Raw genomic sequence first — 136,291 nt, forward strand, 5'->3', positions numbered from 1 at the left:
CCCACAGTGAAGTGATAGTCACTGCTGGCAATCACTAGGGTCACAATTTATAGAGCACTGTGCAGCCCCCTGAAACGTATAGTCTTCTCGTTTTACAGAAAACATCAAATGATAAGCAATTTTCAGAGGCTTGTCCGCATCAGAACAGGCAGGTGGGAATCGGACCTGAGATGTGAGCCACATTTACATTGAGGATTCTGAAGGAAGGGACCACACTGCAGTCCTGGGTGGGGCTGGGCGGGGTTAGGGGTAGATTGACAAACCTTTGGATGAGAGGCTGACAGGGAAGGGCAAGGAATGGGCCACTCCAGGTGCTGTGTCCCTGACCCCAGACCCTCAGGTGTGAGGTCAGCGGCCAGCCTCCCCTGATGCAAGACCCTTCGGTACACATCTGGAGCATAAGCCTTTAAGGGTAGGAGGTGGTCAGAACTTTCTGGAATGCTTCCCCCAGCAGGATGAGCCCAAAGACCCCCGGGAAGGTGTTAATGAAACGGGGAAGCTGTGAACAGACCCAGGAGTGATTCCAATCTGACACCTCCACCCCAGCCCCCACCAGTAATGAGCTAGGACCTGCCCTTCTCCCCAGAGAGAGGACGAGGAGAGAGGGAGGGGTCCTTGGGCATCTTCTGGCTTCTGAAGCCCCATTTCATCATTGTTATGTTTACTGCGGGACAAAGCTCACACTTACTGGCCATCTACTATTTCCTGTGCACTGCACTAAGTCTCTTTTCATATATCTGAATATGACTCCTCCCCTCTAACCTATATAGTGTAAGCCTATATCATAAGCACTGCCTTGCTTCCATAAGCTACAGAAGAAGCAACCTAGTTAAACCAAGGCCAACATGGAGACCTGGAATTGTCTAGAGTCTGGTGTTCACAGGGCAGTGCATGGTGGTACATGTCTACAACGCAGGCACTTGGGATGGGAGGCTGTTGGCAGGGAGACCGTGAGTTCAAGGCCAGTGCTGAAGATACAGCTCAGATGATACGGTCTTTACCCAAGATGCACTAGGCCCAGCTGGGCCTGATCTCCAACATCAGAGAAACCTATCATCCAAGCACTTCAGAGATGGAGGCAGAAGAAGCCAGGGGGTTAAGGCCAGCACTGACTACAGAGTGAGCTTGAGGCTGCATGAGATCTTGCCTGCATAAAATTAATTAGATTAGAAAGCATTTGTTCTCTGTGCTTTTGGTACAGTGCACCTGACGTGTACCCACCAAGGACTGCACACAGGGAGGCGGGCTGCTCACCATATGACCTTGAAGTTCCGGAGGGGGAAGAACGAAGGGTGGCAGGGTTCCAGCCCCACCATTAAGGCTTCCTGTCTGTTCTCTCCTTCCCAGGTGTGCAGTGAGCATTGAAGTAGGATGCTTCACTGCCCAGAGGAGGAAGGAGCCCGTAGGAGGGGTCTGCAGAAGGGAGGGGGATGCTGGGGGAAGGAGGTGCTGAGGTGCTGGGTAGAGTCCCTGTTTGTAAACATCATTAATCAGGGATTAGCAGATGGGCACGATAATTGCACCTGTGGAAGTGAGAGACCTCAAGGTTGATTACATTTACAAACTGTGGGGATCCCTGGTGCCTGGCCCTGCAAGGGGCCATCGTGAGATCTAGTTTAGGGCCCCCGGGCTTGGGAAGGTTTGACGACAACGTCGCCTCCTGATGTGTATGTATGTATGTATGTATGTATGTATATATATATATATATATGTATATATATATATATAATTTCAGTCTGGGAGGCCAGGTGAGAGTGAAGAGGGGGATAGAGAGAGTATGGGGTTCATTCAGCTACTGAGGAAATTCCAAATGAGTTTCCAACCCTCCTGAGACCTTCAACATCTCAACCAGGATGGAGGGAAAATGGGGAGGGAGCTGGCCAAAAGGAAATTCTGTAAATATTTTTTCAACTCTAGTCCTTCCCCAACTGCTCCCAGGATCCCAGGGTAAGTCATTGTATTGCAGCTGAGTGGAGCCTTAAAACTTCTGGGGCCTTAAAACCTCTGAGGCCAGGGGCTGGGGATTTAGCTCAGTGGTAGAGCGCTGAAGCACAAGGCCCTGGGTTCGGTCCCAGCTCCGGAAAAAAAGAACCAAAAAAGAAAAAACAAACAAACAAAAAAAAAACCTCTGAGGCCAGTGTGAAGGAGAAGCACATCCCAGTGCCCCTAGCCCCAGGCATATCCTCAGGTGCACTAGGGAACAGCATGGGCCTCCAGAGGTGGGCGTGGCCTTTCCTTATCTGCATCTTACGGACCTTGAAAACTGAGACCTGGATTTTTCTTTTAAAGATTTATTTTTATTTGTATATGTGTGTGTGTGTGTGTGTGTGTGTGTGTGTGTGTGTGTGTGGTACCAGAAGAGGGTCTCAGATCCCCTAAGACCGAAGTTACACATGGCTGTTGGTGCTAGGAATTGAACCTGAAAGCACAGCCAGTGAGCTTAGCTGATGCACTATTTCTCCAGCCCAGTTTGCTTTCTTATACATCCTAGGACCACAAGTGAACTGTGCTCTCCACATCAATTATTCATCAAGAAAAGGCCCCATGGACTTGCATCCAGGCCATTCCGATAGAGGCATTCTCCAAGCCAATCTATGGAGGAATTTCCTCAGTTGTGATTCTCTTTCCATTTTATTTATTTATTTTATATGACTACACTATAGCCATTGGCAGACACACCAGAAGAGGGCATTGGATCCCACTGCAGATGGTTGTGAGCCACCAAGTGGTTGGTGGGATTTGAACTCAGGACCTCTGGAAGAGCAGTCAGTGCTCTTAACCACTGAGCCACCTCTCCAGCCCCCTGATTCTCTCTTTCCAGATGACTAGTTTGTACTAAGTTGACAAAAAAACTAGCCAGCACAGTTTTAGACAATCTCTTAAGGTCACACAGAGGGAGTGCCTTCAAGTCTGAAGACAGGGGCCATCATGCCCGGAAAAATTAAAACATTTACAAAAGAAAGGAAAAGGAGGGGCTTAAGAATGCCTCGGTGGTTAAGAGTGTATAGTAGGATTTGCAGAGCATCCAAGTAGGCTCCTAGCACCCATGGCCAGCATCTTATGATCTGTAACTGGCTCACCCTCTTCTGGATTCATAAGCTCTCATATCCACACATATAATAAAATACACAAAAAGAAAATAATCTTGAAAGAAAACAAGCAAGAAAGAAATGAATTGGGTCTGGTGGCTTAGGCTGGTAATCCTGGATACTCAGGAGCTTAAGGCAGGGAGATTGCAAGTCCAAGGCCTGCTTGGGCTAGAAGATAAATTCTAGACAAGCCAGGGACCCTGTTTCCAAAAAATAAAGAGGGTTGACAATACAGGTCAGTGGTCATGTTTGCCTAGTAAGAGTGTGGCCCTGGGTTCAAGCCCCAGGACCTCCAAAAGAGAAAGAAAGTGGGGCAGGGCAGGTGACTCAGTGGATAGAAGCACTTGTCCTCAGCCTGAAGACTTGAGTTCAATCCTCTGAACCCATATAGTAAAAGAACTGACTCCAGAAAGTTGTCCTCTGACCTCCACATGTGTGTTGTGAGGCGCACGTGCGCGTGCGCGCGCGCACACACACACACACACACACACACACACACACACACACACACACACACCTCTGAGAGTGAGAAGCAAAGAAAGGCAAGAGTGGGCTCCTTCCCCGGAGACATTTGTTTATTTATTTTTAAAGGTTGACTTATTTACGTATATGGTATTTTGCCTGCATGTACACTTGCACACCAGAAGAGGGCATCAGATCCCATCACAGATGGTTGTGAACTCAGGGCCTCTGGAAGAGCAACCATTGCTCTAACCACTGACCCATCTCTCCAACCCCTGGAGACTGTTAATTAATTGATTTGGTGTCTCTGGGCATTAACAGCCACTCTCTTCCCTACCCCATGGCTCCAAGGCACAGGAAATGTTAGAAATCTCTATTTGAGTTAATAAAAATGACAAGACGATACAAAAGAAAAACAAAACCCGAATCCCTGCCCTAGGCTCTCGAGAGAGGCAGCACATTGTTGGGCTCCAGCTCAGCAGACCTTGCAGCATCTGTGGGGTTGGGGACACACAGCTCAAGATGAGAACCCCGGTGGGGAAAGGCGCTGACAATAGGGTTCTCTGTCTTTCTTGGGATGAAAGCTTTAAGGCAGTTGCGGGCCCTGTTCATCTTCATTATTTGCCTGGGTTTGAAATCACCTGGGAGACACACCTGGCTGTGTCCAGGGAGGACTAAGGGATGACTCTCCCTGAGTGTGGGGAGCACCATCCCATGGCTGGAGTCCTGGACTAAATGAAAGGGAGAAAGGGAGCTGAGCACCAGCATCCTTCACCCCACTTCCTGCCTTGATGGGGTGCATTGCCTCACACCCGCTCCTGCTGCTATGTCTTCCCTGCTATGATGAACTGACAGTATTTCCTCAAACTCAAACCCTTCCCTCAGATGTTTTTGTCAGATATTCCCCAAATAGCAACACTACAGGTCCTCTGCAAACAGATTCAAACTTTGTAGTAAGTGTACATAGCTGTTAGGATCCTACAAATCAACTCCAGGGAGAGTACAGGGGAAGGGGCTGTTTGTTTGTTTATCGAGCACCTACTACATACATCCTTCGAGGATACAGAGAAGGCCTGGAGGCAACTCATCCCCGCTCTCACAGCCTCCAGGGTTACAATTCAAGGGTCGATGTCCTCCCACCCCACACTCAGGGCTGTCGGTCAGAGATGATCTGGCCCTGTGTGGAGACAGTTTTGGTTTTGTGACAAGAGATGGTATAGACTCCCTGTCATCGGGAGGATGGCATCTCACAACGCCCAGGACGGTACCTACAGCAAAGAACTGTCCAGCCCAGGGCTCAGATACAGCTCGCTGGGTGGGGTGAATGCTGTGCTTGCATGAAGCTCTGGGGTCTATCCCCAGCAACGTATACATTGGCCATCGTGGTGTAAGAAGATCAAAAGTTCAAGGAAATCCTCAGTTAAATAACAAGTTTGAGGACACCAAAGGTACACAGAACATTAGACCCGGTCTCCCTTCCCAGCAGCACACAGCAGCTGCTGTTTTGGCCTAGTTTCTTTAAAGCTTATTAGGTGTTCCAATGTGTAGCCCAGAGTGAGACCACTGCTCGGTAATATCACTTCTGCTCCACTTGTGGGACGCTGGAGGAGGGGTCCAAGCCTAGTGGGTTGCACAAAAGTGACCCTGACTTCACAGCCTCTCAGACTCAAAAGCAACAAAGGCCTGGGATCATAGGTTCCCTCCACTGGGCTGCACTGGCCAGTGTCTGGAAGCTGTTGGCTATTTTCCCTGTCTCTAATGGGTCCCTGCAGAGAGGGGTCTCCCTGCAAGGGGCTGCAAAACTATGGTGCAAAGAGCAAGACTGCCACCTACTGGAGAGATTGGGCATGACCACTCAGCTGCTAAGGGCTCAGTGGATGGAATCTGGAGTCTTATCCCCATCACTCTGAGAGATAGGGCTATTATGTACCTGTTCACTCAGCTTCCCTCAACAAACTCACCCTCACATTCCACACACCCTGCACTGGACTGCGTGGTTCCTCCGCCTGCCACGGCAGCCTCCTGACTTCTAGCAGGAGCCAAGACAGATACTGTCTGTCCTAATCCGTCCTGGGAATTAGCAAACTACCATTTCCAACTGGAAATGAAACTTCTTTTGGTCTTTAAAGTCTCCTGACTGTAGCCAACAAATAGGATCTCACAAGTCGAGGGTCCATTACATCCAAGCCTGAGGATGAATGTGTGACTCATCTCAGACAGTCTATGTCAGCCCACATTTGCCCTGTTTTTCTGACCACGATGGTAGTCCTGGGTACTGGGCCTCTCTGAGTCCTTCAAACGTAGCTAAGGGTTCTCAGGAGTCTTGGAGACGTTGTCCTCTCTCCTGTACAGGGAAACCCTTCTTCTGGCTGCAAATGGAGTGTAGAAGAATTCCTAAACGTGAGGGAAGAGGGAAAAGATCACAAACACAGGCAGGACAAGAGACTTGTTTTACACATACAAATGAGGCACAGAGGAAATGCTTGCTCGGGATAAATAGTCAGAAAGGAGAGGAGAGGGAAGGTGTTGACTCACCTGTAGCCACAGACACATTCAAGGACTCAAGGCCGGGAGGCAGGTGGCGTCCGGGCAGAATGGTAAGGAGCAGCTGGCAGGTGGCGAAAACCCCCTGGGACAGACCAGAGCCCTCATTGCCTGCAGAACACGATGAGACAGTATTAGCGAGCCCCAGCCAGATGTCCACGTACAAATACAAAGCAGGTACAGCCTACCTACCCAGCACCAGGAGAGTGGGCCGGTCCCAGATGAACTCTAAGCAGCTAGTGACGGGGACCTTGGAGGACTGGGAGATCTCAGGACCTGGGCAGCCCACCGTGCCCACCACGAGCCACCCCTGCTGGGCCTTGGCCTGGAAGAGGGAAGGAAACCATGTGCTGGTTCACTGAATCTTCATCAAAGCCATGGTCAAGGAGGAGCCCAGCCTTGCACACACACATTCACTGAGAGATGACTTCAACTTAGTCAGGAAGTCAGGACCTCTACCCGGCCAGGATCTGCTCTGGGCACTGAGGTTGCCCAAGAGCACGCAGAATAAAATCCGAGCTGTGTGGCTGAAAGCAGATCTAAAGATAACTAAGGAATGAGTGTCTTGTAGACAGCGGGAGAAGGTTCCAGACAGGGAGATCTACAAGTATGGAGGCATGAAGGCCCCGCCCACCTGTCATACCTCAGGACTGTTAAGTTGGCAAGTGATAGGACAATGGCCACATAGGGTTAGGTCTCAAGGGCCACTGGAAATATAGGGCTTTTATCATGATATAAAAGTGTTGAGCCGTTGTCTGGCTTTTTTGAGATATGAGCTCATGGGATGGAGAGATGGCTCAGAGGTTAAGAGCACTGATTGCTCTTCCAGAGGTCCTGAGTTCAAGTCCCAGCAACCACATGGTGTCTCACAACCATCTTCTGGGGTGTCTGAAGAGAGTGACAGTGTACTCACATATATGAAATAAATCTTAAAAAACAAAAAACAAAACAAAACAAAAAAAAAAAACCAGGATTGGGGATTTAGCTCAGTGGTAGAGCGCTTGCCTAGCAAGCACAAGGCCCTGGGTTTGGTCCCCAGCTCCGAAAAAAAGAAAAAAAAAAAAAAAAAAAAAAAAAAAACCAACCCAGGCTGGCCCTGAACCCATGGTGGTCTTCCTGTCTTAAGTCTCTGAAGTACTGAGACTACAAGTAGATCTCACAGACCTAGTGCTTGAAAGGTTATGAGCAAAGTGATGCAGTCTGACCTGGGTCTCAGCAGAATCATGTCTGCCATGCCGAGACCCAAACCCCTGTCCAGGGAGCTGGGAACTCAGACGAGAGTAGCAGAGGAAACAGTAAGAAAGGATTTGGGGGCATAGCTGTGGGATCAAGACAAATCAGATAATGTCTGACTGAACAACTGAGCAGGGTAGGTCCTAGAAAAACAGATGGTCAGCCTTGGAAATGGGGAATTTGAAAGGCCCACAGTGGGAGTAGAGGGAAAGAGACTGGTGGATCCCTGTGAGTTCCAGGCCAGACGGATCTACAGAGTGAGTTCCAGGACAGTCAAGGCTATATAGAAAAACCTTGTCTCAAAAGTGAATGAATGAATGAATATGGGAGCTTAAGCCACAAAAGGGCTCATGGCATAAAGGCACTGGCTACCAAATCTGACACACACACACACACACACACACACACACACACACACACGAACTTGAGAGGCTGAAACAGGAGAATTGTGAGTCTGAGGTTGGCTACATAGCCAATCCTTTTCTCAAAGAGCTAAAACAAGGGGAAAATGAAGCTATGAGACTAGATTTGGAAAAAAAAAAAAACATTAAATCAATTACTTAAAAGAGATCCAAGGCCTAGGGAGGCCAGAAGAGGGCATCAAATCTCTGAAAGGAGGAATTATAGATGGTGGTGAGCCACCATGTGGGTGCTGGGAATCAGGCTTCAGTTCTCTGGGAGAGTAGTCAGCACTCTGAACTGTTAAGCCAGCTCTCCAGTCCTAGTACACGTGACTATTAGGGACTGAAATATGACTATTTCAAATTGAGATGTATTATGTATAAACATTTTAAGATGAGGTTTACACATCTGTTAGGAGGTTGACACAGGAGGATTTCTGTGGATTTGAGGCCAGCCTGGGCCACACAATACCCTGTCTCAAATTTTTTTCATTAATATTTAAAATGTTATGTTTTAAAGATAATATTTGTGGTATATTGTATAAATTTATGATTCTTTTTAGTTTTTTGTCTTTGTTGTTGTTGTTTTGTTAAGACTGGGTCTCACGTAGCCCAGGAGGGCCTTGCAATGAATGATCTTACTGTCTTCACCTCCTAAAACCTGGAATTATAGGCGTGTCATCAGGCCTGCTCTCTTTACTTTTCAGCTTGGTTACTGGAAAATCTGAAATTAGACACGTGGTTTGAATATAAGTTTATTACAGCTTTCTTTGGCCTCTTTTCAAGGTTATTTTCTCACTGAGGGATGGGGGTGGGGACGGGGAAGGACAGAGGTCAGAGGGACGGCCAAACGCGAGGCAATGCTGCCCCCTAGGGTCTATCCAGGAAATACACAGCTAAAGTACACTAAAGCTTGCCCCTTGCAAAGCCTTGTTTAAATCGCTTTCAAGTTGACTTTCTATTCCAAATACCCACGACTCCTGTCCACCAGCTCTCTCGAGTGCTGCTGAAGTCCCATGGGTGTCAGACATTGACTTGCTGACACAGGTGGCCAAGTCGTGTAGTAAATAAAGTAAATGAGGCGAGGAAATCTCTAACCAGACGAGGCTCTATTTTAAAGGCCTTGGGATCCTTCCCGGTGGGACCTAGAAGGTCGTAGGAATCAGTGCCACCACGTCCCCTTCTCTTCCCCGACCCCCAGACCACTGCTACCTGGAGGTAGCTTTAAGAGCTCGAGCTAGACTCATTGCCTCTTCTTCCCCTCTCGCCCAGGTTTACCTGCAAAAAACTCGCCAGGTCAGGAGAGGCGAACACGTCCATCACTTCCATGGCCCCAGCGCTGGCCTTGCTGACTACTGGAGTAAGCGGACAGCTGCAAAGGTTCCCCACGATCCGTGTTAAACCCGGAAATCTCAAGCCCCGCGCCCTATACACCCCCGGGATCCCCACCAGGTGCTTAGGAACTTGGCTCCGCCTCCAGCTGGGGGGGGTGGTGGCGGGAGAGGGGCAGAGTTAAGGGACGTCCGTGCCTGTTTCTCCGGCTGGTGATGACCCTGTCTACTCCGAGGAAGTAAGCGGAGCGCATCACAGCCCCAAGATTGCGGGGATCCTGGATCCCCTCAAGGACGAGCCACAGTTGCTGAGGGTCGTCGCCTGAGCTCGTGTCTGCCGCCTCATCGCAAGGCCGAGGTCGCAGCCGGCTGACCTCCATGCACACGCCCTGGTGCACCTGGTAGCCACACAAGGCATCCAGTTTCTGCCGCCTGGGCCTCAAGACAGGGATGCCCCGAGCCTCGGCCACCCGGAGCAGCTCGGCCCGCTCCCCCTGCAGTCCAGCCTTACCGGCCTGGAGCAGGAGCCGGGCCACGTGCCGGCGGGCGGCCCGCAAGGCCAGGAGGCATGGGGACACGCCAAACAGACGTTCCAGCCTCTGGGCTGGCGCCAGGTCATCAAGAAGCAAGCGACTCAGCTCCTCCCCGCCAGGCCGCTCCCCGGGCCGAGCCACGGAGGAGAAATGGCGGGCAACGAGGCGATTGAAGCATCCGACCGTCCAGAGGAGTAGCATTGCTCCAGCAGCGCCCGGAACTCTGTAACAGACTGCTGGGGAGAACACGTTAGCCTCCCACACCTCGTCCCCGCTCAAAGACTGCCCACGACCTGACACTCGAGCCTAGACAGTCGCCTCCCAGACTCCCACGTGGGTCCCCAGCTTCCGGGTTCTGGAGGCCCAGCCCCCTGTCCGATGACGCACGCGTGGGCTTGGCGGCAACCATGTCTCCACAGCACCCCCAACAGGACTGGCTCGCACTGCCTCCACTGACGCTGGCGAGCTGAGAGGCTGTGCAGATGCTGAGCTAACCTCCCTACCTTGGACTGCTCTGGGTAAAGGGAGAAGTCAGGAGACTGGGATAGCCGCATTCAAGAACTCATCTGCAAAAACCAACTTATGACAATGGTTCGGCCACCTGTTCAATTGTCGGTCTTGGTGGCTTCCTACATCCAGGCACAATGTCATAGTTGGGACTTTATCTCAGAAGCTTATCCTGTCAGACCCTCAGCACTAGCCAGCAGAACTCCAAGAACATTTCCCATCTTCCCACGACTGAAATGAAAAGCCCCAATGAGCCTATCAAGCGACCGATGCCCTTAGCCCACAATAATGCTGGGACTCCTTTGCTCACTGCTCAGACTCTACTAATTCTTTTCAGCCCAGTCTTTTTTTTTTTTTTTTTTTTTTTTTTTTTGTTCTTTTTTTCGGAGCTGGGGACCGAACCCAGGGCCTTGCGCTTCCTAGGCAAGCGCTCTACCACTGAGCTAAATCCCCAACCCGAGCCCAGTCTTTTAAAATATCTTTTTAAACTTTTTTTCCCTTTTCCTAATACTTCTTCTTCTTCTTCTTCTTCTTTTTCTTTTTCTTCTTCTTCTTTTTCTTCTTCTTCTTCTTCTTCTTCTTCTTCTTCTTCTTCTTCTTCTTCTTCTTCTTCTTCTTCTTCTTCTTCTTCTTCTTCTTCTAATGTGCATTGGTGTTTTGCCTGCATGTATGTCTGTGAGGGGGTTGGGACACCTAGAACTGAAGTTACAGTTGCAAACGGCCATGTGGGTGCTAGGAATTGTACCAGGGTCCTCTGGAAGAGCAGCCAATGCTCTTAACCTTTGAGCCATTTCTCCCCTCCCCCCACCCCTTTTTAAATCAATGTCTCACTAAGCAGCCCTGATGGATGGCCTGAAACTCGTTGTGTAGTCCAAGCTGGCCTCAAATTCACGGGGATTCCCCACTGCTTATGCTTCTCAAATGTTGGAATTAAAGGTGTGCGCCACTCTACCTGGCTCCAACTTATTTTATTTTTCGAAATTCTTTCACGTGTGTGGACGTATTGTCTGTCTGTATGGCTGTGCACTACATGTGTGTCCGGTGTCCCAGGAGAAGAGAGGAGGATGTAGGATTCCCTGGGACTAGAATCAACCCATGGACTCTGGGAATCAAGCTTGGGTCCTCTAGTGCAGCCACTGTACGGACTTATTCACTTGTGTGTTTTGGAGACATGTGTATCCTTGGCTCCTTGGCTGGCCTCAAACTAACCATCCCCTGTTCCTACTCTAGAAGCCATGTTCCAAATCCACCCACCTTTCCATTTCCCGGAAGAAATTCTGAGACACCAACCACACCGATCACCAAGGGTGAAAAACCTGAAAGATACTTCTGAAGGCAGAGGAGGTTGCAATCTTGCTCTTTAATTGTGGTGAAATGTAGGAGACAGACCCTGATACTCTGTAGCAGTGGGGACCCCAGAGAAAGGGCCAAAACCTGGCTGGAAAGCTGAGGGAGGGGAGGGTTTGGAAAGGGGAGCCTGGAGCCCTGGACAACCATACAGGTAAAAGATGAGGCCTCTGCTGCTCCTACACTAAGGGGTAGGGGGTAGGGTACAAAAAGGATAGAGCAACGCCCCTTTTAGCCACATCCTTTTCCTAGGTCACAGGAGAGCAAAGGTGAGGGAGCCCCAAGAGGGGGACTCGGAAGAAGTTAGATAAAATAGTTGCAATTACATCTTCTCTCCCAGCCCATTTTTTTTCACATTTGTAACGGGAATAACCTGACGAACTGTCTGTCCCTTAGTGAGGTGGATATAGAAAGTAAGATCCAGGGCCCAGAAGTCAACACCTAAAATCCAGAGGCAGGAGGCAAGCCGTGAAGGGTCGGGGAGGTAGGCACTCCCCACAGAACACTAGGTCACCTGTTCTGTGGGCCTCATCTGGATGTCTCCAACCTGTGGAAGGCAGAAGGCTTGAGGCTGGCACCCCCTTAGCTTAGGGACTCCCTGCTGCCCCTCTGCTGGGCACGGCTAGGCTCTTCCCAGTGGGGAGACAGCTCCTTAAGGCCACACTCACCTGAACATGTGGAGGGGTGCTGAGAACATAGATGACAGCCTCGGCCACGTCCTCTGGTCTGAGACACTGAGGGCAGGGGTGGAGGGTGTTGAGACAAGAGGAGTCCTGACCCTGACCCAAGTTCCTTCCCACCCTGAGGGACTCTAACATCCACATTCCCACACCAACCAACCCCCAGGAGTGACAAGCTCAGTAGAGGGTACAGTCTAAGGGGACTAAGGGACTGAGTGGCTTTCCTAGGCCCAGAAGAAGACCCACCTTTATGTGTTCATAGGTGGCAGCTGCTTCCCTAGGGTCCTTGTCATAGAGTTTGAAGGCAAACTGTGTCTCCACCAAGCCTGGAGAGATACACTGGGCCAACAGAGAGGTCCTGCTCAGCCTGAACTTTATAGGCCTTGAGGAGGTTGAGGGGAAAGGATCTAGTCCACAGGGCTCCTGTTTCACAGTGACATCTGTCTCATGTCCTCAACTGTCCTCCTCCTTCCAAAGTCAACACTGAGAGTTCCGACCGGCAACTCTCACAAGACCCTTTACATGGAGCCCTTTCTATGTATTTGGTTGATGCTTTATAAAATGGTGTTCCTTAAAGCATCATTCCATTTCACAGATGTGAAGACTGAGGCTTAGGGAGGCTCAGTGATTTACCCAATCATGTGGTTGTCTAGGGAAGAGCCCAGAGAGCTGGTATCCAGTCACTGTGTGTGATTTCCCTTGGTCTCACTCCATGTTCCCTTCAAGTTGTCCCTCTCCCACTCAAAGCCTGAGTCTGGCCCTTGGCTTTGAGGTGACAGTCCCTGTAAGGTGCAGCAGTGCCCAGGATTTGTGCACTGTTGAGCCCAGAGGCGCTCAGCAGGCCTTCCTGGGCATGCACAGGCAGGAGGGCTGGGCCCACGCCATTCCCACCAGGGCTAGACCACAGCCTCACCGTGGCCCGGATATGGGTCTGGGCCTCCAGAAGCTCTTGCCTTAGTCCCTCTGTCAGTGCAGTGACGGCATACTTAGTCGCACTATAGAAATGGATCACAGACTGGGGTGGGACTCGGTGGCCACACATGCTGGGTGGAAGAAGGGAAGGGGAGAGAGGACAGAGTAAAGCTCCAGAGGCATGGGCAGTGCTCCTATTATCCTGGTCAGCCTACTCACCCAGAGGGAACCTCGTTGGAGGGGGCTCTGATGGCTACCCCAGTCCACGGAATAAATCTAGTCTCTGTAGTCTGCACCAGCTCCTGAAACCTGCTTTGCCTGGAAGCTGACTACACACTCGCGACTGCAGTCAGACAGCTTCCCAATGTTGTCTGTGTGCTTACTGATATATGCCCCCAACAGATAATGGGCACTCCTATGGCAGAGCCTGTGCAGTCTCTTTGTATCACAGAGTGGATTGATCCCAGGGCCTGAACAAGAGGCACGGTGGTGCTCGGTCCCAGGCATTGGCTATGGACCGCAGGGGCTGAGCTGCCCAGTCTAGACTGTCAGAAGTGGGCATTCCCCTTCGTCAGAATCATGCTGTTTGGATATTAAATCCCTACTTTACTACAGAAGAAACTGCTGTCTAGAGGTTGAATGAGCTGTGACAGATAGATCTCTAGCTGAAGGGTGTCCCAAGACCTGAGCCACAGGTCTCACCTGTTGATGTTAATGATGTGCCCGTCATCGACATTCCGCTCCTTCATGGACTGGTAAGCTTCCCGAGTGCAGATACTGAGGGCCAGCACGTTCACCTGTGGGCCAGGGAAGGCAACAGTGTCTCCAGCTTGGGCCCCATGAGCAGGCGTTAGAGCTCCGGGGGTGGCCAGGATGGGGGTGTCTTCTCTGCAGATGACCCGCCCCTCACAGCTGCCTCCTCTAGCTGACAGCCGAGGCAGCTCCTTTCCTGGCTGAGTCTCTAGGAATGAGCCTCCCACCCAAGCCCAGGACACTCTGCCACAGTCAGACCTCTGTCCCTCACGAAACCTGTCAGGGACAGTGTCCAGATCTATTCCCTCCTAAACAGATTGAAAGGCCTCTTGGAACGGCCTAAATGTTTTCTTCATACAAAGAACCCAGCCCGCCTCTCCCTGCCTCTCTCAGCCACCCTACACGAATGTAATCCCCACCCATCATGTATGGCGGAGGCTCACACACCTGCCTTTAACCTACACCCTGGCAACAGTCCCAGGTGTGGGGAATCTTCAGAGGGTGGGGTTGCTGGCCACTCCCGGCAGCATTGACCTCAAGTCCTCACCATTCTTAGAGCAGAGGTCTAATGACCTATCTGCTCTGAAGCACCAGTCTACTGTCTGCTCCACCCATTAGCCTTGCCAGAGAGGCCAGCAGAGATAAAGTTTTCATCGGATCCTCCTGCCTCCCCCCTCTCCAGAGGAGAGGGGCAGCTGGCAGATTAGCTGGTTCACTTTATCAGGTGTCACCCAGGCATCAGGACGGGACACCCTCAGCGAGGACTGCCTCAGCAGCTCTTGGGTATTAGGATGGAGAAAGGGCTCAGCCCCGTTTCTGGTCCTCTGGACAGGGTGGGATTGTGGGGAATATGGAAGACAAATGAACTCCTAGGAGCAGGCAGGAAGCCTCCTAGGTCTAGGGCCTACTAGGAAGGGGCTAATGGACTTAGGTGATATTCAAAACAAAGGGGCCTTTGGGCACTTAGGGGTCTCTCATTTTACAGATAGGCAAGTTGAGGGCCAGGTTTAGATAGACGCATCTACACGTAAGGGTTAGCACTCTGATCTCCCAGAAGACACGGCTTCATTTTCTTGTTCAGTGCTCCACTTCGAAGTACTTATTAATATGCCAGGTGCAGGGAGGGCTATGGTGTCGCTTTCAGCCTCTCAAATGCTTTCACACCCTAAAGAAGTGGTTCTTGGGGCTGGGAATTTAGCTCAGTGGTAGAGCGCTTGCCTAGGAAGCGCAAGGCCCTGGGTTCGGTCCCCAGCTCCGAAAAAAAGAACCAAAAAAAAAAAAAAAAAAGAAGAAAGGTTTTGTTTATGGGGCGCGGAGGGAAGTCCCGAGACAAAGGAGCGCCGCCGCCTCTGCCGCCGCGACGGTCCGGGCCGCGGTCGCCCAGGGACTTTGAATATGTCGGGGATTGCCCTCAGCCGACTTGCGACTTGCGCAGGAGAGGAAAGCCTGGAGGAAGGACCACCCTTTTGGCTTTGTGGCTGTCCCAACAAAGAACCCTGATGGCACGATGAACCTGATGAACTGGGAGTGTGCTATCCCTGGAAAGAAGGGGACTCCGTGGGAAGGAGGCTTGTTCAAGCTACGGATGCTTTTCAAAGATGACTATCCGTCCTCACCACCAAAATGTAAATTTGAGCCACCACTGTTTCATCCAAACGTGTATCCTTCTGGCACAGTGTGCCTGTCCATCCTGGAGGAAGACAAGGACTGGCGGCCAGCTATTACGATCAAACAGATCTTATTAGGAATACAAGAACTTCTAAATGAACCAAATATTCAAGACCCAGCTCAAGCAGAGGCCTATACAATTTACTGCCAAAACAGAGTGGAATATGAGAAAAGGGTTCGAGCACAAGCGAAGAAGTTTGCCCCCTCATAAGCAGCGGCCCGGGCTCCATGACGAGGAAGGGATTGGCTTGGCAAGAACTTGTTTACAACCTTTTGCAGATCTAAGTCGCTCCGTACAGTTACTAGTAGCCTGGGAGGGTTGAGCGGGCGCCATTTTCCATTTCCGCCACTGGCATATTCAGTCTTTTGTATTTTTGATTATTGAGTAAAACTTGCTTTTATTTTAATATTGATGTCAGTATTTCAACTGCTGTAAAATGATAAACTTTTGTACTTGGTAAGCCCCTAGGAGCTAGTTTCTTCTCGTCGCGCTCGGATGCAGGCATGCTTCCCACTGTTCAGAGCTCTGGCCTCCAGCTGGCTGTATGACAGAACCACACTGTCCCTCCTTCCTTCCCTACCCTCGTCCTTCTCAGAAACCTGGGCTGTTGCTTATGAGCCTCAGATCCAAAGTTGGCCAGCATCTCCATTCTGCACCACTTCCTTTGTGTTTATATGGCGTTTTGTCTGTGTTGCTGTTTAGAGTAAATAAACTGTTTATATATAAAAAAAAAAAAAAAAAAAGAAGTGGTTCTCAGCCTTCCTAATACTGAGACCCTAATACAGTTCCTTGTGTTTATGCTGACCGCCAACCATTTATTTTCGTTGCTACTTCATAACTGTGATTTTGCTACTGTTATGAACCATAACGTAAATATCTGTGTTTTCTGGAGGTCTCAGACAACCCCTGTGGAAGAGTCACTTGATGCCCTTCTACAGGGGTCATGACCCACAGGTTGAGAACCACTGCCCTATAAGACAGCCCAGATGTTGGAAACACATGTCTTCTAGGTTGCGTTTGACCTGTACATGCTCTTATTACATTTACTTATTTACGTGTGTGTGTGTGTGTGTGTGGGTGTGTGTGTACGCACGCGTGTGTACCCGCGCGCGCGTGCGTGCGCACGCGCCACACTGCTCATACGGAGGTCAAAGGACAACTTGCAGGAGCTGACTCTCTTCTCCCACCATATGGTTCCTGGGTATTAATGGTAAGCACGTTCGTGCACTGAGCCATCTCCCCAGCCCCTGGCCTGAACATGCTCTGAAGCATAAGACAGACTCCCCATTTCTCTTAAATCAAAGATCTGCCAATACAGCAGGGGAGCAACCAACTTGTAGCAGGGGCCACCCACCCCTTTACAAAGTCATGTGCTCTCCCACACTCTATAGACCATACCCAGAGACAGTTGAGTTTGTGATATTGATGATTTAGGGGTCAAAATTAATTAGGGATGCAGGTAATGTAAACCAATTAAGTTTGACAGGATTGAAGCTCAGAGGCTTTCATGAACTTGCCTGAACCGCACAGTTACAGCGGGGCTGGGTGCAAATCTAACTTTTCTCATCCCTGTTCCCTTTCATCCCCTAAAACCATGATCCCAAGTATCTAGCATGGGTGGGGACATTAAAAAAAAACAAAACTATAGTCCTCTCCCCTGCAATCTTTCTTCCATCCCAACTAATCCACAGTTTAAGAACTATCAGCAGCTGGAAGGATATTTATCCACTCACTATCCTTGTGAAACGAGTAGTAAATGGGAAATCAAAAACTGCCCCGGTGGGAAACTGTCCCCAAGGTCCCTCTGTCTTGCAGGCCCCTGGTTTCTACTCTCCCCTCACCACCCAGCCTCTGGCCCCGCTTCTGGAAACCTTACATTGAACATGTCCTTCCATCCACTGGTGCTGCCTGAGAGCAGGCTGTCAGGCCGGGCCATGCCGGCATTGTTGATGCAGATGTCCACACCACTGTGCTGGGATCGGACGGCTGAGAACATGGAGAGGATGTCCTCCTCATTTGACAGGTCACATCTGTAGGGGATCAAAGTCCCGGGGTAGCCTGCACTCTTACATTCAGCAGCCAGCTCCTATGAAACCCAACAGGGGTCTAACTGGGGTGTGCTGCTCATTCCCAAACCTCCTCACCCAGGGTCAGCCTCCCCTCCCCCAACACTACCCAGAACGCTCACGATAGTGGCAGCCATCTTTTGGCCATATGAGAGAGGCAGGGTCTACCCATCCCCAAAGCTTGGTCAAAGTCCAAGGGGATAGGGAACTCCCCGAGTGAAAGAGAATAATCAAGTCCATTAAGAAGGAATCTCACATATACATGAAAGTCTTCAGTGCTAAAGAGAAAGGAGGAGGCAGGGGTCCTGGGACAAGAGGGAAATTTCTCTTTGGCACTTTCCCCAATACCTGGAAGTAAATCTATATATACCTCTGATGCTACACCATTCTGCCAAGAGACCCTGAGCTGGTTACCCCAAGGCCCCAATTCTCTTCTCTTTAACATCAGGCAGTCCCTCCCTCCCAGAAGGGCTCAGTCTGAACTGCCACCTTCTCTTCCCAGAGGGCAGACAGAACTTAAAGGTGAGTCCTGTACAGAGCTCTCAATGCAGCTCAATCTCCTCTTTCTCCCTACAAGTGGTCGGGATGTCAAGACGTACTCTCTCTAATCCCTACTGCCCACCCCAGCCTAAGTTTTCCCCACCCACTCTTAGACACCAGCCACTAGACACTCCCTGTGTCAAGTCCTCAGGACATACTGTAGAGCCCTGAGAAAGCAGAGCCACTGTGCATAGAGGGAACTGACATTTAGAAGTTGGAAGCAAGTAGGCTGTGGGAGGCCAGTAAGTGACTGAGCCTTGTGAAGGTGACTGTGTGCATGCAGTGGGGTGCGGGGAGAAGCTGCCCTAGAGGAAGGCCAATTTGGCCAACTGCCCTGGCCTAGAGCCCCTTTCCTCCTTCCCAGTGAAGCTAGAAATAAAAGGCTCAATCAGGTGACCAAATAAATTCTTTCCTGTTCTTTTTCTTTTTCTTTTTTAAGACTGGGTCTCTTGGGGGTTGGGGATTTAGCTCAGTGGTAGAGCGCTTGCCTAGGAAGCGCAAGGCCCTGGGTTCGGTCCCCAGCTCCGAAAAAAAAAAAGAAAAAAGAAAAAAAAAAAGACTGGGTCTCTCTATGTAGTCCTGGCTGTCCTGGATCTTGATAGGTAGACCAGGATGGCCTTGAACTCACAGAGATCCGTCTATCTCTGCCTCCCCAATGTTATGTCTGGCTCATTCCTGCTGTAACTCTCTGCAAGTTAAAAAATGGTACCCCTCTGGGACTCAGAAGCCCCCTACCACCTGATTTTACTGTTCATAGCTACCTCATGGAATAGGATTTCTCCCAGTAGAATACCAGAATCCAAACTTAGTTTTGATATCAACAAATTCACCAACAAATAAAAACAGATAGTGAGCAAGAAACCCAGGAATTCACCCTGCTCCAGACTAAAAATCCCCAACAGCAAAGCTGTGTGTGTATATATGTCTGTGTGTATGTTTATGTGTCTATGTGTGTGTGTATCTGTGGATGGGTCTGTATGTGTGTATGTCTGAATATGTCTGTGTGTGTGTCTGTATGTCTCTGTGTGTGTGTCTGTATGTCTGTGTGTGTCTGTGTGTGTGTCTGTATGTCTCTGTGTGTGTGTGTCTGTATGTCTGTGTGTGTGTCTGTGTGTGTGTCTGTATGTCTCTGTGTGTGTGTCTGTATGTCTGTGTGTGTGTCTGTGTGTGTGTATCTGTGTGTGTGTCTGTGTGTGTGTCTGTGTGTCTGTGTGTGTGTCTGTGTGTGTGTCTGTGTGTGTGTCTGTGTGTCTGTGTGTGTGTCTGTGTGTGTGTCTGTGTGTCTGTGTGTGTGTCTGTGTGTGTCTGTCTGTGTGTGTGTCTGTCTGTGTGTGTGTGTGTCTGTGTGTGTGTCTGTGTCTGTGTGTCTGTGTGTGTCTGTGTGTGTCTGTGTGTGTGTGTCTGTGTGTGTGTCTGTGTGTGTGTGTCTGTGTGTGTGTCTGTGTGTGTCTGTGTGTGTGTCTGTGTGTGTGTGTCTGTGTCTGTGTGTGTGTCTGTGTGTGTGTCTGTGTGTCTGTGTCTGTGTGTGTGTGTCTGTGTGTATCTGTGTGTGTCTCTGTGTGTGTGTGTCTGTGTGTGTGTGTCTGTCTGTGTGTGTGCCTGTGCGTGTGTGTGTGTGTGTGTGTGTGTGTGTGTGTAGAACATTACTCTCCTGCCATTGCCTCTCCTTGCTTTACTTCTGCCATCTCCATTTCCTCTCCAAAATGACCTGAAATCGGGGCTGTCCCCACACAGCAAAGAGGTTCTCTGTTAATGACATGCACCCACCCTAGGGCTGAATGATCTGCTTGGAGATTCCCTTAGGATTCAGGAATTCCCTTTCTGGCTAGCTTAGGGTAGAGAAGTGGAAGAGAAGGCAAAAGTGACCTCAGAATTAGGGAATCAAAACTAAAAACAAAAAAAAAAAAAAAAAAATAGGGAATCCAGTTGTCCAATCCCTGGCCTTAATCCTCTTGGCTCCAAAGCTGGGGCTGGGCCCTGTACTTCTCCAGGGAAAGGGAGGGGCGAAGTGAGGCAATGGTGAAGCAGGTGACCTTGGGATTATCTGAGAGGCTATAAAGTGTACCTTTGGTCAGTAGTTGGGGAGGGGACAGTCCTCCTTCCTGCAACACCTTCTCCCTTTGCCTCCACCCAAGGCCTCCTTACCCTTTTCTGTCAGAGGACTTTGAGCCACGGTGAAGACAGAGCCCTGCAGGTAAGGACTAACACACACACCTGATGGTGGTCCTGCCAGGGCAAACAATGGGAATTTCTCTTGTCTTCTCCCAAATGGCTATCACCTCCCCATCTTTTCTGAGCTGATGCTGCTCATAACTCTAGGAACCCCCAAAAGCATATCAAGAGAAAAACTAGGGAGTTCTGGATCCATTACACTTGGTCTTCTCAAGACTTAACACGTTTAATGCCCTATTTCACCTATTCAGCCCCACCTAGGAAAATGAATTGGGGGGGGGGGAGAAGAATCTATAAGTAAATATTCCAGTCACCATTTAGGCTCATGGCATGTGAATTGAGCCTCAGATATTAATTGAAAGGAGAGCTAGCTTCCACCCTAACCCCACCTTCACTCGTGGGTCACTCAAAACCTCTAGCTTCTTGCTCATTGGTTGGCTAGCACTTTACTCAGTGTGGCTTGGATGAGGTCTGGAGACAAGAGGAAACTAGCCTAGCCACTTAGGCTAGCCAGTTTTCTTTCCTTCTCCCTGGCTGCCTAGCTAGCCCTTGACCTCTGGCTTCCTCTTTCACCTGCCAGTATGGGGTGTTGGGGGGTGGGGTGGGGGACAAGATGGCAGGGGTAAGAGAAGAGAATACCAGGGGTCAGAATTTGGTACACTGTGGCTCAGGTTATCAGGAGTGAATGGTTCTTTATAAAAATAGGACTTAGAGAGAAGGTAGGTCCTCTCGCTACTAAACTCCTGTCCTCAAGGCCGTTGCAAATGGTAGCAGGCTGGTAAGAGCAGGGTCTCTGGCTCCGTCCACCGCCACTCTCCCTCCCCGACTCAGAGCCCTACCCCGTGGAAACGATGTCCCCACCCACCCGCCCCCGAGCGTTCCCGCTGCCCAGCGGAGCCTTACCTCGATGTTGCCAACGGTGCGGGCACAACCCACAACCTTCAGTCCCTGCTGGACTAATGCCCGGGCCACGGCCGCACCGATGCCCCCTGAGGCTCCCGTCACCAGTGCCAGCCGGTCGCGCCACCGCTCCATGCCAGCTCTGGTCATGGTCCCGAGCCGTCTGCCCACCTCGTTCGGCGAACTAGGCACTGGGATCGCGGAGTTTAGTCTAGAGTTACTGAAGCTCGGTAGCTCCCTGGTCACTGCTGGGGCGGGCGCGGGCAACTTGGAAATGTTGGAGCTGCGCCTAGACCCAACCCCTTGCGGGCCGGCCTCCGGCCGGGGCTCCGCCCTCGGGACCTCCACACTGGGCCACATCGCGTCGGAGTGGCCGCCTTTTCCGGCCACGCCCACGTCCCCGCGCGAGCCTGTCCCTCCCGCGGTAGGCGGAAACCGCACAGCCTTAAGGGTAGGGGCCCACTGGCGCGGAAGTGGGCCCTGACAGCCGGTAATTTGCTTTTACGGTGAGCGCTTCCCTTTGTGGTGGAGAGTCTCCTGCTACGAGAAAGAGAACGCACGCACTCAAGGCCTCCTTTGCTTAATCACTCCTACTTCCAGAGGCCTGAGGACAGGATGGGGGAACTAAAGATTTCTCTAGTGCCCTCCCAAACCACTGGTGACTGACACTGATTCAGTCTAAAAAAGCTTAAGTGTCTCTGCCACCAGTTGACCTGAGGAAGGGCTATTATTCACTGTACCCGATCCTTTGGCCTTACTAGCCAAGAAGTAGATAATTAAAATACCCAAGTATCGTACTCTACACCTAAATGGCACTATGGTCTCCAACTGTCTGACTGCACCCATTCCCAAGTCCTACATGGGTGCAAATGTTACACGACGTACATCAATTGTTACCCGCAAGAGTAGACAATTTAAACACCACGTGGCAGGCATATCTTTAAACATACATAATATACCCTTATATGATTTTTGTTGTTTTTCTCTTGTGCAGGAGATTCAACAGAGGGCTCTACTACACGGCCTGGTGGCACAAGCCAGTGAGGGGACATAGTGACAGGTCAACCAATTCAAGGTCATCCTTTACTACAGAGTGAATTCCAGGCCAAGCGGAACACGAGAACTTTTCTCAAAAAGAAAACAGTAACACTGGCACATAAATAGGTGTGATTGGCAGCCCAGTCCTAGGACAGGAATGTGCCCAACCCTTTTCATTTTATTCTCCATTATTAGGTTGTCAGTTTTGTTCACAGCAGGACTCTTATTTTCTGGCCACTCAGAATTTAAAACTGCCTGATATTGCAGGTGGTAGTGGTGCCTGCCTTTGATCCCAGCACTCAGGAGGCAGAGGCAGGCAGATCTTGAGTCTGATACCAGCCTGGTACACAGAGTCAGTCCCAGGACAACCCGGGTTACAGAGAAACCCTTTCTCAAAAAAGCAAACAAACAAACCCAACAGTCTGATGTCTACTTTCTTCAGACAGCCATCCTTAATGATTGCTGGAGAGGGGTAAGTAGTTCAAAGGTCAGGCACCAGCCTAGCAGTCACACAAGCCAAGTTGATGCAGTCCTAGGAGGCTGAGGCATCATGGTAAATTTGAGCTCAGTCTCAACTAGTGAGACCCTGACTTTAAAAGAAAAAGTAAATTCACTCGGGGCCAGAGATGACCCACTGCCTGGCCCTTCCAGAGGATCCTGGTTCAATTCCCAGCACTCACCTGGCAACTTACAATGATCTGGAGCTCCAGCTCTAGGGGACCCAACATCCTCACACAAACATACAGGCAGTCAAGAACACCAGTGCACATTTTAAAAATAGGAATAAAAAATTTTCACTTAAGAAGCACCCATTTGGCTATCCTTCATATAGCCACAAGGGCAATAATTAAAACTACTGCTTTTGTGGCTCTTACGTAGCCAGGAGTGTTAGTTCATCTGGCAGAGTAAATACCTAGTAAAGAAAACATAAGTGTATCTTTCCAAAGTTGTTTTGAGGGGTTGGGGATTTGGCTCAGTGGTAGAGCGCTTGCCTAGCAAGCGCAAGGCCCTGGGTTCAGTCCCCAGCTCCGAAAAAAAGAAAAAAAAAAGTTGTTTTGATATGTTGCTCAGTGATCTACAATCCATTTTAAAGACAATTCAGAAGTTGATCAAAGAAATGCCATCAACTACCTATGGTGTGGTGGCTCACACCTATAAATACATCATACATTAACAAAGCTGAGCTAAGAGGATCAACTTCAGTTCAAGGCCAGTCTGAGCTGCAGTGAGGCCTTACCAACAAAAGATGCCAAGGATGAAAACTGAACCTAAGCATCACCGTTACCCATTTGAAATCCAGTTGACAGGAAGCCCCTACAAGTCACTCCAGCTCCACTGCCCAGACATGATATCCTACTACTTTGGGGGCCAAGTGTTGTCACAGAGGCACAAAACCCTAACTATGCATTTGTGGGGCTATTCAACTTACTCTTGGGTATTGTGTGCTAAGGGCACTGGTATGCAAGTACCCAGGCACGTGTGTGTGCAGGGCAGAGTAAACTGGTGTGGTTCCTCCTAAACAGTCCATCTTTCTTTTATCACATATGTGGTGACACACATATTTAATGCCAGAACTCGAAAAACAGGCAGGCAGATGAGCTCAAAACCTGCCTAATCTACATGGCAAGTTTCTAAAACAAAAACAGACAAAAATACATGTACATACTTGTGAAGATATGCATGCCTCACGCAGCAAGAGAGAACAACTTGTGGGGGTCAGTTCTCTCCATGTGCATCCCAGGAACCGGACTTGGGTTTTGAGGGCTGGTGGCAAACACCTTCTCCCCATTGCATTACCTTATTGACCCCATCTTCTTTGAGACATGGTCTCTCTGTGGCCTGGAGCACCAGTCAGCAAGTCAGTAAGTCTCAGGATCTGTCTCTTGATGCCCAGCACTGGGGTTTTTCCTTTTTATCTGATTTTGTTTTTATTCTTTGACAGATTCATACTGTACGTATTTAGTCCTTTTCCTTTTAACCCCCATTACCCAGTCTTAACCTGTAGTGTGTTTTGGGAATGGAACTCAAGAGTCTTACAACTATCTTACTAATGGTCATCTCTCCATAATTGACCCGACCTATCAAATGGCAACAAAATACTATTTCTGGGAATCTCTCCCCTTCAGTACTCAAGACAGCTTGTGATAAGCCCTGAACTGTAAAGCCATACTGAGTTCATGTTGGAAAATGTAAAATGTAGTCAGCTAGCATGACTCCTTCCCTCCCAGCCTTAAAGGCTGAATACCAATATTCTGTTTTCATTCTTTTATGTCAATAAGAACCTCTTCTAAGGTGTTTCTGTTGCCTCTTTGGGAACTTCTAGTATGGCAATTCAAGTCTCATGAGAAAGGAAGATGCTAGCCAGTGTTTAAATGCATTTATTCTTTAAGAACAAGACTAGAAACTTTTTCCCAGTTATCGAGTCTCATCAAAGGAAGAATTCAGTCTTGGGCGACCTGAATCTCTATCCTCATCTGCATTTCATGCTCACTCCATCAACAATGGCCAAGTACACAGCTCACGAGTGGTAAATACTAAAGTGCCACCATACTGAGTAGAAACATGTACACCACATTCTACTATGCGTATTAATAAATACTCTTTATTTTAAATTTTGCACATTGCCTTTAACATTTTGTCCAGACGCTTTGCAAGTGGATGTCTACTGTAAACCATATATCCAGCTCACTGTCATTTCTGTACAGAAGTGTAAGTACAACATTACTTTTGCCACTAAGTTGCTTTAGTAAGTCTCACAGGAAGAGAAACGTTTAATGAAGAGATGGCTTAAATCATAGGCAGGCCTGCGTAGCCACGCAACTAAAGACACAAGCCTGAAGAAAGAACAAACGAATGAGGTTACCTCCACCGTCTCCCAAAACAAGGAATCACATTGATTTAAGATTTAAGGTAAAATTTTGCCAGAAGTCACTAAATTAGGAGTTTTTAAAAGAGAAGGCGCAGTAGTCATCTTGAGTGTTTCATTGAAAGACAGAGCTATTTTATTTATTTAATTTGCTCCAGCCGTTGTCAGCCAGCCACTACAAACGGGCCTCTTGTGGTCATTTAAGCGGCAGTATTTATTAAATTTCTCCTTCAGATGCTGTCGGTATTGTTCTCTATTGCTGTAGAAAGACTGGTTATTAGCCATAAATGACTGTATTTCATCTTGTGAGATAAAGATTTCCTCATCTGAAGTACATTCAGACTCATCCTGCAAATTAAAGCAGTAGTTAAGACCATGACAAAGAATGCAAAACACTATGGTTGGTGGGGCAACTAAAAATTAAAGCAGTCTAGCTTTTAGTTTCCACCCAGTCATACAATCTCTAACTGCATTGCTTACAGAATAAGCACCATGCAACCCATCTTAGAAACTAGAGAAAATAAAACCTAACTCAGCTTGGTTTCAAACACTGAATCTGTAATTATCCCCTATATACCTATGAGCCTACCTTTTACCATACTTCTCTGCCTTTAAAAGTGACTAATTAGAGATAGATGCAAATAATCACCAATTTTTAAATATGCAGACTTATCTTTAGCTGGTCCTACGTTGAAACTTTTATCTTTACAAATTAAGTAAAAGATGACTTTTTTTTAATCTTAAAGGAATGTTATATATAATCACCACTGAACTTTACAACATACACAAAAAAGAAATAATAAAATTCTTAATATTCCCAAAGACAGTTCCACAAGGACTTAAATGGCAGGATAGCAGTCTTCTTTCTTTCCTTTTCATGCTCAAGCACACGCTATACAGCGGACACTGGCAATCCAGTATAGTTAAATTAATCCCTTAGGAGGCAGTATCAATTTACCGCTCTCCCAAGGCCAGTTATACTTTCCTCCTAGATACCACTTGAAGGAATTATCTTGGAATGCGAGCCTTAGTTCAAGGTATTTTTTTATTGTTTTTGTTCTAGGAGTAGGGAGTATAGGAGGTTTAAAACAGGGTCTCATCCTAGGATGGCTTCAAACTCTTAAGTGGCTGAGCATGAGCCAAACTGTTAATCTTTCCTCACTCTTCCTTTGGGATACTGAAATTATACTTATTTAATATTCTTTCCCGATCTAGAAAGGTAAGTACTAAACTGCCACGTGGATAAATTTTGTTTACAATAACTCAGATTTCTAGACATGATGCCACTTCTTACTCTCCCAATGCTCTGAACTTTGAGACAAATAAAACAATGTGCTCCAGAAGTCACAGAAGTCATCAGTGAAAAATAGAAAGTCATCTGTTTCCTACCTGAAACCTTCAAATATCTCCCCCAATACACAGTAAGATATGGTGAACTACTTACAAGAAGTTCAACTAAGCTCTTGGCACCTTTTCCAGAGTCAGGACCAAATGACATTTCTGTAGGTTCTGTGAACTGTGGTACGTTTTTCCTATGCTCAAACCAAGGCAATGGCTGCCCACCCTTCTCAGTGCTGCAACAACTCTCAGGATGTGCATCTTTGGTCTTGTCACGGTGAAACACTGTGTGCATGGTGTTTCCTGAGGTCTCTCGATTACCTGGATCTGTAATACAGCTTCCAAGTTTTTGGATCTGAAACCAGGGCAAGAGATTTCCCAAAGAAAAGAGGGGAAAAGAGGGGAAAAGAACAGCACTTATTATCCAAGAAGCAACAGCAAACAGCCCAGGTGCCCAGTGAGCTCCAGCTTAGACTTCACAATCCAGACAAGACAGTCAATAATCAAAACAAACAAATTTACAGGACAGGGCTTGACAAGTCATAGCAGGTTAGCAACGACCACTGATATTTACATTCACGCCATTCAGCCCATGCTAACCTGCTATACAATCTTACTTCATCTTCATGGAACCTAAAACGCTCTATTATCCTACTTTGTGTAAAGAGAAAAACTAACAAATTTCTCAAAATTATATAGCTAATTAAAATAAAGCATTGGGACTAGAGAGATGGCTTAGCAGCTTAGAGCACCTGCAGAGGACCCAGGTTCAATTCCCAGCGCGCACATGGTAGTACAAAAGTCATTCTAATGGCCAATTCCCAAGAAACCCTGTACTCTCTTCTATCCCCTGCAGGGACCAAGCAGGCATGTGGTGCACAGACATAAATGAAGGTAAAATATTCACACACATAAAATAAACCTAAAGAAAAATAATCGCAAAGTATTATAAAAAGATTAGCCAGATGTACGATTCATTAGAACTTCCATACAAATGAACACTCCCTCCCCATATCCACACCCACAAAATGAGTAAGCAATGAAACTATACAAAACACTCACTCTTTGTTTTCTCAAGACAACAACTCACTCTGTAGCCAGACTAGCCTTGTACTCAGAGATCCGCCTGCCTCTGCCCTATAGTAGTGGGATTAAGGATGTGTCACCACTGTCCAGTTTAAAATACTCATTTTTAAAAAGCCCTCATCAGGAGCTGGAGAGATGGCTCAGTGGTTAAGGGCACTGACTGCTCTTCCAGAGGTCCTGAGTTCAATTCTCAGCAACCACATGGTAGCTCACAACCAGCTGTAATGAAATCTGATACCCTCTTCTAGAGTGTCTGAAGACAGCTACAGTGTATTTGTATATAATAAATATATAAATCTTGAAAACAAAAGCCCTATCAATTAACCTATGCATGCCAATTCAAGTAAGTTGTTTTCAACTGCAAAGATTTATAGTTGCAAATCACCACTTACATGTTCATCGCATTTCAACATCTTGCTTTTCTTTTTCTTCTTTTTATTTTTTCCTTTTGTGTTATTTTCTTCAGAATTTGCCCAACATTCAACACAACTGTCACCATCATCTTCTTTGTCTTCACAGTGATGGACACAGGGATCTTCACCATGTTCATCATGGTTACAAATCCCCTCGGTGCAGGCAACATCTGAACCTTCCCGAGAACCTGTCTCACTTCCTTCCATGCTAGATGAATATCCACAATCACTGCCGTTACAGTGTGGAGACATGCCTAAAACAGCAGGTGACAACAAACATAAACTCAGCACCCAGGGGGAAATATCAAAGTTTATTGCTTATAGAACATAATGAAAGCATGATTAGCATTTACATGTTTTGTGTCTTATAAAAAAAGAAATATTAAGTATCTGATGATCATATGATATTGAGGTAATAAAGCAACTTTAAAATTATAATTCCAGCAGGAAAGTGGTGGCACATGCTTTTAATCCCAGCACTTAATAGGCAGAGACAGGCAGATCTCAGAGTTTGGGATCAGCCAAGTCTACATAGTAAGTTCCAGGATAGGCAGGTCTAAAAAGGAACCCTGTCTTGAAAAGCAAAAATTACTAATTCCAGAGCTGAAAAGATAGCTTAGTGGTTAAGAGCACTGACTGTTCTTTCAGAGGTCCTGAGTTCAATTTCCAGCAACTGTATGGTAGCTCACAACCATCTGTAATAAGATCCGATGCCCTTATCAGGAGCTGGAGAGATGGCTCAGTGGTTAAGGGCACTGACTGCTCTTCCAGAGGTCCTGAGTTCAATTCTCAGCAACCACATGGTGGCTCACAACCAGCTGTAATGAAATCTGATACCCTCTTCTAGAGTGTCTGAAGACAGCTACAGTGTACTCACATACATAAAATAAATAAGCAACAAAAAACAACTAATTCCAAAAATCTCTAAAAACCCTTCTATTAGAAGAATATATTTGAATTTTGTTTTGGGGGAGGGAGGCTGGAGAGCTAGCTCAGTGGTTAAGAGTACTGGATGTTCTTTCAGAGGACCTGGGTTCTACATACTGGCACACAAGTGTCTGTAACTCCAGTTCCAATGGCTCTAACACCCTCACACAAACATATATGCAGGTAAAACATCAATATGTATAAAATAAAAATAAATAAATTATCTAAAAACAATTTTTTTTGGAGTCAGGGTCCTCTGCTACCTTAGTGCTGGGATTAAAGGTGTGTGCCACCTTGCCCAGCAAGAGTTAATTTTTAAAACCAATTCTTTACTCACCTTTCTTTATTTTAGGGGACCCCAAAAGATTGCCACTGCTAGGACAAGTACATGATGTATTTTCATTGGTAACAATTACTTCTACACAAGTATTACCATCTTCAGTGCTGCCACAGGCTTTGCAGCTATTTTCCATGAAGTCTGTTTCCTTTGAAGATGGACATTAAGAGACAATAAAAAGATTTACTTACACAGTGGCTGCATTTTAACTTCTAATTAACTAATTAAAATAGCAGTTATAGGTTAAAAATTTTAAGAGTATCCATATCAAAAATCACTGAGACATCCAGAGGCTCATGTCAGTAAGCCTAGCCATTTGAGACAAGAGGGCTGCTCCAACTTTTTGAGAAAGGGTTCCTTAGAGGCAAAATGTTTTATGCTCCTTTTCGCCATATTAAGACACTGCTAGTCCAGCCTTAGTTAGTGAAGACTGGGGCAACCAAAATGTACTGAAGTCATTGTATCCCCTTAGTTGTTAAACACTTAGCAAAAATCTTTTGTCCCATACCCTACACTTTGGTAACTAAATTAAGAACAATTTCACTTCAAAGAATGACTGAGACAAACTTTGCTTATTCAAACTTGTGTATTTAGCAGGTACTTCCCCAAAAATGAAAAGTCAATTTGTCACTTCAAAAATAAAACAAAGCAAAAAAACAAAACAAAATAAAAAAAAACACATAGTATTTGTCCTAATTTTTTAAAAAAAGCAAAAATCTCTTACATCTTGAGACAATGCCAGATATTGAAAGCTTACTTTTTTCTGAGATGAGGTTTCACTATGTTGACCTATCTTTAAATCTTATTCGATTAATAGAGAGTAGGCTTACAATTTTCTAAATGGTTTATGATATCCCCAGTTTATTACTTATTATAATAAATACTGCTTAAGTATAACCCACAAAAAGTTTGGGTACTTAAGAGATTGGGGTTCTAATTGAGAAGTGGCGGGTCAGTTACAAAAACAATAACCCATGTTTTGACTTTGTTATGAAGAAACAACAATCCAGCACACTGCCTTTATAAACAAGTGCATGCATTAAATGTTGTGATTTACCCATGATTTTGGAGGAAAAGTCATACAAATTATAAGACCTCGTATTTAAAAAAAAAAAAAAAGTAAAAAGAATAAAAATGCCCAAATCTACAGTCTTACCTCTACCAAAAGCAAGAACAACATATACATACCTTTTCTTGGCTTACTGCTTTCTCATCTGCTGTGTGTAAGGAAGCAGGACTATCACACACACACTTATTTTTTCGTCTGTTCTTCCGTTTTTGGCGTTTCTTTTCTTGCTTGAGTTCTCTAACTCGTTCTTCCTCTGAAAATTCCTCACAAAGTTGTTCCAAGCGGCTAATACCCTGCACTTTTTCCACAGTCATCTATTATAAAAACAAAGTTGAATGTGAAAAATCCAAAAGATTAGACTCATGATTAATAGAACCCCGTCAGAAGTGATCCACTTACTTCAAAGCTCTTACGTAAAGCATCAACACCAAGATAAAAGAGCATCTGCCACGTCTGCTCTTCCGCCCGTAGTTTTTGCCAGATTCGATGCAGTCGTTCATAAAGATGAATCCCCAAGCAAGTGAGAACCTCTTCTTGAGCTATATCTATTGTCTTAGCATGTCTTTCTCGTCGCCTGTTCAGAACAATCAAACATTAATTCTTAGAGTTTACTGAAATAGTAAAACCTGAAAATTCAGATTGTTAACACAGTCAGTCTATCTGACAATCAGACACACACACGGTTTTCACCAATAAGAAATATATATGCAAGTAAAACTGAATTCTAATACTGGTAAAACATTAAGATAATTCAGGAACTGGCTCTAAGAAAATAGGTCTTAGGGCTCAGAAGTGCCATGGAGCGGTTTCCCTCATAGATATGGTAGGCTCCTTTCAACTTCCAGCAAAATGCCAACTGTTTTTTAGTTGATTGGTAAGCTGGTTTGAGGAAGAATGGGAAAAAAGGCAATTCCAAAGTGATTCAATGACAGGCAAAGGCCTTCTAGGGCTAGTCTAGTAGGAATTAAAAAACTGCTAGATGACACTAGGAACTCAAAAGGGAGTTGACACACATAAAACCCAAAGGAAGAATGGGCTTGATGTAGCCTATGAAAAACCTATTTCTAATTTCTTATTCATAACAAAGCCAGAGATATTAATTTAGGCTCTTTTATAATTTAATAGTTATATAATACAATGAATTACATTCAATAAAGCATTTAACCCCCGTGCTGCAAAAACCTAACTTGTATGCAAAATTGTGAATAAAATCTAAACATGATAAAGCAGGATGTATGAAGAAATATTAATTTCAATCATTTTCAAGTAAAAATGTTAATCTATAATGAAAGTCCATCTCTTCTCCAAAACTAAGGAGCAGAGGACTAAACCAAAAACCAGAACACTTTTTCCATATTTTCATTCAATAAAGAAAGCATAATCTTTACAGCATACCTTAATGTGTACACTTATGTAGTGAGGCATAGGTGAGAGAAATAAACTTTGAGTAATAAAATGAAGCAAAGCGCTAGATAGCCCATTCTAGCAAACTACATACTCATACCCTCCTGCGAACTCTGGCTCAGCACGACCCAAGAGATGTGCAATGAAGTCTGTTTCACAGCAAACATGTATGTGTCGCTCATGCGGACAGCACCGCAAGCCTTCATAAAGGGCAGCACAGTAGCCCTTCTCTTTGCTGCAGTCAAGTTCGCCAATGAGGATATTGTATGCTCGGAGGACTTTATTTTTGCAATCAGTGCAAAACCTGTTTTAAAACAACAAACAAACAAACTTTCAAAATTAAGAATGGGGTATGACTATAGAGGCAGAGGCAGAGGCAGATGGATTTCTGAGAGTTCAGGGCCAGCCAGAGTTACAAAGTCTAAAAAATAATAAAAATAAGACAAAATAAAGATATCCACATTAAATGCAAATTTAAAGATTACATGAATGCAGCTTTGTCAACTAGAAATGACTTTAAACTAGAATATGGGCTCAAGTATAAAGATTTTAAACTTTAAAAATGGGCTTAAGGCAGATATATTCTTGTTTCAAAAAACACATGTGATTCCCCCGCCTCAAGTATATTCAAATCTAAGTATATACCACCATGACCCTCAGAACCTAATTTCTTTATTTCTGAATCCCAAAACAAGAAAGAACCTGGATAAAACACCAAGCTTACAATATTACTAATTGACTGTCGGAAGAGAGCTGTTGTGATGGAAAAAAAAATATTGACTCTCTCTGACTTAAATTCATTTCTCATGGAAACTTGGTGGTCACCTGCACCCATGGGCACACATCCATGGCTTCAGCCAAGTTTATGATGATGACTTATGACCAAGATCTCATTCTTCTTGCCTGAGGCTAGACCTATAATATAAAATAGTGAGACACTAGAGACACCTAGCAGACAATTGCTTACACTTAGTGTTCCAGGGCAACATTCTCTTCGGATGTCCTCTCTGACCTCAAGTTAAAAACAATCACTCAGAGAATCACCTAGGTTCAACCTCAGTTAATCTCAACTTCTTCTAGTTCTGGATTAAATATGAACCCAACTATTATAACTGACTTTCACCATCTTTTTGTAGGTCCTTCTAATTCAGTATCTTCTACCCTGGTTTAAGTTGCCTGAAAAAAAATTTTTTTTAAAAAAAAAGTATAACATAGAAGAGAGAAGACATAGTTTAACAACATAAAAGATAGCTTGCCAGGTGGTGGTGGCTGCATGCCCTAATCCCAGCACTCAGGAGGCAGAAGTAGACAGATCCAGAGGCATTGAGTTCCAGGCCAGCCTGGTCTATAGTGAGTTCTAGGCCAGCCATTACTACTAAGAGATAAGTGTGAGGTGTGGAGAGATGGTTCTAGAGCTCAATGTTTCCTTATCTTTCAAGAGGTTCTGAATTCAGACCCAGCACCAACACTGGGAAGCTTAAAAATACCTGCAACTCCAGCTATAGGAGATCCAATGCTCTCCTCTCACCTCTGTAGGTACTTGCACTCATGTGCACAAACCTACACATATAAACAAAACTAAAAGCAAAATAAATCTTAAAAAGAGAGCAAGGGAGACCTAGGAAATGAATCAGTGAGCAAAGAGCTTACTGTGTAACCATGAGGAAGGACCTGAGTCTGGATCCCTAGTACCCACATAAAAAGATGAGTTTGGCAGCACATACTTGTAACCCCAGAGTTTAAGGGCAAGAAAGGTGAATCTCAGGGGCTTACCCACTAGTCAATCTAACAAAATATCAAGCTCCAGGTTCAGTGAGTGACCCTGCTTCTGAGCGGGTGGTGGGGAGAGAGAATATTGATAGAGGAAAAACTTGATATTAACACCTCTAGCCTCTACATGTGGCCTTATGAGAATATGTAACTATACACACATGCACATTACATGCACAAACAGTTGGGGTGAGAGGCCTAATTACATTGCTTAGGCTGTTCTTGAATTCTTGGGTTTATACAATCTCCATGGCTCTGCCTCCCCAGAAGGTGGAAATAGCAGTGAGTATAGGTACAGTCTTGCACATCTTTCTGCTTTATCTTGCAACTATCATGGGCCAGGTCTTTCTGGTCCAATAGAAGATAATTATGTTTTTATGCTAAGTTAGAGGCTTCCTAAGCCTCTAAGGTTAGGAGGTAGTAAGACTGACAAGTTACAGTAAATCATTCATTCTACATCACTAATGCTTTGAAAAACATACATACAGAAATACAAAAATTAACTCAAAATGGATTCAAGGTACACATATTAAAACTTAAAACTATAAATCTCTTAGAATATAGGGGGACAATATCACAACATTGAACTAAGAAACAATTTCTTGGACATGGCACAACATGGATCATAACACAACAAAAGCAAATATACAACAGGGACTTCATTAAACTAAAAACTTCTAAGCTAGAGCTGGAGAGATGGATCAGCAGCTAAGAGTATTTGTTACACAGAAGACTGGGTTCAGTTCCCAGCACACACACAGTAGCTCACAACTTGTCTCTGCCTCCAATTCCAAGGGACCTGATGCTTCTTCTAACCTCCATGAGGCTCCTACACACACATAATTCACACACACTACTACAATAAAAAGTAAGGAAAAAAGAGGAAGCCAGATGGTCGTGGCACGAACCTTACTCCCAGCATTGGAAGACAGAGGCAGAAGGATCTCAGATATCTGAGTTTGAGGCCAGCCTGGTCTACAGGGTGAGTTCCAGGACAGCCAAGAACATACTGATAAACCATGTATCAAAAAACAAAACAAAGAAAACAAGAAAGGAAGAAAGGAAGGAGGGAAAAGGCAGAAAAAAGAAAAAGAAAAGGAATTATTAGTAACAGGAAACCACAGAATCAGGGAAAGTGTTTGGATAGCAATTAATATCCAGAATGTAAACAATTCCTATAAACAAGGCACAGTGTTTTACACCTGTAATCCCAACATAGAGGAAAAGGCAGAAGGAGCAAGCCAGCTTAGCCTACATAGAAATGCTGTATTAAAGCCAATCAAAGCCAAAAACCACGATTGTCATCATTCCTACTAAAATAGTTACTATTAATAAACAAAATGTCAAATGAACACCCAAAGGAAAAACCAGTGGTCATAGGAATGCAGAGAAATTACTGCTGCATGCTGGGATGGAATCATAAAAATGTCAACACACTGTGAATGGTGATGCACACCTTTGATTCCAGCACTCAGGAGGCAGAATCAGGTGGATCTCTGTGAGTTCAAAGCTAGCCTACTACTCTATGGAGAGAGTTCCAGGGAAGTCAGGGCTACTCAGTGAGAGCCCCCCGCCCCCCAAAAAAGCTAAATAAGACAAATATGAAGGTTCCTCAAAATAAAAACTTGAGGCAAATGAGACGGCTTGGTGGGTAAATGCACTTGCTGCCAAGACTGGAGTCCTGAGTTTAACTTTTAGGATCTATATGATAGAAGGGAACTGTGATGGTTTGTATATGCTCAGCTCAGGGAGTGGCTTGATTAGAAGGTGTTGGAGTAGGTGTGTCACTGTGGGTGTGGGCAAAAAGACCCTCGCCCTAGCTGCCTGGAAGTCAGTCTTCTATTAGGAGCCTTCAGATGAAGATATAGAACTCTTGGCTCTGCCTGCACCATACCTGCCTGGATGCTACCATGCTCCCACCCATGATGATGATGGACTGAACCCCTGAACCTGTAAGCCAGCCCCAATTAAATGTTGTCGTTTATAAAACTTGCACTGGTCATGGTGTCTGCTCACAGCAGTAAAACTCTAAGGCAGGAACCAATTACTAGAAGTTATCCGATGACCTCTGTATGCACTCTTTAGTCTGTGCATGCCCACAGTACACCAATCCAAGTAAATAAAATGTAATTTTAAAAAATAAAACTACCATGATTGAGGAATCCCATTTCTAGGAATAAATTATGTATGTTTTGCAAGCCCGCATTCACCATAGCAATATTTGTGATAACTAAGACATGGAAATAATCTATAGTTCATCAATAGATGAGTAAAGGAGATGTACTATATATATATATACATACATACACATATGTGTATATATATGTATATATATATAAAATATGGACATTATCCAACTTTTAAGAAGGAAGACAGCTACAGCGTACTCATATATACATAAAATAAATAAGCAAATATTGAGAAAGCAAGTGAAACAGATCCTCAAAAACAAAGACAAAGTTAAAAGTTGAGAGACAAGGTTCTGCAAACACTCTGACATTACTATACTGTCAAATATATTCCTAAGCAAACAGTACTATGTTGTCAATCCTTACAATTTAATCTAATCCCATAATAAACCCTATACCAATACTGTTACTATTTTTAGCCAGATAAAGTGGCATATCCCTTTAAGGACTGCACTTCAGAGGCAGAGGTAGGTGGATCTCTCTGAGTTCAAGTCCAGTCTGGTCTACAGTAAGTTCCTGGATAAACCAGGGCTACACAGAGAAACTCTGTTTCAAAAAATAAAACAAAACCACCACCACCACCACCACCACCACCCACCAACTATATTGTCTTAAAAACTTAGGCATGGCTCAGAAGCTAACATGTGTTGCTCTACAGGACACAGATTTGTTTTCAGCGCCCTCATCAGGGAACCCAACACCCTCCCCTAGCTTCTGTAAGCACTGCACGCACGTGATGTACAAACATATATTCAGTCCCACGTACATACACATAAAATAATGTAATTAATCTGAGAGAGCTCCATGTTACGTAAGGTGCTTCCTCGGCTTCCTCGGCTGAGTAATCTGAGTTCAAACCCAGAACCCGTGTAAAGGTGAAAGGAGAGAAGTGAGCCTCTCACCACCACAGAAGGAGCTGTGGTATAGGTATCCATGAACAAATATTATATTTACAAACAAACCAAAAAAGAAATGTCATAAAGCTTTAATGGGTAGAACAAATTCTATGCAATCTCAACTTCTTTTCTAAATATAAAATTACTCTTTTAATCAAAATTTTCTTCTCATTCTTAGGATATTTATAAAATACTCTACTATCACCTAATTAAAAGCCAAAATATAGGAAACTTTAAAACATTAAATTATTATACGACCCTAAGGACACTTTCAGGGTGAAGCAATTCATATTTAAGGAGGAAGGACAAACACTTTATGTCATTTAGTCTCCCCTCTCAAATTCAAACCATCAGTATATTGTCTACATTTTGAAAACCAATCAAAAAAGGCAAAGATGAGAAAGTTTATAACAAAAAAAAAAAAAAAAAAAGGAGCTGAGTATGCAGTTCATTAATTCATGACTTTTTTTTTTTTTTTTTGAGCTGAGGACCAAACCCAAGGCCTTGCGCTTGCTAGGCAAGCACTCTACCACTGAGCTAAATCCCCAACCCTTCATGACAATTTTTAAAACATGAATTTGGGGCTGGAGAGATGGCTCAGCAGTTAAGAGCACTGACTGCTCTTCCAGAGGTCCTGAGTTCAATTCCGAGCAACCACATGGTGGCTTACAATCATCTATAAATAAAATAAATAAATCTTTAAAAACAAACAAACAAACAAAAAAAAAAACATGGATTTTTTTTTTTTTTGGTTCTTTTTTTTTGGAGCTGGGGACCAAAAACATGGATTTTTGTTAGCACATGTGTTTATAATTCTTTTTGTTTTTCGAGACAGGGTTTCTGTGTAGCCTTGGCTGTCCTGGAACTTAACTCTGTAAACCAGGCTGGCCTGGAACTGGCTGGCCTCAAACTCCTCCTTTGCCTGCACCTGTCTCCCAAGTACTGAGATAAAAAGCATAGCCACCAGGCTATAACTCTTCTTTTTTAAAGTGAACCCGAGGGGTTGGGGATTTAGCTCAGTGGTAGAGCGCTTGCCTAGGAAGCGCAAGGCCCCAGGTTCGGTCCCCAGCTCCGAGAGAAAAAAAAAAAAAAAAAAGAACAAAAAATAAAGTGAACCCGAGGCCAAATGTAACAAATCTGTAATAGCAGAGCTTTCCCAATAACACCAACAAAAAAACAGTATCCACTAGATGTTTCCTTTACCAGTTTCTCTCCTTCCTAAGGGATTCCAAATGCTAAGGACACTTAGAAAGTTCCTTTGTAATAGTATTATATAAAGAAAACTATGGGGCTGGGGATTTAGCTCAGTGGTAGAGCGCTTACCTAGGAAGCGCAAGGCCCTGGGTTCGGTCCCCAGCTCCGAAAAAAAAGAACCAAAAAAAAAAAAAGAAAACTATGAGGTTACAAGAAACAGATATATTCTAACTCTAAATATTTAAAGATTCTAACAAATAATTACAGAAGATGTATCTCCAATGAGAAATCAAAAAGCTTTTGGGGTGAAACACGGTCTCCTGTCTCCCAGGCTGCCCTGAACTCACCATCACCTTGCCTCTCCCTCCCAAGCACTGGGATTGCAATATAGTTTAACCAGGCCTAATTTATGCTAGGGCTGGGGGTCAAACCCTTCATGCATGTTAGGCAAGTACTTTACTAACTGAGCCACACAACTCTAGGCTGAAACCTGCTAATTTAATTTTGAAAATCTATCAAGCATGATTTTATTACAAAAAACCCAGGAATATTATACTTTCCAAAGTGATTAACTATACTTCAATAGATTCAGTCAACCCGTGTTTCATGAAAGACCAATCTGGAACAAATAGTAAATATTTTAAAAAAGAAAAAAGAAAAAGAGAAAGACAAAAACCAGAGAAACTGTTTCTATGATTGAGAATAAGTACAAACTACTTATGTAAAAGTGCAGAGTTTGACTCCCAGCAGCCATGTCAGGTAGCTCACAACTCCCTGTAACTCCAGCTCGAACTACCCCAACATCACCTCTGGTTATAAGCTACACAAATGTGTGTGCGCACACCCACGCACAAAGTTTAAAATGGAAACAACACTGGTCATGGTACGTGCCTTTAATCCCAGCACAAGAGACAGAGGCAGGCATGATCTACATAATAAATTCCAGACAGCCAGGGATCATAGAAAGTCCCTGTCTCAAAACAAACAAACAAAAAAACAAGCTAATAATTATAAGAATAGGTCTTTAAAAAGAAGACACAAAAAGACTAACACTCAAAGTCACTTCATAAAAAAATTGCCTACCATGACTCCTAGTGCACATATTAACAGGACAACTGGAATACTGGAAGCCTGTCACTGGACTAGCCAGTGTCAGGCTACTCTGAAGGTCAGACATTAAGATACCCTCCCCACTATATCATAATGACTTTTGCACTTACCTGTGCTTTCGAAGATACGTTTCTAGTGTTTCTAAAAGACAACTAGAGTCAATTAAAACTACTTCATCCCTGCATTCCTGGGACATTAGTTCCCAAACATCCATCCAACATCCTCTGTAAAAAGAATAAATATTAGTGAAAAGGAGGTATACATGAGGTAAAAGGTTTAAAAAGGCAGAATAAAGGATTGCTTGGTTTTACCTGGCTGTTCCCTGGAAAGGTCCATAATGGAAAATGATCCTACACTTGCTGTCCTTCCTGTGGTCTTCACTACTTCTCTTATCTGTACTTAACTTCTCTGAACTGACACTGCTACTGCTCCCTTCACTGCAGTACAGTATGGTACAAGGCTTAGTGACACTGAGATAACCTGAAGAGATAATCTCTAAGGTCTATGTTAAAATCATGAATTCTTTAACATATTACGGTATTAGTAGATAAATCTGCAAATTTGAATAATAAATTATATATTTAACCATAATACATTGTTACTTAATGTGTTTCACACATTTACATCAAACACTTGACTATCAAGTTTAGTTGATACAACTTAACATTATTTACAGTTATAAAAATAAAAACTCATTTATATATTAAGCATTTTACAAGCAAATATACTTCAAATGTTCTAAAGCCAAATGGCACTTAAAAAGTGATAGTCTTTTCACCTATTAAACATGGATCAATCTTTAACCAAGTGAAAATTCTTTTAATGTGATCATTAAATGATTAAATCACTCTTATTTACAGCTAGATCTAGCAACAAAACTTTGATTTCCAAGTAGCCGTGAAAGTCACATATTAATCTAACAAAGTACGTAAATTTTATAGTTAATAAAAGTAGCATACTAAGATGAATACTCTAAACAGCCTAAATTAGTGAGTACTACATACACACATAATTTCTTTACACTTACTGAGAACTTCCTAGCCCCTCCTCCCAGACCAGTTTCAGTGACACTGGTCATGCATGTTGGCTGTGTGGCAGATGTGCATTCCTACACAAATGTCTGTCTATATTCCACTCAGGGAGAGTCTTCTAGATTTTTTTTACTACTTCTGAACTGGCTCCTGCCTGATCTTCTACAGGTCTCATTACAATCCTAGAAATTCAATGTCACACCTCCTTAAGATGGTAAGACCCAAGTCTTTTCATAGCTAAATAAGAATTTCTCAACTTTCAGCTTAACAGGTCATTATACAATTGAGCACTTTAATCCCACTAAGGGGAAAGATCAAATTGAGGTTCAGTTCTACCTACTTTGACAATGAAATGTCAACTTCTGCTCTATCTTGCATGTTAAATACTGTCTCAAGTCTCACATTCCTCTAATGACAGTTAACCTACCACTCAAATCAGAATCTAGGCCTTATGCTCTGTATGTCTCCTTTAAGACATGCTTTCTGAAGAATTTCAAAGTCACTTCCTTCTTCTACTCCTGTACTTTCCATCTAAGGCTTAACACAGTACAACCTTGTTTTCATTTTCTATCCACTCCAATCTAGATTCTGCATTTACTCAACCACCATTGTTTACAACAGTGCTGTAAACCAGTGTCTGTTCTGGGGTCCTCAGTGACTAAGGAACATTCAGTATGCTGACCAGACCAATCTGAGACATCCTTCTTTGGTCCCCTCCTACCCATCCAGCCATACTCTTCTGATTAACTGAAACCTCCTATCTTCTCTGCTCTTGCTCTACTTTCTCTCTACATTGTTTTACATTCTGTGTTCTCAAAGTATCCTTAACTGCTAACTTCTCACCTACAAGTCTGGCCTGGATCTTTCTTTCAGATACCAAACTTCCAAACAACAACAACAAAAAACCTAGGATTTACTTGCACAGCTAAAAGAACATTCTCAGTAAAGGCAACTCAACCACTGTTCTTTATAAAGCTGGAACCCAGTGAGTATACTTTTCTTGGAAAAACATTTGATTAAAAATCTGAGGCTAGGGAACAGGGAAGAAACATAAAATGAAGACTTAACAGTAAACAATTGTGGAAGCCTTTCAAAGTACTCTACCTACTCCAGGTATTCTGAGTAAACAAGACTATACTCACTGACTACTATCTACACACACTGGGAAATAACTAAAGCTACTTTAGTTGGACTACACTACCCAAGATCAACTAGCTCCATTACATTAATTTCACATTCAATCAACAATCTTCAGAAACCATTTGATTTTCCATGTAGAGATGCTGTACTTGAAAGAGAACATGAAGTTTGTGGAGACTTACTTATTTTTGTAAGCTACAAGATATGAAGATGTAGCCTCATAGACAACTGACAAAAAAGCAAGTCACTGCAGAACCAGAGTAGCAGTTGGAGCAAAACAGGAAGAACTGGTCTTCACAGGAAAACAGCAGTGAGAACAGGTATGTAAGGTGCTGGGCTATCTACTGCTTTTTATTAGTCTTCAATAAACAACCACAAAAGAAGAAAACAAAATCAGCTCACTTTCTAATGAGAAAATGACGACTGAAATGAACATTTAGAAAGGACTCCTCTAACAAATACAGAAAAAAAACAAGTATTAAAGACAGATGCGGTAGTTAGTCCATGCCTGCTGTCTCAGTACTAGAGAGGTACTAACAGGATCAGGAGCTCAAGGTAATCTTCCACTATACAAACTATACAAAAAGTTAGAGGCCAGCCAGAACTACATGAGACCCTGTCTCCACAACCACAGTAACAACAACAACAACACATTCCACAAGGATATGAAGCTTGAGAACTACTGTAAAACTGTAAACTGTACAAATGTTCATTGGTTTCAGAGTACTCTGTATTTAGATACTATGGAATATATGGGTGTTGTTCAGATCCTACCTCAAACAAATCCAAAAAGATATTTTTAAGCACCACAAGTGAATCTGAGTATCAGCTGGGTATCAAATTATAATTAATTCCAATAGGTGCTATACTACTGTAGGTATGAAAGAAAATATTCATAGTTTTAGAGACCCATGTCAATGGAGAATGGCAGGATGCCTTGAAGTTTCTTTAAATACTTCAGCAAAGAAAAAGGCAAACAGATGAATGAAACAAATGTTTCAAAGTTTGTTAAGTGTTGAATCTAAGTAAGATACACAGGACTGCAGGAGTCCCTGCAGTGTCCACTTGTATTCAGGAGGCTGAGGTTGGAGCATCTTTTGAGCAGAGTTCCTGACAAGCTAAGGTGATGATGCTATCTCAAATAATAAAGTCTCTACTTCATGATCTTTCTACTTCTCTGAATTTCATAGCTTTCATGATTTTTTGTTTATTTTTGTGAGACAGGATCTCACTATATCGTCCTGACTGGCCTAGAACTTATTATGTAGATCAGGTTAGCCTCAACTCACAGGGATTTGCCTGTTTCTGTTTCCAAGTGTTGTGCTACACACCAAGTCCTAATGAAAAAAATTTTAAATATGTTTTTCCTGGGCATGGAAAAACCTGGATATTCAGGTCTTTATTTTAGAGGGAAATAAGTCTATAAAATGGCTCCAATGACAGAGATATTTAACTCAGAACAGTTTTATATCACCTTATTCTTCCCCAAAATTTATTTCAAACTCCCTATAAATTATGCTGACTCTATCCTCCCCAAGAATACTTGGGGCAAACCAGCAAACAACTGTGGCACTGTGCCAGAAAATGAGGGCAAACCAGTATTGTGTGTCCAACCAAGAAAACTGAAAATTAGTTACACAAATACACATCACCATAACTGAGTAAGGCTTTTTTTTTTTTATCTTTAATAAAATACATTGTCTACTTTTTGAAAAAGTATTTAGGAAACCTAAAAATAAGAAAGACGAAAACAATTTAAACATGATGGTTACAAATCAAATAATATTACTACTTTGAAAACTTTAAAATTAGTGACATAAATTTCTCAAAATTCTTATCTCTTGAAACATAAAGGAAAAAAACTTAACTCAGTGACCTTATAGTTTCAATTCAGAAAGATCCATAGAACCCAAGAACATGCTATCTTGACATTTGTCAGAATGTAATCCAATTAACAAAACTAGCAAGTTATCCTTTTTATTAAATATGACTAATATTAATCTACTTAACATTGATAGAACATTTTGACATTTATTTCTACTTACCCCAAAGGTTTAGGTTTGTGTGTATCTAAAGAGTGTAACTGACATCTCTTGTTCTTCTTACTTTTTGGAATAGCATCTATCATATCATTTAGTTTGGACCTAGTAAAAAAGAAGCCATTAAAGGTTTATCATTTCACTTTCAAATTTTAAAATTTTCTATTAGCTGCCCTTTTGTGAGAAGGTATATTTAACAGAGACATCACCTTCCCTGACTTTGTCTCTGTAGTAAATACACAAAGCAGTCTACACTTATTTTCCCTCTCCATACCTAGCCAGTTCAGTTGGCTCAGTGCCTTCTTTCCCTAGACTACAACTCTTTTTTTTTTTTTTTAAAGATTTATTTATTTATTATATATAAGTACACACTGTAGCTGTCTTCAGATACACCAGAAGAGGGCATCGGATCTCTTTACAGATGGTTGTGAGCCACCATGTGGTTGCTGGGAATTGAACTCATAACCTCTGGAAGAGCAGTCGGGTGCTCTTAACCGCTGAGCCATCTCTCCAGCCCTAGACTACAACTCTTATACTGGTAGCTATCGGTCTGTCTGATACTCCGATATTTTAGACATTGTTTACATGACTTTCACCCATCTTCCTTTCCCAAATGTTATATAAATACTATTCTTGAGAGGTAAACTGCAGAAATTTTATATGAATAAACAATGTTGGACTATCAAGACAGCTCAGGGGTAAAGAAACTTGCTGCCAAGTCTGACGCCTTGGGACTCACATGGTGGAACTGGCTCCCTAAAGTGTCCACGGACCTTCACACATGACCTATGGCATGTGAGCATACACACGAGTACTAAATGTAAAAAATATACTGAATGTATACAGAATACACACATCCTACATCCAATTAATTAGCAAAGCGTATCAACTTTCATAACCCTAATAGAGATCTACACTTATATCCCTTGCCCAACCTACCAACCTCTAGCTTAATCAACTTCAATTTCCCAAATGGTTCCATACTGCCACCATTGCCTTTTACATTCTAGGCTTCACTTACAAGAGTAATCAATCCTTTTAATTCAGAATATCAGATTATGCTACTCCTCTGTTAAAAAACTCTAAAGCTGCTTCTACTTCAAGCTGGAGCTGGAGCTCAGAGGTATTGCATTTGCCTAAGTCTTAAGATCAGTCCCCTGAACTTCAAAATAAATTTCAAACAAAACAAAACAACAACAAACTGGAAGTCCCTACCACCTCCATTAAAACTCTTTTAATGACATTTACATATGTATGTATGCATACATGTATGTGGGTGAGTTCAAGCACACATGGAGGTCAAACAAAAGTGTCTTGGAGCTGGTTCTTTCCTTAAACCATGTGGGTCCTACTGAATCCATTAGTCTTGACAAGAAGTACCTTGGTCTGCCTAGACTACTTTATACCACAAATCTAAAAATCATCACTAAAGCTATCCCTCCCTTATCGACCTATACAAAAATCCTATTTACTCAGTCCTCAAAAGATTTCAGGATCCTATCATTTCTTGGTATCTTTATCACCTGTAACTGACATTGTATTCCCTACTTAACACTGAAGAACCCATTTCTTGATTTCTGTATCTACCCTTGTACTCTCTTCATGATATTTTCAATACAATACTATAGGCCAAATTTCAAGGGAGACTGTGTTGTTCATCTCTGAAAATTCTCCAAGCTTCCTGTGTACTCAAGAGTTCTAACCTTAGCATGACCTATACGGCACTGACGACCACAACTGAATCTTTATTACTCCTCTGATCTCATCTTTTATGACTGTTCTCCTCACTCAGCAGACTTTAACCAACACACTCTCGTTGTTCCTTAGACATGTCAAGAAAATTCTAACCTCTGAACCTTTATGCTTACTATTCCTTTTGTTCCTTCATCCAGACAGATGTAGGATCCCTCCCTTTACTTATTTCTTTATCAGAAGCCCATTGCCAGATCACTCTTCATATTACTTTAGTCCACTCATTCTCTGTTACCCACCCATCTTTCTGTTTTCTCTCTTTTTATTTAAAAGATTTATTTATTTATTATATACAAATACACTGTAGCTGTCTTCAGACACACCAGAAGAGGGCATCAGATCCCATTACAGATGGTTGTGAGCCACCATGTGGTTGCTGGGATTTGGACTCAGGACCTCTGAAAGAGCAGTCACTGCTCTTAACCACTGAGCCATCTCTCCAGCCCTACTGTTTTCTTTTTAACTTATACTTAATACATTATTTGCTTAGTCTCTCCATATGAAATCAGAAACTAGAGGCTACTCAATAAAACTGCTAAATTCAGTCTTTGCTCTAACCAAATATAGAGGTTTCCCTTCATTGAAAGACCTTATTGTTATAAAGTTGTTTGAAATAAAAGCACTCTTCTTAATTAACTATACTTACCCATGTACATAAAATAATGTATAAAGCTTTTTTGCATCAGTCATGCAGCTTCGAGTCAAAGATAGTACTCCCTTGGGCCCTACTGTCAGGGGTTCAAGGGCAGGATTTCCAGACTCTACAAGCTGAGAAAAGAGGCGTTCCACACTGCGACGACAACCAACACATGGGACAAGCTGAGAAAGTGCACTCAAGACTTCACGTGATGTTACCACCATGGCAATACTTAAATCTTGTTGCTTAAGCATACTATGTCGCTGAAAGGGAGAAAGAAAAATGAAAATTTCTTAAGATATAAAACTACTCTTCTATTACTGTTGGCTTCTATCTTTGGGAAAGAACCAGGCCTGCAATTAATAACTAATAAGCTAGCATACATGAATGTAACCTACTAGTTATGACAAAGAACAAAAATGAATGGAAACCACAGCAACAGAGAAATGGGCAAAACCCCGCTAAGTAACTTCTTCTACTTAAGGAAGGTAACAGTTATGTTACAACTAACACTTCCAGAAAGATAATGAGAAAAGAATATTCAAGTATTTCTTCATTTTTACCATTAACTTTTCAAAATGATCTTTAAAAGTAAAGAGTTCTTAAATAATCTAACAACTCATTTCCTATTATCTTAATCATGTATTTTTGAGAATTTAAAAAGTATCTTATGTCTAAATAAATATACAAAAATTAAGAAATTCACATTGTAGGACTGACCTTAAATATATATTTAAAAATATATATGGTATATATATATTGGTGGTGCAGGACATCAAACTCAGGGCCTAACACATGCTGGACAAATACTCTGGCACCAAGCGACATCCCTGGCCCCAACAAGTTCTTAATAAAATGTTGCACACCCTATCTTATAAAAACTAAGAAAGATGACCTGATAAAATCAAAGACTTTTAGACCTGTAAAATGTGAACACAACCCAATTCGTTCACATGAGTAATCTATAAATCAGGTACATAACTATATTTACTGCCATAGTAAAAATGAAATCAACTTCAGTACACTATTAATACCTGAGCAAAAGCCTAGGTTTTAAAAAAAAATGACAAGAAAAAAAAACTAATGTGTGGTGAGAGACAAGTTTTTAATTCCAGCTCATTTGAGGCAGAAACAAGCAGATCTCTGTAAGTGCAAGGCAAGTCTACTCTACATAGAGTTCTAGTCCAGCCAGAACCACGAGATTTGCTCTCAAACAAACAAGTAACAACAAAAAGAAATTAGAAGTTATAGCTAAATATAAAATTTAAAAAAAGGGGGTTGGGGATTTAGCTCAGTGGTAGAGCGCTTGCCTAGCAAGCGCAAGGCCCTGGGTTCGGTCCTCAGCTCTGGGGGAAAAAACAAAAAACAAACAAAAAATTTTAAAAAAACAAACAAACAAACAAACAAACACACACATGACTGAAAACAACGATTTAAAAACTATTACCTGAATAAACTGCTTTAGTTGTGCACCATTATTCTGATGCCCATCAAGATTTAAAACATTGTCAGGAAATTCCATCACCATCTTAAAAGGCAAGCAAAACAGATATCACTCATCGGATTCTTTGTACACATTCTACAGCATTCTTTATAAAATATTAGGACAGAAACATCTATAAAGCTAGACTGTCTCCTGCAAAAAGGGGTCCTGATATTCAGTATACAAATTTTTCTATTTTAAAATTTCACACACAAACACATGCGCATGTGTGTTAGAGGACAACTTGCAGGAGTCAGCTTTTTCATTCCATAACATGGATCTTGGGAATCAAATTCTCTCTGTGGACACATACCTTTACCTGCTGAGCTGCCCCATTGGCCAAAAGTATATAAATTTCTAAAGCCAGACATAGTGTGGTCATTAGGACCAAAGGCACTAAAGTCAAACACATAGTAGAAATCCAGGCTCTGGCACTTAAGAGTCTGTCAAGACTCTGGGCAAGTTATTTAACCCCTATATTACCTTACTTGTAAAACAAGATTAATAATTTCTAGGATCTACTTCATGGAGCAATTGTAAAAATAAGTTGTATTTTCTAAAGTAGTAGTGGACACTAATATTTAATTAGATACAAGAATTGAGTGAGATGCTTATAACTGTGGAATAGAAGACTTTTATTTGTTAAAATTAATTTGGGGGCCAGTGAGCTGGCTCAGGTGGCCATCGAGGTGTTTGCCATCAAGCCTGATAATTTGAGTTTGAACCCTGGAACCTAAATGGTGAAAGGAAGAGGATAAACTTCTCAAATTGTCTTTTAACTTCTAATGTTCACTGTGGGACATCTGACCCACCCCCCACCCCAACAAAGAAATGGTATTTTGAAAACTAAGACATATTTTGATATGGGATATAGTTCGGCAACAGAATAGTAGCCCAGCTAGTACTAACAATCTACTAAAGGTTCTAGGTTTAATTCCCAACTACACACACACACACACACACACACACACACACACACACACACACACACTCACTCACTCACTCACTAGTAACTTAGAACTAGCATTTATGTAACTTAGTATCTAGTATTTAGTAAAGGTCTGTGCTATGTATAATGAAAAAGGAAGTACTGAGGTATTTATTCAGTTATTAAAAACTACTACCGGGGCTGGGGATTTAGCTCAGTGGTAGAGCGCTTACCTAGGAAGCGCAAGGCCCTGGGTTCGGTCCCCAGCTCCGAAAAAAAAAGAACCAAAAAAAACCAAAAAAACAAAAAAACAAAAAAAAAAAAAAAAAAAAAACTACTACCAGAGAAACTTAAGAGGCTTCAGTGTGTGACGATATAAATTAGTAGTTTCACTCATCTGTAACATTACAGATTTTAAAATCCATGAAGTGGAGGGAGGGCAACTCCAGCTCCAAGGTATCCAATGTCTTGGATTCTGCTGTACTATACTCATGTGCACATATGCACCTACAGGCACACCAGCACATGTGAGTAAGACTTTTTTTTTTTAAATCTGTGAAGTTATATATCAACCAAGGAGAGAGCTTAAGGTAAGAAATAGGAAGCATCATAAATTCAGAGACAGGTGAAAATGTATGCCTTCAAAACAGTAATATATGCACATATGCACAGGAGTGGAGAGATGGCTCAGCACTTAAGACAACTTGTTCACACAGAGAATCTGAATTCTATTCCAGCACACACATGGCAGCTCACAACTGTCCGCAACTCCAGTTTCAGGGGATCCAATACCCTCTTCTGACCTCTGAGGGCACCAGGCACACAAGTTATGCACAGATATATGTATATATATTTCACACCTGTCTTAACTAAAACAATGTAAAAAATATCAAACATACAAGGGCAAACTTTTCCCAGATAACAAGGGCTTCAAATTCCTATATACCCAATGAGTCAAGATAAAGAGAGCCATTTGAGTTTGCAAAACAAGAATAATAAGACCCACTTCATTGACTGCTGCCTTAAAAAGATCCTTCCCAGGCTGGAGGCGTGGAGTAGATATATGCTTGCCTAGCATGCTCAGAGCTCTAGGTTCAATCCCCAACATTGCATAAATCCTCATGTGCATACAGACACAAGCCTATATAATCCCAGCATTTAAGACAGGAAGACCTGAAGTTCAAGGTCATCCAGAGGATTTCAGTCTCACACACTCAAAACTGCATAGACAATTTTGCATGTATATAGCTTACCTTATAGAAAAAAAAGAGTTGCCTCAAACTCCTGATCCTCCTGTCTCCACCTCCCAAGTGCTAGGATTACAGTTATGAGCTACTGTGTGAGGCTTTCTTTTCCAAGTGTGTTTCAATACACACACTTATCAAGGAGTCAATGCTCCCTGCTTCCAATTCTACAGTAAGTTTATCACCTTGTAAGACTAGCTTCCACCTCAACACAGTTTTTACTGTTTATAAAGTTTTTTCAGGAGAAGGAACGCTTCTTCAAGCTGCATAGACACTAACACTGGACACCCAGAAAGATGCTCAACCACCAAAGCAGCAGCCAATGATACAGATTTGTGGAGTGTCACACCAAAAATGAAATAAAATCCAGGGATTCAATCAGATGTAGAAAATGTGGATACAGAATAATGTACAAGAAAAGGATTAAAAGATTGGTGGGTTTTGGGGGGCTGGACAAATAGCTAGGCAGTTAAGAGCACTGACTGCTTTTCCAGAGATCCTGAGTTCAACTCCCAGCAACCACATGTTGGTTTACATGTTGGGATCCAACTGCAACAGTGTACTCACATATATAAAATAAATAAATCTTAAAAAAAAAAAAGGATTGGTGATTTTTCATGCTCAATGAAATGGGGGGAGGAGTTCAGGAGTGTCTTCATTCATACATTTGCCTCATTGATGTTTCTCTTTAATATATAGCATTTAACTTAGTTTACTTAATGACTACAACTGTATACCGATGATTTCATTTTAGAAATGAATGCAATTGTATTTTAATACTTTGTAAAAGAAAATTTTGGTTAAAAAAGTTGTTTTCAATATGCATATACAAAATGCCCTAATCTTACTGCTTAAAAGCTTCCAATTTTCAAGTTTATCAATCACATCTTGTTTCTTCTGCTTTATCCCCCCAGACCCATCTCATCTTTGCTTTTGAGGACAGGATTTGTCTATGTAGCCTTGGCTGTCCTGGAACTCATTTTGCAGACCAGGCTAAGCTTGAAATCAGAAATGCCCCTGCCTCTGTCTCCTGAGTGCTGGGATTAAAGGCCACTGCTCCCAACCAGCCTTCTCTTTACTACCTCCAATGGGTGGACACAGCACCTGCTGCAGCTTCAGTACTTACTGGGTATGCTCTAAGCACTCTGACATCACCTCTACCAACACTACTAAGTAAAATTAAAGTCATTCATATAATGCTGTAGCTATAACCACTTTAATGTACAGGCAGAATTATCTAATAACATATATTGTCCACTATATTTATTATAGTCAAACTTACTCAAATTTTAAATAAGCCTGATATTAGGAGCCTTGGTCCAAGCTAGACATGATGGTACATGCTTATAATCCCAGCACACAGGAGGTTGAGGCAGGAAAGTCATGGGTTTGAGGCTAGCCTGGGCTACATTAAAAAAAAAACAAAAACAAAAACAAAAACAAAAAAAAAACCTGGGGCTGGAGAGATGGCTCAGTGGTTAAGAGCCCCGACTGCTCTTTCAGAGGTCCTGAGTTCAATTCCCAGAACCACAGATGGCTCACAACCATCTGTAATGAGATCTGATGCCCTCTTCTGGTGTGTCTGAAGACAGCTACAATGTACTCATGTAAGTAAAAATTAATAAAAAAAAAATAAATAAATAAATAAAAAACCTACCTATGCTTCTACCTCATCATCATCATCACTCCAAATTTTGGTCCTGAAAACTCAACTAAAAATAGTTAATTTTTAATCTCACAGGCTAGAGATGTGGCTCTTGTCTACCACAAACAAGGCCCTAGGATTGACCTCCAGCACTGGGGGTAAAAACAAAACAAAAACAAGCTGTTCAATTAACTCACAGGTTTTTCAGAATCACCTCACAGAATTTAAGAGACTAAGGAATTTAACTGTCAAGCTGGACTTATAGTTCAGAGTATAGCACTTTTCTAATATGAGCGGTCCTGTGTTCAGGCTCCAGAGCACAAGGAAGGAAAATAAAATTAGGTAGTAGTCAGTAGTTTGACACACTGAAGAAAGAGGATCAAAAGTTCAGGCCAGGGCCAGCAAGATCAGCAGGGTAAAGTGTTTGCTGCCAAACTTGATGACCAGAGTTCAATCCCAGGTACCCACATGTTAAAAAGGAACAACTCCCTCAAGTTTTCCTCTGACCTCTACACACATATGAGTGGGGGTGAAGTATGCATGGTCATTCACACAAACATGCATACAAATAAATAAATGTACATTTGTGGGCCAGTCTAACCACCTTATTGAAACCACATCTGAAAATTTAAAGGCAGGGGGGTGGTACTGGCAAGACAGCTCACCAGTTAAGAGCTGCTCTTTCCTGAGGACCCAGGTTTCACTCCCAGAATCCACATGGTGGCTCACTAACATCTGTAACTCCAGCTCTAAGGGATCAGTCTTGCTTTTCTGGCGGCCAAGAGCACCAGACACACAGATATACATACATCATGCAGGTAAAACAACCACACACATAAAAATAAAAACTTTTTTTGAAGGTATGTGGATGTTCACTCAGAAGTAGATGCATAGCATATGGGAGATACTGAGTTCAAACACCAATAAAACATAGACACATATGCTGTGCATACAAATGAAAGAGAGAAAAGGACAAATAAACAGGCGTTGATACTCTTACCAACTAGATAGCGTAACTATCAAGATCAGACTCTTCCTGAACTGGCTGCTTTATATTTTCTCTTGAACTATAGTCTCTGCCTCATCCTTGCCTTTTGAACCTTTAGGATAACAGCCTTTTCTCTTAGAATTATTTATTTACTATATATAAGTACACTGTAGCTATCTTCAAACACACCAGAAGAGAGTATCAGATCCCATTATAGATGGTTATATATGTGGTTGCTGGGAATTGAACTCAGGTCCTCTGGAAGAGCAATCAGTGCTCTTAACCGCTGAGCCATCTCTCCAGCCGGATAACAACTTTTTTTTACTTCATCGTCCTCTAGTCAGCTAGTGTATGTCATTTGATGTTTTAAGAGAACAGTAAGAAAAGGGAAAGGCTAGCATCACTTTCCCCACTCTTTCAAACCTCTTGGTTGACTTCACCTCAGACCCTAGGCTACCTGAAGGAAGACAACCCTGTAAAGTGCATGAGGTGAGGTTTCAGGAGTCATCAGTTCAGCTGCATTATGAGAATGCCTATGCAGAGCCACCCAAATAGAACAAGTCATCGCACAGCAATTATTGCTTTGTCAAGTTTACTGCATCCATTACTGACTTTCACTCTTAAGCATCTGCCCCAGTTTTACTGGACACACCAAAAAAAAAAAAAAAAAAAAGTTCAGACCATTTCCATGAGCTCTAATCAATTAAGTTTATATTTATCAAAATGTCACTTTAGTATTACTCTTTTGTATATGTCTCATTATTCACAAACAAAATACTTTTAACATGCATCAGAAAAGTCCAGCAGGCATTAGGAAAGGTAATATTAAAGAGCTGAAAGAAACACACTACTAAACTTGTAGCAAATGCTAAACTCCTGGGGTTGGGGATTTAGCTCAGTGGTAGAGCTCTTGCCTAGCAAGCACAAGGCCCTGGGTTCGGTCCCCAGCTCCGGAAAAAAAAAAAAAAGAAAGAAAATGCTAAACTCCTAATCCCCTAGGGTTACCATTTTCTGCCTTTTAAATTCAGACAGTTTAAAACTCCTATCAATTCCTAGTCTATTTATTACTCTTATTGTAGGGGGCACATCCATGCCAGAGGTGCTTATGTAGGAGTCAGAGGGCAACTTGCAGGAATCAGTTCTTCCTTTCTACCATTAATATCCCAAGGAATGAACTCCCATCATCGTACTTGGCAGCAACCACCTTTACCCACCCACTAAACCATTTTGTTATCCCAGTTTACAGTTCATCTGGATCAATTTGAATTAAAAGGGCTATCTTCTAGAAATGTTGCAATAATTCAACAACATGAACCAAGAAACTTGTAAAATGTTCTTATCCTTCAGTAATTCTACTTCCAAAAGCCCAATGGGAAAAAATTAACTCAGTGCATTCTCTATATTCTTACAATATTATTCAAAAATGAGAAGTCAGAACCTCATGGAAGGGTGATACTATGGAATATCATACAACATGTACAACCATTAAAAACATTTTTAAAAAATGACAAAAAGTAGTGGTACGCAACTTTAATCTTAGCGTTTTAGAGGCTAAAATAGCAAAGATCATTTTAGCTCAGGAATTTGAGACCCCATCTTTAAAAAAAAAAAAAGAAGGCCAGAGAGATGGCGGGTGTAGTGGATAAAGGTTCTTGCTGTAAAGCCTGACAACCTGTCTTCCATCTCAAAACTTACACAGTGGAAAGAGAACCAATTCCCCATCAACAGTCCTGTATCTTCACATATACACCACATATACAATGGCATACACATCTACATGTACATACATACACAAAATGAATATGCATAAACCTATATACATGTATACATACACACACACAAACACACACACACTCACACATGTATAAAATGTTCCAGTGTATCTCAACCCTGCCTATGTGCAGTGATAACTAGAATAAACTAGGATAACATTTTTTCTGCAAACAAGATTTCTAAAACCATTTACTCAAAGATCACAAGGTTCCCCTTTGGGTTCCTAGGAACAAAGATCAAACCAAGTTAACTTCAGGCAAACACCGCCATCAAACGTCAACAGACCACTACATAACACACACCTCTGCCTCCTCTTCCCACTTCCCTCCCAACAGGTGTCTTGTTCTATACTCTCCCTTGAACTGGGAAGGATAAGAAGCTTGTGTCCCTAAATGTGGCACAGCTTTACATGAATTTTCAATACCCATTCATTAATGACATTTAATGATAGTTCACGAGTTTCTAAGACAAACTATCAAAATTAATTCCTTTGTGACAAAAATCCATTCCTAACCAAGGAAAAATTATACCTATTACTTGAAGCTATTTAAATAGGCTTAAATTGTCTTTGTAATGAGTCTGTAATAAAAGCAAAATTCACACTGTACAAAGCAAAAGCAGGTGACACTAAACCATAGTGTAAGATTATCCATGGAAAAAACTGGAAACTCACATTGTCAAGAATATACATACTTTTCACTTTAAAGTACTTTATAAACTAAATATTGACTAATGTGCTACATTCACGATAAGGGTGGTTATGTGAAAGGAGAGTATAAGTTATGTTAAAATTTACAAATGCATAAAATTTACAATGGTTTTCTGTTTTCATATTATATAATTAAAAAAACCCTCAGGATTAAGGGGAAAAAGTGAACCTGCACAGAAAGGTTGTTACCGAACTGTGTTTTTGAAGCTTTTATGGTGAAGGGGACAGAATGTAATAACAAATGAACTATGACCAAGCATTGTCACACTGAGAAAGAAATCATTTAACTCGTGTTCTAGCTTGTTCTTTTAAGTATTTTAAATATAAGTCCATTATAATTAAAATTCAAGAAAATAAGAAACCATAACCAATACATACAAGTGATTTCTAATACAAATTCTATTTTATGTCAAATCATTTGACTCTTTTTTTTTTTAAAGCATGCTTTCCCTTGCAAAGTCCCATAGAGGTGAACCAGTCAATAGCTCCCCTAATTCTTTTAAAGTACTGAACCTCTTAATTGAGGCTGTCAAAAAGAAAGGCTCAGACTGGCATCTCCACAATGACTTGCATTTTACATAAAATGTTAAAACCTTCAGTAGATAACTACAAAAATTTTTTTCAGGAAGATAACCGTTCTGCCTGGGAGTAGAAGAGTCAAAGGTTGGAAGACTGATCTACATCAGATCACAATGGGCAAGTGTAAAATCCAAGAGCGTCAGCATCAAAATGAAGATTTCAAAACTTGTTCAGAGGAGGTTCATTTAACTGTGGTAAGCAACTGCATTCACTTCCTGCTCAGAATCAACTCAAATTTCTGCCATTTCCTTTTAAAGGAAACAGTACTACAACACAGAGCAGAAGCAGAGGGTCGGCAAAGGCATACCTACACCAAGTAACCATCTTCCCACGTTTGTGTTCTTATATCCACAGCGAGCAGTCAGGTTTTAATACTACTTTACACAGTCAGTAATTTGGTCTTGGGCTACTTGTAAACCAAATAATGCCAAGAAGGCCCATTTTGAAGAGTCATGGCTTAACACAATCATTTCAAGAATTATAATGTGCTAGGCACTATGAGACCTATTAGGAAATCAAATCATTTAGGTGGAATCTTCACTGTGCAAGAGAATGTCACTCTAGCCTCTGTAATTACGTTTATGTAGTAATAGCTATAGTGTTAAAACAGAAAATACACAGGTAGCAATGCAGCTGCGACATTTTCAGATAATTAAGCCTCCCGGAGGGTAAGTGGTTTCTGTAGAGGATAGGCCCTAAACGCCCCAGCTCCTTCAACCCTTCTTCCAGGCGCGTGCTTAGGCAAAGCAGCGTCTGAAAGGAAGACATAAAGGCCAAGGGTTCTGAAAGGGAGGAAGACCTGAGAAGAGGACCTCTAAGTGCGTTCGGGGCGCTGGATTTGGGGCCTGCCAAGGGTACTAAGGGGGCCACTGCAAAGGCGAGTTTGTGGGGCCTGTCGGAGAGACGGCCTCGCCTAGGAGTTGCAACACACTCTTTCTCTAGTGCGCAGCGCTCGGCCTGGGGGAGGGGGAGGAGGGGAAACAGCTGCCAGGGGAGCAGCGGGCCCAACCCGGCCCAGTCCGCTCACCGTGAGAGTGTCGTCTATGTAGAGGGGAATCTGCCTCCTCTCGAAGGGGAACTCCTCCTCCCCGTCCCTGCACACTGCCACCAGTCGCGCCATCGTTCCCGACGCTGCCGTTGCCACCGTCACCACCTCCTCCCAGCTGCCGCTGCTGCCGCCGCCGCTGCTGCTCCTGCCGCTGCTGCCTCCTCCCAGCTCCTGCCTGCAACAGCCAAACCCCGCGAGCGTAAGCACCCGCCACCTCGCAGCACATTCGCCACGGGGGAAAGGGGTGGGGGGGCGCGGAGCAAGAAGGACGGGAGAGCCGCGCTGCGTTTCCCATCACCCGATTCCACACGCGCCCAGCCAATCAGCGCCCCGCAGGGCCGGGACCCGCCCCCTCGCGCCGCCTGCCCTCCCCCACCTGCCCCCCCCCCCCGCCCGCCCGCTGGCCTCCAGTCAGGGTCCAAAGGAGAGGCGGAAAGGACCTGCTGGCCCCGGGACATCCCCGCCCGGCTCGGGAGTCCGGGCTCCAGGAGCCCATCCCCGCCTCGGCTCCACAGCCCATGCCTGGTGCCCGCCGCTGACCCCTTCTCCCCGGTCGGAGCGCCCCGCCCAGGGTGGCCCCTAGGCTGCAGTTGCCCGGCGCCACCCCGCCCCTGGGAGGGGTCGACCCCGCCTCGGCTCTGCAGAGTTGGGGTGGGGGGCAAGCTCAGACCCTGTCCTCACCCAGGTCGGAGGAGGGCTCTCGGTTCTGACCTTCACTGATTTCGCGGACGCCTCCCTGACCCCCACCTCTGCTCCCCGTTACCGGCTGACGAGGCCCGCGTCAGGGCCGGCCTGGGCGGGAGCGCGGCTGCGAATGCCGTTTCCTCTCCAGGCTCAGTCAGCCGCTCGCGCCACGGGGAGTGTGGGAGGGAGGGCGGGGGACGTGGGGAGGGTGGGGCCGGGAGGGGCCGCGAACTCCAGGCGGAGCCTGCCTCTTCTCGCGAGACCGCGGCCACCTCGCTCGTGTCCCGACTTTCGAAATCGGCGTGTCGGGGTGGGGGGAACTCCCTGTGCCGTCGCGCGCGGCTGGCCTGCGCGGAGGCCCGGATTTACCAAGATGATCGAGAAATAGGGCCAGTAGGGAGGCTGAGCAGGAGTAGCCTGGATCCCTGCCCGTAAGGAACTAGGATCTGCTCTCTGGGGACCGGTGGGGTGAAAAGCGCCTACTCCGGGTGGACGGAGCAGGTCCGGGCCCGATAAGACTTAGGTGAGCGATGAGGAGCCGAGGCGGTCGAGGTCTAGAGAACGGACAGTGAGTGGAGAGACCTTTGACCTTGTTTTCCAGGTTTGACACATGCGGACTTCCACCACTGGAAGACTGGAGGAAAGGGCTCTGCGACCCTGACTGACCCAAAGCCAGCCGCCTTATGGGGACAGCGTCAAGATATCTTGACAGGATGGAAAATACGTGCAGAACCTGTTGTTATAATAGAAAATTGAGCTGTAGTCTATGTTATAGGTTCTGACCAAAGGAACTTCTTGAGTTAATATTAACTTAAGGGACTCCCTTGGGCAAAGTACTGACAGTGGCCAAAGGCCCTTCGGTCTGACCATCTTCCGAGAACCAGAGCTGCTGTAAAGACAGTTCCTCTGCACTCTGACCACTGCCACGTTCTCAGGTCCTAGTCTAAGGGGGCCCATTGTGAAGCCAAAAAGATGGCAATTGTTTCGTCTCGATGGCTTTAATGATAAATCCATTCGCTGCTTGTACAAACTGCCTGACCTTAAGGACAGATCGAATATTTTCTGGTAAAATAGGCTAAAACGGTTGTTACTGACCTTTAAAAGTATTTTGATCACATGAAGTCTTTCAAGTCACAACCAAAAAAAAAAAAAAAAAAAAAAAGTCCATAGTGCATCCTTAACCATGTTGACTTATCACATTGTGTGGTCACTGTTAGAGTAGGTGACATAATAAACTGGAAGAACCATTGTGTATTCCCAAAGGTGTGATTATCTAGTAAGTATGTCTTTAGGCCATATTAAAAGTAGAACAGTTTTATCCTCGGCTTAAATCCAGTTTTTCATGCACTTCTGACAGGTTAGAATACATAGTAAAATTACAGACATTTTTAGAGAATCTTGTGCTTTATGTCTACAACTACTACAATCCATGCACCTACTTTGATTATTTGAATTTTAGGTTATGGTTGGTAATGAATATTGAGCCAATATATAAGTAGCTGCCAACTTTAATATTTTCACTATTAAATACACACCAGGTACTAGCAAAGAATTAGGCTATGAAGAAAATGGCAGTTGACAAGCTAGGATACCTTGTTTTCACTATAATGGCTATATTTGATATGGCAGTAAAATCAGTGGCATGTTATTTAAATTAGTACATCTGAAAACCTGTAAGTTGGATTTTCCTTTTCATGATCTGATAGTGTGAAATTCTATTTAATCAATTAAAAATAGAAACACAAGCCCAGCATGGTAGCACAGACCTGCAAGCCCAGCACTTGGAGAGACCAAGGCAGGGAGTTTATCATAAATTCAAGGCCAAACTGGATTGCACAGACCCTTTCTCAAAATAGGAATTAAGTAAAAATACCTTTTTAATAAACATAAATGAAAATGTAAGCTCCTTAAAGGTAGGGATTTTGTCTCATCTGTATTCCTGGCACCTGTACCTGACAGAGCTCAGTAAATTGTGGTCTTTCTCTTCTGAAAAATCAGAGGGAGTTTTGCCTACTAATTCTGATTTTGTGAGCTCAGTAGCTTTTCTTTAGAACATTAGGAATTGGAGTGGAGAAAAACAGTGTACACTTTGTCCTTTTTAGTTAACACCTGTGATTATCAAGATATAAACTTAGTGAGACTAGAAAAGTATGGAGGACTGAGGGTATAATGGTAGAACACTTGGTCTAGCAGGCTCAAAGCCCAAGGTTCAGTATCCAGTACCACAGAAATAAATACCATAATATCAAATAAAAAAGTGCTAGACATGGTACACATCCCAACATGCCAGAGGGAGAGGCAGGTAGATCTCAGTGAGTTCCAAGCCAGCCTGTCCTATTTAGTGACACCCCGTCTCAGAAAAAAAAAAAAAAAGTTATTGACAATAAGCAACAGACCAAATGAGATGTTCACTGTCATAAGATAACTACTTTCCCTAAATGAATATACTAGTTTATACTAGGCATAAACTATTATGCCTCTTTTGGCTGCTCCAATAGATAAACTGTGAGGTACTGGTACAGTGTGTGACACAGCAGAAAAATCAACTTTCCTAGTCATGCTTAATTTACATACTATAATCTTATTGGCTAAATTTCAAGTCTTATTTTTTACTTGAAAATAAAATCAGATATAATTGTAGTCAGCAAATACAAAGTCATATTAACACTAAATTAGCCATTAAATTAAGAAATTGAAGTAAACAAAACACATTTATTACTCAGTATATTTACATTAAAAAATATATTGAGGGCAGGAGAGATGGCTCAGCAGTTAAGAGCATTGACTGCTCTTCCAGAGGTCCTGAGTTCAATTTTCAGCAACCACATGGTGGCTTATAACCTTCTGTAATGGCATACGATGCCCTCTTCTGGAGTGTCTGAAGATAGCTACAGTGTACTCAATAAAATTAAAAAAAAAAAATTTTTTTTTGAGATTTAGGGATGTGGCTCAGTACAATGCTCGCCCAGGATACTTGAAGTTCTGATTCACAGCACCACAAAACATATAGTCTATAATATGAAGACAACTAGTTTAAAATAGCAAACCTGTATCTAAACTACCCAAATAATTTAGATGGCTAATAATTACTAAATTAAAAACCCTGACCATCTTCCAAGTGTCGAAACTACCAACAAGTGGGTGTGGGGGCTCATGCCTGAAATCCCAGCATTGAGCCTGAGGTAGGAGTACAACTGTGAGCTCCGGGCAAAGCAAAATCCTGTGAACAAGCTCTTTAAAATACTGCTGTTTTCTAACTTCCAATAAGTAACAAGACTTTGTTTGCTTCTCTTTTTTTCCCCCAAGGGTCCCTGCACATAGCCTTGGGGGTCCTGACATAAACTTGATATCAGAAAAGCAAGTTTTCATTGATTCTTTTTTTTTTTTTCTTTTTCTTTTTTTCGGAGCTGGGGACCAAACCCAGGCAGGGCCTTGCGCTTCCTAGGCAAGCGCCCTACCACTGAGCTAAATCCCCAACCCCGTTTTCATTGATTCTTATCCACTCCCCACCCCCCCACACACATCTAGCCTGGTCTCAAACTGTGGAGCTGAGACTGGCCCTTCACTCCTCATCCTCCTTCCTCCACCTTCCAAATCCTAGGATCACATACAGGTTTGTGTCAGGATAGCTGGCCAGTGTTATGCCTGCTTTTAAGATAAGCATTGGCCAAGATGGTGGCATCCACTTGGGAGCAGATGGATCTTTATGAGTTTGAGACCAGCCTAGGCTATATAGACTACTCAAAAAAAAAAAAAAAAAAAAAAAAAAAAAAAAAAAAAAAAGACATCAGAATGGTAAACTAAAGATCTAGTGATTTTTTTAAATCTTTAGACTTAACAGCTTTTAAATGATTCCAGTTCTCAGTAGACAACTAAGCCTTAATGTAACCAGTTCTATTAGTCTAAGTACTTTCGTTTTTTTTCTCACTGATTTTCTTGATTCTCTTTCCCATGATTAAGGCTGCCTTGTCCCTTTCTCCAGCTTATAGCCCACACTTTTTTTTGAGTTACCTAGATTCCCTCCCAACTTTTCTTGACAGATTCATCACACATTGAATATTCTCTGCCATCTACTCTTCTACCCTCTTCCCCAGATACATGTATCATCCATCAGCTTCAGAATTGCCTTAAAAATGCCCATTTATGGAGAAAACTTTTGTTTCTTCCCAGATTGGTTATTAGTTTCACATCTGTAACAAACCATAGGTGTTTTATTTTTCCTATGACTTAGTATTCTATTAGCTTAATATGTTTTCCCTCACTAAATCGCAAGCTCCAATATACTAGAAATTTGTTTTATCTTTTTATTTTGAGATGGGGTAGCCCAGGCTAGCCTTGAGCTCTAGCTCCTGTCACAGCTTCCTGAATGCTATAATTATAAGTTGCAAACTTAGGTGTGCTTTATTACGGTGTTCCTAGAACAGAGTAGACAACAAGGAATCAGTCTTAAAACCTGTATAGCTGGGCTGAGGGGGACATACTTAAAATCCTAGTACTTGAGAAACTGAAACTGACTAATCATAAATTCCAGACCAGTTTGGGCTACAGGGAGCGTTTAAAGTTCATATGGGCTACATAATAAGATCATGTATCAAAAGTTTGTCTTTGAGGAAAAAAAGTAAATGTTACCAGGTACCTGAAAAAAACCTGTTTTAATTATTACGTATATATAAACTATGTCATCCAACTCAATCATTTATTGCATTTAACTGTTTGCTGGCTTGGAATGTATCTGGTTTTAAACACTTGCTTCTTAAAAGATAAACGTCAGTATAAAAGAAGTACTGAGGGAACAGGAGATGAGGCTCAATCAGTTAAGCGCACACGTTGCTCTTGAAGAGCACTCAGGACCAGTATTTACATGGTTGTTTCCAACCACCCCTGACTCCAGTTTTCAGAACAAATGCTCTTCCAACCTTTTCAGACACCAAACGTGCTTGTGATGCACATATATAAAGACAAAACACACATAAATAAATGAATAAATCTAATACAAAAAATTTTTTTAAAGATGAATTGAAAAATCCACAATTTGCCGGGCATGGTAGTACGTGCTTTTGATGCCAGCACTCAGAAAACAGAATGGCAGAATCTGAGTTTGAGGCCACCCTAGGCGAGATACTGAGTTCCAGGTCAGCCAGGATATACAGTGAGATTCCCGACTAAAAGAAGGAACCGGGAAAAATGAGCGATTAAGAGCACTTACTTGCTGGTATTCCAGAGGACCCAAGTTCAATTCATAGCACCCGTATGGCAGCTCACAATCATCTGTGATTCCAGTCTCAGGGCATCCACCCTCTCTTCTGACTTCTGTGGTCACTGCACACATGTGATTCACAGACATACATACAGGCAAACTATATATACACATAAAAATTTTAAGTGACAATTCATATCTTAATATAAACATATAATACAAACATAATCACATAATCATATATTCATATAAACAACCACAAATACAGTGCGATAATGATATATAGAAAGTAAAGGGGCTGGAGAGATGGCTCAGCGGTTAAGAGCACCCGACTGCTCTCCCAGAGGTCATGAGTTCAATTCCCAGCAACCACATGGTGGCTCACAACCATCTGTAAAGAGATCCGATGCCCTCTTCTGGTGTATCTGAAGACAGCTACAGTGTACTTATATATATAATAAATAAATAAATCTTTAAAAAAAAAAAAAAAAGAAAGAAAGTAAAAATTACCACCATCCATCTTCCAGTGTCGAAACTACCAACAAGTGGGTATGGGGGCTCATGCCTGAAATCCCAGCATTGAGCCTGAGGTAGGAGTACAACTGTGAGCTCTGGGCAAAGCAAAATCCTGTGAACAAGCTCTTTAAAATACTGCTGTTTTCTAAGTTCCAATAAGTAACAAGACTTTGTTTGCTTCTCTTTTTTCCCCCAAGGGTCCCTGCACATAGCCTTGGGTGTCCTGAAACTCAACATGCAGACAAGGCTGGCTTCAAATCAGAGAGATCTGACTGCCTCTTCCTCCCATTTCTGGGATTAAAGTTTGGTACCACTTCTGTTGGCTTATTTTACATAATGTTGATATGTGTTAAACATCCAAGTACAGGTACAGGCACAGGAGTCTTCCTTAAAAAAGGTAAAGTTTAATTTCTTTCATAGGGGATCGAAACTTCATAATAAAATATGGTTAAGACTAGGCTGCTAAGAACACATTTCCCCCACACTTATTCTACTCCACCAAAATAATGCTAATCAAATACATATTTCTTACCCATTTATCACCAGAACTTTATGGTTTTACCTTGTAAGTCAAGTACATATATAACTAAGCAGTTGGCAAACATATAAATACTAAGCACAGCTAAGGTCCAAAAGGCACCAGTGTGTAATGTATCCACCGTCAGGTTAATCAGACCAGTTGCTACATTTGACAGTAAGAAAAAAAACAACTGGTTTCTGTTCAGAGCTGTGATCAAACAAAAACTGGGTTTGTTCTTTTCAGCTTCTACGATTAGAGATTCAGACTGTCTATTTGTAGTAGCAGACTGTATAAGTTTCCAAGAACATGGAACTAGAGCCCCTTTAATTAGAAATTTGGCAAAACTCAAAACGATACCACTCAGTAACAGACAACTAAGCAGCATCAGGCTGGAGGCAACCACCCACAGACAAAAGGCTAAATTGGCCATTCTTCGAGATACTGCTTCTACGTTTACTTGCACTATATTAAGAGAAATGAAGAAGCCAACAGCCACCGAGAATACCCAACAAGTAGCTTTTATCCAGTCTCTGACCTGTGCTCTTCTCTTGAACACATAAAATCCTGTTTGTACACCAGCCATGTATATTGCCACATACCCCAAGGTGGAAATTATTCCCTCTCGGTTAGCATTTAATAAGCCAACTCTTGTGCCCCTGCCATCAGTGCCATACAAAATTATCCCCTTGAGTGGAGTAAAGTCAAGGGCAAGCTGGTACAACACAGTAATGCTGATGGCCACAATCCATGACTTATTTAAAGGAAAAATAATCAAAAGCAGTGATGTTATTAATTTCACAACTATGATGGTAAAGAAAAAATTCCAGTGAACTCCATACTCAGTTGAATGTTCCTGGTAGCCTATGGATTTTATAATGACTAACCTTCCCATTCCTAAGAAGACTAATGGCCAGACAGAATACAGCGATTTTCTAAGATGATTAAATCTAGACCCTTCTGTATATTTCCTTCTAACCTCTGGGCAAACCATTGCAGCCCCAAAAATAAAGCCACCTACTCCAAAATCCATTGCTCCTGTCCCATAAAGTTCAGTTTTGGCAAATCTTCTAGGGAAAAGTGGGAAATCCACAGCCAAAATGGCAATAGCAGTAAATACACTGTTAATGACCCGGTAACAGGTGATGGCTGGATTGTACTCTGATTCTAGGCTGATTTTCAAGAAGCTTGCAAAGACTTTCTGGACAGGTACTTTGGCATAGCAAGTCCTCCTGTGGTATATCTGATACAACAGCCACGCCCCACAGACAATCACAGTGAGATTCTCAAGGAGGATAAAGGAAGACAATACAGTCAGAGTGATCACTAGGGGGACTATCAAGACAACAAAGTCCATGAAGAATTGTGTGGTCCAGGTGTGCAAGAAAGAGCACAAATGCTGTGAGAAAATGATCAGAAGGCCTCTACACAGGATACAGAACGCAGGAAAGCACAGGCCCTGGGTCACTTCCAGAACACTGGTCCCACTGAGGTTACTGACAAAAGCTTCCTTCAGCTGCTTTTGAGACATTTTTTCCATTCCTGTGAAAAGAACAAAGAATAGATTTGAGGAACACAACATTGTTGCTAAGTCGGTAAATACCTATGTACCTAACTTGAATTTACCCATTTCTTATTTAAACAAAAGTTTAAGGGCTGGAGAGATGACTCGGTGGTTAAGAGCACTGGCTGCTCTTCCAGAGAACCTGGGTTGAATTCCCAGCACACACATGGAAGCTCACACCTGTCTAACTCTAGTTCCAAGGGATCAGACACTTCATACAAACACACATGTGGGCAGAACAGAACTTAAAGCCCTACTGGTTTCTGAGCAGAATTGTCCTGATTCTCCTAGAACCTAAAACTATAGGAAGAAGTCAACATTGACACGTTAAGAGTCTAAAATTTCTAGTACAAAGTTTTATCTTCAATATAAGTAAGGCAAATTCAAAACAAAACTGGCTTAGCTCCCAGACAACCTTGACTCTGTCTGTCTCTGTCTGTCTGTCTGTCTGTCTGTCTCTCTCTCTCTCTCTCTCTTTTTCTTCTTCTTGAGACAGTTTCTCTGTATAGCCCTGGCTGTCCTGGAAATTGTTTTGTAAACCAGGCTGGCCTCAATTCAGGCCTCTGCCTAGAGAGGCCTTTCTTTCTTGGGGGGGGGGGGGTGGTGTACGGGGAGGGAGGAGACAGTGTCTCACTATGTATCCTGAAACTTAATATGTAGATCTGTCTGGCCTTGAACTCAGAGATACACCTGCCCTAGCCCATCCCCTGCAATTAAGGCATGTGCTACCACAGGATGTAGCCATACCTAGTCTTAAACTTAGTAAAAAATTAAATTTGGGATACGAACCCAAATGGCATCACAGTCATGAATTTCTATTACCCAGCATAATTCATATTCTTTCTCTCCAATATACAATTATACATATAAAATTACATTATGCACATCATGATATATACACCGATCTTTAAAATAAAACTTCAGGAGCTGGAAAGATGCCTCAGAGGTTAAGAGTGTTGGCTGTCCTTCCAGAGGTCCTAAGTTCGGTTTCCAGCAACCACATGGTGGCTCATAATCATCTATAAAGAGATCTGCTGCCTTCTTCTGGCGTGCAGGTAGAACACTGTATACATAATAAGTCTAAAAAAAATGTGGGGGATAAAAACTTCAGGAAGGGAGAGAAAATAGTTGTAAATATATCTTAGAGTTAGGGCCCTTGGTTTCCAACACTGGGTACATAAAGAAGAATTGCATGAGCCCCAGGTTACTCTTTTCCTCTTTTACACAAAGCCATATTTTCAGATCAAGGAGCAGGTGGACAGAATGGATGCACAGTGCATACCAGCGCTTGTGGCTCCTTTTTTATGCTAATGTCTGAAAAGCTGCACCCATAGAAAACACATCCGAAGGTCAGAAGTGAATAATGTCCCTGAAGGGAAGACCCTACATCAGCACCTCACCGTAAGTTGCCCTGCTCCTTAGGCCCTTGGATCTTTTTCCTGACAGCCCTCTCCACGGCCACGCCCTGCCCCTCTGACTGAGGGTCTTTGGCGTTGACAGAACAGGCTCCCACTGCAACTGCGGGCATCCTCCGCTTCCGCCTCGCGAGCCGCGCTTCCGGCCGCCTCGCTGCAGCCTGTTCTTCCGGGACCGCAGATTCCGCGCACCCCCGCCCCGGATGGTGACAGTCCCCACCCCTCTGACTCCCCATGCCCTTCAGTGTCTTGGGCTGGGTTGGTCGGGATATTCTCAAGACCAAGTCGTGCAGTAGGTCCGTGGGAGGGGCGTCTCTCCTCCGACCCAGGACAAGGAGGGTCAGGTAGAGGGTCCGAGGAGCCCGCTTCAGCCTCGGGCACGGTGACCCGCAGCAGGCTAGCCCCAGGGCTCTCGGAAACCGCACTTTCCCACCCAGATCTCAGAGGCCACAGAAACACCACACCTTACCCCAGAGTGTCCAAAGACCTCACCTCACCGGTAACCCGCTAGCCAGCCTGCGGCCTGGGACAAGCCACGTGCGTCCCGCGCCGCGTGTGCGCGCCCCGCCCCTAGGGAGGAGCCGGCGGGCTCCGGGCCATCTAGCTCCCGCTGCTGCGGTCCGCCGGCGGCCCGGAGGTCCCGGCTCTCTTTCCTGGCCGCTCCCGTTCTCTCTGCTCTCTTCCCTCCACGGGCTCTTCCCGCCGCTTCAACCTGCCCACTCGCCTTTCCAATCGGTCTGGGCCGGGACTACACGCTGGGCGCCGGGGCCGTGGGACCGGTGAGTGCCACTCCCCGCCTAGATCCAAAACCCCTCAGCGCCTGGCGGGGTAGGGAGGTCATTGTGTCTCTCAGAGCTAAAATAGAAAGAGGCCTCTCACTTTCTAACTCAGCATTTCTCTTTTTACCCTCTCATGACCCAGGGGAGGTAGCACACAGCTTGTGGCTTTTGCCCAGGACAAGGACCTTCACGGTCACTTTTCAGCTTGACAGCAGGGGGCTACAGAAGGGGTATTTCTGGCTGAAAGGTCTGTCCCTTTCTTTGTCCTACCCAGGGAGAGGCGTAAGGAAACTGCGCCCTTGACTAGGGTCATAGCCACCTTCCCAGGAAGGACGCATTCTCTCAGTACCAGGTGCTTCCGGAGTGGTATCCCGAAGCCCTGGGCACCTTGGGCACGCTGCCTGTGTTGGAAGTGTTGGCTCCCTCCAGAAATCTGAAGCAAAGCAGTCTGAGTCCCCTAGGACCCTTGCCCAGATCATTTCATTATAGCCCTCCTGCTGTACTTCTTACAAAAAGAAAACTGAAGCAGAGGCAGAGTGGGTGGCAGTCTGGTTGCCACTTGCCTTGGTCCTTAACCTATTCATTACTCTCTTCTGCCTACTGTGGTCACGCCCTTTCCAGAAATTCTTGGTGGTAAACTCGAGAGGAGGGAGCAGGAGAACTGGAGAAAACTGCTCTGATTCGATTTGACTTCAACCAGGAGTTGACGCTGCAAAGTAATAACCAGCATTTACTCAGCTCTCTCGCAGGTACTTGCCCATAGGAGCCATAATTTTGCGCTTTGCGGTATGGTATTATATCATTGGCAATTGTATAAAAATGAGGTTTAGAGAGCCCCTGTAATACATTCTAAGAGGGCTGTGAGCTTTGGATTCTAACTTCTGCTCTGTTGTGGTCTCCTGATTGGCCTCCCCCTCAAGATAAGCTTCCAGCTGAGTCTCCAGAGATCCTTGGGTGCTGGGGTGCAGTATACAGAGTGATGATGTCTCCAGCACAGTCCTGATACCCTTTTTTTCTTGAATTTTCCCTCTCCCTGTTTCATGGAAGTCCCTAGTCCTGGTTCTTTAAAGGCTAGGTGTGTTCAGAGGCTCAAAAAAGTCTGTATGAGGGTTAATTCTTCAGTCCATTATTAGATGTCCCTCACCCTCGCCCCCCCTCCATTGTTAGGCAGGGATGGGCGCCTGGGACACCCCAAGTCTGAGGCTCACCATTTTTCAGATACTGTCCTCATACAGGTATTCTCAAATAGATTCCTCTCTCCTGGTCTCACCTTGTCTTAACAGTGTAGCCTAGACAGGCCTCAACTTTGAGATCCTCCTGCCTCAGCCTCTTGTGTGTTGAGATCGCAGGCAGATGCAACCAGTCTCAATCTCGTCTTTCGGACAGTGGGCATTCCCTACCTGTTTAGTGTCTCCAAATGGATCGTCAACTCTATGCATAATACTAACGTTCCTGCACAGTGATACGAGATTCAGATCTGTACTGTGCTTTCCAACCTTGACCTCATTGGCCTTCATAACCTCTATGTAAGGTAGATTTAACTGTCCCTATTTTCAAGGTGAGAATCTGGGGCAGTAGAGTTGCCCTGAGGTCACATACCCATCCAGTAACTGAACTATGATTCCCTTCTCACACGGCAGTTCCCAGGGATATCAGTGTTGACTCCATCAGCTGCTGGCCACATTTGTGTAGGGCATGTCTGTCCAGTGGTGATGATAGGGCCAAAGCTGTCTCTCCCTCATGTTTCCATTCTCCGTGGCATACTGACCCAGAAGATTTTGCAACCCCAGCCCTTTACTTACTTCCCTTAAAACTGCCCCTGGCCTTTCACTGTAAGAGAAACATCAGAAAGTATCCCCAGAAGTCAGTCTCTGGAGGCCCTCAGCAAAGGTGCCTTACTTCTTAATTGGCAAAGGGATGCCCAGACGCTCCCTCTCTGCCCGGGCCTGCCTGGTTCTCATTTGGGATCCTCCTGCTTGGTGGGAGGAGCAGGACTGAGTCATCCCAGAGAGGCCCTCACCTGTGTGTGGCCCTTGTCTTCTGTCTCACGATACAGGTTTCGAGATGACTTGTGGGCGATTCCCACACACCTGAGTCTTCTGCTGGAGTGATGGCCTCATGACCAGGTTGACAGACAGTACTGCCAGTGTCTGTGACACAGAACTCTGGCTGACCACACTGAAGCACGATGCACCAGCAGGTAATCCCTCAAGCTGATGTAACTGAGCACCACCAGGCACTTTCCTGTTTGCTTGTCTGAATAAAGGCTGCGGTGCTTCTAGTGAAGGACAGGAAAGACCCTTCTTTTCTCTTCAGATAGCTATCCCAGGACGCTTCCTGATAGCTAACTTGAATGACTCCCTTTTTGTGGTTCTGTGACTCTTTTCCTTGGAATGAATAAGGGGAGATAGGTAAAGAAGTCCAAATCGTGTTGATAACCTAAAATGGGGGCATATCCTGACAGAAATCCCTGATAGACTGTCACTTTAGTCCCAGCACTTGGGAGGCAGAGGCAGGCAAATCTCTGAGTTTGAAGTAGGCCTGGTCCACAAAATGAGTTCCAGGACAGCCAGAGCTCAGAAACCCTGTCTGAGAGAGAGAAACAGAGAGAGAAAGAGAAGGAGGAGGAAGAAGAGGAAGAGGAGAAGAAAGAATTAGTCAAGCAAGCTGGGCATGGTAGGTAGCACACAGACAAGGAGATTTCTGAGTTCAATGTCTAGAGAGAGAGACAGAGTCTGTCTTTTAAAAAAAAGAAGAAAAGAGAAAAAGAATTATCCCCGTGGAGAAGGAACATGAACAGTACAGACAGGAGGTGAGCCTGTGCAAAAATGTAGGAGAAGGCAGGTAGCGTGGGTGGAGTCTGCCATTCTGCCTCTGAAAAGGCCCGGTATTCCTGGCCTGCAAGGTGGGAACCACCCTTCACCATGGAGCTCTATCTCATACACGTAGCACCCTTTCTTTATAAGTAGCTCAGATCCAGAGAGCTACTTATGTATTTGATGAAATTTTATTTTACTAAATTTTGCTCAATACTAAGGGCTCAGGGACTTTGTGCTCTAGAGAGCCCCAGCAGAATAACCAAGGTAGGACTGGTCAGGCTCAAGAAAGCCATGGCAGATGCTACTGGACTATTGAGCCATTTGCCAGGAAATAGACTGCTCTACGTTGTTGCATTTTCTTTTTTCCTTATTCCGAAAGTAATCATCTTTACCACAGCTATACTAGTGACTGGCCTGTGTGTGGCCCTTGTTAATAGGAGGCACTAAGTTTGAGTATGTTGTTTCCGTGAGGAATGCAGGATGTGCTACACAGTGCTCTTATGAACCTTCTGGAGAGAAGGCTCAGACAGAATGACTGCCTCAAGGTCACCTGCCACATTCTTTATCAGGAATGTGGAAAAACAAAGGAAAGCAATCGAAAAGGACATTGAGGTCACCTGTCACAGTATCCAAACACAACATTGTAAAGAACATTTAGACTTTTTTTTTGTTTTTGAGCAGGGTTTCTCTGTGTAGCCCTGGCTGTCCTGTCGATCGGTAGACCAGGCTGGCCTGAGCTCAGAGATCCACCTGCCTCTGCCTCCCAAGCACTGGGACTGAAGGCCTGTACCACCACCCAGCACAATCTAGCTTTCTAATCCAAGCTCTTCATCACCATACTCAACTCCCAGTTGAATCAGAACTGTTCCTAAATTGTAGCTGGGTTTTGTTTTGTTTTTAAGTAGGCTCTTTCTCCTTTCCTTTCTCTTCCTTCCTCTCCCCTTCCCTTCGCTCTTCTTTCATCTGTTCTTGCCCTTCCAAAGATCCAGCTGTGCTGGCTGCAGCAGTTACCCTAGATAACAAGAGGCTGCTTTGTATGTTGTGATGTGTCCAAGCCTCACAGTCTTTAAAACAAACTCATCACGGTGTTGCTCAAACGGAACAAGCTACCTTGGCTGCTCCTGAGGGGTTAAGCATTGAGAGTTCATCCGTCTTGTCAGAAACACATCATACCGAGACTCTGGCCTTCCTGAGCTGATTCCAGCCAGCTGAGCCTCCTTCCACTCTATCCTCCCTGGAGGATAGACAGCAGCTCTGTAAGGCTGGTAGCCTGTAAAAACTGCCTCAGCTGGAGCTCACAGCAGAGGAGACAGGACGGCATTGATTACTAATACATACTATCGAGGCCTTGACCAAGTGTTCTGTGTGTCTCTCTTCCCCCATAACCTGGTAGTTGAGTTTTTCTTCCTTTATTTATGGCAGAGGTGGGGAACGTAGCTCTTAAAGGTGAATTATCCAGGCTCTCGTGCTAATAAGCAGCAGAGCTGAAACACGAGCCACCTGGATCATGTAGAAACCTGTTCTTTCTCCTCTGCAGGCTCCACCCATATTACCTGCCAACTGGTCTGAGACCCAGGTCTCATGGCTCTTATATTGTTCCCCTCCAGGTGAATGGCCACAGTTTAGGCTCTGATACCCAAGGCAGGACATCCCTCAAGGGCGACCTAAGGGAGTTCCTGGGTGGGGAGGTCCCACTGCACCAGCTGGATGACCTCACCAAGGTGAATCCCGTGACACTGGAAACAGGTATGGGCCTTCCTCTTCTTCAAAAGCATAGGGGTGCAACAAGGGTCTTGAGCATTGTTTCCTCAGTTCAGTCCACAAATTGAGACTCCTGACCTGGCCTCTGCCCCAGGGAGCCTGGCACTGCACCTGGGCTCCCCAGGGCAGGCTTTGCTCTAGGTTTGGGACTCGTCTTAATTAGATCTTATGTCTGTTCACTGGGGAGCTACAGGGTTCTAATGGCACTTAGCTAATTATAGAGGGAAGGCTGCTTAACGGATGTGTGTCTGGGGTTCTGTCTGTATTTGAGCCAGACTTTGCTAACACCATCTTTGCCTCAGTCCTGAGGTGCCTGCAGGCCCGGTACACAGAAGACATATTCTATACCAATGCTGGCTGTACCTTGGTAGCTCTGAACCCCTTTAAGCACATCCCTCAACTCTATGCACCAGAACTGATGCAAGAGTACCATGCTGCACCTCAGCCTCAGGTAAGGCTCCCTGCAGTCCCTCCATCCTTCTCCATCTGCAACAGTGATGCAGTCATTCAAAGCCTACTGGTGCCATGTCCTAGCCCAACAAGAACTCTCAGAAATTTGGACACATAACTAAGGTACAATACGAATAGTTAATCAGGACTGAAACCTAACAGAGGAACATCAAACAAAGGATTTATTGGTACCAGTTTCACTACTGTAATGAAGGGTCTTCAGGTGTGATTGTGTCCTTAGCTATCTTTTCAGAAAAGAATAAAAGCGTATATAAAAGGGATTGTCTTTGGACAGTCAGCACATGTTCTTCTATACTGAGAATAAATTACAATACAAAGACAGGAATAAATTATTTGAGAGCTGGGAGGCAGTGGTGTAGGCTGCGAATGACATGTGTTCAGGAAGAGACAAGAACCAGCTGGCTGGCTGGAGAAAGCCTGGGGTGAGAGGTGATTGGTAAAGGGTTGAAGATGAATACACGGGGCAGAACTCCCACAACCTGAAGAATTTACTCCATGTGGAGATGGGCCTTTGGACAGAGTCTGCCAGGGGAATGATAAAAGTGAAAGAAACAGAGAACACTTGAGGCCTCTTAACAGTCCAGTTACTAGGCAGCTGCAGCAAGGTCAGTTAGAGAAAGACAGACAGCTCTCGGGAAGCTGTCGGTGATCATTGCTGGCTGGGCTGGTGAGGCATGGTGCAGATGGCACTGCCCTCCAGTTTATGTAAGGAGCAGTATCCAAGAGGAGTATACAGAAGTCTATCCTGACCTGGTCTGACACACTACCTGCCCGCTCCTCAAAGGCAAATGTCAGGTCATGGTCCCTGCCTTTTCCTCACTGCCCAACCGGATGTCAGCACATTGAGGGCAGTATTTCTTGAAAAAAGATTGGTTTGGAATTCAAATCCCACAGACGTCCTTACGTGCTGAGGTCTGCGGCAGGTTATTATCAGTGCCTCCAAGCCTCACGTAGCTCATCTTTCAGGTTAGCCCGCTAATTCTTCGCTAGTCTGCTGTCTAATTTATGACAGCGTGGCACAAGCAGCCAGGCTCATCTCAGAGGTGGGAACCTCGGCAGAGAAAATGCCTCCATAAGACTGTGCTGTGGGCAGACCTGTGCGGCATTTTCTTAATTAGTGATTGATGTGGGAGAGCCCCGCCTATTGTGGTCCTGGATGGTCCTGGGTGTTATAAAAAGCAGTATGAGCAAGCACTCCTTTATGGCCTCTGCAAGAGCCCTGAGGTTTTTCTCCCCTCCTTGAGTTCCTGCTCTGACTGCCTTCAAAGATGAACTCTGATATAGAAGTGTGAGCAAAATAAACCCTTTCACCCCACGTTGCTTTGGTCACGCTGTTTCCCCACAGCAATAGAAATCCTAACTAATACAGGCGGTGAGTGAAAAGGATGTTTTTCCAAACGATAAAATAAATAAGCAGCAGAATCAGACTGGTAAAGAAAACGTAGGGAAGCTCTGGTGGCCAGGTGCTCACCTAGCCACACAGGGATCTGAGTTCCATCCCCAGGGCTGTATGAACCAGGTAGAGTGGCACTCGGGAGGTAGAAGCAGCAAAATCAAAAGCTCATTATCATCCGCAGCTACAGAGCAGGTTCTAACCATGTGGACCAGCCTGCCCATCCTTAACGGGAAGGGGGCGGCTAGAGAGAGAGTTCAGTGGTTAAGAGCACTGACTGCTCTTCCAGAGGTCCTGAGCTCAATTCCCAGCAACCACGTGGTGGCTCACAACCATCTGTAATGAGATCTGATGGCCTCTTCTAATGCGTCTGAAGACAGCTACAGTGTACTCATATAAATAAAATAAATAAATCTTTAAAAAAAAAATAAGTTTAAAAAAAAAGAGCACTTTCTGGTCTCCCAGAGTACTAGGATTCAATTCCTAACACCAACCTGTTGGCTCACAGCTATCTTTTTAACTCCAGTCCCAGGGAGTCTGACATCAGATTCTGGCCTCCAAGGGCACTGTATGTATGTGGTACAGATATACATGCAACAAAACACCCATACACGTAAGATAATTATTTTTTAGTTTAAGAAATAAAATCAGAGAAGAGCATAAGGTCACAGAGAGCCAGAAGCTAGCTGCATCCATGATGAGAGAGCCTCGGTGGATGAATCAGCCGTAGGTATTCTGCAGTTAGGCCTAACTTCTGGCGCCCGGGCAAGTGTTTTTTGGAGGAACCATGCTAGCACCACTCCTGGTAGCCTACCAGTCTAGGCTGTCATTGGATCACCCACTCTTGAAAACCAGTACTCATGTGACTATTTGATATTCCAGAAATTAAAACCCCACATCTTCACAGTGGGTGAGCAGACCTACAGGAATGTCAAGAGCTTGATTGAGCCGATCAACCAATCCATTGTGGTCAGTGGAGAGAGCGGAGCAGGAAAGGTAAGAGTATCAGTTTTTTTATCTGGTCCTTCATACCTAGTGAGGTGAACAGAAAGGCAAGGGCCATTGCCTGTGGCATCATTGGCCTCCTAGTCATTCACGGGTAGGCTGCCAGGGAGTCTGTGTGCGGTGGTCAGCAAGCACCACACCAGAAGTCAGAAGGCAGGGCTCCAGGGCAGCCTCCACTGCTAGCTCTGCTGCCATGCTGGTAAGTTGCTTTCCCCTTTCGACCTTCTCACTGGCGATGCCCCTAGAATCTCTAGAAATAGCAGTCAGGGAGGCCAGCATCGCGTACAACAGATCAAGTACCTCAGAAAGGATTGTAACGTCGAAGGCCTCAGTCGTTTCAGTTATGAAATGGAACGGAATAGAGGGCCAGCACCAGCATGGGATTTCCGTGTGAGCATGAAGGAGCCTCTGTCGTTTGACATGATGGCACACACCTGTAATGCCGGGACTTAGGAAGTGATATAGGAAGATCACTCACCAGCCTGGAGTAGGTAGTGAGACACTTTATTTTGTTACACTTAGAGCATCAGGTTCAGTTCCCAGCAACTGTGTGGTGGTTAATAAGCGTCTGGAACTAGTTCCAGAAGATCTGATGCTCCCTCCTGACCTCTGTGGACAGACTTCAAAACCCTGCTAGGGCTGTCAGTGTGTGAGAGGCTCCCGCTATGGCCAGAGGGCCTTACAGACAGAGGAACCCCAGGAGGCGAGACGGGTGTTGCATAAACAAGGATTTCTACAGCCGACAACTCAGGCCTCACCCAGCTGCCTCTCCCTTCCCACAGCCTTTATGAGGGATTCTTTGGACTATAAGTCCTTTTTGCCTACACTGATGTCAGAGTACTATAGGACTGGGGAGAACCTGGCCTAAGACCAACACAAGCAGAACTCATTAACCCTTCACTGAGTAGCCATCATGACTAAGGGCTGGGCCTGCTTTCTGTTTTATTTTTTTAACTTTTAACTAGTTGCGGGTGGGGTGGCACTTGAACACAGCACATGTGTAGAGGCCAGAGGACAACTCTGGGAGTCAGCTCTCTCTCCACCGTGTGCATCCAAGGCCTGGAACTCAGGTCATCAGAATAGGCATTGAGAACCTTGACCTGTTAAGCAATCTTATTGGCTTTTTTTTTTTTTTTTGGATTTTTGCTGGACAAGAGATTAAACCCAGGACCCTGAATGTGCTACACAGGCATGCTACCAAAGAACTATGATATAAACCCTAGACTGTACTTTATTTTTTAATTCTGAGATGAGGTCTCAGTAAGTTGACCAGAATGACCTTGAACTCACTTGCATAGTTTAACTGTCTTGCCTCTATGGGCACCAGACACACCTGCAACCAAAACACCTGTAAACACAATAAAATAAAATTAAAACCTAAAATAAAAGACCCACTTCCAGGTATAGTCAGGATGGGGAATAGGGTCCCCCTATTATTCGCATATTAATTGGAGGTAACATTTCCGTCCACTGTACACCTTAAACAAAAAGGAAAAAACCAGTTGCCTGGGTTCAGCCACAAGCACAGAAACAATGCAGAACTCAGCTTGCTTGCACAGTGGGCTGGCCCAGAGCTGAGTGGTAGACTAACTGTCTGGCGTTCGCAGGGCCTTGAGTTCATTTCTTGGCACTACCAAAGTTATATACTAATCAAACCCAAAGTCAGTGGAAGAAAGACAGTGAGAAATAATAAGCTAGAAAACAAATGATATAAAAAAAAAAACAAATGAATTCCAAGGATTTTATTTTGCAGTGTAAGTTTTGAGTTGCAGCCCATATACACACAAGGTGAACGCTCTACCACTGAGCCACGTTCCCAGCAAACACAGCCTTTAAAAATGATGGATAAAATCTGCACACATAGACACATAAAATTAGATAAACTAATCTTTCTTTAAAAAATAAAAAAAGTTGGGCTGGAGAGATGATGGCTCAGCGGTTAAGAGCTCTGGCTGCTCTTCCAGAGGTCCTGAGTTCCATTCCCACCAACCACATGTAGGTCACAGCCATCTGTGATGTAATCTTGGCACGCTCTTCTGGCACACAGGCATATATGCAGCTAGAATACTGTATATATAAATAAATCTTTTTTTAAAAAAAGTTAAATTGATATTATTCTTGCAAAGAAAGTGCCAACCCCAGATACTTGCATTTGTGAATTCTGCCAAGCATTAAAAGAAGAAATGCTACAAACCCTCAAAGTCTGAAAGAAAATAGAAAAAAGCGAACACCTCCAACCTAAAGAATTTGTTAAGAAAAGAGGTAGGGTGGTATGCTAGGAGTTCAAGGCCAGGCTGAACCATAAGAACTTGTCTAAAAAAAGAAAAAAAAAAATCAGGGGAAAAGTTGTAGAGTAACTTATCAAGGTGATAGGACACAAAGTGAACATGGAAAGATCCAACTCTATTCTTTTATTCTTTTATTTTTTTAATTATTTATTTTATGTATATGAGTACACTGTCACTGTCTTCAGACACACTAGAAGAGGGCATTACAGATCCCATTACAGATGGCTGTGAGCCACCATGTGGTTGCTGGGAATTGAACTCAGGACCTCTGGAAGAGCAGTCAGTGCTCTTAACCACTGAGCCATCTCTCCAGTCCCAATCTATTCTTTTAATATTGTGGTGCACATTTATAATCTCTAAGGAGACAAAAGGACAGAGTTTTAGATATTTAAGAACTATATCTCATTTTGGCTGATTAAAACCAAAGAGTATACATTTTATTAGATTGACTTTAAAATAGAGCAATGTCATTTAGTAGGTTGTTTTTTGTTGATTTGTTTGTTTGTTTGTTTTTTATTGAAGTAGAGTCTCTCTGTGCATCCCTGACTGACCTGGAATTCACTCTGTAGACCAGGCTGGCCCTCACAGAAGTCCACCTATCTTTGCTTCTGGGGATTTGGGATTAAATTCACGCGCCACATGCTCAGCCAATAGTAGGTTTTATGAAAATAAAGTTGAAAAGATCTAGGTTTGGCTTTTTTCTATCGTTTTTCTATTTTGTTCCATCGGTTAAAAAATAGATGTAGCAAGGCAGGCGCAGGGTAGGGCACACCTTTAATCCCAGCACTCAGGAGGCAGAGGCACTCCGTCTCCTGAGTCCCAGCCTAGCCTGGTCTAGAGTGAGTTCCTGGGCATCCAGGGCTACACAGAGAAACCTGGTATTGGGAGCAGGGGGATGGATGTAGCTCAGCATGGAGAGTGAGCACTGGGGAGTCAAAAGTGGGAAGATTTCTGTGACCTCAAGGCCAGCCTGATCTACAAAGAAAGTTCTAGGCTGGCAAGGACTACATAGTGATAGCCTGTCCTAAAGGTAAATAAATAAGATTAAAAATAGATTCATAAACTAGTTATTAATTTCTCCAGGGTCTGTGAGCAGATGCACAGAAGGCCTCCTATAAAAGAATCACTAATAGCAGTGAGACCTCAGAGGTAGCCTACCAGGTCTGCGCTTGGGGTGTGGGGTGTCCCTCAAGCACTCCAGCCTCTTTCCTTAGAGCATCTTCTGAGCTGAGAGAAGCAGAGGTGTGCACCCCCACTTCAGAGGTAGGAAGTGCATTGCCCAAGGCACAGCTGAATTCAGCAGCCATGCATGTGTGCAGGCAGCAACATTTGATGGATAGAACACTCTGGTGGGCATCTCTCTCTTGGGGCTTGTAGCAGGAGGGAATAAGAATGAAGATTCTACCCGCATGGCTGTTTTTGCTACAGACATGGACATCCCGATGCCTGATGAAGTTCTATGCTGTGGTGGCTGCCTCACCTACTTCCTGTGAGAACCACAAGATGGCAGAGCGGATTGAAGAGCGGATCCTGAACTCCAACCCTGTCATGGAAGCTTTTGGTGAGCTCAGTGTCCTCTGCTGTACTCCAGTCCCATTTCCTCTGGGCCCCACCGCCTTCCCGGAGAGAGAGAACTTTAAGACCTCTCTCTGGGTTGGAGAATGACTCTTTCACTATCTAGGTTCCAACTTCTTCCTGGATTCCCTCAGCTTCTGTCTATTAAAGGTGCTACTATACACCCGGGATACAGCTTAGTGCTAGAGCCTAGCATCTGCGAGGCCCCTTTCTGGATCGAGCTGGTGCCATCTGGCACATCTAGAACAGATAGAAAGTGCCTCAACTCATCTAGTCTAAATCTTACCTTTCTGTTGAGTTTCCTAATGTTCCAAAAGAAGGACATTTGTCAGAGGTGGCATGGCTTGTGTGGGGGTGTTGTTTGGGAGATTTTTTGGTTTTTTGGTTTTGTTGTTGTTTTTTAGGGGAAGGGGGTTGTTTTGGTTTGTTTGGGATTTTTTTGTTTTTCCCCCACTATCTAGCTCTGGCTGGCTATCCTAGAACTCATTATGAAGACCAGGCTGTCCTCACACTCACAGATGTCTGCCAGCCTCTGGCCCTGATTAAAGGAGTGTGCAGTGACACCCTGGCTTATGGTGGTGTACCTTTCAGTGTCTATGTTGGGCCTGGAGTCCACGTGCTGCGTCTGTGTCTAAAACCAATAGCAGCACCTTGCTTTCACTGCTTCCTTGATTGGGGCTAGAGAGAGAACTCAGTGGTTAAAAGCATTGATTGCTCTTGGAGAGGACCTAACTTCAGTTCCCAGCATCCACATGATGGCTCACAGCCATCCCATAACTCTAGTTCCAAGGGCTTGACCACCTCTTCTGACCTCTTGCAGGTACCAGGCACATATGTGGTACACATACATGAATGCAGACAAAACACTCATACACATAAAAGAAAAAATCAGCCCTGACCACCTAGGCTTGTTCATTCCTGTCCCTGGTTCAGAACCCATTTGCCAAAGCCCATGTGCCCATTCCTTAATCCTGACCCCCATGGCGTAGAAATCAGCAAAGGGGCCTTTAGGTGACAGGGCAATAAGAGACAGGGACATGGCCACAGCAGCTTGTGAAAATCCTGCAAGCCTGGGGAGTGGTCTAACCACCGATGTGATCTCTAGGGAACGCATGCACACTGAGGAATAACAACAGCAGTCGCTTTGGGAAGTTCATCCAGCTCCAGCTGAACAGGTAATAGTTACTGCCATTCAGCAAATGGGACAGCAGAGATGGGGACCGGAAGCAACTGGGTAGCCACCCACCCGGGTCACCATGGGCAACAATCCTCAGAGCTTACCTGCTGTATCTGTGGGTTTCTCGAACTCAGTGGACTCTGGAGGTGTCCTGTTTTTAACCTAGGAAATCAACTGTGACCTTGAGCTATAGTGTTCTTATGGGCTGTGCACTCATGATGGCTTCTTGTGCTCAGAAATTTCTTGTTAAATGCCTCTTTGGAATAAAACCTCGAGCCAGAAGCTAGGGCATTGGCTCACAGGTGATTGTCATGCCTACGTGAGCTACACACAAGAGAATGTCCCACTCAAAGACATTCGGAATAGTGTTGTCTGAGACAGAGTCCTAATAAATGGCTGTGGGATGAAGGGATAGTAATAACGGGCCCTGCTTCTCCACCAGAGCCCAACAGATGACAGGAGCTGCAGTCCAGACCTACCTCCTAGAGAAAACCCGTGTGGCCTGTCAGGCCGCCAGTGAGAGGAACTTCCACATCTTCTACCAGGTCTGTGTCACATGCAAGGCTGTCCCTCTAGCCCAAGCACTCTCCATACCTGGCCCCTTGGTTTGCTCTCAGCAGAGCTGCTCACCAAGCAGTTTGGGCCCCAGGGCATGTTTCGCTTCCTCTATCAGACAGAAGGTCCTTGAGCAGGGCTCTGTCTAAGTAGAAGTTACACTACCCACACTAACCTGAGGACACCTTAGGAGAGGCACTTTCCCACCACAACATGAGGGCTGCTCTGGAATTATTCCTTCCCTGAACTGGGCTTCTTCAGGGCATTGCTAGGGCCCCTGGCACCCAGAAGCAGCTTCTTTTGGGGAGGATATACACTTCCCTAATTGAGATAAGGGCTCCCCTGCGAGAGTCATGTATTCTGCATCAGACCGCCAGCCTTCCAGGAAGATGGTTTCTCACTGAGGCTGGAGACATCCCAGAGATGTTCCTTTTACCCCGTGCTCTGTGCTCAGACTTTCAGTGTTGCTGCCAGTTCTTGCTCCTCATTCTAACCCCAGGCTTGCAGAGCTCCCCAGCCCTGCTCAGCCCCCTGTACGCCCCTTCCCGCAGATTTGCAAAGGAGCCACCAAGGAAGAAAGGCTCCAGTGGTGCCTCCCTGAGGGAACTGCCTTCTCCTGGCTACCCAATCCAGAAAGCAGTCTGGAAGGTAGGAGAAGCTTCCCTAGACTGCCCCAAAGCCCTACCCATTCTACCCAGGGCCTGTCTCCTTTCCCCCACTGACCCTGCTGACCACTGGGCTGTGACATGGATTCTTTTCAGAGGATTGTTTCGAGGTGACCAGAGAGGCCATGCTCCATCTGGGCATCGACACCCCCACCCAGAACAACATCTTTAAGGTCAGAAGAAAAGCCATGCTACTTACACTCAGAGGTGACCATAGCCCTTTCCATGGATTGTCCCTGGACTTGGGACTCTATTGCCATGAGCGCCTAGGACTTCAGGCCCTATTGTACCATATCCAAGGAGCTGGCTGCCACTCTGGACTGGGTCATAAGACGGTGACACATCATGTAGTCCTTTAGTAATTAACATGGTGCAGTGACCCACAAGCTCAAAACACAAGCACCTCAGGGCGGGTTTTATTACCATGACAAGAATGAAGAATCTTTTCCTGCTGTCTAACACTTTAAAGCTTAAAAATTATTCATGGGGTTGGGGATTTAGCTCAGTGGTAGAGCGCTTGCCTAGCAAGCGCAAGGCCCTGGGTTTGGTCCCCAGCTCCGAGAAAAAGAAAAAAGAAAAAAAAATTATTCACACCTCTTAGCTCACTTGGTTTTATCAACAGTCTCTTGAACATAAAGATTATTTCCATTTTATACTTGAGAAAAGCAGAGGTAGAGAAACCTAAGGCATCACTAAGTGACAAAGTTGGTTTCAGGAGTTGTCATTCCAAATGCCCACCTCTTCCCTGACCCTGTCCTCTGCCTCTCCTTCTCCCTCTGGGAACCCAGACAGCTGGCCTCATCTGCCTTTGCTGAAGGCCAACTGCTTTCCTCACTTTCTCATCCCCTAAAGCCACCAGTTGTAATGTATAGGGTAGGCTGGGGACAGGGACAGGGAAGCCATTGCAGGAAGAGGATACTGATGGCCTCCACAGGGTGTTTAAGAAGCTAAAGTGCCATTCCCAGTATGGACGCTGAGATAAAGGGCAGTCCATGGAGACAGGCCAGAGGAAGTGACATACTTACATGGCAGGGAAGACACCCTGATCAGAAAGGTGGTCTCCCACTGCCAGACTCATCCATTCCACTGAAGATGTGCCCCAGCCATACTGTCCTGGTAGTTTGGGACCAAAAGACCAGTAGCATATAGAGATAATCTGTCTTGGGACCAGACAGCAATGGCAGGAGAGGCTCTGTTCTCTTAGTATGAGGTCCAGGGGTTCCAAGGTTACTGGTTCTTCCAAGGGTTCTCCTTGCCATCTTCTTGGAAGTTGCCTGTATAGGTCACTGAAGGCACAGGCAGAAGGGTGGCACCTACAGCCAACACCAGGATGTCAGCTCCTCCTCTAGGCTGGACTATCACAGCCCAGCAATGCTGAGGAAGGGCCCAGGAAACCATGGCTAAGCCCCATCAGGCAGAAATGCCTCGGCCAGTAACTAACAGAAGCAGTACTCCTGTGCGGACTGTTCTGAAGAGCAAGCAGTGGGACAGAGGATGGATGGAGGCAGGCCCTGCTGGTTGCTCTGGAAGTTCTCTGAAGTCCTGCTGCCTAGACGTCTGCTAATCTCACCTCTCTCCTAGGCTGACATTAACCTCCTAACTCTGTTATGGGCACCCTCATGGTATGTCCTCACAGAATGCTGATGAGATTGTGTGGGATCTCAACCATACAAAATCATGTCTGACAGAAATAGAAGGGGCAGTCATCGGGAGCTCCCTTCTGTTGTGATATCAGCATAAGGACTCACCTTCTTGATCAGGTCAAGCCCCCGCTTCCTGACTGTCCTTTCCGCCCTTCAGGTCCTAGCTGGACTACTGCACCTTGGCAATGTCCACTTCGTTGACTCAGAGGATGAAGCCCAGCCCTGCCAACTGATGGATGGTACCAAGGGTGAGAGAAGAGGATGGGAAATGCACCTGGCAGGAATGACTAGTGTTAGTGGACTGCAGTGGGAAATTAAAGGGTGATTAAACCCTTGATTAAACCGTCTGCTGTAGGGCCCACCATGGATAATTTTATCCTGAGCCTCTGATGAAGCCAACAGTGTTGTCTCTAACAATCAGAGTCAGGTGGCTTGGAAAGTGATTTGTCCAACTGTAACACTGTGACTTCAAGTCCTGCCTCTGCCACATAAGGAGGCCTTGGGCAAGCCTCTTCATCCATCAGAACCTGTGTTTCCTCCGTCCGTCCACTCGGTTCCAGTGAGGGTGTTTGCCTAAGGAGGACTCTCCTCTCCCAGGCTCTGTCAGGACCTCAGCCTTGCTGCTGCAGCTCCCAGACAACATGCTGCTGGAGAGCATGCAGATTCGAACCATCAAGGCAGGCAAGCAGCAGCAGGTGTTCCAGAAGCCCTGCTCCAGAGCTGAGTGTGACACACGCAGAGACTGTCTGGCCAAACTGATCTATGCACGGTGAGTGATTTACTCTGGGCCTTCACTTCCCCATAGCTTCTTAGCCTGTCTGGGATTGGACCACACATTGTCAGGCAGTAGATATAGGTCCAAAGTGGAGGAGGCTGGAGGACACAGACCAGTTGCTGGGCTCCCAGGAGATGCAGGGCACGGCTTCCACGTTTGCCCTAACACTGCCTTGGGCTCTGCCTGTACTGAATGGAGAAGCTGCTCCAAAGGCGATCTCCACCTTTACAGGTCCAAGCTCAGACTGCTGAGTAGTAGATGGGCTCCTCTGTCACCGTACCCTTCATCCGGGCAGTTAGAGAGATGGTAGTGGAGCCAGAAGCTCAGTTCCCAGTCAGTGCCCCATATAAGAAGCTGGAGCCCAGTGCAGCAGGGAAGGTGGTCCTCACCTTTCTTGGGACATGACATAGGCACCTCCGTCCTCTGACCATGTGGTCAAATACTGTGTCATCTTGAGTTCTGAGAACCCTCAGAGTACCCTGTAAAGGCTCTCAGGAGCTCAGGCTCCCCTGAGATTATGACAGCCGGTGTTTATATAGGTATGTGAGATCTTGGACAACCCTGTTCAGAGCCAGGAATCTAAGGTCTTCTAAGCCCATGCCAACTAGAGACAGGTACTTCTGCCTCAAAGCAGGTTTTAGGTCAGAAGTTGTGGGGGTTTTGTATTTTGGGTTATTTTAAGACAGGGTCTCACTGTGTAACTCTGGCTGGCCTGGACCTCACTGTCAGTGCTGTAATTAAAGGTGAGTGCAACTACACCCAGCAGCCAAAGGATTTTTAAGTAACTCTAAAGCTACACAATGGAAATTTAGAACAAGCTTCTAGCTAAAGAGCATTTTACACGGGCTGGAGAGATGGCTCAGCGGTTAAGAGCACTGACTGTTCTTCCAGAGGTCCTGAGTTCAATTCCCAGCAACCACATGGTAGCTCACAAACATCTATAATGAGATCTGGGGTCATCTTCTGGCCTGCAGGCACACATGCAGATAGAAAGCTGTATTATGTATACATAATAAATAAATAAATATTTTTTTAAAAAAAGAGAGAGATTACTTAAGTATGCCTTAAGAGAAACTAAGGCATAGCAGCCACCTCTAAACCCAGCACATTTTAGGCTGAAGTAGAGGTTGCTAGTTCTATACTAGAGTCTATATGTAGGCCCTGTTTCCAAAATGGGGAAAATGGGGAAGGCAATGTGTAGGAAAGGGGTCTGTTGAACAGTCCTGTGCTTGGTATCACCTTGTAGAGCGGTCTCATTTTCTCGGGGCCAGCAACAATTTCAGAGTAGGGTGTGCCATTATTATTGTGATTTGGCCCCCTTGTGCAGGCTTGAGAAGAATGTGGCAGCTCTGTAAGCATGTTCTGGGGCCATTCAGTGTACTCAGCTTCTTACAAACACAACTGGGACTTGCCTACATCTTCTAGGCAGGGCCTTAGGTGGCAGTGGGTCACATGACTGATGCAGACCTACACCCTGCCTGACAGATTAGATCTGTGTATACCTGGAAATGTAAATGCCCAGAGCCTGCCTCTGCAGTAGGTCAAAATTGCACAAGCCAGAAACAAGAGGACTTAGCCTTTGGTCTGGCATGTTCAGAACTCAGGGCCTTTTAGCATGTGGTACCCCCTGGAAGGGCAATTTCACCACATCCTATGCTTTCCCATCAACAGGCTATTCGACTGGCTGGTATCTGTGATCAACAGCAGCATCTGTGCAGACTTCAGCTCATGGACTGCCTTCATAGGTAACAGGGCTTACCCTGCCGGAAACACTCCAGAAAATAAGCAGATGGACCCTGGGTGGAGGAAGGGTCCTGGGTCACTTGGGTACCTGTGAGCAGCCCCTTTCCTCTCTCTACTACTGTCCCCATCCATCCATCCATCCATCCATCCATCCATCCATCCGTCTGTCCGTCCGTCCTTCCATCTGTCCATCCAGGAGTTTGGTGATATTTCTGTTTGATTGCCCACATATGACATGTCCGTGGCTCTCAGACCAGTTTATGTCTTATCCCTAATGGTCCTTTTTCTCCTAGATACTTAGCTCCAGTCCCAGGAAGGTAGTCAGACACAGTTGAGGGCAGTATTGTAATTTTGGGTTGGATGAGTCAAATAGGGAGAAATTAAAGCCAACACAGTTTGCTTAAAGAGGTGGGCATCAGCTAGGCTGCTGAGATAAGGTCCTCTGAACAAGGTTGATACAGAGAACATCCCCAGTATCACACAAAAAACAGGACTTGTATCCACAAGGGAAAGCCTGTGGGGATTTAGATTTGAAAGTGGGCTAATGCCTGGCTGCCCTTCATTCAGATTTTTGGCTTTCTACTCGCTCTGATGTGGTATGGGGGAGGGAAGAAGTCCTGGGACCTACATAAGTGGCTTGTGGGAGTAGCTGATTGTCATCACCCAACCTCATCCCAAGACTGAGGCCTCAGCAAGGGGCCAGCCACCATGTGGTAGCCCCATGGCTCTCTCCTCTCTTCCCAGGTCTGCTAGATGTGTACGGGTTTGAGTCATTTCCTGACAACAGTCTGGAACAGTTGTGCATCAATTATGCCAATGAGAAGCTACAGCAGCACTTCGTGGCTCACTACCTCAGGGCCCAGCAGGTGAGGAATAGGTCAAGGCAAGTCATCCTGGAGGCACCTTTGTTCCTTGTTTTATTGATAAATAACAACTGTATGTAAGGAGGTGTTTTAATATACTCTTGTATATATCCTTAATGCTATACTGGAACTTGCTTTCTCTCATCCCTGCTCCTAGGAGGAATATGAAGTTGAGGGCCTGGAGTGGTCATTTGTCAACTACCAGGACAACCAGACCTGTTTAGATCTCCTCGAAGGGAGCCCCATCAGCATCTGTTCCCTCATAAATGAGGTAAGGAGGTTAAGCCAGTGAGCCAAGCAACAGAGTTAGACTCTTGGCTTTTCTGGTGCCTTGGTGATTATTTTGTGTGCTCTTTTGTCCATCTCTCTCCCCCATCTACAAATTATTGTGCTAATCCCTGTGCTTTCCCTGGAGTTGCTATAATGCTTGTGTTACAACTCTGCTACCATGGGTCCAGACACCAAGGATGCTGAAGGTGTGGGAAGACCTCATCATTGTGATGCTTGCCCACTCCCATCCTATAGGAATGCCGCCTTAACCGTCCGAGCAGTGCAGCACAACTACAGACACGCATTGAGAGCACGCTGGCAGGCAGGCCCTGCCTGGGCCATAACAAGCTCAGCCGGGAGCCCAGCTTTGTGGTGATGCATTTCGCAGGACCTGTACGGTACTGCACAGCGGGCCTAGTGGAAAAGAACAAGGTAAGCCTGGGCCACAGCATATATATAGCTCCTGGGTAAGAAAGCTGAGTCACTGCTGCATGTACAAAGTAGTTCCTATAGGGCATCCTCTTTCTCCTCAGTGTCCTCTCCTCAAAATCCAGGCTCGTCTCTTGAGCCCTGCCTAAGATCTTTGCTAATCCATCCTGACCTGCCGTGAAGTGGTCCATGCTGTCCATGTCTTCTTGGCCAGCAGGCCCAGTCTTCTTGGGATTCTAGCCTGCCCTCCCAGGAAGCCCAGTACTTGGGGACGGGTAGCCAGCACTAGGAAGCAGCTCACCTCTCTGCCACCCTTGCCCTTCCCAATAGGACCCTGTTCCCCCTGAGCTGACTGGGCTCCTGCAGCAATCCCAAGACCCCCTGCTCATGATGCTGTTTCCTGCTAACCCTGAAGAGAAGACCCAGGAGGAGCTGTCTGGCCAGAGCAGGGCTCCTGCATTGACTGTGGTGTCCAAGTTCAAGGTGGGTCTAGTGGTGCTGACATGAAGTGCTCCATACAATGGTCTACTGAGTGTTCCTCAGACTGGGGCTGTTTACTGGGGAGCAGTGATGTGCGATGCAGAAATGGTCCCTGTCTCATCAAGTTTATGCTTCAGTGTAAAAGACAGGGAACAGACAAGACATCACCGGGTGTAAGGATAAGGTCTAATGTGGCGACTCTCAGCCTCTGCTGATGGGGTAATCATAGGAGAGTAACACTATATGGAGCTGTGACTGCCCTGTTTAAACCCTGTGCTTGGCTAGACCAAACTACCACATCCCTTGGTTTATGTGGTCATGTGATAACATGTGAAACTTGTTCAAGCTGCTCACCTTCCTGGGGTTTCCTGACCACTGCCCTTCAACAGTGTTTTCACCTACCCTGTCCCTTTTTTCATTTCTTCTGTTCAAATGCTAGCCCCCACTATACTACCAAGTTTACTGTCTGATGAGCGTGCTACAGCCAGAGCCTCAGACACTACCAAGAGCTCCCACACAGCCTGTGTGTCATTAGGCTGAGCTAAGCGATGTCTGAGTCACATCCAGTTGGCACATGGAGCAGGCTTAATAATGGAACAGCAGGGGTGGTGTGAAGCTGTTCTGTAGGAAAATGATCCTGGGGAAGAGAGGACAGGGAAAGCCCCAGACCAGAGGCTAAGTCAGTAAGAGTCACTGGTCCAGAAGCATCCTTGATAAATAAAGGGTGTGAAGTAAGGGTGCTTTGCACACATTCTTTAAAAACTTCCAGTCATCACCAGGGTATATGTGAGCCTGATCTCAAGGCTGGGAGGGCCTCCAAAGATACAACACCATCACTAACTAGCATCTAGCTTAGGACCTTGAGCTGCCCCAGTCCTAACCCCAGATTCTTGTGTCTTCAGGCCTCACTGGAACAGCTCCTGCAGGTCCTGCATAAAACAACCCCCCACTACATTCGCTGCATCAAGCCCAACAGCCAGAGTCAGCCGCAGACTTTCCTCCAGGAAGAGGTAACTAACCCTGAGCTACCGCTACCTCTCACCAAGAATAACGAGGAGAGCATCTCCAGATGGGATGCTCACCGGCAGTCTCTTAGGCTGGGCCTCACATTAAGGACGGGCTTATTTCCCTGCTCTGACAGGGTAGTCACCAGTGGCTGTATGGTCTGTACACTCCACCAAAGTCTGACCAAGGTGGCACACGGGGATGCTAGAGTATCTGGCTCCCTGCTCACCTAGCCCATCCCTGACAAGAGACTTGAAACTGCTCAAGGTAATGGTGTTTTCTGATTTGTTCAATATCTGCACAGTCCATGAAGTATGGCTATCTCTGGACTGTCAGTCTCATTTTCCAGTTTACATTAAATCATTCCTCAGGATTTCAGGTTCTGAGAGAATAATAGATGATATGTGAGTTCTGGACAGCACTGAAGAATGTCCCACAGTCACCTGCTAAATGTGCCTGTGTAGCCAAAGATGACTTGGTGAAGTTTGGGTTCAAATCAAACACAACCGTTTTTGCTCGAGCAACTCTGATGCAGGAAGAGAACAGGCAGTTCTGTATTGTGAAGCGGTGTCAGTCCTGCGGATGTGAGAGACAGAACCAGGCCTGCGTCTGTTTTTGTGAGCCTTAGCTATAGGAAGAGCCAGGTACCAGACAGGACCTTTGCAGCTTCACCAGGACCTATTTAGCAGAGATTATCAGGCCCTCTCGGTTTCTCATGATTCCCACAGAGACAGATATCTCCATCAGCCAATTCTGCCTGTCGGTAAAGGTCAGGACGAGAGAGGCAGAAGAAATGACGTTCCTGGCCCGTACTTGCTTTCTCTCCCCACCCATATAGGTCCTGAACCAGTTAGAGGCCTGTGGTCTTGTGGAGACCATCCACATCAGTGCTGCTGGCTTTCCCATCCGGTAAGTAAGCCACATTGCTGTAGGACCAAAGCCTGGTGGCACTCAGAACTTGGGACAGACTGGGAGGTGGGAATTAGGAGAATGGCAGGTGTGTGGATGGCAGGTGTGTGGATGGCAGGTGTGTGGATGGCAGGTGTTCGGATGGCAGGTGTGTGGCAGTCTACCTGGAAGGCAAGGGATAGCACCTGTACATTTACTCTGTCACTCTATAATCTCTGCCCTGGTAGGACTACACTCCCATGGAAACAAGAACATTAAGTATGAGCCAGACACGGTAGTGCACACCTATGATCTCAGCACTCCAAACGAGACAGGAAGATCAACATTAAGGCAAGCCTGGGCTATATAGCGAGTTTGAGGCCAGACTGAGATAGAGTGGGAGACCCTAGTGAATCACGTAAGAATGATTCAAAAATCAACAAAAGGGCTGGGTGGGTGCTAGAGAGATCGATGACTCTGAGGTTCAGAGTACAAACTACTCTTACAGAGGACCCAAGTTTGGTTCCCAGCATCCACACAGGGCAGATCACACTGCCTGAGAGTCCAGCTCCAACGACCCCTCGGGCTTCATGGGTGTCAGCACTTACAGGTACAGACCCACACCCACCCACCCACTCCACACAGATGTAATTAAGTAGAATATAAATACATCTTTTTTAAGGGTCTAGGGTTTGGCGCACTGGCTACTCTCCAGAAAGACTGGAGTTCAATTCCCAGCATGCACATAGCAGCTAACAGTCATCTATTAATTCCAGTTCCAGGGCATCGGAATCCTTCCTCTGGCCTCCACAGTCACCAGGCATGCACATGTTACACAGACATATACGCCGGCAAAACTCTCATATATATAATGTTTTTAATTTACAAAGCCAATTTTTTAAAGAATCAGTAAACAAATTTTAAAAGGGTCTGGGGAAATGGCTCATGGGTAAAGAGCTTGCTGGGACCGAAGTCTGGGTCTCCACGGTCCATGTTATTTAAGCTAGGTATGGCAATAAGCATTGTAGTCCCAGTTCTGGGAGATGGACACAGAATTTCATGGGTCTACTGGCCAGCCAGTGTAACCAACCAGTCAGTGAGCTGCAGGCTCAATAAGAAACTCTCTCTCAAAAAAATTGAGAGCTAGAGAGAAAGGCTTCCATTGTCAAATTAAAGCCTTCACCTGTGCAGGCATGCACACACTTAACGCAGATAACACACCTACACACAAGTGTAAGTACAACTAGTGCTGAGAAACAGAATTTGTTGCTGGCATGCAGGGAGAATCCACGGGCTGGTTATCCGTGTAGGCCCAGAGAAAAGGAAAGGGCCCGCCAGGGAGACTTAGAACAGAGAAAAGCCATAGTGAGGTACCAGGGGACTGGGCCACCGAGAAGGAGCAGGATGTAAGCGAACAGGGGCCAGATGGAGCAGGCTCGAGACCCGTCACAGTTGCTCTGAGTGCACTGGAAGCTGCTGGTGTGAGAAGGGAGTGGCAGTATCTTGTATTCTCAGAGAATCCTTGTCTGCTCACTGGAGGGCGGGTGCAGGGTTAGGATAGACGGAAGTTGAGTGAGGAGGCTGTTGCTGATATCATGGAGCAGGATTAGCTGTGAAAACTGGGAGCAATGGGGCAAACTGAGATATAGTTGACAGTAAAGAGAACTGGACAGTTCTTCAGACTCGTGTGAGGCCTCAGCTTCCAGGCTGTAGAGAGAACTTGCTGTTTTCTGGGGCAGATGGTTGAATCAGGACAGTTTAGCAAAATGGGTTAGTCTTGGGGAGACCCGAGTTGGAGTGTTTCAAGAACCGTGCAGGCACATGTTGTCTGTCCTCAGTGCGTGTGAGCACCCCACTGCCACCAGGGACGCCTACCACACCACATGGAAGTCAGAGGACCACTTAGCAAGACCATTCCTCTTCCACCGGATGGGTCTCCAGGATGGAACTCAGGTTGTCAGGCTTGGCAACCGGCATTTTTATTTGTCTTGCCAGCCACAAACTCAATTTTACATGGTATCTGCAGGCTTCCCACTGAGTGACCCTGGGCATCTCTAGAACACACCCTCCTCCATTCATCCAGTGTGATCGTCAGGGCAGCACTGGCTTTGAGTTCCAGCTAGGGACCTGGCTGACAAAGTCATTCTCTTTTTGCCTGCTTTGGCTTCTAGGGTCTCTCACCAGAACTTCATGGAAAGATATAAATTGCTAACAAGACTCCGACCTCGTACATCCTCTGGCCTCAGGAGCCTGTGTCCTGCCAAAGGGTCCTCTGGTGAGTGGGGCCTGCTTTTCATCATTTGTTCACCCCTAAGTTACGGAGGACTTCCCTGTGCATCCTTGGGGAGGAGGGTTCAGAGACTAATGGTTGCTGGAATAATGTGAGCAATAAACCCTAGCTGACAACAGTGTAGGCAGAGAGCTTCCTCTGGTGCCAGGGAGAGGTGGACATGGGTGAGCATTTTGGCTAATCCCACGAGAGGAGATAAACTGGATTAACCACGTGACAACCACTGCACATGACATAATCTGGACAGAAGCTTCAGGCATGAGATAAGCCAGAGGATGTGAGCAACTCCACACAGTAGCAGTGAGTAAGGCTGGGGAGAGAAGTTGTCTGACAGTGTAGCTGTCCATTCTAGGAATGTAGAAATGTTAAGGAAAGGTGGAGGGACAGACCCAAGGACAGATCTCAGCCCAACCACAGCTGCTCCCCAACCCACACTCTTCTGGGCCCCATCAGCGAGTTCTCTTCCTCTTAGGAGTTGTGTCACGTTCCCTTCTCTCCCTTTCTTTCTCCTCTCTCCATGGTTTGCTCTCCTGTCTCTCTTCCAAGCCCCTCTGGGCGCTGGTCCATTTTGTGGATGTCTCTCATCTCTCGTCTCCAGCATCTGCTTTGGTGGCCTCTGTCTCCAGAGAGGCTCTAGGCAGCTAACTGTGGTCAGAGCCCTCAGGTAAATCCTCCCACACAGGAGGCAGCCCTGCAAGTCTGGGAGGACTATCACATAGCTGGGTGTGTTCTCCCTTTTCTACACATGACTGACTGGAAGGGGTAAGGGGTGGGGCTGAGGGAGTGGCCAAGGAGCCTGGGATTCCCTTCTGCAGGCTTCCAACTCCCCTTGCCAGCTGCCCAAGGAGGCTTCAGAACACCCCCAAACAGCCAGGACTTTGGGGGACACAAGGGCTATCTCTACTCACAAAAAAAGGGGATAAGAAAGAAACGACTAGATCTAGAACTGCAAGAAAGAGGCTTAAAGAGCTCTAGGAGTGCACAGTCCATTTCTTCAGGCTTCGGAGCATACAGGAAAGCAGGGACTAATGAAGCCTTTCTCCTACCCCCAGAGCAGCCTCTGTGTGCCAAGGAGGCCACACTGCAGCCTCTACTACAGGACATTCTCCATGCTCTGCCAGCTTTAATTCAGACAGCAACCACTCCCAGTGACCCAGCTAAGACTGCACAAATCCCACTATACTGTGGCAGGACAAAGATTTTCATGACTGACTCCATGGTAAACTGGCTGGGGGGTGAATTACAGGTACAGCTTTGAGTGTAGGCCCTCCTCAGGAGGAGGAGGAGGAGGAGAGGCCACACACCTCAATAGATTCCCTTCTCTCAGCTAGAGCTTCTGGAATGTGGGCGTGCCCAGATGCTAGAGCAGTGTGCCCGCTGCATCCAGTGTGGCTGGAGGCGACACCGGCTCCAAAAGCAGGAGAAGCAGAGGCGGGCGGCCGTGATCATTCAGGCAGGTAGGTGAGCTGGTCCATGGCGGTGTGGCCAACCATCCTGGCAGGCTTATCTCATAAAGGCCAAGTATAGTGCCACACCTGGGAGCCCAGCACTGGGGGCCTGAGAAGGAAGATCTCGTTTGGTGCCAGCCTGGACTACGTAGAGGCCTTGTCTCCAAGAAAACAATATGAATTTGTTTTTTTGCAATGCCACAAGTCAAACCCAGGGCTTCAGTCATGCTAGGCAAGAGCTATACCACAGAGGTACAAATCTACACAAACGAAAGGTTGTAAAGGCACAGATAACCCAGATTCCTCTTCCTTAGGCACTGCTGTGGACTGAGCCTGAGATGGGCCCTTGGCAGTGAGAGCTCCCGATGGCCCTTCAGTGTGTGGGTATCTGCAAGACTGAACAGTGTTGCATTTTTTAAGATTTACTCCCAGGGTTGGGGATTTAGCTCAGTGGTAGAGCGCTTGCCTACCAAGCGCAAGGCCCTGGGTTCGGTCCCCAGCTCCGAAAAATAGAAAAGAAAAAAAAAAAAAAAAAAGATTTACTCCCATGTCAGGAGGCAGGGGGTAGGGGGCCTATATGTGCGTGTAAGACTGTGTTACCTTATGCATGCAGCTGCCCTTGGAGGCCAGAAGTGAGAGTCAGATCTCTTGGAACTGGAGTCAAGAGAGTGTGAACCACCATGTGGGTGCTGGGAACCAAATCTGGGTGTTCTGCAAGAGCAGTAAGTGCTCTTAACCACAGAGCCATCTTTCCAGCCCCTCAGGAACGACTTTTGTGTTGACAGAGTGTGTCACTAGAAGAACAGATTTCATACTTCCCTCTGGTGCTGGCCACGCAACTAATAGTTCTAATGGTTTTGATGTCTGCTGTTTGCTTAGCTTTTCGGTCCTGGTTAACTCGGAAACACATCAGAAGGTTACACATAGCTGCCACAGTCATCAAGCACGCATGGCATAAGTGGAGAGTGAGTATGACTGGGGCCAGGGTGGGCAGTACTTGAAGACTGGGCTTCTGACAGGCCGAGAGGGAATGTCTGCCGCTGTGGTGTGGGTGTATTGTTAGGCCACAAAGCCTCTCAGCTTGTGTCCGTCCTCTTCATGAGGTTGGCTGAGTGGCATGTGCAGCTCCAGGAACAAACTGTCAAAGGACTGCGGTTTCTTTACGTTCTGCCATGTGCAGCCAGTCTAGTTCAGGGCATTGCAGCCAAAGGCCTCCAGTTACCTTGTCAAGATGATTTTCTATCTGCTAGAAAGATCTAGTGCGATGGCTGTGCGATGGCTCAGCAGGTAAAGGGGCTTGCTGCCAAGCCCATCCCACCTGAGTTCAACCCCAGGGACCCTCACGGTTGGCAACAAAGGCCCAAAAGCTGCCTTCTGACCTTCACAAGCATGCTCACACCCAACACATACACTACATACACACGTCACCTTTTATTTTGTTTTGCTTTTTTTTTTTTTTTTTTTTTTTTTTTAAAGATTTATTTATTTGAGCCACCATGTGGTTGCTGGGAATTGAACTCATGACCTCTGGAAGAGCAGTCGGGTGCTCTTAACCGATGAGCCATCTCTCCAGCCCTTTGTTTTGCTTTTTAAAACAGAGTTTCTCTGTATACATCTGGCTGCCTGGAATGTAGAACAGGCTGGCCTAGAACTCAGAGAGATATGCCTGTTCCTGGGTGCTGGAATTAAAGGTGTGTACCACCATACCCAGCTATTTTATTTTTTTAAAGAGAGCTAAAAGGGATGTTTTCTCTTTAAGATCAGAATGGCCTGTCTTGCCTCTAAAGAACTGGATGGTATGGAGGAAAAACTCATGCCTCAGGCTCCCGGTACCCTGCGTTCCTCGCTGTCCCCAGCACACACTAGGTTCCTGGGAGCAATAATCCACCTCTGGCCCCTGGGACTGGTGCTAGCCAACTCAGCTGATGGCATGCGTGGCTTTCAGAGGAAACTGGTAGCCCATGCCTGCCTTCGGCTTCCCGCAAGCGGCCCCAGCAACAAAGTCCAGACACCACAACAAGATCAGGCTGGTATCACATCCATCAGAGCACTGCCCCAGGTATGTTCTCGTTCTGGGATAGTCATGGGAGACCTGTTGAGAAAGGCAGGGAACAAAGCTTGGAGCAGCACCGGGCTCCTAACCCTGCTGGGTAAGCCAAAAACTACAGGTGTGGATTACTGCCATTGTTTCAACTAATGACCTGGACTCTTAAGAGCCTTCAGTTCTAGAACCCTTCCAAACAGTGTGCCTTTGAAGGCTTGGCTCTGCCCCACAATATGAGCTCCTCAGTTAGGTGTGTATGTCACACAGCCATGTGTCCTCCACCATGTGGGTACAAGCAACATCCTACAGGGTAGGTGTGTAAAGACTAGAGAGTGCCATGGTTAGCCTACGTAGAACATAATTAGTCCTACTTGTAAGAATTGAGTGTGGCTATAATTTGTCACCTCAAATGAAACTGCATTTGGCAGTTTCTTAGATTTTATCACATGGTTCCTGGTTGTCAGCCAACGTATGGCCCAGCCCTTTGTGTTGTAGAGTCTGTTCCACTTGAGAGCAGACCCTCACAGCCTGGCCTTAGCTCAGCCCCTTCCCTGGATAACCTCGGTGATGGCACATCTCAGAACTTCCATATTCTCCTCTGTAAGCCTGGGTTAATACTTAGCCTAGTACAAGGGACCAGAGGAAAGAAATGCAGTCAACAAGATGCTATATATGTATAGACTATCTCTCTGAAATTGACAAGGGGTAAACAGAAGTGTTCTGATCTTCCAGGTATAACTAGTCACAAGATGACAGCCAATACCCTTATAGTAACAGACGCCTTCCTAGTATTTCCTGTCTCACAATGAATGGATGTGAGACTTTATTCCTATATTTATCTGAGTCCTGCCACTCATAGGATGCATCTTCTTTCTCCCTAGGGCTCAATAAAGTTCCACTGCAGGAAGTCTCCACTTCAGTATGCTGACATCTGCCCTGACCCTTCAGCCTCTAATGTTACTGGCTTTAATCAGATTCTGCTGCTAGAAAGACACAGGCCAGTCCAAGTGTGACTCTTCTACCCCCACCTGCCTGAGTGATCTTTACTGCTTTGTTTCCACAAGCCCTTTTCCTGCCAGCTGCCTTGCCAAAGACATCTGATCCCACACACAAGTGCCAAGCTATTCCCACAGCAACTCCAACTGACTCCAACTGCACGTGCAAGCAGATTCCAGCCTAAGCCAGGGCTTCATGGCCAAAGTGCCACCCTCCAGGGCTATGGCCTCAGCACTGGCAGGATCTGGGGGTGCTGGGTACCAAGCCAGGATTAGGGCCACAACATCCCAGCTTACTGTCTTTAGGCTCAGACTCATCAGATGTAACTGTCCATCCAGAATGTCACTACAGCAAGATGGACACTGGGCCATCCACAAGCACTTTAAAGGGCCAAGTCACCCTAAAATTGGCTCTAGAATTTTGGCTGGGGGAAAACTTGCATATAATTCATTAAGGGAAGAATAATATTTAATAAACTGATTTATTTAATGTTACCAAGGACAATGAACAATACAGGGTCAAGAGAACCACACCTTAAATTTCTTAACACTATCAGTTTTCGATTCAAATGGATACACTTGGTATTTATGATGTAACTCTGAACTGTACAAGAAATAAAATTTAGACCCACCATCTAAATATAAATAGCCAACTCTCTAAGTACTTTATGTATGTAGTTTCCCTGTATATATGATGTGTACCACATGCATACAGTACCTGCAGAGGTCAGAAGAGGGTGTCCAATCCTCTGGAGCTAATTACAGTTGTTAAGTAGTCAAGTGGGTGCTGGGGTCCTCTGGAAAAGCATCAGCGCTCTTTAGCTGCTGAGCCATCTCTCCGGGCTGCAAGTTTCCTCTTCACAAAGGCTCTGCAGCGAGCGCTGTGATAGAAAAGACCCACACGTGCTACCACAGCCTGAAAACCTCCTCCTCGGAGCAGTGGGCGGGCGGCTTGAGCAGACAGCATATCCAGTTTTAAGAATCTTTGTTCTGGGATGGTTCCACAATTCTTAAACAGCAGTCTGCAAACTCCACGAACAGGGGCTCCTGCATGCAGGCTTTCATCAGCTTCGCCTTGTTGTCGCCCTGATCAAGGCTAATCATCAGCTGCCTCAGGTGCGGGTTGAGCAGTAAGCTTCTTAAAGTTTCTGATTTACCTTAAAGATCAATACCAGCTTTAAGTTCAAGTGGCTGAAATCTAAGTGTTTCCAGTGTAATCAACTATGAAGAGTTTATATCTCCACCACTATGCTGTCACCCCATATCCTAAGATTGTACAACCAACCAGCATCAAAACCTAATACACACCTTTAATCTCAGTACTCAGGAGACAGAGGCAGGTTAATCTTTGAGTTCAAGGCCAGCCTGATCTATAAATCGAGTTCCAGGACAGTCAGAACTACATAGAGGAACCCTGTCTCAAAAAACAACCCCTCCCCATAAAAAAACCCTTTTAAAATCATCTGTACCAAATGTGAATTTTTTTCCTTACCATAACTACATGTACGTATTTGCATCCAAATCTAGTTAGATGATTTAAAGTGCATCAGTTATATGCATTGTGCCGTTTTTGAGAAACAGGTTCTGGAATCAAGCTGCCTTGGACATCAGAAAGATTACTGTATCACAAATTAAACTTCAATATACATGTGAACAAAAGAGATGAGCTGGAGAGAAAATACAATGGTTAAGAGTACCTGCTGTGCAAAGCATGAGGCCCAGTGTTCATATTCCTCCACCCACTTAAAGGCTAAGCGTGGTCCTGTGCATACCTATAACTCCAGCACTGAGCAAGACAGACAGGTGGGTCACAGGGTTCTGCAAACTGCTAGCCTAGCCAAGGTGTGAGCCAGGTTCACTGAGACTCCACCTCAAAGGAGTAAGGTGGAGAATGACAGGGGACACTCAATGCTTCCTCTGGCCTGTGAGATTAGCACCAATAAGAGTTATCTGAGGAGCCATCTAGGAAAGGTGAGCTAGATGGTGACTTTCCCAGAGATGACCCACTGTCTTTGCATGGTCTGTGATGGATGAGCTCAGAGAATCAAAGCCCCAAGAGACTTCACCCCAGGACTGCTTCTTGGAGCTGATGTGCCTTTCCTGCCACTATTACATAGCCTAAGGGTTCCTGGGCATCAGCCCACCCTATTGAGCACACTTCCTGCAGATAAACATGAAGATGAACTTCCATAAATTAATGCTATTTAGATGAGTTAATGATTTTATAGAATTTCTGATTTGATTCAAATAACTTTAGGAATAAAGTTTTAAAAGATGGTTTTAGTTTTTCTAGAACGATGTAATAAAGTCAGAATCAAGAATAAATTGTGCCCACTCCTAGTAGTAAGTAAAGGCTGAATAATAATAAATGCAATAAGCCTTCATTCATAATTACACTGAAAAGAGATACAGACTTGGGATAAATTTGTTCTCAAGGAAAACATTCAGGTCCAAGAATGAAGCCACCGGTGTGTACTATAAGGCAAGACCATGTAAAGACTGTTGCTTTGAACTTACAACTTTACCGGACAAAACACTGCTTTGAACTACTAAGATTGATATTTGAACTACTGATATTCTTCTGAAACTCCCCTTTTAACATCTTACCTATGAGGTAATTCTTTCTTACGTAGAGAACTTTTTAAGCTATACAAAGGCTGAAAGCAATAAAGGAAGGTGGTGTAGCCATTTTCCACTTCGCCCAGTGTATGTGGTCTGTGAGTGACAGTGACTCCTTTCCTCTCTGGTTCAAAGAGCTACAATCTGAGCCTACCCTGGCCAGTGAGAGGCTCCTCACCAGAGAAAGGAGCTCTAGCAATAAATCCTTTCACTTAATTACCCGACGCTAAATGCATGTGTGGATTCACCAGAGTTTAACGCTTAAGTACAGAACAGTAAGAAAGAGTTAAGTCTCCAGCATTTAATAAAGCACAGATTTGTAAAGTAGAGAAAGCAGAGAGAGAGAGAGAGAGAGAGAGAGTTGCAGCAGTCTTCAGCCATAGAATAAGAAGAGTGTTAAGTCTCCAGAAGCCATCAGCTGCTAGCAATCAGTACAGTTAAGAGTTACAAAGCCAGAGACTGAGACCATCAGTCTTTTGGCCTTCTTCCGACACTGTGTCCCACCTCAGCTCCCAACCCCAAAGGCCAGGACAACTCCACAGCATTCTTACAAGGACCACAGCAGCAGTGCTACAAAACTCTGCATGATTGAGCTGGCGAGATAGCTCAACGGTTAAGCACTGGCCTACAACTCTATTCTCCAGGACGGTCCGACTCCTCTGGTTCCTGTGGCATCAGCATTCGTGCACACGATTAAAATGTGGGTGAACACCATACCCCCTCTGGTGATTACCCAGTCTTTTTTTATGACTGCACTGTAAACTGAACATTGAAGACAGGAATACAGGTCTCTGTCCCACAGACTGCTGTAAGGCCAGCAAATCAACTGTTCTCAAATGTGACTATAGTACTAAAATACCAGTAAATCTAAGGTACTAAGGGAAGCTAGAAAACTTCCTAATCTGGGGCTAAAGGAGAAAGGTAAGCAAAGAAAATGAACTATATTTTGAAGAGCAGAATCATGCCAACCTGCAAACCAGTAGGATCCCAACATAACATCTGGCATGTGCAAAATGGGAGCTCTGAAACCAATATGCTGCCAGAATCCCATGGCTAGACAAGACTGCATGCTACATTGCATAGTAGCCTTAGAAACAAGCCCCAAATCCCAGCACTGCAGAGGAAGAGGCAGGCAGATCTCTCAGAGTTTGAGGCCAGCCTGGTCTATACAGCACATTCCCAGCCAGCCAGCCAGCCAGAACTACACGATGAGACTATCTTAAATAAATAAATCCCATTTGTGTAACACCTGGAGGCCAGAGGTCCACAGTGTGTTTCTTCCTCAATTGCAACTGTCCTCTACTTTTTTTTTGAGACAGGGTCTCACAGTGTGTAGCCCCGGCTGGGAGTGCTGAGATAAAGGTTCATGCCACACAGTCCACTCCACCTTAGTGTGTGTGTGTACGGGGTGCGGGGAACACACACTGCAGCGTCTCTTACCTATTTAGATAGACTGACTACCGACAAGGTACTGGGATCCTCCTGTGGCTACCTCCCTAATGTTAGGATTACAGCACCTAGCTCTTTTCCTTGTTTTTAAATAAATAGAGATGCTACAGGTTAAAGACAAGTCATAAAGCTTATACTGTAAGCACTATCAATTAAGCAATCTCTTTACCTCCTTAAAAAAGAAAAAAAAAATCCCATTTTAAAAGGATAAAAAGAAGAGCTGGCAAAGGCTCAGCAGGTAAAGGTGCTACTGCCAAGCCTTGATGACCAGTCCCGTCCCTGAGACAGAGCTGTCCTGACTTCTCCATGTGCCCACGGGGCGGGATGCACTGACAGAGAGGTGCCTCAGTGGTCACATGCACTCGCTGCTCTTTTGGAAGACCTGTGTCAGTTCCCACATCCATGCTGAGGGGCCCACAACCCCTCAGCTCCAGGGAACACAACACCCCTTCTGGCCTCCACCAGTCCCTGTACTCAGGTGCACAGAATTTAAAAGTAAATCTTTAAAGATAAACTAAGAGCACTGGCAACTCTTCCAGAGGTCCCGAGTTCAAGTTCCAGTAACCACAGAGTGGCTCACAACCATCTGTAATGAGATCCGATGGTCTCTTCTGGTGTGTCTGAAGACAGCTACAATATACTCACCTATAATAAATAAATATATATATGCGCAAGTGAGGTGATTCAACAGGTAAGGACATCTTCTTGTGCAAGCCTGGTGGACCAAGTTTGATCCCCAGACCCCAGAGTCAGAGGACAGAAATGACTCCTGAAAAGCTGTCCTCAGAACTTCACCGCACTCTCACACACAGTACACAATAGCAATTCTTCAAGATAGAAACAGCATGAGGTCATGGAGACAGGAGGATGGCATCATGTCCGAGGCCAGTGTGGTTTACAGTGAGTTCTAAGCCAGCCAGGACTGTACAATAAGACTCTCTCACAAAAATAAAAAAAAATAAAAATTAAGAGAGAATCTATCACCCAGAAGCAGAGGCCTTGCCTCAGTAGTCCTGATATTCGAGCTTCCTACTGAAACAACTGAGACCCAACCACATTCTATGCTAAGGAAAAAATGGTGTCAGAATACTGTCCAAGAACAGTCATATCAAGGGAATTTTCAGAATTTATGAGAAAACTCTCAAGAAACAAGACTTTTGTGACCTCAGTTTCTTCAATAACACGGCTTCTTTTCTTGGAACATGTTTTCATGTCCCTCCCAGGTGTAGCCAATAGTTTACATCATTCATTACAACTGGTTATTGTCATTTCTTTATATGCCTCTATGGAAAACCATGTTTCTGCCAAGTGCAGCTTGTCTGTGTGATCGGACACTTTAGTCGGGTGACTCTTCTTACCACTGAGGGTAAAGTGAGCCACACAAAGGTGGCTGTTGCATGAGATTTTGGTCCATGCTCCACTCTCCCAGGCTTCACTGCCTTTAGAGCACAAACAAAATGGCTAACAGTTAACAAGCCGGGCTGGAGAGATGGCTCAGCGGTTAAGAGCACCCGACTGCTCTTCCAGAGGTCATGAGTTCAATTCCCAGCAACCACATGGTGGCTCACAACCATCTGTAAAGAGATCTGATGCCCCCTTCTGGTGTATCTGAAGACAGCTACAGTGTACTTATATATATAATAAATAAAATAAATCTTTAAAAAAAAAAAAAAAAAACAGTTAACAAGCCTAGCAAAGACTTACCTAGATTCTTTAAACTCTGCACAGACACTCTATCGTCTTCCTCATCACTGTTGAGGAAATCAGCTATAGAGGAGTCGTCACCTGAGGAGTGTAGAGCACAATGTCAGGCCTCAGAAAGCCAGGGCAACCATGTGGGCAAGGTATGTGCAGGAGTGCCACAGTGAGGGCACACCAGTAGTCATGTTCAAATACAAGGACAGCTTGCTTCTCTGGTTTCACAACTAACTAAAGGGAAGGTGGCAGAATGCGGGTGCTTCATGCTTCCTATGGTCTGCAGGCAAGGAGTCTGGTTTGCAGATAGCACACTACCTGCCCTCGTCACGATCCAGGGCTATGACTAAACTAGGCCCTATAAAACCCTGACAAGCATAATACCCACGCTTTCAGCAAAGGCAGATATGCCCAAGCCCATACTAGGCGTTCCTCAAAGGACACATGGCCCAGCTCTTTTGACACTTAAGAACCTCTATGAGGCACAAAAGGGGATGCAGATCCACAACACCCAGGAGGTATTACGGACAAATGAAAGCATGGGTACGTGAAATACATGAGTGGAATACAGCCTGTTACCGCTCTAAATCTGAGGAGACTCCAGCAAGGAGGTGACCCAGTTCAAAGGAAGCCTCCTACGTGAGACTAACCCCAGGCCCCAGGGCCCCCTCCCCAGGGCCATGCTTCAGGATGCTCATGCTACCACCTGCAACAATTTGTGCTCCACCCTGAGACTAGGGCTGCTGAAATTGCTGCTCCCCAAAAAGGCATCCTCCTGTATCCTGCCCATTTACCACCTCTCCTTTCCTTCCCATTTATAGCTGAGATCCCTTCAAGGTCGCTTGTTTAAAATCCACCACCATGCTAGGTAGAGGTGGTACATGCCTTTAATCCCAGCACTCAGGGGGCAGAGAGGAAGGCCAGCCTGCTCTATAGAATGATGTCCAGGACTACACGGAGAAACTCTGTCTCAAGAAACAAACAACAATAACAAAACAACCCAACCACCTCACCTTTGTTTTCCTCAGTCCTTACGGGAACCACTGTTGGGCTTTTCTCAACAGGACGTGCTTCAGAGTTGCACTGCTCTGAGAGAGACATAAATGTCAGGCATACCCAAACACAACCCCTCCATGCCAGCCAACAAGGCTGCAGATCCCCCATCAAGCCCAGTGTCCTGAATGTGTCCTAGGTAGAGAGAGACGCAGAGGGAGACACAGGTCAAACCAAGCGAGCGGCCAGAGAGAACCACGAGTAATTCTGAATCTGGCAGAAGGGGTGAGGAAGCTAGCTGAGCTTGTGAACTGAAGTGGTTATGAGCTGTGCCCCACCCCCACACTTTCACAGGCCCTTCCCCAGGATTAATGGCAGTGACTTCTATAAGCACAACAGTTTCTCAACAGTTGCACACACTGCATGTATGTACCATGAGCCACTAGGAACAGAGACGGGAAGGACGGTCATCACTTCCAGGTCAGAGGGGTTTAATAACCGTGGAAAACATAGAGAAAGTGAGAAAAGTCTGGTTTAAGTCTACCTGAGGAAGCCCAGAGACGTAAAGGAGAGAGCTTTAGCAGGCAGAACGAAAGCATCTTGGCAGGGATAGGTCTGTGCCCCGGACGGAGGGGGGGTGTGGAGGGGAGGGGGGGGGGGAACAGCACAATGTGAGAGGGAGAGAGACTACCTACATGCATGCAGTGCTAACGAAGGCCAGAAGAGGGAGTCAGAGCCCATGAAGGGGGAGGGGTATCAGATCCCCTGGGACTGGACCTACAGGCTGCCTCCTAGTAGGCAGGTGCTGAGAACCAAACTCAGAACCTCTGGGAAAGCAACAAGAAGATTTTAACGGCCGAGCCATCTCTTCTGCTCCAGCTCTTTTTCCTCAACAGGTCAGGAATTTATTTTAGCCAGTTCTGGTGGCATATGTCTGTAGTCCTATAATCCTAGCATTTGGGGACGAGAAAGCATGACCGTGATAGATAAGCCTGAACCTGTCTCAGCTGGGCGGTGGTGGCTTACACCTTTAATCCCAGCACTTGGGAAGCTGAGGCATGGGGATCGTGAGTCTGGGAGTAGTGTAGGATACATAGTGAATTTGAAATACTCTGTCTCAGCACAAAATAAAACAGCACTTGGGAGGCAGAGGCAGGCGGATCTCTATGAATTTGAGGTCAGCCTGGTTTACAGAGCGAGTTCCAGGACGGCCAGCGCTGCGCAGGAAAATCCTTTATTGAAAAGCAAACAAAAGAAAAAAGAAAGGAAAAGAACCTGTGTCAAAATATCACACACAGAAATAGAAAACTTCTCCTATTGTAAACAATAAACAACCACTATTTTAAAGACAACCATTGCTGGTTAATTTACCTCAGCCAAGGCAGCTTCTGCAATAGTGAGGGGCTACACTAGAATGTTGTCAAGACGAATAAATTAGCTAAGACTTTCCCAAGAAAGCAGTTGACTTGCTTTGGGCTGTTTTGAGACAGGATCTCAGCCTGTAGCCAGGCTGGCATTGAACTGGCGGGAATTCTGCTTCGGGTTCCTGCGTCATGGGACTAAGGGGCATGGGGCCTGCACAGTACAAAGAAGGAGCAAGCGACGGTGATCCGGAATCTTACCTTTGTGCTTCTGGAAACAGGCGACCGAGCAGCTGTAACAAGAGAGAAGGTTCGGTCAGCACGAGCGACCGCAGCACGCATCCCTGGCCCGCAACCACCGGCTGCAGTGCGAGCCTCCCGCCCGCAACCCGGGTCTCCCTCCGAACCCGGTACCCAAACCCCACAAGCTCTGTCTCACTAGGGCACGCGGCAAGCTGGGCAGCGGTATTTCGGCTTCTCCGAGCAGATCACACAGATCGCAGTCTTACTATTTAGCGACGCCATGACTTCCCAGACGACTCTGCGCTCACCCTTTTACCAAAAACGAGGGCCAATCACAGCGCTCCGCACTTATTGGCAGTCAGAAGCAATGGATTGATCCTGTTCTCTGTTCCAGGCCTCACATATAGAGTGTCGATACAGTCGATATGTATTTAGAGCAGCTGCGTCAGGGGGTTTTCCAACGATTAGATCAGGCCACGGAATTCAGGATTCTTTTGTCTCTTCATCCCTAACACTGACATCACAAGTGTGCACCACCATGCCTAGTCAAAGACATTTTTAAAAAATTGTTTGTATACGTGTGCGCCTGTGTCGGAGTAAGGGATGCCTCTGCCCTAAGAGGCTAGAAAAGATGTCAGATTCCCTGGAGCTTTCTAATGGGAATGTTAGGAAGCAAACTCTGTAACAGCAGCTAGCGCTCCTTACCGCTAAGCTATTTCTCCCAGCCCAAAAGACATTTCTTGAGGTTGAGCCGCTGACAAATGCTTATTGAATCTCAACTGTGAGTTCTACACTAGGGGTGGTTAGAAAATGGTCTCTTCCCTAGGACCATTAGGCTTGAAGTGAAAACAGAATGGGGAGAGGTTGAAGGAAGAGACTGGAATTTTTTTTTTTTTTTTTGGTTCTTTTTTTTCGGAGCTGGGGACCGAACCCAGGGCCTTGCGCTTCCTAGGTAAGCGCTCTACCACTGAGCTAAATCCCCAGCCCCGAGACTGGAATTTTAGTGTCAAGCCGTGCATTTGCATGACTCTGAAAAGGAGCGTTCTTTAACTATTGCCCCTAGCTTCTCTTGTGCTTCATGCCACTACTAGCCATGGCGGGAGTGGACTGACCATAGAGCAGATCAGTGGCTAGGCTAAAGGGATCCAGGCTAACGCGTCAGAAAAGATGGGATATAACTAGCCTCAAAGGCCGTTATAGACTTTAGTTACAGACATAGTCATGGTTGATTAGTTTCTTGAGACAGAGTCACAGCTGGTCTTGAACTTGTATGTAGATTAGGCTTGCCTTGAATTCATAGAGATCTATCAGTTTCTGCCAACTAAGTACTGTGATTAAAGGTGTAGACTATTCACCAGAGAAGACTGCTCAGACGTGGGTTAAGCCAAATGGAAGTCTACATTAGCGACTACACTGAGTGTTTGGGATCCCAGTGTAGCATTGAGCTGTTCTCAGGTTGAGCTTTTGAGTACAAAAACCTTATCTGTTAACATACTTGAGTTAGCAATCATTAGCAGAAGCAGAACTACAGAAGCTAGAAAGCTAGGTAGTACATTAGAGACTTACCCAGAATGATGGGCTTTGAGAGATTAGGCCTTTGTTCTAGTTTTAGCAGGTGGTGCTGTCTACATTCTGAGTTTTAAAGCCTGAATTGAATGTCCATCATGGAGTCAGTTGTGTTAAGAGTCTGTGTTACAGGGTGTGTCACCACACCCTACTTCAAATCCTGTTTTTTTAGGAATCTTGCTCCTCTCTGAAGCTCTGAATTTGGTCCAGCCTAACCTCAGCTTCCAGAACCTTAAATCATGCCCATCGCCCCCAATGCCTGCTCCTCTGTGTGGTCCATTCGGGCTCTAGGGTCCTTTGTTTGTCTGTCTGTTTGTTTTTGGTTTTGTTTTTGTTTTTTGAGACATGGTTTCTCGTATAGCCTTGGCTGTCCTGGAACTCACTCTGTAGATCATGTTAGCCTTGAACTCACAGAGATCTGCCTGCATCTATTTCCACCAGCCCTGCTCTAGGGTCCCTTTTAATAAGTGTGCCCATGAGCATCTGAGCCTGCTGAGATGGACCTGCTGCAAACTAGGACATGCCTGAACCCTGACTCCCATTCTTTGAGGGTCATAGAGGGCTTGGTTGCTACCTATGAGCCCTATTATCAATGAAAGTAGATGTTCAGATCTAAATTGAGCTATTGAAAGGCAAATAGAAATCATACATAATTTTTAACAGGTAGCTGGCAAGAGGGCTATTGCCATAATCTTCAGAAGGATTCTACTCTCCTGGGTCTCTGCTACTGACCCCATCAGCATAGGCTACTAAGTGTCGGGTACGTAGCTCAGGACAGCCCAGTACAATTCCGTCTGCCTCCGTAGGAAGTATGGGGAATGAACAAGAATCCTTCTTCAGTGTCACGGAACGGATGGAATGCTGTCCAGGCCCTAAACCATGTCCTTCCGCTAAAGCAGAAGGCCCCTTTGGCTCATTCTTTGCCTCTGTCAGCATGTCCAGAGCTTGCTTAGAATCCAATACGAATCCACACTGACCCGATAACCCTTTGACTTCCTAGTCCTCAAAAGAAGCACCACTTCTGGTTTGAACACAAAGCTTTCTAGAAGGTCCAAATTAAAGTGGAACAACCAGAGAAGGGCAGCAACTGATCCATGATCGCATTTGAATCTGTGTGCTATGTGGTAAGGGTATAAAATGTCTCCCACCACACCAGATTTTATTGTGTATTTGTACGTAGAGGCTGAAACTGGGGATCTCTCCTACGCACACTCTCTGTGGTGGAGATGCTGCTCCCTCTATTCTGGATGCCCCTAGCTTCAGAGATAACTGTCAGTCTTTATCCAATGTCCAGGACAGGAAAGGAAGTGTGATGGGGACCAGGCAGGGGAATACCGAGGACGGTATGATTCCAGTTGTCCACAGTTGAGATCCCAATGGGAACACCCTGGCTGTCTATGAAATACTATTAAACCCATCTTAGATGCCTCATAGTCCTCCACAAGAGCCTGAAGAGCAGTGAAAAACCTTGGAGAGAAGCAAGACAGCAAAGAAAGGTTTCAGAACTCAGGCACCAAGCCAGCAGACAGGCGCCTGGGAGACTCTGGAGCCTCTCGCAGTGTTGCACACCAGCAACAGCCACCGCTAGAGGGCGCTGCAGGCCGCCTTTGCATTGGTGTAGCGCATACTCTTAAGAGCCCAGCTCACACCCCACTTTATGCAGATTAAGTTGGCAGTTTAGAAAAGAGCTAGACTGGAAACTAAGCCGGAGCTCATGTAAACTCCAGGAGAGTGGTAGTCCATCTGGAAGCTGGCCACCTATGTTAGCCTAATCAGAATCTGGCTGTGCTTGGGGAACTTGGAGTTATAACTAGAGCAGGGTTTCTCAACCTGTGGGGTCGTTATCGGGGCTTCCTAAGACCATCAGAAAACAGATACTGACATTACGGTTCATAACAGTAGCAAAATTATAGTTATGAAGTAGCAACTGAAATAATTTTATGGTTGGGGGTCACCACAACATGAAGAACGGTATTAAAGGCTCCCAGCATTAGGAAGGTTGAGAAGCGGTGAGCTAGGGCAGATCTATCTGTTCTTGAGAGTGGAGATGTAGTTTCGTTGGTTAACATCAGGAGGTCCTGGGCTCAAGCCTCAGCAATGCACAAGTCTGACATGGTGATGCAAGCCTCTAATCCCAGAATTGGAGGTGGAGGCAGGAGGATCAGGAATTCAAGGCTACATAAAAAGTTTGCCTGGGATACTGAGAGTCCATCACAGTGTATACTCTTCTCACCTGTACCGCCTATGCTCTTACTGGAGACCTGGGGTTAATAAAGTTGTTTGGAAGGGTTGGGGATTTGGCTCAGTGGTAGAGCGCTTGCCTAGCAAGCGCAAGGCCCTGGGTTCGGTCCCCAGATCCGAAAAAAAAAAAAAAAAAAGTTGTTTGGAGACATGTGGAATGGCTCAGCGATTAAGAGCACTGGCTGCTCTTCCAGAGGTCCTGAATTCAATTCCCAGCAGCCATATGGTGGCTCATGACCACCTAGAAAGAGATCTGATGCCCTCTTCTGGCATGCAGGTGTATTGCAGACAGCCCTCATTTACATAAAGAAATTAATTTAAAAAAAAAAAAAAAAAAAAAGGTCGTGCTTTGCTCCATTCTGGCTCCACTCTGCTACTCTAAAATATCCATCCCGTGCTCCCACTGAACGACACTGAGAAACGGTGGTCTCAGGAGAGTGTTCCCGTGGGCTCACCTGCTCACATTCATTTCCATCCGTAGGAAAGGGTAGGCCCCAGAAATGGCTTAGCAGGCATAGGTGCCAAACCTGAAGATCCCAACCTGGTAGGAAAGAACTGACTCTGGCAAGTTGTCCCCTGACTCCCACACATACCTCCCCTCCACACATAACTAGCAAACATTTGTCCCCCTGTTGAGGAACGATGCCCTCTCAAGGTGAGGGGTATATAGGGTCTCATAGAGACCAAGATGGCCTCCAACTCACTAGCCAAGGGTCGTCTTGAATTTCTGACCCTCCTGCCCAACACCCTGAATGCTGGGATCCTAGGCACATGCTCCCACATCAGGGCTGTGTATTGCAAGCAGCCCCTATGGTCCTGAAAATTCACAGCAAAGGGGATGGACCATTGTATTTTGGGAAATTTCCAGAGTGGGTGTAGGCTGGTCCTGTCTGCCCTTGCTTAAAGCACAGGGATTCTGTTCGTCAACTTTTTACAGGACCTAATTCACTGACTCATCCACAGAGCTGGACACTAACGTGGGAATGGGTCAGGAGGAACCTCGTTAAATTCAGGCTGCAATCCCAAGGGTGGGTGGAAGCACATAGCATTCGAACTCTAACCATCAAACAACCATCACTCATTTCCTTTTCCGTTCCCCTGAAAAGGAGTTGATAGGCTCAGGGTTTCTCCGAAGCAGCCATTAGGTGCATTTAATTTGCCGTCCAAACTATGACTTGTTTTCGCAGTGCTCAGGGCTGTGTTAGTGCTTGGCGGATAAGCTAAACCCGTGATAACGCTATCAGACACCCTGGCCAGTCCCGCTGACCTCCTCCTGAAGACTGCTTTCCAGGCCAGTGTTCCCGCTCACTTTCACCCCTCCCTTCCCTGCTCTCTACTCATCTTCCTGGAATTCTGCATTTCCTGGTTGAGGCAGTACATTTCTGTCCCTCCTGTAGCTCCCAGTAAATGTGTCCTTTCTTCGGAGAAATGCTTCCTGTCAGGCAATGGCAGGCACACGTATTCCTCATTCCACCTGCTTGCTAATCCACATTGCTCTGAATTTTGTAGTAATTTGCATCTGCCCCCTACTAGCTGTACCCTGTCCTTTATGCCTCCAACATCCTTGGTATTCATCTCAGCTGAGATTCCGAAGTAAGAGGCCTTGATACTTCTTTTTAGGCAAGACAGCTTTTGCGTGTGTGTGAACTTTGTTTTTTTTTTGACAGTCTTGCTATATGGTCTGGAACTCATGATCCTCTGTGTCCTGGGAATTCCAGCCCAGCCAGAGGTACACAGAGAGAGCCCGTCTCTGCCACATCCAGCTTTGAATGAATGCTGATGCCACTCAACGGTTTTATAGTTTATTTGGCAGCAGTGCTATTTTGCAAGTGCTCGATGGGCTGAGGTAATTTACAAAAATAATCATTTACAAAAATGATTTCTCTGGAAATGAGACAGCTCATAAACATGAGCACGATTCCATAGAAATGGGGACAGCCTTCCCCTGGGTCCTGGTAGTGGTTGCTCATAGATGGGTGTGAGCATCAAGCTGTAAGAAGTACAAGGGTTTAAAAAAAAAATGCTGGAGACGTGGCCTGGTGGTTAAGAGCACTTGATGCTCTTCCAAGACTTCCCAGGTCTAGAACCCAGCACCCACACGGCAGCTCACAACCATCTGAAACTCCGGTTCCAAAAGTTCTGATATCCTCTTCTGACTTCCCTGAGCATCAGGCATGTGCACACATACATGAAACATACCTGCAAAGCAAAACACTCATGCACATGAAAATTAAATAAACAAAACAAATTATACTTATATTTTGAAGTATAAATATATGTAGTGAGGGGTAACCCTACCTTGAAGCCCTTTCCACTCGGTCTCTGGTTGTTTGTCTTGCTTTTCCTCAGTAGATCTGCAATTTTACCAGGTGTAATGTCTCATACCTTTAATTCAAGCATTCAGGATACAGAGTCGTACAAATACTGCTGTCTGCCCACTGTCATCAACTCTGCCTGAGGCAGAGTCTCTCACTAAACCTGGCTATCAAACCCCAGGGATCCTCCTATCCCCACCTCTGGCATTTCAGATGATAAGTACATGCCACCATTCCTCCCTACCCCCCAAACAGATTTACTGATCTCAATGAAGTTCTCTATAAAGTGACCTGGAGCCTGTGAAAAAAGTCTATAATTCCAGTACTCGGGAGTCTGAGACAAGGAGACGTGGATTTGAGGCCAGGCACTGGTGCACGGTTCTAGGTAATGCTTGACTACACTATTTGGTTATTGTGCAAAACTGACAAAAGCCCAGACAAAACAGCTGTGACTCTTCCTAACTTGGCACCTTACTAACTTTCTCCCTTGGTAAGGAAGGTCATCCAAGTGGAAGATTGCACTCTGACCATTCAGTGAGTGGCTAAATTCTGGAGCTTCTGTAGTTTTACAAAGTAGTAGGTAGGGTTGAACCCCCAGGCCAGGCTGTTAGTGGATTGGTATGGGGTAGTTGTCCATATGCCCTCCTGTGAACCACCTCTGACATGCTGTCTTGTTTCTGGCATCATTCTCAGGGTGCCCCAGGAATGTGAGTGGGGTCAGAGGTTAGCTTAACTACTTCATGGGCTAGAACAGATGGTCTACTCTGCGTGCTCATCTCACCGGTCACCATGACAGCCCAGATGACGTCTTATCAATGTGTGCACAAGACTCCAACAATGGATGGACTGGTCATGTGCCCCTCAAATACAGCTCCAAGGTAGCCTCCATCTGGCCCACTGGGACCATGCCTGTTTATGTCAGTGCCAGGGATTCCAACCTAAGTTTCCATACTTGCCTGGAGAATGCTTTCTCCCCAGCCCCTGAAGGACTTTTATATAGTCTATACAGAAAGAAAATTCAGTGCCAACAATTGAATGCCTTTTTAAAAAAAATTTTATGGGGGCTGGGGATTTAGCTCAGTGGTAGAGCGCTTACCTAGGAAGCACAAGGCCCTGGGTTCGGTCCCCAGCTCCGAAAAAAAAAAGAACCAAAAAAAATTTTTTTTATTAGTTTTTATGTATATAAGTAACTTAGCTATCTTCAGGCACACCAGAAGAGGGCACTAGATCTCATTATAGATGGTTGTGAGCCACCATGTGGTTACTGGAAATTGAACTCAGGACCTCTGGAAGAGCAGTCAGTGCTGTTAACCGCTGAGCCACCTCTCCAGCCCGATTGAATGCCTTTTGTTCCCAGTGTATTTATAAGCTCTGAGTGCAATGAATCCCCAACTACAATGGCAGACGGACACAGTAATTACAATGAAATGGAATGCATTTGATGTGGAAGTCACCTTAGGCTGACGCTGCCTGGTGCTGACATGTCAAAGGTGCAAGGCTCATAATATTCCTGAAAGCCGTTTACATGTTAAAGGAAAAAAAGGTGGCTTTCACCCAGCTCTTCTGCTTCTGCGTTAACTCAGCATGGTTTCTTTTCCACCTCTGTTGCACAGAGACATCTATGTTAGGCATGGTGGCACACAGGAGGCAGAGGCAGGTGGATCTCTGTGAGACTGAAGTCAGCCTGGTCACATAGCAAGTCCAAGACAGCCAGGACTGCATAGAGAGACCCTGTCGCAACCCAGGCTTCCCCTGCCACCACAAAAAAAAAAAAAAAAAAAAAAAAGAGGAGGCATCTACAGGACTGAAAAGTTCAAAGTTCAGGGTGTACACTAGATGGTCAGTCTCCAGACGGTAAGAGCACATGAAGGCTCAGGTTTGATCAGTGACCTGCAGGGCCCTTCCTCTTTGGGCCCTGAAGACTGTTAGGAATCTCTGAGCTGCTGAACATTCCAGAACCTGCCCCACTCTTTTTTTTTTTTTTTTTTTTTTATTAACTTGAGTATTTCTTATATACATTTCGAGTGTTATTCCCTTTCCCGGTTTCCGGGCAAACATCCCCCTCCCCCCTCCCCTTCCTTATGGGTGTTCCCCTCCCAACCCTCCCCCCATTGCCGCCCTCCCCCTATAGACTAGTTCCCTGGGGGTTCAGTCTTAGCAGGACCCAGGGCTTCCCCTTCCACTGGTGCTCAAAAATATGGAACGCTTCACGAATTTGCGTGTCATCCTTGCACAGGGGCCATGCTAATCTTCTCTGTATCGTTCCAATTTTAGTATATGTGCTGCCGAAGCGAGCACCTGCCCCACTCTTATTACCTGTTTCCTTCTTCCTGAGAGCCCAGCAAGTTCAGGGGAAGACCTGAGGGAGGCCTGTGCAAGGATGGTTTGTTTGCAGGGTATAGACAGGCTGACACAGGCAGTCGAAGCCTTCATTCTCATCTACGAAGATAGTGTGTTTCAGAGTCCAGCGGTAAACATCTTTTTTCTTTTCGTTTTTTTTATTGGTTATTTTATTTATTTACATTTTAAATGTTATCCTCCTTCCCAGTTTCCCCTCCACAAACTCCCTATAACCCTCACTCCCACCCCTGCCTCTATAAGGGTGCTCCCTACTTGCCCACCCACTCCTGCCTCAGCACCCTGGCATTCCCCTACCCTGAGTCATGGAGCCTCCACAGGACCATGGGACTCCCCTCCCAGTGATACCCAATAAGGCAATCCTCTGCTACATATGCAGCTGGGACAGTAAACATCTTCTGGGAAGTAAAAAAGACTTATCTACTGCCTAAAAGACTTATCTAATGGTTTTAAATGTTTTGGTTTTTTATATCATTAAGAAAGATGTCAAGGGGCTGGAGAGATGGCTCAGTGCTTAAGAACACTTGTCCTCCTGCAGAGGACCTGGGTTCCCCGCACTTACATGGTGGCTCACAATCACCTGTGACCCTAGGAACTCTGAAGGATCCAACCTACTCTCTGTCCTCCAAGGACACCAGCTACTCAGATTGAACACATATACACATACAGGCAAAACACTCATACGCAGAAAATAAATAAACTGTAGTTTTAAAAAAGAAAAAAGGAAGACATTAATAAGCTAGACATGGTGGTACACATTTGTAATTTCAGCCCTCAGGAGGATCACCAATTAGAGGTGAGACTGTGTCTTAGTCAGGGTTTTTAATTCCTGCACAAATAACATGACCAAGAAGCAAGTTGGGGAGGAAAGGGTTTATTCAGCTTACACTTCCACATTGCTGTTCATCACCAAAGGAAGTCAGGACTGGAACTCAAGCAGAGCAGGAAGCAGGAGCTGATGCAGAGGCCATGGAGGGATGTTACTTACTGGCTTGCTTCCCCTGGCTTGCTCAGCTTGCTTTCTTATAGAACCCAAGACCACCAGCCCAAGGATGGTACCACCCACAAGGGGCCCTCCCTCCTTGATCACTAATTAAGAAAATGACTTACAGATGGATCTCATGGAGGTATTTCCTCAAGGGAGGCTCCTTTCTCTGTGATAACTCCAACTTATGTAAAGTTGATACACAAAACCAGCCAGCACAGACTGTGTCTGGAAAAGAGGGAGAGACACAAAATGGCTCAGCTGGTAAAGACACTTGCTACCAACTTGACCTGACTTCAATCTCTGGCACCTACATGATGGGAGGAGAGAGCTGATTCCAGAAGGTTGTACCGTCCACATGTAAGTCATGACAAGTACACACACACACACACACACACTCACACACAGACAAACACACACATACACAGACACACAGACACACAAACACACACACAGACATACACACAGATACACACAGATACACACACACACACTCACACACAGACATACACACACACAGAGACATACACACACATACACAGACACACAGACACACAAACACACACACAGACATACACACAGATACACACAGATACACACACACACACACACACACACGTTATCATTTTGGTTTTGGAAGCATTTTTAAACAAGTGGCATGGCTCTTGCCTACAGGGAACTTTGAAGGAGCCAGGTCCTGGGGTGTTCCTTGAGGACTACAGCAATTCGGGTAAACTCAAAACCCACCTACCTCTAATTCCTCTAGTAATTGACTATAACCAATTTTATTTAAATCAAAGAACAAGGTTTGCACAACAAAAGCTTGTAAACTTGGTAAGTCACTCATAGGCCTAGACCTTCCAGTATAAAATTTAGCATTACAGTAATACATTACAACAGACCAAACCTCAACAGCTTACACCAAACACCCACTACAACACACACACACACACACACACACACACACACACACACACACACACACACACTGCTGGTCCCTCCCAGAAGGTTTGGGGTCCTGGAACCTTAAGACAGGGACTGCCCACAGAGAAAACCAAGTCTGTGGAGTATATCCAGTTAAGGTAGCCCAGGCTTAGGGGCTGGATGGTGTATAGACGGTGTGAATCTCTAACAAGAACCATGTACCCCATCCTGAGCTGAAGCCATGCCAGACTGCTGAGGCTTCCCAGGCCTTGCAGGACCACAAAGCGCTCTGATCTCCAAATTCCTCCTCTTGACCAACCTGGGGCCACTCAGACATGGGCACTTATCAGTCCCCTCTGCCATGTCATAGCTCTCCTCCCCATGGCTAGCCCTCTATGTGAGCACAACTGGTCCCCTCTATGGAGTACCACTAGCGCCCGAGAGTGCTGTCCAGGCCAAAGTGCTGAAGTGTTCTGGACTTGACCAGAGAAATGGCTCTGCCTTCAGCCACCATTCTGAAGTCAGACTACTCCAGGCCACTACCATTCAGACTGATCATCCTCAGAGATGATCTGCCCACTCCCCACAGATTTAAAAACCAAACTGATCGGGGCTGGGGATTTAGCTCAGTGGTAGAGCGCTTGCCTAGGAAGCGCAAGGCCCTGGGTTCAGTCCCCAGCTCCGGAAAAAAAAAAAAAAAAAAAAAAAACCAAACTGATCTGGGAAGGCAATGCCAGGCCAGAGGGCAGGCAGCTTCTAAGGTAGACAGACTGTGTTTGTACCTGACCTGGAAGTCACAGGCATTTGACACTGCCACCCCCCCCCCCATCCCAGGACTGCCCTATGGATTCTGTAGGAAAACAAACCCCGGAGGAAGGTCCTATAACCTTCCATGGTCTTGTCTTCCTTCTAGCCAGCAAACCTACTGGGTACTGCTATCTATGCGATAGCACGATGTACACTGCCCCATGCACACGCCAGAAAGTGAGATGGTCTTGTCTCTGTCTGTCTGTCTGTCTGCCTGTCTGTCTGGCTGGCTGGCTGTCTCCTCCCAACCCCCATCTCCAGAGATAAGACCCAACCAGTTTCTATACATGCCCACATCCCTTCCCTCCACTCTAAGGCCAAACAGAAACATCAGGATTCCTCAGCAAAGGGATTTGCAACTTGAGGTCTGGACTCTTGCCCTTGAATTGGAGTCAGACATCTGGGAGCCATGATGTAAACACTGGGGATTAAACACAGGTCCTCCAGAGCAGCTCAGCTCCGAGGTAGCCGAGCCATGTCTCCAGCCTCTGGCCCTATTGTCTCTCACATCACAACAGTGGGTATAAGCCTCCAACACAGAGATCTGTAGGGGACAAACTGCATCCAACCACATATGGACCGTTAGTGTAATCCAGAAGGGGATGGTGAGGTCCGTGCAGTCCATGGAATATGAATTCAAGCCCTCTGGTGTCTGTGGGGTCTGGAGAGGTGGTGGGACCCCAGAGTAGGAACTGTAGGACTAGATTATGCAAGATTTCAATTTAATTCTCCTAAAATTCTCCTAGGCCCTTTTATTGGGGTGGGGGGTTGAGTGTTTGGTGTTTTGAACAGGGTTTTTTTCTGTATGTCTTGGCTGTTTTGGCACTGTCGACTAGACAGGCCTCAAACTCACAGAGGTTCAATTGCCCGTGCCTCCTAAGCACTGGGGTTAAAGGCCTGCACTGCTGCACCTGGCTAGGCCCAGTCTAGGACACAAGGTGAACCAAGTCCAGATGTTCAAGGCTCAGAGAAAGGTCTAACACCCACCCCCAACGCAAACCCAGTATGGCTTACGGTCAGAGGTAGAGGGTGGCAGGGAGGGTAGGTTTCTCAAGACACTTGAGAGAGAGGAGGGAGTAAGGGGAGAAAAAGGGAGAGGGAAGAGTTACAAGATCTATGGGTACCACTGTCTATATCTATATATATCATCTAGCTAGCTAGCTATGGTTTTTTTAAAGATTTATTTATTTCGTGTATGTGAATACACTGTTGCTGTCTTCAGATACACGAGAAGAGAGCAGATCCCCATTATGTATGGTTGTGAGCCACCATGTGGTTGCTGGGAATTGAACTCAGGACCTCTGGAAGAGCAGTCAATGCTCTTAACTGCTGAGCCATCTCTCCAGTCCTAGCTATGTTTTTCTTATTTTTTTAAGGTTTCAAAGGTACTTTATTTATTTATTTTTCTTCAATCTGCCATGTTTTATTGAGTACATGATTCTTTGACTTGGCATTCATTTATGAGTTGATTATTCCTTGATTATTGTATCAGCTGGCATGACTACTGATCTCTCCATTCTTTTGGGGTGACTCTGCCAACAGGGGACAGGTTCCATTCTATTCCAATTTGTGTGGCTGTATATGTCCATGCAGAAACACAGAAGATGCCTCCACCTGCTAATACAGCATTTCCATATTTGCCATGGAAAGTAGTGTCTTCTTCTGATGGCTCTGCCTTGCCACCACTTGCTGAATGCTTCGAACTTTGAGACGACTTAGTGCGTTTTTGGCCAAGGGCAGCATCTCGGAGACAAGGATGGAACTGCGGTACAGCTGCTACCTGGGTGCAAATTCACCCCAGCTACCCTTGCAGAGTCCTGAAAAACAAAATGGCTTTCTGCGGTCCTAGCTATGTTTTTTTTTGTTTTGTTTTGTTTTTTTGTTTTTTTGTTTTGTTTTTTTTGTTTTGTTTTTTTTTTTTTTCCGGAGCTGGGGACCGAACCCAGGGCCTTGCACTTGCTAGGCAAGCGCTCTACCACTGAGCTAAATCCCCAACCCCCTAGCTATGGTTTTTAATGACAGGGTTTCACTGTGTAGCCCTGGCTGTCCTGTAACTCACTCTGTAAACCAGGCTGGCCTCTAACTCCCAGAGATCCACCTGCCTCTGCCTCCCAAGGGCTGGGATTAAAGGCGTGCATGGCCATCACCCAGCTGGAGGCTCTTTTTTAATGGACAAAAACCCAAAAAACCAAACCAATCAAACAAGCAAACAAAAAGACAAAAATAAAAAAAGAACCAACTGCACCCAAAGGGTTTATATGAACTACACCAGTGTTCTCCTTGGGTAGGAGTTGGATAAATGCCATTGTATTTGAAAAACCCTTTTGGGGTGCAACTCACCTGGCAGGGATTTGAGGGATTTGAGGTTGCCTGTTTGGGTCATGGCAGTTTGGACGCCCAGACACTTGCGGATGCTGTATTCTTACTGGAGTAAGCTCAAACAGCTAAACCTCTGATTCCCTATGATTCTATAAGAAAGTAGCACAAGTGGGCGTGGCACTCCTAGCCTCCTTCTGTTCTAGAGACATACAGATTCCCGCTGCCTGTCATCACAGTCAAGGCAAACAAGTTCTTTGAAGTCTAAGCTGAGGTCTGAGTCCTAGTTCTCCAGATTCGAAGAGATAGGTCTATCTGAAGGGCTCAATAAACGTCAACTTTGATAGATAACTAGCTGTAAACTATCAGCACTCCTCCTGTTTGACAGCATCGTGGCTAGGTGATACAGAAACCTAGAAGGCAGCACTTACAGCAGGCAGTGTGTGGGCGGGCGATGGGGAAGGTTGACTGAGCTGAGGTGATGAGGAGTTAACTGGTGATGGTGATTCCAGCTTAAGAAATGGAGAGGCAGGGGGCAGGCATGTGAGGACAGTGGACTGATGCAGAGACAGGTGATGAGGGATGAAGGGCTAGAGCAGTGAGCCTGGACCTTCCAGCCCCTCATACTGGAGTATCAGGATCCTGATTTCATGAAGGACACAGTCCCTGCCTGCAGCACCCCAGTGACAGAACTCAGCTGTCTCTGAGGTACAGACTGAAAAGCTGAGTCCCAGACAGCACAAGCACCTACCTAGGTAGCTGTATAGGAAGGGATGGGGCTGGGACTCCAAACCTGATCTACCTCACTCCAATGCTCCTTCAAGGCCATTTCTCTGCCTCCAACCAACTTTGTCTCTAGGACTTGCCTAGCATTTTCCGATCATGGAAGATACGCTGTGACTCCAGGTACCCTCAGTACCTACTGAGAAAAGGCTTGGTCAACCTTGAGTCTTACAATGGAGAGAGGAGCCAGACAAATTCCCTGCCTTGCCAGGACCGGAAATGGCTGCAGCCCATCCCCTTTTCCTCTCACACCTAGCTTATTATGCAACTTAGATGGATTAGATCAGTGGTTCTCAACCTGTGGGTCACGACCCCCTCAGGTCACCTAAGGTCATTGGAAAACACAAATATTAACATCCCTATGTATAACAGTACCAAAATTATGAAGTAACAATGAAAATAATTCTGTGGTTGAGGGGTCACCACAACATGAGGAACTGTATTGAAGGGCCACGGCACTGGAAAGGTTGAGAACTGCTAGATTAGTTGGCTGAGGGAAGCTTTGGGGATCACAAGTTGTGACAAGAGAAGGATGTTGTAAGATAGCAGAGTGGACAGAAAGCACACCCTTAAATGTCTTACAGTAGCAACAGATGCGTAAAAACGCCTTGAAATAGGAGACAGGTCCTCTTTCTGGCCCATGCTCCCCCTTCCCCCTCCAAATGTGCTTACACTAAAGGAAACAGGCTCACAGCAGCAGGGGGCTGGGATAAGATCTTCTGTGGAGCTTCCCAGAGTGTTTACTCACATTCCCGTGGTCCCCAAGGGCTTGGCTTCCCAGTATCAGCAGAGAAGAAAGCAGACGACCAGAATGAACCTAATTCTCACAGCCAGACCTCAGTCAGATCATTTTATTCTCCTATTGGACTTAACCCCAGAAAAGGCTACTCAGGGCCATGAGGTAAGACAACGTAAGTCACTGCTGTCACCCACAAGGTACCAACAGACCCTCTCTGGGTAAAGATGAATGACTGTCTTTTACAGTTTTGTTGAGATATAATTCACACACCGAACAATTCACTATTTGCCTGGTTGGTTGGCTGTGGTATTTGTCTGTTTTGTTTTTGTTTTTGAGGCCAAGTCTCATGTAGTCCAAGCTAGCCTCAAAATGACTGGGTAGCTGAACTCTTGATCTGCCTATCTCTGCCTCCTTAGTGCTGGGACCCCAGGAATGGGTCACCACGCTGGGCTCTAAAGCACTTTTTAAAGTGCATAATTGGGGGCTGGAGAGATGGCTCAGTGGTTAAGAGCACTGTCTGCTCTTCCAGAGGTCCTGAGTTCAAATCCCAGCAACCATATGGTGGCTCACAACCATCTGTAATGAGACCTGATGCCCTCTTCTGGTGTGTCTGAAGACAGCTACAGTGTACTTATATAATATAATAAATAAATAAATCTAAAGTGCATAATTATTTGGAGCCCTGTAACCAACACTGATGCAAAACTCACCTCAAATGAAATGAGGGAGATCATTTTATTCTGGAGCCAAATATGAGCGATCATTGTTGGCATTTAGTCTAGGCTCCGCCCCCTGTTATCCAGCAACGGCCAGGAGTGCCTGACTCACTATAAAAGGGACTGCTTGCCCCCTCCTCACTCTCTTACTCTCTTGCTCTTTTCTCCTCTTCCCCTCTTCCCTCTCTCTCTCCATTCCCCTCCCCACTCTCTCTGCTCACCGCTGGCCTCCACTCCTCTCTCTCTCTCTCTCTCTCTCTCTCTCTCTCTCTCTCTCTCTCCTCTTTTCTCAACTCCCCTCCCCATGCCCTGAATAAACTCTACTCTATGCTATACCATTGTGTGGCTGGCCCCTCAGGGAGAAGGGATGCCTCAGCATAGGCCTGCAGAGACACCCCCTTTCCTCACACCTTACTGCACCTCCACCAAACATTCCTTCCTCCTTATCTTTTTATAAAACACAGCAACCATGGCCTAGGCACACAGATTTAAGCCTCCAATACCATCTTCCATTGTACTAATGCTTTTATGAAGTTTGTTTTGTTTTTGTTTTTTTTTAATAGTAACAGTACAAAGAGAATCATAATTAAGGGATTGTTTGTTTGGTTGGTTTTGGTTTTTCAAGTCAGGGTTATTCTGGAACTCACTCTGTAGACCAAGCTGGCTTCAAATTCACAGAGAACTGCTTGTCTCTGCCTCCGGAGTACTGGGATTAAATGCTTGCATCACCACTACCTAAATCAAGGTTCTTGGACAATGCATTGCTGGTGGGGCTGCTGAAGCGGCAGGGCAGGTAAAGACACTTGTCATAAGAGCCAGGCAATGTCATAAATTCTCAGGCCATGAGAATACCATGACCAAGATCAACCCGGGGAGGGACGGGCTAATGTGACTTACAGGCCTGTCATGGGGTGGGGGTGGGGGAAGCCAAAGCAGGAACTCCAATCAGGAGCTTAGAGCAGAAACCAGCGGTAGGCGGCTGCTTACAGCCTTGCTCCTTCTAGTTCATGTGCAGCTACCTTTCCTTTCAGTTGGTCCTGTCTTTAAGGCAGGATCTCCCTGTGTAGCCATATCTGGCCAGGAATTTTCTTTGTGGACCAGGCTGGTCTACCAGGCTGGCCTCCAACTCACAGAAATCTACTCGTCTCTCTCAAGTGCTGGATTTTTTTTTTTTTTTTTTTTTTTTTTGAGACAGAGTTTCTCTCTGTAGCCCTGACTGTCTTGGAACTCACTCTGTAGACCAGGCTGACCTCAAACACAAAGATCTGCTTGCCTCTGCCCCCGGAGTGCTGGGATTAAAAGCATGCACCACCACAAGCTAGCTGAGCTGTTTTTCTTATACAGTCTTGGCGGAATGTGCCTTGGCGTGACACCACTCCCACGGACTGGCCCTTCTTACATCAATTAACCATTAAGAAAATGCCACATAGATGTGCCCACAGGCCAACCGAATGGAGGTGAGTATTCAAATGAGGTTCCCTCTCCCCAGGAAATAATAATCTTGGTTGATAACTAAGATCGGCCAGCCCACCGAGTAAAGGTGAAGTGAGGAACCTCCACCTCCACAGAGTTGACCTTCCTCCATGCCAGTCTCCCGTAGGTGGTGACCGCAAAGCAAGGACATCTCTGCTCAGGTGTTATCTGGTGACATTTATAGCCTTTAGGGCAAAGGAAGCTAGATGTACGCTTGTAAATTCCAAATCGATGTTCCTGCCCGTCACAAGGATGTCAGGTCACACCTAGAGGTGGCAGGCACTAACTGGCTGTTAGGGTGCTGTAGAGAGCCCACGATGATTCACTTCCCAATCTGTAACAGCCCAGCTATTGACAGTTACTGGCATTTTAATCAGTCAGCCATAAAATGTTTATCACAGGTGTGGTGTTCATTCTCCTGGGAACTTCAGTTCATGCTGTCAGTGCCTGATAGTTTTCTGTTGTTGCAGTTGCTGTCTTTGGAGACAGGACTCTCCCCGTGTAGGCCCGACTGGTCTGGAATGTAGACCAGGCTGACCTCCGTATAGATGTCCTCTTGCCTCTGTTCCCAAGAGCTGAGATTAAAGGCATTTTCCACCCCCTTAATACCATTAACACATGACTTTGGTCATTAACTCCTGTATTCGTTCAAGGGACAAATCACCTTCAAATCCCAGTGAGAATTAAAACAAAGGAACCCTGACACCTCACCTATGGCTTCAAAAATTCTCTTACCCTCTCAGCCAAGATGGCCTCTAAGTTACTTTCTGCCTCTCTGTTTGTCTCTACATGGCTTAAACATTTCATATAATCAGGTGATATGTGGTCCTTCATGGAGTGTGGTCTTCCTTCATTTAGCATAATGCTTTCAAATTTTTTTACTTACCATATGCCTTCAAGCTCCATGTAGCAACAAACAGTAATTCACTTCTGAGAAGGCCAGTTTGTTGTGTTATCTTGACAGAGTCACAGGGTGTCCAGTCAGAAAAGGGACAATCCCCTAGAACTAGAGTTCCTGACAGTTGTGAGCCACCAGGTAAGTGCTGGGAACTAAACCCAGGTCTTCTGCAAGAGTAGCGTGCGTTACCCCCCCCATTCCCCAAGACAGGGTTTCTCTGGCTGTCCTGGGACCCACTCCGTATACCAGGTTAACCTCAAACTCACAGAAATCTGTCCGACTCTGCCTCCTGAGTGCTGGGAGTAAAGGCATGAGCCACCATCACCCAACTACAGCAGTGCTCTTTTTTTTTTTTTAAAGATTTATTCATTTATTATATATATAAGTACACTGTAGCTGTCTTCAGACACACCAGAAGAGGGCATCAGATCTCTTTACAGATGGTTGTGAGCCACCATGTGGTTGCTGGAAATTGAACTCAGGACCTCTGGAAGAGTAGTCGGGTGCTCTTAACCACTGAGCCACCTCTCCAGCCCCTACAGCAGTGCTCTTAATCACTGTGCTGTTTCCAACCTTCACTGTTGGGTTTTCTGAGGTGTTGTTGTTGTTGTTGTTAGGTTTTTGTTTGAGACAAGGTCTCATGTAGCTCAAACTAGCCTAGAACTCCTGGTACTCCAGCCTCTCTCTCTTCCAAGTGCTGGGACTAAACGTATAAATACAAAATGCAGTTCTCAACCCAAATGCGAAATACAGTTCTCATCTCAAAGGAAGTTGATTCTGGAGCCGAATAGGAATGATTTTAATAACCCAGGTACGTCACCTCAGAGCAGGGCAGGATTTGCCACAGATCACAGATGCTATCGATGACATTCTTAGCTTTTGATTTGGCGGGAGCTGGTGGTCTGTGACTGCAGTTCAAAGGTCTCCCATGATCATTACCAGAGTCTTAGCACAGTCAGGGGTGGCCAGTGAATGGCTGTAGTGGGCTAAAGACAGCCCTGGATACTTTGGCAATGGATCTATAACGTAACTCTCGATGATTCCAGAAGTTCTTGTCAGTAGAATCCCTGCCACCATGCCAGAAACACCTTGATTTCAGTGGCTTTGTTCTTTAAACCCTCACCCAAGCTAAGGAATAGGGGCAGAGTGGGCATAAGGAAGGTTGTGGATCAGATCAGCAAAAAAAAAAAAAAAAAAAAATTCAACCTCTCTCCACTCCACAAAGGAACTACTTGGGCTATTGGCCACCACTCTGGCTACTAGCAAGCTATGGGGGAAGTTTGGTCAGATCTGTGTATGCAGAAACCTCACTCTGGCAAAGGTAGCAAGTACTTAGTGAAAGAGGACTCCTAGTCCCTCGGTTTCCACAGATGTATGTGTTTCATGGAGCTGTGAATACAGAGATGTTGGGAAGCCAGGCCACTGGCCCTGCTCTTAGAAGCATTGGGCCACTTAGGATAGATTCCCTTTCAAAGGCATAGTTGTTGAAAACCACTGCTTCAAAGCAAAGACTGGAGGGCAGGGAGGACAGTGGAGGATCTCCGTGGGGCTTTTAGAGGAGGATCTGTGCAGGATTCCCACACAGGGACCATCTAAAAGGTGGATTCCCAGGGCTGCAGAGATGGCTTAAGGATCAAAGAACTTTTTAAGCTAGATGTGGTCACACGTGGCTTCAGTCCCACTACCTCAGGCAGACGCAGGCACATTTCTGTGTGTAGTAGGCCAGCTAGGATATATAGTGAGATCCTATCTTAAAAGAGGGTAAGGTGGGCTGGAGAGATGGCTCAGTGGTTAAGAGCACCGACTGCTCTTCCCAAGGTCCTGAGTTCAAATCCCAGCAACCACACGGTGTCTCACAACCATCTGTAATGAGATCTGATGCCCTCTTCTGGTGTGTCTGAAGACAGCTACAGTGTACTCCTATATAATAAATAAATAAAATATTAAAAAAAAAGAGGGTACCAGAGGACCCTAGGGTTTCCAGCACCCACATGTAACTCCAGCTCCAGGGGACCCAACACTATCTTGGTCTCCAAGAGAACCATACTCAAATACGCACACACAGACTCATACACATATGCATTAAAAAATCTTTGGCTGTCCTAGAATTCACTCTACAGGCCAAACTGACCTCGAACTCACAGAGATCTGCCTGCCTTTACCTCTCAAGTGCTGGGATTAAAGGTTTGTGCTACCACTGCCTGGATTTTTTTGTCTCTTTCTTTTTTTAAGTTAATTCTAAACATAACGTGGAATGCCTCTAATCCTAGGACACTTGGGAGGTGGAGGCAGGAGAACAAACTTAACATCATCCTGACTTCATATTAAGTTGGAAGACCAGTCTGAGTTACATGAGACCCTGTCCCAAAAATAATTGCAAAAATTTTATATGTATTTTACATGTATGAGTGGTGAATGTGTGTGTGTGTGTGTGTGTGTGTGTGTGTGTGTGTGTGTGTGTGTCACAGGCACGTGTGGTTCCCAAGGAGTTCAAAGAGAGGGTTGGATCCCTGGAACTGGATTTATGGGTAGTAGTGGGCAGTCATATAAATGCTTGGGTTCTCTGAAAGAGCAGTCAGTGTTCTTAACCTCTGAGCCATCTCTCTAGATCTCAATGTTTGTTTTTTTTTAAGATATATTTATTTATTTTATGTATATGAGTACACTGTAAATTCAGACACACCAGAAGAGGGCACCAAGATCCTATTACAGATGGCTGTGAGCCACCATGTGGTTGCTGGGGATTGAACTCAGGAACCTCTGGAAGAGCAGTCAGTGCTCTTAACCACTGAGCCATCTCTCCAGCCCCCTTGTTGTTTGTTTTTGTTTAAAACAAAAAACATGGAGAGACAACTTATCAGTGAGCAGTAGCTGATGTTTTCTGATTTGGTCAGCAGAGCAGGCAGTAAGACCACCTCGATTCTCATGCTTCTCCTTATGTCTCCTTCCTAGTCTGCTTAACTCTACACAAAACATGTTAGAGGGCTGGAGAGATGGCTCAGCGGTTAAGAGCTCCCATTGCTCTTCCAGAGGTCCTGAGTTCAATTCCCAGCAACCACATGGTGGCTCACAACCATCTGTAAATGAGATCTGATACCCTCTTCTGGTGAGTCCGAAGACAGCTGCAGTGTACTCATATATAATAAATAAAAGGTATGGCTTTCTCTAAAAAATAATAATTAAAAAAAAAAAAAAAACACATGTTAGAGGAGCCAGTGTGGTACTTACTTGCAACTCCAGCACTTAGAGGTTGAAGCAAAGGGATGTGAGGTTTAAGGACGACCTGGGTGACCCAGAAAGCTCCAGTGTCAAACAAACAAGAACTAGATGAATAGGAAAATGGAACCTACTCTCCCAGTCCCTTAGGTGTACCAAGCCTACACACCCAGGATCAAGCCCAGCCTCTCCATCTGGTTTGAGTGTCTTACTCTTGCTCTGAAGCCTTGCAGATAGTAACATGTATCCCAGGCAGGCTCTTCCCCAGCCTGGCCACCATCACTATGGAAACCAAAGCCTTGGAATAAAGGAAAAACTGGGTCTGTCTGTTGGGGAAATCTTACTGTGCTTTTATTGTCTGGCAGAGGACAGCACTGAGTGAAACAGGCATGGTCTTTGAACCACCGAATTAAGGGTTCTGGTTTTGCAATGACCGACACTGGCTGCTGCATGGACCTATGGTACTTTCTGTCCCAACATCTCACCAACATCCCTAGGCCTGTTTCTGCATGGGCTTCCTTTGGACTCCCAGCTCAGACACTGGTTCAAATCTACACATTTGACAAGAGACCCAAGGACCCTGAGGAAGCCACCTTCTCCTGAGTGTCCAATCAGGAGAGGACTTTAGAAATTTGGGGGTGGCCCTCCCCTCTTAGCTCTCTAACTCAAGCCCTAAGGCTCTCACCCACCCTCTGTAGGTAGCCTGACTCTCCTAAGGACTTCCATTCTGTGCATTCTTCCTCAGACGTCTGTCTTGATCAGAGGGCCCAGGCAATTTTGGGTATCAAGGCTCCACCAAGAAAAATGTCTGCAAAGCTGTGAAAGCATCCAAGAGGCAGCTGAGGTCAGAAAGCACAGGTCAGATCAGGTCAGATTGTAGCTTCTGCTTCTCTGACTGGGCTGAAGGGATGCGGCTCCCACCAGCTGCATTTGTGATGGGCGTCACAGTGACTGAAAGCACTGAGAGGAGTGGCTCGTGTGACACAGGACCTCGTCTGAAGAGACATGTAGCACTTGGCCAATGACTGGAAGCTGTAATTAACCCATCTCTGTGTGGTTTAGCAGGTTGGTCTCCAGCCCCTGATGAGAAGATGCCCACACCATGCCTTATGTTTCTGACATTTCGCTTCTGCTCCTTGGGTCCCAGGTGAGCAACTACCTCTCAGAAATGTCTAGATTCATGACTCAAAAGATTAAGTCCAACTTCATAAGCTGAAGGAGGGTGCACATGTGAGGGGTAGGGCAGGAGAGAGCCAGGAGCATGGCCTGGGCCTCAGGGCTTTGGATACACATCCGAAAGGCAGGAATCCCTGCCACACATATCAGGAGAACTTAGGGGCAGAGTCAGGGGAACTGGGATGCAGCTCTTATGCCTAGCATCTATGAAGCCCTGAATTCGATCCCCAGTACTGCCTAAGAGTAAGCATGGTGGCATACCCCTGTAGGTGTGTGAGGGGGATGCAGAAGGGTCAGAAGTTCGAGGCTATTCTTGGGCACATAATGAGTTTGAGGCCAGCCTGAGTCACATGAGACTTTTTGTTTAGCTCAAAGCTGGGCAGTGGTGACACACTCCTTTGATCCCAGCACTCAAGAGGCAGAAGCAGGCAGATCTCTGTGAGGCTAGCCTGGTCTCCAGAGGAGTTCCAAAACAAAGGTTTGGACTATTGCTATGTATTATAATGCTAAATTTTATACCTAAAGGTCTAGGTAGGGGCTTCTTCCGTTTACAAGTTTTTGTTATACAAACCTTGTTCCTCAATTTAAAACTATTAGTTAAATAAAATGGGCTATGTCTAATTCCTGGAAAATTAGAGAATTAGAGGTGGTTTTGGAGTGACCTGGTTGGAGGAGGAAAGACTGGGGGAGAAGGAGGAGAAGGTGAGGAGAAGGAGAAGCCACCATGGGACAGATGAGTTCATTAAAACCTGTCCCTGAGGGCTGGCCAACTGGAGTTAAGAGCAGCCCAGATGAAACATAGTAAGTAATAACTCGGGGTTATCGATAGGAAAGTAGATTATAACAGCGGGGAGGGTAGACATCTGCCCAACTCCTGTGCTGTTCAAGACTTAATTATAAGTAATAAAAGTTATGTGTCTTTTATCCAGGAACTGAATGATCAAAGTCAGGGTAGAAACACCAGATTGGGATTAAAACTTTCTACAACAACACACAAAGAAAACCTGTCTTGAAAAAAACAAACAAGCAAACACTGAACCAAAAAGCTAAACAAAAATGAAATGTGATTGAGCTAAGGAAAACCATCAGCTGAGGGCCGCCCTCAAGGTCTTACTCCCCCAAACATCCCTGAGACTGTGAGCGGAAGAGGGCAGCTTGGTGTCTTAAGCCCCACTGCTCTCAAAACATGTGACCTTTGGTGATCATTTTAACAAGAGCTTAACAACCTGAGGCTCCCTTAGCAACCTCTTGCCCTCTGCTCCTTGAACCTCACGGAGTGGGAGACAGTACAAGGCTTGGCTCTTGGTTCTGGGCTGTATGCTTCTTCCTGGCAAGAAAACACACTCTGAGCAACAAGTGGGAATTAGGACTAGGTTCTCCCAAGAGGGAAATATCTATCTGCCTTTGTTGGTGGAAAATGTATTTCCCATGGTCACCCACAGGACTGGGCCCCTCTACGATATATCCCACTAGCCCCAGGAAGCTTGGCCTGCCCTGTCCCACTCTCCAGAGATAACAGGGTCTCTCTCTCTCTCACCTTGCCTCCTGCCCAGGCTGAAGTCCAAGAGAGAGTCCTGGGTGTGATTTGCCTCTGAAGGGGTAATTTCCTCACGTTGCATAAACACGCTTTGGAAGAAGTCCAGGCACCTGTGCCCAGTGCCTGGTTCTGGACAAGTTCCTTTCCAACCCTGTGCCCATTCCCAAGAGTCAGACTCAGGAGACTGTAAAGACATAAACTGCCTAAGCACACCCTGTTTTCGACTACTGAGTCTCAGGGTCTCGGGGACACACTGCTATCTTTGCAGACTCTTAATTGTCTGACACCGTGCTTAGGAGGAAGGAGGCACTGATCCTGGGGAGGCAGGCAGTACTGGGGGACAAGTAGCAGACTCAGAGTACTAGATTCCAGTCCTGCTCCTAGCTGCTCTGGCTGTCTGGCTTGGAGCTATGGGCTACATACTCTGTGATCCCCGGGAACTGCGGTCCCACATCTCCCAGCTGTTGTGATTCTCAGAGGAGACTGCGTAGAAGTTAGACTGTCATCTTAACCCTGCAGAGGACCTTTTACAGGGCTCCCAGGGAACTGGGCAAGCTAGCTGGTCTGCTCTGCCTTGACCAGCTCAAACAGCCCTCTAAGTTCCTTATTTCCCTCGCAGGTGCTTCCTGTGACTTTTTAACCTGGAGCCAAAGGTTAGAGTTGAGCTTGCAATCCTGAACTTGCAGGAGCCCGAGGGTCCACTAAGTCTACGCTGTAATTCCAAGAGAATCAGTAAACTGCTGCGGGGGCCTCAACTAAGGCTCTTCCGGCAGCTCCCCCTCCCTTCCCTTTTCCTCTCCCACCCCCACGCGGAGCCAAACATCTGCTCTCCTGGGAACTCTGCCCCTCTCCCTACTTCTTGCACTCTTTATTCATGATGTCCCAGTCAACCTCTGGTGCTGAACATGCATGATAATTCTGACAGGCGGAGACAATCTCTCCGCGGGGATAAACCTGGAAGAAGATCCGGATGAAAAGGGAGGAGGGACGCGTAGGAGGCGGGCTGCTGTTGCCACAGAAGGATTCTCAAGTCGCCGCAGGAGTGCTGTCCACCCTGTGGTGCTGAAACGCCTCTTGCCCCTCTGCTCAGCTTCCCACACGGACTTCAGAACGCATCCTTAACAAGTCTAATAAGCCATTGGTTTGAACTGGAATCGGTGGACAAGGAAGCTTGCCTGAGGAAGGTCAGCCACAGTGCACAACTTGCATGGGACCTAGGCAGCTCCTGAACATGGGGTTCTGTCCCAGAGCTGTTCTGCTCGTTGTGAACACGGTTTTTGCCTCCCCCACCTACCTTATGAATGGAAGTAAACAAAAAGTAGTTTCCACACAGACGTCACCACTCAAAGCTGAGCAGACACAGCTATCGGGCAGACGGGAGTTAAAAGCCCTGGAACTCCCTCCCTTCGCCACTCCCTCCCTCCATCTGTCTATCCCTCCTACCCCTTTTTTCGTCTCTCTCTCTTTTTTTTTTTTTTTTTTTTTTTTTTTGGTGGGGGGAGGTGGAGGATTAAGGCAAGATCTTGCTCTGTAGTTTTGACTCTTCTGGAATTCACTACATAGTCTAGGTTTTCCTCAAACCCACAGAACAAACCTCCTGCCTCGGTCTCCAAAGTCCTGGAATGACAGGAATGATGAGCAGGCCTCTATCATACATCTTTCATACACAGCCTCTGGTGAGGAATGAGGTTCAGAATTCCAAGGAAAGGTCTTGCAACCTCTGGGCCAGGTGTTTGCCCTGGAGGGGGTGGTGGAGGAGATAACAAGGCTGCCTGGTGTGACTTTAATGACTGAAGCACCAAGGAGTAAAACTCCCTGAAGGGAAGAGGGTCCAAAGACACAAGAAAAGCCAAAAGGTGGTGTTTGTGCTCAATCCAGCAGGGAGGGTTGGAGTCTGTTGTGGCTCCAACCTGGTTCCTGGTGTGTTCCTGCACCACCTCCCAGAGAGGTCCCTGGCTTCCTGGCTCCCACCAGGGCCTCCTCTAACCCTAGGCACCCTGCTATATCAGATCCAGATAATGCAAGCCAAAGTCAGGCTGGAGGGCGCCATTCTCCACATTCCAGGCCCAGCCTGCAGCAAGCGCGGACAAGACAGCACTCAGCAGGGGTTGGTGACCCCTCTGGGGCTCTGCAGCAGGTCACACGTGGTGGAGGTCACATGCACGGAGACAGACTTTGAGAGCCAGGCTTGGTGAACCTGGAGCCACTGGGTGTGGCCAGCAAATATGTGGAGAAACAATGGACATGGGCAGACTCCCGAGTGCATGCAGCCTTCTGCAAGGCCTACCAGTGAAACCAACCCATTCCCACCCATCCCATGTAGGTGTCATTAAACTTTAACTACACTTCTCGGAGCTTCCCAATCACTTGTTATAAAAGAGCTTTCTCTTCCTCTGTGACCATAATAAGGAAGGAGGCAAGGTCGGTCCATCTAACCACCTTGCACATTCGCACGCAGGGCCAGCTCCAACACGCAGGCGAACTCCTCAGCTGCCTGCCTGACCCTCAGCTCCTTCTGCAGCAGTAGTGAACACCTCCATCCCTTCCCAGTGCTCCAGGCAGCCAGGGCCACACCAGGAGGAAACAATGAGGTAACAGGTGGTCTTCAGGAAACTTGCTGTCTTATTCTCAACTGCTTGCCTTAGTTTCCCCTCTAGTATTAGATAGAGAGAAAGACACACACACACACACATGCACACACACACAGAGAGAGAGAGAGAGAGAGAGAGAGAGAGAGAGAGAGAGAGAGGAGTTCAGAATAAGGTAGTACACAGTAGTAGTATTTGGGATGTCTCTTTTTTTTAAAAGTTTTTTTTTTATGTGTTTGTGTGTGTGTGTGTGTGTGTGTGTGTGTGTGTGTGTGTGTCGCGCAAGTGAGTTTAGATGCCCAAAGAGGCCAGAAGAGGGCATCAGATCCCCTGGAGCTGGAGTCACAAAGCAGTTGTGAGCTACCTGATATGGATGCTGGGAACTGAACTCAGGACCTATGCAAGAGTAGCAAGTGTTTACTGCTGGGCCATTTCCAACCCCTGGAACAGCTCTTGAAGGAGGTAAAGTTCTGGGTGCCTGGGATGGGGTGAGCCTAAAGAACTGATTTCCAACTTTCTAAATGCTATTTCACTGTGATTAAGAGATGTTTCCCAGTGGTAGAGCGCTTACCTAGGAAGCTCCGAAAAAAAGAACAAAGAAAAAAAAAAAAAAAGAGATGTTTCCCCCTTACCTAGAAAAGAAACTAGAGCCCTACAAGGTGCCACACCTGTAATCCCTGCTACTGGGAGCTTGAAGCAGGAGTTGTCTCTAGTTGGAGACCAGCCTGGCAACCTATTGAGACCTTGGTAAAATGGGCCTGTGTGTGGCTCAGTGTAGAGTGCTTGCCTAGATAAGCCAGACCCTGGGTTTAAAGAGCACTAAGGAAGGAAGAGGAGAGGGGCAGAGGGAAGGAGAAGGAAGAGGACAGTCAAGCCAATGGGACACCAACAATTAGGTGGGACACCTTCTGAATATGAAAGGCCTTGGGCTGTCAGAAGGTCAGGGCAGAAGAAGGCACCCACATACAGATGCACCCAGAGGAGGTACCTGCAAGGACATCCCCCAGTTACCCCAAAACTACAACCACAAAAGCCTCACCACAGTCCACATCACACACAGGCACTTCCTACCTCACAGGCACTGGAGATGAGACGGGTTGGACTTTTGTCTCAGACTCTCCAGCTGGCTTCCGAGGGAGCCTTCTAAAGAATCCTCTTAATTATCTCACCTCCAACTGCTTTCATGAACGGAGGCCCTAAGACTGGAACTGTGTAGACACTGCCGCCTCACCTTTCCACCTTCCCATGGTGCAGACACTTGCTGAGGATTTGACAGCGGAAAGGAAGCTGAGGCCACACCTGGGTACACCATGAAAGCTATCCTGCAATGCCAACTCCCTTTACACTGCAATTGTGAAAAGCAGAACACAATGACTCTGTCAACAACATTTACCTAGACGTAAAGACTGAAGGGGAGCATTGAAAATTAAACACGAATGAGTCATTCTAAAATTAAAAGATTTGCATATATATCAGATTATAAAATGTAGAAACTGGGAAATAAAGCTTCTGGTGACTTCTTCCTTCCAAATATTCTACAATGAACAGATACTTGAATAATTTAAAAATATTTCACACAAACACCCAGATGCCCCGCAGGAACCTTCTTTCTTTGTTTCTTTCTTTGTTTCTTCTTTCTTTTTTAAGACAGGGTCTCACTATGTAGCTCTGTCTGTCCTGGGTAATGTATACCCCAAACTTGCCTCCTGAGTGTTGACATTAAAGGCCACCTGACTTTTCGTATTTATTTTGAGGTAGAGCCTCATGTAGCCCAGGTTAACCTGAAACTCATTATGTGACTGAAGATAGCCCAGAGCTTCCAATCTTCTTGCTTCCACCTCTCAGCACTCCAACTGGGCTTCATTACAGCCCATAGTCTGGTTGTTGTTACTGTTGTTTTTCCTGAGACAGGGTTTCTCTGTGTAGTTCTGGCTGTCCTGGAACTCACTCTGGACACCAGGCTGGCTTCTAGCTCAGATTTACCTGCCTTTGCCTCCTGAGTGTGTGCTGAGATTAAAGACATGCACCACCACACCCGGCCAATAGTCTATTTTCTTAAATCTCCTCCTTCCTACCCAGGCTGCCTGTGTGGATCAGCCTCCCCCCACCAACCCTCCCTCTTTAGGGATCCTTCCACAGCAAAATCTGAATGTCAATGGCTACAGCTGGAAAAATCCAAAGACACTCCAACCCCTACCTCCTGCTAGCCTTTGAGCCCTGCTTCCCGGGGTGGAACTAAGAGAGGTGGGGACAGGGACAACTAGGGGGGTTTTCTCCTGAACTTTTTTGTAGGGCAAGAACAGAACATAAGTCACCCCATTGCTGGATTTTTCCATACATCCTGTTGCTGTTATTTCCAAATGTTTGGGGACAGAAGGTTCTGCCTTGGTTCTCAAGAGAAGCCTAATGAGACAGTGATACTCTCCCTGGCCCGCTTCTCTCTACCTTCCAGGTTTCTCTTCCACAGTCAGAAAATCAGGGTGGGTGGGAAGAGCTGTTGCCTCCACAGAGCTGGCAAAGAGCAGTACTCTAGGCTCTGCTGGAACGTGGTGGGCGGGGTTCCAGGTTGGGGAGCGGTGAAGCCAGGCTATTGATTAAACCTTGCTGGGCCTGTGGATTCAATTCCAACATCTAGGAATACAAACATTAGAATCTCTGCACCCCTTCCCTGAGTCCTCTGCTAATTAACTCTGGGGGATGCAAAAAAAAACAAAACAACAAAAAAAAAAACAAAACAAAAAAAACCAAGCACAGGTCAAAGTGAGGTCCCAGTGGGAAGGAAGTGTGATGTTGGGGGGATGGGGGGAGGACAGCAGCGGTGCAGAGACCTGGGAAGAGGGAAAGAGAAGAGACCAGGGTGAAGATCCCACCTCTGCTCTTTCCTCATTGGACAATTGAGGCGAGTCATTGTCCTTTCTGAGATGCAGCTTCCTTTTTTATAAGCCAAAGAAATAACCGGAGGCTCCCTGTTGCTCCCTGGGTTGAGTGAGCCTCTCTAGGGTGTGTGCTAGCCTGGAAAATGCACCACAGGAAGCATCAGTTCTTTGTTCTTTTTTCTTTTTCCTAAACAGGGTCTGGCAGTGGTCCTCCAGTCTTCCGTGAGGGCTGGGATTACGGGAGTGCACCAGGATGCTTTGATAGGTGGGTAAATTTGAACCATCAGGTTTACTTTAAAGATTCAGTTCAGGTCTCAAGTTCAGGACACTTCCCTAGTCTCCTACCCACTGGCTACTTTAGGTAACACTTCTCTGGATTCCTGGAATATTCTGGCTACCGTGCCATTATTAGCCATGACAGCTATTAATTTAAGGACTTGGGCCATGGCTCTATCCGTGAGGTACCTGCTGCTCTAGTGTGAGGACTTAAGTTCTGACCCCGCCCCCATCCATGTGACAGCCAGGTGTAATGGTGAACCTCAGTAGCTTATCGCAAGGGAACGGCCCCATGTTGGTGAGCTTCAGGTTCAGTGAGAAATTCCTATCCGAAAAGGAGAAGGAGAAGGATTGAAGACAACACCTGCTACTGACCTCTGTCTATGTGCCTATGTGCACACGCACACATGTCCATACACCATACACACATACCACACATACACACACAAACACACACAAACACACACACCACAAACACACACATATGCATATACACATGTACACACATTCACTATACATACATGCATAAACACACATACATACACACGTATATACATACACCATCCACACACAAACACATGTACACATGCACACCAGCATTAATCATAGCTTGTTAATGTAACACTTGATCTTAGCCATAGCTTGTCGATGTAAAAACGTAGCTCTCACCTTAAGGGGATAGGAATAAGTAGTTTATTCTGCAGCAGGATATAAGTGTCCATGGCCCAGAAACTCAGATTGAGGTTGCCCCAAATTCCGTGTTCCATTGCAGAAGCAGTTTTAGGAAGTTTTTTTAATAGTAACAGAACAATGAAAGTCACGAATCAAGACACCTACCTTTCTTTCTTTCTTTCTTTCTTTCTTTCTTTCTTTCTTTCTTTCTTTCTTTCCTCCCTTCTTGTTTCGCTTTTTGTGTTTTGTGTAGCCCAAGCTGTTGCCGAACTCATTGTATAGACCAGGCTGGCCTCAGACTCACAGAGAGCCACCTGCCTCTGTTTCATGGGTGCTGGGAGACAGCTATTGGAGCCTGGCATGGTGGCACATGCCTTTAATTCCAGCCTCGAAAAGTGAAAACCAAAAACCAAAACAACCTCACCGCTGCCACCACCAAAAACAGCATTAAAAAAAAAAAAAAAAAAAAAAAACCGACAGCCAGCAAGCTTAACCAAAGCCAGAGTCCAGAATCAGAAACCTGGAAACAAACAAAAACCAAGCTGACTGTGGAAACACAAAGCTTTCTAAGCAAGCAAACAAAACAGACACTTAAGCCAAGGGCTTCAAAAGCAAACCAGAGCCACAAAGGCATCTACCAAACAAAGAAGTTCCCAGAGATCGTGGAAACCCTTCCCAATGCAGCTGAGGAAATAACCTGGTGGCTCAGACCCACCTTGTTTCCATCCAAGCGACTCTTCCCACCAAAGGTGGATCATTGTTGGACCACCCGTGACTGGTCAAGCAAAACCATGGCTCTCACCTAAAAGGACTTTCAGAGGATGTTTATTCCAAAGCTAGCTACAAGTGACTGTGGCCAAGAAACTCAGAAACACCCCAAATTCTGTGTTCCATCGTGGAAGCCGCTTCATGAACTTTTCCTAAATAACAGAACCAAGAAAGTCATAAATCAAGACATTTTCCAAGCTCATTGGTGGAGACATGAGAGAGGTGTGTTTCAGCCAAATGGAGAGAACGGTGCTGTGGGTCTGAGAGTCTGAGAGAATTTTAAGCCTTTGGTTGGTGGAACTATGACTTGTTACTATATTGCAAAAGGTTTTTTACCCAATAGTCACAGGATGTTAGATCTAACTTTATCTGTTAAGCCACAGGATGTTAAGTGTCATTTTTGTGTCACAACTGACGTTTCTGGAGCTTACTATAAAGTTCCCAGAAGTCTATCAGACCTTTCCCAGAATTCATGTAGTTAGATTCAAACGGTACCCACGTGAGAGTCAGATCTGAGGGTGGTAAGTTTGGGTACCAGTGGGGCTGCCATGGTAACCCAATGAAGCTCCAAAGTCTATTCTCATCTGTGGTCCAGACCTCCTCCCTGAACATAAGGCATGTTGGTTTTCTGCGTAGTTACTTGTATTTGACTTCTCCTCAGCTAGGAGCAAAGGGTCTTAGAGTTACCTTGTACTCCATGCTTGTTAGTCCTCCAAAAGAAATCCCAAATTTCACACTGTGACCTGTTTGAGGTTCCCTCAACCTGTACTCACTGATGAATTTATCTAGAAAGACTGGCCCCCATGCCCCAGGGTTATTTCTGTCTCAGCTAGAATTACAAGAACATGCAGCTGCACCTGTCTTTTTTATTATTTTTTTTAAGATTTATTTATTTATTATATATAAGTACATTGTAGCTGTCTTCAGACACACCGGAAGAGGGCTTCAGATTTCATCATAGATGGTTGTGAGCCACCATGTGGTTGCTGGGAATTGAACTCAGGACCTCTGGAAGAGCAGTCAGTGCTCTTAACCGCTGAGCCATTCCCCCAGCTGCACCTGTTGTTTTATGAGAGGACTAGGGATCCAAACTCAATGCTTGTGCAGCAAGCGCCTTTCCAACTGGTTCCCCTCTGAAGCCCCCATAAAATGTACATCTTAAAGACATAGACCAAAGTCTTACCTGCTCATTGATAAAGCTCAAGCTCCAAGGAGAGGCTCAGTAAAAACAAAAGTCAGAACAGAAAGGTCTTGGGAGCCAAGCAGCAGAGAATGAGCTGCCCTAGGAAATGAAAATTTCCCTCAGCATTGCTTTGGCCAAAGTCTCTTTACATTAATTCACAGTGAGGCTAAGCCAAGCCTCCTGTGCTTTCCTGTGTGTTTGAAAGGAGCAAAGTTTTGTTTTGCTTTTTAAAGAAGGGAGATAAAGGAAACAGAGTATGTTGGGCCTCCTGTGCTGAGTCCCCTACCTGGATCAAACATCACTGTTCTGTCCTTTAGAGCTGTTTGCCTGACGCTGGGCACCCCTGCAGCTCTGGGGTCTGCTTTTCTCTCCAGGAGGCCCTGAGCCTTCTGAACATGCATTATTGTGTTGTGTACAATACTATTTATAGTAGTTCTAAGACAGATACACAGAAGGTTTTTATAAAAATGGATAGTGTTGGAACTTAGCCAT

At 45.5% G+C, this 136,291-nt stretch overlaps 6 protein-coding genes, 1 non-coding gene and 2 pseudogenes across 46 annotated transcripts; 2 read left to right on the top strand and 7 right to left on the bottom strand.

The window, feature by feature from the left end:
- Nucleotides 1-3,646: 3,646 nt before the first annotated feature.
- On the bottom strand, nt 3,647-10,590 carry Mrm1 (mitochondrial rRNA methyltransferase 1). 5 transcript variants are annotated; one of them, XM_039086490.2, is made up of 6 exons: nt 9,572-10,590; nt 9,259-9,458; nt 9,008-9,101; nt 6,288-6,420; nt 6,087-6,206; nt 3,647-5,945 (listed from the first exon to the last, which is right to left on the bottom strand). In XM_039086490.2, the coding sequence occupies exons 1-6, from the start codon at nt 9,677-9,679 to the stop codon at nt 5,866-5,868; spliced, it is 735 nt and encodes a 244-aa protein (XP_038942418.1). In that variant the 5' UTR covers nt 9,680-10,590; the 3' UTR covers nt 3,647-5,865. The 5 variants fall into 5 exon arrangements, with proteins under 5 accessions (XP_038942418.1, XP_038942421.1, NP_001102302.1 ...); XM_039086493.2 differs by lacking the exon at nt 9,259-9,458 and having other exon boundaries at nt 9,572-9,710; NM_001108832.2 differs by having other exon boundaries at nt 4,553-5,945; nt 9,259-9,936.
- An 851-nt stretch (nt 10,591-11,441) lies between these two features.
- On the bottom strand, nt 11,442-21,540 carry Dhrs11 (dehydrogenase/reductase 11). Of its 13 annotated transcripts, NM_001014119.2 has the most exons (7): nt 21,143-21,401; nt 17,338-17,547; nt 13,742-13,836; nt 13,041-13,170; nt 12,374-12,466; nt 12,116-12,181; nt 11,442-11,994 (listed from the first exon to the last, which is right to left on the bottom strand). In NM_001014119.2, exons 1-7 carry the CDS (start codon nt 21,287-21,289, stop codon nt 11,953-11,955), a joined length of 783 nt encoding a protein of 260 aa, NP_001014141.2. In that variant the 5' UTR covers nt 21,290-21,401; the 3' UTR covers nt 11,442-11,952. The 13 variants fall into 13 exon arrangements, with proteins under 13 accessions (NP_001014141.2, XP_008766291.3, XP_038942294.1 ...); XM_008768069.4 differs by lacking the exon at nt 13,041-13,170 and having other exon boundaries at nt 12,374-12,509; nt 21,143-21,540; XM_039086366.2 differs by lacking the exon at nt 12,374-12,466 and having other exon boundaries at nt 21,143-21,540.
- Nucleotides 15,173-15,867, top strand: Ube2i-ps4 (ubiquitin-conjugating enzyme E2I, pseudogene 4; annotated as a pseudogene).
- Nucleotides 21,541-24,754: 3,214 nt separating the features above from the next.
- Nucleotides 24,755-56,359, bottom strand: Ggnbp2 (gametogenetin binding protein 2). 9 transcript variants are annotated; one of them, XM_006247050.5, is made up of 14 exons: nt 56,213-56,355; nt 55,752-55,947; nt 46,823-46,903; nt 45,385-45,638; nt 42,993-43,091; nt 39,088-39,213; nt 38,887-39,000; nt 31,718-31,921; nt 30,613-30,787; nt 30,333-30,527; nt 29,145-29,292; nt 27,860-28,134; nt 26,488-26,736; nt 24,760-25,391 (listed from the first exon to the last, which is right to left on the bottom strand). In XM_006247050.5, exons 1-14 carry the CDS (start codon nt 56,290-56,292, stop codon nt 25,188-25,190), a joined length of 2,400 nt encoding a protein of 799 aa, XP_006247112.1. In that variant the 5' UTR covers nt 56,293-56,355; the 3' UTR covers nt 24,760-25,187. The 9 variants fall into 9 exon arrangements, with proteins under 9 accessions (NP_001004273.1, XP_006247112.1, XP_006247111.1 ...); XM_006247049.5 differs by having other exon boundaries at nt 31,712-31,921; XM_006247048.5 differs by having other exon boundaries at nt 24,760-26,736; nt 56,213-56,359.
- A 6,194-nt stretch (nt 56,360-62,553) lies between these two features.
- On the bottom strand, nt 62,554-103,732 carry Znhit3 (zinc finger, HIT-type containing 3). Of its 5 annotated transcripts, none has more exons than XR_010055228.1 (6): nt 103,583-103,719; nt 103,405-103,436; nt 101,803-101,877; nt 100,799-100,879; nt 95,745-96,183; nt 62,554-64,228 (listed from the first exon to the last, which is right to left on the bottom strand). XR_010055228.1 is itself a non-coding variant. In XM_039087654.2 (5 exons), the coding sequence occupies exons 1-5, from the start codon at nt 103,666-103,668 to the stop codon at nt 89,843-89,845; spliced, it is 300 nt and encodes a 99-aa protein (XP_038943582.1). In that variant the 5' UTR covers nt 103,669-103,732; the 3' UTR covers nt 89,108-89,842. The 5 variants fall into 5 exon arrangements, 3 of the variants coding, with proteins under 3 accessions (XP_038943582.1, NP_001385779.1, XP_038943581.1); XR_010055229.1 differs by lacking the exon at nt 62,554-64,228 and adding an exon at nt 93,417-94,079; XM_039087654.2 differs by lacking the exons at nt 62,554-64,228; nt 95,745-96,183 and adding an exon at nt 89,108-89,868 and having other exon boundaries at nt 103,583-103,732.
- Pigw (phosphatidylinositol glycan anchor biosynthesis, class W) lies at nt 62,709-64,217 on the bottom strand. Its single transcript, NM_194461.1, is given in 1 exon segment — nt 62,709-64,217. A coding segment is annotated over 1 exon segment (1,509 nt).
- Myo19 (myosin XIX) lies at nt 66,305-95,672 on the top strand. 12 transcript variants are annotated; one of them, NM_001163736.1, is made up of 26 exons: nt 66,387-66,444; nt 67,066-67,193; nt 68,501-68,644; nt 70,871-71,009; nt 71,327-71,475; nt 73,771-73,884; nt 77,610-77,742; nt 78,862-78,931; nt 79,376-79,478; nt 80,040-80,136; nt 80,250-80,326; nt 81,954-82,044; nt 82,394-82,565; nt 84,243-84,316; nt 85,059-85,180; nt 85,335-85,448; nt 85,703-85,879; nt 86,207-86,359; nt 87,259-87,366; nt 88,200-88,270; nt 90,421-90,524; nt 91,592-91,758; nt 91,867-91,996; nt 92,867-92,952; nt 93,747-94,046; nt 94,913-95,672. In NM_001163736.1, exons 3-26 carry the CDS (start codon nt 68,633-68,635, stop codon nt 95,042-95,044), a joined length of 2,895 nt encoding a protein of 964 aa, NP_001157208.1. In that variant the 5' UTR covers nt 66,387-66,444; nt 67,066-67,193; nt 68,501-68,632; the 3' UTR covers nt 95,045-95,672. The 12 variants fall into 12 exon arrangements, 4 of the variants coding, with proteins under 4 accessions (XP_063125719.1, XP_063125721.1, XP_038942549.1 ...); XM_063269649.1 differs by lacking the exons at nt 93,747-94,046; nt 94,913-95,672 and adding an exon at nt 92,302-92,367 and having other exon boundaries at nt 66,305-66,444; nt 92,867-92,948; XR_005489919.1 differs by lacking the exons at nt 93,747-94,046; nt 94,913-95,672 and having other exon boundaries at nt 66,305-66,444; nt 91,871-91,996.
- Nucleotides 103,733-111,699: 7,967 nt separating the features above from the next.
- On the bottom strand, nt 111,700-111,806 carry LOC120095499 (U6 spliceosomal RNA). Its single transcript, XR_005490953.1, has one exon. It is a non-coding gene; the product is annotated as a U6 spliceosomal RNA (small nuclear RNA).
- A 4,224-nt stretch (nt 111,807-116,030) lies between these two features.
- On the bottom strand, nt 116,031-116,410 carry Cox7b-ps4 (cytochrome c oxidase subunit 7B, pseudogene 4; annotated as a pseudogene).
- Between the last annotated feature and the right edge of the window lie 19,881 nt (nt 116,411-136,291).

This window comes from Rattus norvegicus, chromosome 10 (genome assembly GCF_036323735.1).
Source record: "Rattus norvegicus strain BN/NHsdMcwi chromosome 10, GRCr8, whole genome shotgun sequence".
NCBI lineage: Eukaryota > Metazoa > Chordata > Mammalia > Rodentia > Muridae > Rattus > Rattus norvegicus.

Excerpts from the sequence above, each read along its gene's own strand:
- Myo19 (NM_001163736.1), top strand. Across the intron at positions 85,449-85,702 it reads TCTGTTCCCTCATAAATGAG|GAATGCCGCCTTAACCGTCC; the intron begins GTAAGGAGGTTA and ends CCCATCCTATAG. Across the intron at positions 85,880-86,206 it reads GCCTAGTGGAAAAGAACAAG|GACCCTGTTCCCCCTGAGCT; the intron begins GTAAGCCTGGGC and ends CCTTCCCAATAG.
- Znhit3 (NM_001398850.1), bottom strand. The coding sequence starts at position 103,668 with ATGGCGTCGCTAAATAGTAAGACTGCGATCTGTGTGATCTGCTCGGAG. Across the intron at positions 100,880-101,802 it reads AAGGACTGAGGAAAACAAAG|GTGACGACTCCTCTATAGCT; the intron begins GTGAGGTGGTTG and ends TACACTCCTCAG. Across the intron at positions 96,184-100,798 it reads GCAGAGTTTAAAGAATCTAG|GTAAATCAGAAACTTTAAGA; the intron begins GTAAGTCTTTGC and ends TTGATCTTTAAG.
- Dhrs11 (XM_063269384.1), bottom strand. The coding sequence starts at position 21,499 with ATGTGGCCCAGTGTGGAGGTCCCGAGGGCGGAGCCCCGGCCGGAGGCC. Across the intron at positions 13,837-17,337 it reads GATGGAAGGACATGTTCAAT|GTGAACGTGCTGGCCCTCAG; the intron begins GTAAGGTTTCCA and ends CCTGGCCCACAG. Across the intron at positions 13,171-13,741 it reads CACATCATTAACATCAACAG|CATGTGTGGCCACCGAGTCC; the intron begins GTGAGACCTGTG and ends TCTTCCACCCAG.
- Mrm1 (NM_001108832.2), bottom strand. The coding sequence starts at position 9,794 with ATGCTACTCCTCTGGACGGTCGGATGCTTCAATCGCCTCGTTGCCCGC. Across the intron at positions 6,421-9,007 it reads ACCTGGCGAGTTTTTTGCAG|GCCAAGGCCCAGCAGGGGTG; the intron begins GTAAACCTGGGC and ends TCCCTCTTCCAG. Across the intron at positions 6,207-6,287 it reads GCCCACTCTCCTGGTGCTGG|GCAATGAGGGCTCTGGTCTG; the intron begins GTAGGTAGGCTG and ends CGTGTTCTGCAG.
- Ggnbp2 (XM_006247047.5), bottom strand. The coding sequence starts at position 56,292 with ATGGGCTGTGGAGCCGAGGCGGGGATGGGCTCCTGGAGCCCGGACTCC. Across the intron at positions 39,214-42,992 it reads CACAAACCTAAACCTTTGGG|TGAAGGGAGCAGTAGCAGTG; the intron begins GTAAGTAGAAAT and ends ACTGTACTGCAG. Across the intron at positions 26,737-27,859 it reads TGTTGAAATGCGATGAACAT|ATCCAAAAACTTGGAAGCTG; the intron begins GTAAGTGGTGAT and ends CCCTGGTTTCAG.